The sequence below is a fragment of the Microcebus murinus genome, chromosome 5 (assembly GCF_040939455.1).
Source record: "Microcebus murinus isolate Inina chromosome 5, M.murinus_Inina_mat1.0, whole genome shotgun sequence".
NCBI lineage: Eukaryota > Metazoa > Chordata > Mammalia > Primates > Cheirogaleidae > Microcebus > Microcebus murinus.
Genome location: NC_134108.1, coordinates 97,893,614 through 98,037,792, shown reverse-complemented (window position 1 = coordinate 98,037,792; position 144,179 = coordinate 97,893,614). Strand labels below are relative to the sequence as shown.

General features: G+C 43.0%; 1 protein-coding gene across 2 annotated transcripts; it reads right to left on the bottom strand.

Annotated features, from left to right (window-relative positions):
- Nucleotides 1-61,950: 61,950 nt before the first annotated feature.
- On the bottom strand, nt 61,951-139,265 carry TNFRSF21 (TNF receptor superfamily member 21). Of its 2 annotated transcripts, XM_020286990.2 has the most exons (6): nt 138,697-139,265; nt 115,383-116,031; nt 112,127-112,621; nt 84,269-84,534; nt 65,006-65,237; nt 61,951-63,378 (listed from the first exon to the last, which is right to left on the bottom strand). In XM_020286990.2, exons 1-6 carry the CDS (start codon nt 138,790-138,792, stop codon nt 63,149-63,151), a joined length of 1,968 nt encoding a protein of 655 aa, XP_020142579.1. In that variant the 5' UTR covers nt 138,793-139,265; the 3' UTR covers nt 61,951-63,148. The 2 variants fall into 2 exon arrangements, with proteins under 2 accessions (XP_020142579.1, XP_012600279.2); XM_012744825.3 differs by lacking the exons at nt 61,951-63,378; nt 65,006-65,237 and adding an exon at nt 79,995-80,170.
- Nucleotides 139,266-144,179: the final 4,914 nt, after the last annotated feature.

Below are 144,179 nucleotides of genomic sequence, written 5' to 3'. Positions count from 1 at the left end.
GACAAACATTTTTCTCACCTGCCCATTGTGTAACAGAAGCCACACTTCCTGCAGACACTCGGGGTTAATTACACCTGCTAGGATTATGACTTGAACTTACATATAAAGCCAAGCTGCCTTTGAATCAAGCTCAAGCTTTGGCCTCATCTGTCAGCTGATTGTTAAGTGTCCCACCCATGGTCACAAGTGTGACACGGGGTCGGGCTGGCTGTTCGTACATCTTGCTTGTCCATCACCCTCTGTGGGTCAGGCCCCCTGGCTGCTCCTTGCTTCTTGCCCCTATATATGATAAATTCTACCCACCTGGCTTCCTACGCTTACATGGCACTACCTGCAGCTGTTGTTTTGGGGTCCTCTCATCCCCACTGTTGTCAGGGAGCCCAGCTCTGTAACTGCATCGGTTACCATCAGCCCCAACCTACGGGTGATAGCTACCACTGAACGAGTTAATGGTGCTGGTGCCCCTCTCACTGGTACATTCCTTATTGCCCTGGCCAATGGGCATCCCATGAACCCTCTATGGGGCACAGTCGTCTGGCGGGTCTGCTGGCCTTCCAGAATATATTCACTGCAGAGTGCCCACTCTGGAGTCTCTGAAGCCCTTCTTCCATAGCTATGACAATATTGCCTTTCTACTTTGTTTACGATGGGCTTCTTCCATACTTGTGGGTGCCATTTAGTAGCACATTCATGCCTTCTGCAGGTGTCTTTGCCAAGGTGTTAAATCCTGTGTTCCAGAATTCTCCCAAGTTGATAAACCCTCCTGATGGTGAACCTGCAAAATCCAGTCCTGTTTATAAATCCTGGCTCTTGTAGGCAGGTGCTGGCTGGGTCCTGCAGCTCCCTAGGGTCTAGAACCTTTCCTCCCTTGCCAGGCCCAGCTCTGTCCTCAGCCAAGTTAGACTGTTATTTAACCCTAGTGATTGGCTGGTGACCAGGGTGGATGGGGACTGATTCTGAAAGGAACACACATTTTCCTACAGTGGGGAGAACTCTGCATGATCTTCAAATATGGGAAGAGTAATGGTGCTTAATAGGAAGAAATCAACTCCTTCTATGAGCTCAAGGTATATAGAGAAATCTGGAATTCAAGATTTTTTTATGGCAACAATCCAGCCCCATCTCATGTGTCAGGGTCTCATTCTTCCTCAACCAAGGTGAAGATATAGGCACTGTAGATTTGCCTAAATTGAGATCTTAGCTTTCTTTGGAGTTCTGCTAACCTTACAATTAAATCATGGGCTTCTGCTTCTCAGCCCTCAGGCTGCAGAAGGGGAGAGCCTCTTTATAAGCTCCCAGAAAAGCCCTCTGGCTTTCCTGTTTAGCCTTTAATTGCCAGTTAATCCCTCACGGCTTTTCATTAGCTAGTTCCTAAACTGTCCATTGTGTTTAGCAACAGCCTCCCAATTTCACTGTCCTTAGAGTTACTTTTGCCCATACAAACATCTGATACAGGGCACCTGCTAGAGCATTCGCTTCTTTCTGAAATACCTTTCCAGTTCACCTCTGGTACAAGTTGTTACGTGCACTGCTACCTGTGCCAGATGCTATCTGATGGTTGGTGGAGGTCATCTTTGCCACCGAGCAGCGAGTCATCGGGCTCCAAAATCACATCTTAGCATCTGGTTCCTCAAACAACTTTTGACACTGACTGCCACAGGCTGGGTCCCTGGGAAGCAGATTCAGAGATAGAGGGTAGTATACAAGAAATGTATTGCAGGCTGCTCTTGCAATTAATACCCGTAGAAGATAAGGGGCAGAAGTGGGATCAGGTAGAGGAAGAAGCCTGTCAGCAGTCTCAACACAGCCTCAGGGGACTCCCTGGGAAGTCTGGATCTGGGGTGGCTATAAGGAGTTGCACAAAACTGGGCAGGCCCTCCTACCTTCACATTCACCCATCATTGGATACCGGCTGACCCAGGAAGGGGGTCTTGACTTTGGTTGAAGTGACCCTCTTTAAATAATTCTGAAGAGGACTGACAGTTGAAGGCTTTGTGACAACGCTCCCTGCAGCTGGGGGAATAGAGTCCTTTGCTGCTAGTAGGGGGACCTAGGTGACAAACCGCAGTACCTGCTACAGCCTCTCTCTGTATTGTATAAAGACATGGAATGACTAACATAGGCAAGAAGCTTAATTAAAGGATCGATTTTTCTTAATTTCATTTTATTTTTTTTCTTTATTTTTCTATTTTCTAATTTTTTTCCAATTAATTTCTTTCTATTTTTAGTAGAGGCGGGGGGGGGGGCGGGGGGGGGATGGTCTCGATCTTGCTCAGGCTGGCCTCGAACTCCTGACCTTGAGTGGTCCTCCCGCCTACAGCCTCCCAGGGTGCTAGGATTACAGGCATGAGCCACCGTGCCCAGCCTTAATTTTATTTTTAATTGACATATAAGCGTACATATTTTGGGGGTACATAGTGATGTTTCGATACACATAATGTATAGTGATCAGATCAGGGGAATTAACATATCCATCATCTCAAACATTTATCATTTTTTTTGTGTGTTGGGAGCATTCAATGAGAGAATCAACTTTAGACAGCTTGCCCAGGAAGGTGATATGCCCAAAAAAGGAGTATTTGCTCAGCGACATTGTGTGGGCTAAATGGAGGGCAGGTCACTGAGTCAGAGAGACATCGGGGTGAGCTGAGGGGAAAGTGCCACATGAAAGTTCAGGAAATGAAGATCTTGGCCTTTCCTTTCTCAGCTGCTAAATGGGAAAGTCAGTTTACCTTTCTAACCCTCAGTTTCCTCTTCTGAAAACAAAGGAGGTGGACCAGAGGTCACTAGTGTCTAGAGTATCTAAAGACTCTCAAAACACAACAGTTCAATAATAAAAAAAAAAATTAGAAAATTAGAAAAAGACAAAAGACATATTTCACTGCAGAGGATATATAATTGGCAAATAAATACACAATAAAATATTAAACTTCATTAACCATTCCAAAAAGAAAACTATGATGAGATATCACTATGAAACTATCAGAGTGGCTAAAATTGTTTTTAAAAATTAGTGACAACACCAGATGCTGGTAAGAGTGTGGAGAAACTGGATCACTTGCGTTTTGCTAGTGAAAATATAAAATGGCACGGCCACTCTAAAAGCAGTTTGGCAAGTTCTTTAAAAACTAAACATGTGCTTACCCTATGACCCAGCAAATACATTCTTAGGCATTTATCCCAGAGAAATGAAAACTTGTCTTTTGTTTTTGAGACAGAGTCTCACGCTGTTGCCCAGGCTAGAGTGCCGTGGCGTCAGCCTAGCTCTCAGCAACCTCGAAGTCCTGGGCTCAAGCAATCCTCCTGCCTCAACCTCCTGAGTAGCTGGGACTACAGGCATGCACCATCATGCCTGGCTAGTTTTTTTCTATTTTAAGTAAAGATGGGATCTCACTCTTGCTTAGGCTGCACTCGAACTCCTGACTTCAAGGGATCCTCCCACCTCAGCCTCCCAGAGTGCTACAGTCATGAGACACTGTGCCCGGCCAGAAATGAAAACTTAGATCCACACAAAAAGCTGTATGTGAATTTTCATAGCAGATTTATTTGTAATGATCAAAAACTGGAAACGACCCAAGTGTCCTACAATAAGTGAGTGGCTAAACACACTGTTATACATCATACCATGGAATACTACTATGCAGTAAAAGGAGAAAACTATTGATATATACAGCAACTTAACATGTATCAAAAGGGAATTATGGGCCGGGTGTGGTGGCTTACACCTGTAATCCTAGCACTCTGGGAGGCCGAGGCGGGTGGATTGCTCGAGGTCAGGAGTTCCAAACCAGCCTGAGCAAGAGCGAGACCCCATCTCTACTAAAAAATAGAAAGAAAGTAATTGGCCAACTAATATATATAGAAAAATTTAGCCGGGCATGGTGGCGCATGCCTGTAGTCACACCTACTCGGGAGGCTGAGGTAGCAGGATCACTTGAGCCCAGGAGTTTGAGGTTGCTGTGAGCTAGGCTGATGCCACGGCACTCACTCTAGCCTGGGCAACAAAGAGAGACTCTGTCTCAAAAAAGAAAAAAAAAGAAAGAGAATTATGCTGAATGAAAAAAGCCAACCTCAAAATTTTATATACTACGTGACTCAATTTATGTAACATTTTGAAAATGATAAAATCATAGATTCGGAGATCAGATTATTGGTGGCCAGAGGTTGGGGGAGGGGAGGAAGAGATATAGCTATGGCTCTAAAAGGGTGACATGATGGAGCTTCTGTTTGATTGTGGCGGTGGTCGCATGAATCTACACATGTGACAAAGTTACATGGAACTAAATATACACACACAATGAGTTCTCTTGTAAAACTGGTGAAATCTGAACAGTATTGGTGGATTCTATCAATGTCAATTTCCTGGTTCTGATATTGCGCTACCGTTACGCAAGCTGTTGCCAATTGGGAGAGACTGGGCAAAAGGTAGATGCCTTATTTCTTAAAATTGCATGTGAATCTATGATTATCTCAAAAGGAAAAGCTAAAAAAGAAAAAGAGACTATGGCATCAGAGGTGCCTTTAGAGTTGCAGATCATAAACCAGGAAAGTTTTCATCACTTCCAACTCCAATCACGAGCGTGTTCATTGGGAAGAGATTCATACATGCTGTGTATTCATTCCTTCATTCAACAAATACACAGGAATTTACCTATGATGCGCCAGGCGCCATGCAAGAGGCTGGGGATACAGCAATCAACAAAATAGGCGTGACCCTTGTCCTCGTGGAACTCACAGCGTAGAGTGGAAGCCAGACATGAAAGAAATAATTACGTAAATAATAAACTCACAATTGCTACTGTGGTCTGTGTACAATGGGAGGTCCGACCATGTACGTCTAAGGGGTTAGGGAAGACTTCCCTGAGGAAGTGGGGTTTAAGATGAGACCAAAGGAAGAACAAGAATTACTCAGGGCTGGAGGAGGAGGTGGCTCCAGGAAGAGGAAATAGACTGAACCTTAGAGCGAAGGGCTAGGTAGTGCAGGGGCCCCAAGTGCTGCTGGCAAGGCAGGCAGAAGCTGGATCACTTGGGGCCTCACGGGCCAAGAGCAATGGGAAGATAGGGAAGGGTTTTATGAAGAGGGAGAGGTGATTGCAGCTGTAGGAGAAATGCATGCTATTTTAGGGACTTTGTGATTACAATAGTAACTCAGCACTAGACTAGATTATCAACAGAGCCTGGGAGAGCATTCCCTTCAAATAATTTGAGTTGACTGTTAAGGAAGATAAATAACCTCACATGGGAAAGTGTGCAAAAGAGAGCTGCAGGGGTTTGCAAATTAGGTCAGAGAGCGGAGGGCGGGGGTGCTGTTGGGCAAAGCAAGTATATCGGGCCTGATACGAGGCCTTTGAACTAGGAAAGGAAAAACAGACGTTTTGCTCCTTTCGTCCCAAGCTGAAAAAGTCTGTTTTGCGAGGCTCGAGGAGCGTTTTCCTGTTCTTATGAGTTGCACGGACATGCAGGGTGATAGGGCCATATTTCAAAGGGGAAGGAATGGTTATGACAGCCAGAAGAATATTATTTCCGTCGGTCTTCTGCAAAGACTTTTCCAGAGACTTCTCCACCCGCATCCATGAATGATTATTTTCCTGGAACAGGGCCTGTATCCAATAGGTGGGCAACTTGTGAGAAAAAGAAATGAGGAAGAATGTTCAACAAATTCTCAAGGGACTTTTTCCTTACCCTATACAGTTTCCCTAACCTCTATGTGACTCTCTGTGTTTTATTTCACAATTGTTATTATTTAAGAACAAATAGTTACAATGCTGGAGGGGGAAAGTAAAATCCATTGGAACAGTGGTCAGTGGTGAAAATTTCCAAGTACAGTCTCAACTGTACTTGATTAATAATTATGTTAATAGTTGTTGAGTACATACTAAGTACCATGCTATTGTATAGTTGGTGTTTTATACATGTAATTTCTAGAAAAGTGTGAGTGCAAATGTTTACTGAGTAAGTGATTTAACAGTAATTGCTAATCATCAGTAGGTAACCAGAAACTAATAATGGAACTTATGAGCATGGATCAATTAAGAAATGGGTGAAAGGAAGTCCTACTAAATTAAAGAACCCTAACTGTGCACGTTTACCAGAGAATAAATCTGGCTGAAGGAAAATGGGCAATAATCCTCTAATTACCTGCTTCCAGAGATCTCTAAATTGGCTTGAAACTCTGTAAAGCTCAAGTACATCCTGGTTTTGGCCAGTTACTAATTTATTTGAAGGGATTATCAAGGAAAAGTTAAACAAATTAGCAGAGACATCTGAGTAAGCTCAGCTATTGTGTAAAGAACAAGGAATCATTTTGATTGAGTTTGATGGGAACCACCAATGAAAAAAAACCTTTTATTTTGTATGACCGGAGCTAGATACTAAATGGACTACAGAAATTGTGAGCTAAATGCCTGGGAGAGGATGTGTGTATACATGAAAAAAAAAAAATGTTGAAAATTGAAAATTCCATATCCAGCAGTATTTCAACCCAAGTCTTCAGCCCTAATGTTTTATTTGGTCTCGTATTTGGTATTCCTCATAAGTAACACCTTCTCAACTTTGTTCTTTTGATTCACTGAGCCTGGGCTTAAAAGTTAAAGAATAGAAGTCTGAGAATCTGATCAGGTGTGGTGGCTCACGCCTGTAATCCTAGCACCCTTGGAAGCGAGGTGGGAGGATCGCTCGAGGTCTGGAGTTCGAGACCAGCCTGAGCTAAAGTGAGACTCATCTCTACTAAACATAGAAAGAATTAGGTGGACAACTAAAAAATATATATATAGAAAAAAATTAGCCAGGCATGGTGGCACATGCCTATAGTCCCAGCTACTTGGGAGGCTGAGGCAGAAGGATTGCTTAAACCCAGGAGTTTATTTGAGGTTGCTGTGAGCTAGGGTGATGCCATGGCACTCTAACCCAGGTAACAGAGCGAGACTCTGTCTCCAAAAATAAAGTCTGAGAATCTTTTGAATGGCAAAGAGATCAATATATGGTAACCAGCAACATCCCAAATGTTGGTTATTCTATCAATCTGGCTCCCTAAGCCAAGACCCTTTGTTGACCCATAGTTGGCACACAATTTAAGGAAGAAAAAAATGTTTGTAGCTGCAACTCACTGAGAGTTTAGGGTTGCTTGTTATTGCAGAATACATCTAGAGCATAGGGCCTGGCTCCTGCTAGGAATTTACTAAATGTTTTATTTTGTTTTCTTGAATCAGGCACACAGAATTAAAACATTCATAATCCCTGGTTCATGAAACAGTATCAATAGTAATCCATGCATGACTGTCTTTCATTTTATTTATTCTCTTGAATTTAATGATTTTTATAATGAGCATCTATAAGCCTACCACCCAGCCCAAGAATGAGAACATTGTCAATAACCACATCTCTGTGTGCTCTTTCTTCACCCCCACTGAGAGTTTAAATTTTCTTTTTTTTAAAACAAGTTTATACGCACAAGCAATTTATTGTTTTGACTTTCTAACTTTATAAAAAGTATATTATGCTGTCCATATTTTTCCTGGAACTTGCTTTTTTTTTACTCAATCTTATTCATCCAGTTTTTTATCCATAGCAATAATTCTTTAATTTTCTCTACTTTCTTTGCTGTATAATATTACATTGTATGAATATCCCAGTATTTTAGCCATTCTCCTGTCCAGGCAAAATTAGATATCATTTGTTATTAAATGATTTGAAATACAAAAAATTAGAAAGTCTATCAAGATCAAGTGTTGGAAAGATAAGTATCGATGAGATCTTTTATACATTGCTAGTAGGAGTGTAAGTATAAGCATCATTTAAAACAATTTGGCTTTCTTTTCTTTTCTTTTCTTTTTTTTTTTTTTTTTGAGACAGAGTCTCATGCTGTTGCCCCGGCTAGAGTGCCGTGGCGTCAGCCTAGCTCACAGCAACCTCAAACTCCTGGGCTCAAGCAATCCTTCTGCCTCAGCCTCCTGAGTAGCTGGGACTACAGGCATGTGCCACTGTGCCCGGCTAACTTTTTCTATATATTTTTAGTTGACCAATTAATGTCTTTCTATTTTTAGTAGAGTAGTAGGTCTCGCTCTTGCTCAGGCTGGTTTTGAACTCCTGACTTTGAGAGATCCTCCCACCTCAGCCTCCCAGAGAGCTAGGATTACAGGTGTGAGCCACCTCGCCCGGCCGAATTTGGCATTATTTTCGAAGTTGAACATTGGCATACCTATAACAAATCTCACTGAGTAATCGATCACCCAGCAATTCAAGATATTTTCTGTCTTTCTTTGGTTTTGTCCCCGAAAGTCTCCCAGTGACATTTCCATATTCACGGATTGTGATCCTTGGCCCACCATTTTCTTCTCTGTCTCACACCTTACCATCATTTAAGTTGACTTCAATCCCCACGTGAATGGCCCACCCAACATATTGGCCTTCTCTCAACATGACATCGGTTCTGATGACTAAATAAGCTAATAAATTTAAAGTGCTTATGGCATTGCCCGGCACAGAGTAGGTGCAGAGTAAATGTTTATTGTCTTTTCTGCAGAGATCTTATAGGAAAATGTGAATATGGTCTGGTACAAAACTCAGGTGTTCCTGGTTTCTTGGCCAAATATTATATGTATATATCCTTTCTATTTCTTTCATTTTGATTTTGGAGCAAAATATTTGTTTACCACTGTTTTGCAGATTTTCCCTTAGGAGGTTCCCCCATGGTGGAAGTTCAGACTGCAATGAGCTCTGGGTCTAGCCAAATCACCTATTATGCAAATAAATCACAACTCCCTTTCCCTTCCTTTGGGAGGATAATTTCACTCAAGTGTTGCCTGCCCACAGTGGTTACAACACCTAACAAATGTCTGAACTTTACCCACTGGCACCTTGCCTGTGTCTCCTTCAGTGAACCTCATCTCCCCTTAGAGTTGACTTCATTAATTGTTTTGGCCTCTTGCCTTAGTCATTTCTATTCCCCCCTCTTGAATCACACAATCACCTTGACACTTACCAACCAATGCCTGAGACAGCCCATGCTGTTCGTTGTCCTGTTCTTCCCTTCCCCAATCTATCCAAAACTTCTCTCCCACCTTGTATATCTGTCTCAGTCATCAAAGGCAGGTCCTGCCATTGGTTTTATTATTGATCCCCTGTCTATAGCTTTCAGAGAACTGTTAGAAACTTTCCTTCTGGTTTAGAATAAAACATGCACTAGGCACAACTATTTTGGGATTTAAAGCACATACCTTTGGCTCTGGAGTTCACCTTCTAGTTAATAGTATCCGCCGCGAGTCAGGAAGGACTTGGAGAGAGCTGGGATTTGATGAAGTGGTTACCATACTAGGCATGTGGCCACTGAGCACAGTATTTCATTTTTACCTTCACCAGACAAAGGTCATCGAAACAAGTCTACTCCCATGTCTGGCAGAGAATTGTGTCCTGGGTACCCCCAATACATTGTTTACAGGCTTCTGGGAAAGATCTTGGAATGGAACCTGGCGAACTCACAAAAACACCTGGGGATTTGGTTTTCTCCAAACCAAAACTATGGCATGAACTGGTCTGGGTGAAGCAGAAGACAGAAAAGACAGGTGGTTGAGTATGAAGAGTGGAAAGTCAGAATCAGATAATAGGGTTGTGGAGGGGTCACACACTAGACCATGCATGCCTTGGAATCATTGAATTTCAGAACTGAAAGTGACCTTAGAACCTGTCTAATTTAACCAGCTTGTTTCACAGGTAGGAAAACTCAGATCATATAGGTGAATGGACGTGTCCAAGGTCAGAGAGCTGTCAGTTGGATGGAAAAATCCTTTCCATGAAAAGGTGTTTTCTTTATACTTCATTTATTACAAGGCGAGAGGATAGGAAAGAATCTAAATGGCTAAAAATAGGAGAGAAGTAAGAAAAATTTTTGATTTATATCAAGCAGTTAATCGAAACATGGAAAAATACTATGTTGAGGGTTAAAAATAAAGTGGAAAATGTAATATAATAAGATCATAATAAAATAAAATTAACCGAAGATTAATGTTGTTCCCTTGGCCAAAATATCGTCATTATTTCACCTTGGTTTTTAACCATTAATGGAGGTTTTCTCTGGTGCAAGGAATTATAGATATTTTTTTCCTTCTACTCATTTGCATTTCCATTATAAGCCCATATTTCTTTCAGGATGATTAAAAAATATATAAAAATATATGCCTTTTTCATCTCCTTTAAGCTTTACCAAACCCCACCCTGTACTCCAGAACAACAAATGACCACTTAAGTTTTAGGGAATATTTGATTATTTTTTAAAAAATTTTGTTATCTACTGTTTTATTTCTGATAACATAGCTAGAAAATTTGGAATATACAGAAAGGCAGAAAGAAGAAGCTAAAAGCTATTCAAAATTTCACCACTCCAAAATGACCTCTTTGAGCATTTTTTGCATATTTCCTGCAATGTTTTTATTACCTAATTTATTTTGCACACACATAGCAGATTTTTATACAAAACTGAGATATTTTACATACTATTCATACACATTGTAAACAATTTTTCAGATCATTAAATATTTTTCCATAGCACATTTAACTCCTGAATAATCATTTAGACTTACAATAAATTATCAAGCCAATATTTTAGGGTTACCAATTAGGCTATATTACATTTTCAGCATGCTATATCACACTATTGTCAATATCCTTGAACAGACATCTTCACTCATATCAGTAAGTTTTCTCTCATTTGCTATTAAGGTTAATATTTAATTATGTTCTATTACCCCCTCTCCCAGGATTGGCAACATGTCTCTATTTTGTCTACAGGAATTCTACTTCTGATTAGAAAGTTTCTAACTACTGTAACTAGTCCCCCATTGGACAAATTTCAACAACCCCTATATAATCCTCTCCTTTAACTAACTACTTGAGCTTTTGAGTTGTTTCCCAGAAATGGTGGATTTTCTGCAAGACAAAGGAGCTGAGATTCTGAAGGCCCCAGGACTGACCTCCTGACAAGACTTGCCCTCCAAGATGCACCATCTGCTACAACCTGCCACCAATGCACGTAGTCTCTTGTTAATTATACCACAGCCTGCCCCAACATATGTGGCCCGTCCTTTAAGACCCAGAGTATCCCTTAGTCTGAGAGATGGATTTAAGGCAGCCTCTCCCATTCTCCCCACAAGATGTCTACTGTTTCAAAAATTCCTTTCTTCCTTGGCAATCTTCATCGTTTCAATAATTGGATCTTTGTGTAAAGAGCAAGTGGACCTAGACTGAAATCCCCTTACAGTTTTTACAATTATGGGGGCTCATCTCAGATGACATTGCTCATGGTTTGGTGGCCGCAGAGCAGGGAGATACTAAAAGCTACCCTTAGCAGCTGCTGACCATATTTGCTAGAGGGCAGCTTTGGACTCTCCTGACAGCTCCACTGTTACGGGCCTCCATTGCAGCCTCACTAGCCTGCATCACATTGGTGATTGCCTCCTGAGAGCCTGAGAAGAAAGGAACTCTGGATTTGGATTTTGACATTTGCATCCAGGCAGGTAAGTGCTATTCGAAGGTACCACACAGTGGGGGATGCCCTACTTAATCTGGGGAATTCTGAAGGAAGCCCCATTTGTTTGGGGTTGGACAAGCCCCCAGCCATTTGGTTTTTGAGAGTGGGGACTAACCTAACTGTTTTGATTTGGCACTCTCAGGGTTTATGAGGTGAAACCGCGGTTAGTTTGTCTGAAACCCCTTGAATTTGTCTTTATACTCAGTGTTGATCTGTACTGGTGTGGGGCATCTAAATGTGGAATCTGTTCTTTGTCTCTATTTTCTGTTTGCCTACTTTAAATTTGCTGTTGACAGTATTACGAGCTCAGTCCAACGTCTGGGTGGTTGAAAGATATATCTGATGATAGTTTCTCTTGAGGCAGGTTGTAAGGTCTAAAAAGTTAAAAGACACCTCCAGGCTAAGGTCTGGGAGATTAGATGACATCTCTGTCGTAAAGTCTAGGAGATTAAAAGTCACCTACATCCACGTAAGTCCAACTCATAAAAAGAAAAAAGAAAAAAAAAAAAAAAAGAAAAAAAAAGAAAAAAAAAAAAAAAATAAAAGTCACCTACATCCATGGAGGAGACTTGGTCAAGATGCCGGGATGCCCACTGTTGAACAGGGAAAGAGGAATGGAAACATAATGTATGGAGATTTATGTGAAGCCTCAGAGGATCTCATGGCTAGAGTTCTAAAATAAAAGCTATTAAAACTTTGTGTGTGTGTACGTGTTTACATGTGTTTTATGTATGCACATGTATTAGATGCCTACATGGCACCAAAATTGGCTTATAAAGAAAAGGAGCTCTCATAAATTAAATAAATAAGCCCAGATGCTTTTCAAGTTCATGTGAATTTAGTAATGTTTGGTAAACAAGCTAGTTTTTCAGTGTAAGTAAATTAGGATAAATAAAACTCTAAGTAAATGATAGCACAAAACCAGAAACTTATGATCAAAGGCTTATGAAGATATTTTGGTTTTAGTCACTGTTTCCAAGTTCTGGTTGCAAGCTAGCCTGTTACATGTACGTTGTGTGTCATAGCAAAGGTCTTTCTCTAGAAAAATTGTAAAAATAATCCTTGTACTGCTAATGTTTACACAATAATTTATTTCAACATGAATAACATGGTTACTCTTAGAATTCAAAGAGAATCTCAAAACAATCTCATTCTTTGGAAGTATTACATGTAATTGAATTTGCACTTAAGTAGAAAAATGCTTTGAGACCAATTAGATTATTTTTTAAAATAGCTTGATCTTGATCCTTATGTAAAAAAAATATATATTATGGCTTTATGTCATTATATGAGATGTTAAGGATTGATATTAGAGGTTTATTCAGTCTATAGTCAGGTAATCCTATGTCAGTAAATTTTATTTTGAGACATTAGTATTTTAGAAAGAACAAATTAGTTAGCATCTTTAAATGGGATGTGTTCTAAAACTTCTACTGTATTTATAGAACTTAAATATGTTACATTGTTCAGAATAGTAAGTCTTACTAGAATATTTATGTTTATTCTTTTGGTAGGTTTTTTGAAGTTTAAAAGTGAAAGCTAAAACTGTATTCTGCGATTGTTTCTTGGTCTCTGTTTTAAAATTCATTTCCCAATGTTCTTCATAAAAATATGTTTAGATATTAAATTTGTTTAGACATTAAATGATTTTGTTAAGGGCACAATTAATCACATTGGTTGTGTACCTGATATTCACAGGCTATCAAAATGGTTAAGTAAATTGCTAAAATAAATTGGGCAAATGTAAATGAGATAAATGTAATACAATTGCAAGAGGTTTCCTATAATCTGCTTCTTTTGAAACTTTTCAGATCTGTATCTCAGAAGTTCAACTTTTGCTATGTCTTATGGCTTTCAGTTTTTCCTCCGCTTGAGAAGGCCTGAGATGACAACCCTGTCTTTCAACCTTTTTGTCGGCTCCTGTAACTTTTTTCCATCTCTGGTTCTAAGTCTGCTGTTAAGGTCCCATGCTGAAATGTTTACCTTAAAAGTCTGAAAAGCAATGTTTTTTCTTAGCTTCTTATATCTGAATTGTTCAACATGGTAAAAAAATCTTCCTATCCTGTTCAAAGTTTTAGTTTTCTAGTTTCTTCTTTCCTTTATAGTATAATGTTACATAATCTTCTTATGACTAATAAATTCTAGTACCCCTTTGATGAGGTTTGACTTCCAAGTTGCCTAAATGGGTTTCCCATAAGAAAAACTAACTGCACTAGAGAATGTTTTTCTTTACCTTTTGGTAACTGGCCTCAGAAACAAAGATTTTATGTTTATTGAGATAATTCCTGTGTTGTCCTTATTAGGGTTTTGATTAGTTGGGAAAACTGAGCTTCAAAAAGTTAAGTTTTTTTCTCAATTAAGTGAATTGCTATTATTTTACAAAAACCTGTGATTTTGTTTTGATCAAACGTTTTGAGCCTTTTAACATCTTTGACAAATATCTGCAAAATCTAGATAATTGGAATGTTTAGCTACCTGTGAGCTTTTGCTTTCTAGTCATTGTCAGAATCAGGCAGGACTTATAACCTGTTTGTTTATTCTGATTCAAAAGCCTCTAAATCCCTTAGCTCAAATGGTTTTAATAAATGCTTATGTTTTGTATAGCGAATTCCTACAAGTCTGACAGTAGCTCTATGCCTGCATAATCAACTTACAGATAAGTTAATTTTATAAACTTGCTTTTGGCACCTGGCTTTTTGGCTCTTATGTTGCTTACAAGGTTTTATTATTTATTTATTTATTGAGACATTGTCTCACTTTGTTGCCCAGGCTACAGTGAGTGCCTTGGTGTCAGCCTAGCTCACAGCAACCTCAAACTCCCGGGCTCCAGCAATCCTCCTGCCTCAGCCTCCCTAGTAGCTGGGACTACAGGCATGCGCCACCATGCCCGGCTAATTTTTTCTCTATATATTAGTTGGCTAATTAATTGCTTTCTATTTATAGTAGAGACGGGGGTCTCGCTTTTGCTCAGGCTGGTTTCAAACTCATGACCTTGAGCAATCCGCCCACCTCGGCCTCCCAAAGTGCTAGGATTACAGGCGTGAGCCACCAGGCCTGGCCTGCTTACAAGGTTTTAAAGTTTGATAAATTCCTGCCCACTTCCATTCCCATCTGGCCTAGAACATTTAATTGGTTATAAGCCTCTTTGATTTAATTCCTTTGGCCACAGGGTCTCACTGAGGGATAGAAAGGAACCCAGGCAGGTAGCCACAACACCCCAGCAACGATGAGACAAAAAGAAAGTTTGACCACTGGCAAATCTTGGTCAAAAGGGGAAAATATAAACTAAAATAAAATCCTAGGCACCTCCCCCAACAAGTAAAGGGACACCCTCTTGGCCAAGAAGACACTAAGGAGAAATCTTGAAACTAAGTTCCTGTCCATGAAGGGAAGGGAAGTTGGACAAGCCTCATTATATCCCCATTCTGTCAGTCAAAAAAAAAAAAAAAAAAAAAACCCCAGAACCCAGGAATACTGGTTTGTTCAAGATCTAAGAGCATCAACCCAAAACTAGAAGATACACTTCCTAGGGTACCTAATCTTTATAGCCTCCTTACCACTTTATCTGAAAACTTTGCCAGATTTTCAGTAACAGACTTAAAAGATATTTTCATTTGCATTCCTCTTACTCCTGAATCCCAAATACTATTTGCTTTTGAATGGTAAGACTTAAAGTCTAAAGCCAAATGCCATTACTGCTGGACTGTACTTTCTTAGGGTTTAAAATAAATAAATAAATAAACTCCCTGACAATGTTCAGTAAATTCTGGTCAGAGATTTGAGAGAAATAGTTTTAGGCAAGGAAATGGTTTTACAGTAAGTATACAGTACCCTGATAGCTAATGAGATGGAAGCTTAATCAAGGCATCACGCCATAATTGTGTTAAATTTACTGGCTGACAAAGGACATACAGCATTTCGGAAAAAGCTCAGATCTCACTTCCAACTGTCGAATGCTTGGGGTTGGAATTGTCTCTTGAAACTCAGAACCTCCTTCCAGATTGGAGAGAGGCAGTCCATGGAGAGAGGGCAGTCCATAATACCCACAAGCAATAGAGAGGATTCTTGAGTATGACTGGGTTTTGCCAGATTTAGATTCCTAACTTCAGGCTAATGGCAAAACCTCTCTATAAAATCTTAAAAGACGAAGAAAAAGAACTACTTACTTGGACCAGGGAATACCACAAGTCTTTCTTGACTATTAAAAATTAATGACTGTGCCCCCACATTAGACCCCTTGGACTTATATAAGCCTTCTGATTTGTTCATTCCAGAAAGGCAAGGACTTGGACTCGGGGTATTGACACCAACTTTGGGGATCATAAGCAACCTGCACTCTTATTTCTCTGAGCAACTGGATATGGTAACAAAAGGATGGCCCACTTGTCTGAGAACGGCAGCTGCTACCTATGATATTTTACAGGGAGCTGGAAAATTTACCCTTGGGGCAACTGGTGACTGTGCACACCATGCATTGTGTATCACCCCTAATGGAACAAAAGGGAGGCTTTTGGTTACCAGTGAGTGGCTGGATAGGAAAACATCAGGCTACTTTGTTAGATAAGCCACCTTAAATTCAGCCACCTTGCTGCTTCCAGACTGTCATTCCCCATTCTGTGATGACGTTCAGGTTATAGACCAAGAGTACCCTAATCTCCGGGATTGGACTGATGAGCCCCTGTAGGACCCAGATGAGGATATCTTTATGGGTGGAAACAGTGTTAGGAAAGAGGGAAAATCCCAAGCTGGGTATGCTGTGGTTACTGGCCAAAAGGTCACTGAGGCACAAGTCCTACTGCATGGGACATCTGAAAACATATACCCTGTATGTCTAGCTTGTCCTTTGGGGATTTTCACTTGCCTGGCAAGACAGCTCTTTAGTTAAGATCTCTCAATCTATTTCTTCTTTAGCTAACCTGTCTCACTGCTGGATCAGCTACCTAAAACTGTTTTCATAAGTGACGAGGGGAATTTTAGGATGGCGATTCCATCTAGGGAATGTTGGACCAATATTTCCTGGAGGGAACCCAGAGAGGGATGGGTACCTTTATATATATATATACACACACACACACTTAACTATCTTCTCCAGAGAGGGTGGTAACTCAGAAATATGCACTAAAAAGTTTCAGTTACAAGCCCAACATGTTCGTTCTTCCTCATATCCCAACTGTGTCCTTGTTTCATCATGAAGTATCCAGACAGCTCAACATCCTGATTCCCCAAGATTGAGGAATGAACTAAAAAGAAGGGGGGAGTTGTAACCGGCCCTGCAATGAAAAAATTTCAGTGACTGCTGTATAATCCTCTCCCTTAAGTAACTACTTGACCTTTTGGGCTGTTTCCCAGAAATGGTGGATTTTCTGCAAGACAAAGGAGTTGAGATTCTGAAAGTCCCTGGGCAGATGTACTGACAAAATTCACCATCTCCCACAACCTGCCCCAGTGCACCATACCCCCTTGTTAGTTACAGCACAACCTTCCCTGAAGCACATGGCCCCTCCTCTAAAAGCCCATGATCTCCATTAATCAGGGAGACTGATTTTAGGTATCTTTGAACTTCCACTCTTTCTATCCTTGCACACCCAGCAATCCTCCCTCTTAGCTATCTGTGTACTTGGCTAGCACTAATATTAGTGATTCTTGATGCCCACCCTGCTGCAGCTGGCAGTGACCAGAGGATTTGGATATTGTCTTTTTGCTTCCCAAACCCCCAAAGGGTGCTCATGCTAGAAACTGTTCTCTTGGTTGGCTTAACTTTACAAACCATGTGAGAAAACACATGGCAAGGTTAGAAGTTTTGATGCTTATACAACCTGAATTCCTAAAGAGAATAAGGCTATTACTAACTGCAGTAAGCTTTTAATATCCCATACAATATATTACCCTTCCTAAGGGAAGATTAGACTTTTGAGCAGAGTGATTACCATGTTATCACTTTTAAGAAAATTGGGATAGAGAAGGCCCTCCAAAATGGTATTCCCATATTAATAGGTTTCTTGGATCTCAAATAATAGAAATTGACTCTGATAAACTTAAGCAAAAAAGAAGTTTAGTAATAAGTCCTGGACAGCTCACAGAATGAAAAAAATACTATTGAAACTCAGAAAGATAGGAAGGAAAGTAGTTCTGCAAATCTTGGTAACCAGGACTAATGGACAGGTCTGACCAACAACACAAAGCCACAAGGATCATTTATCTTAAGCAGATCACATGGAATAGGGAAAAAGAGTTTCCTGGAGAAAAATGGGGCTCTTTTAAAAAGATAGAGGGAGTGATACTCAGTGCACTAATAAGCACGTGTGTGCACATGTGTGTGTTGCAGGCGGGGGAGAAGAAAACTCCATTGACTAACACTGTTTATGTTGCAAGCCATAAGGAGTTACAGGAGCAGTATTTGCACCTAAATAAAGGCAGCAAGGAGACCATAGAAAGGTGTCATTTCCCAGGCTGTACCAGCTACTGACTTTCACCAACTCTCCAAACAACTGATCTGAAAGTTGGGAAGTTTTGTCATTTGGAGAGTGCTAGACTTCCTAGAGAAACGGGGTGGGGGTTACATAAAGTTGAAATACACTTAGACTACACTACAGTAAGTTTAAAATCATCCTCTCCAAGGAAGCCCAGGAGCTGTAAGCTTCTCTGGATCTGGTACTGACATGCACAACATGGCCCAGCCCTGTCCTGCAGCCACTGGGGCAGCCTCAGAAGCTGGTCCCCAGCTGCACTCTGATCACCCCTCCAGCAAAACGCACTTGACTCACCATCTTTTGCTTTGGGGAGATCCTATTTTCTCTGTGGGGGGGCTGAAGGCCTTGCCAGACTATTCACATTACTTAACTTCTTAGTCAGTCTGGAGAGAAGGGTTTGTGTTACAAAGGGTATTGAATAATTCTGAGAGCCCAGGGTACTGTTTTTTTCATTAGGAAGCTTCTTTAGCTTTGTGTAACTTTAGCTTTCATGTAACTGTTTAAACCAAAAATCGGGGTCTCTGGCTCCTACGTTAATAGGGAAAAGGGGGTTGGGGAGTTTGGGGGTCACAATCTGGGCCTTTACATGACAATAGTCATTTAGCCATTGTTGTCACATCCCACCCCAGTCACCAACATTTCTCCAAGGGACACAACCATATCTGTCCATTTAAAACTGGCTATATCATTTGTGGGAACCAGTACAACATGAAAATGTGGCAGGTCTTGTTCAAAACTTATTAAGATGTTCAAGACTGCAAACAGCAGAGCATTAAACCAAGCATGGATGCTCCTGAGTGCAGGGCCCCATGTAAATGCATAGCTTGCATGCCCAGGAAACTGGTCCTGGGTCCATTATTTCCACCCCACCCATCCTTAAATGGCCAACACTTAAACTGCTGGTGGAGCCAAATAGTTGCTCCATTCTCTCTTCCAGGTCTCTTCCAGAGCTGTCTCTACCCGTCACTTTCATATGGAGTTCCCAAAGTGAAGAGAATATAGTAGTGGGAAGATGCTGGTATTAGTCAGGGTTCTCCAGAGAAACTGACCTAATAGGATGTATATATAGAAAGAGATTTATTATACGCAATGGGCTCACATGGCTATGGAGGCTGAGAAGTCTCATGCTCTGCAGTCACCAAGCTATAAACCCAGGAGATCCTCAAGTCTAAAGTCTTGAGAGCTGGAAGAGCCTATTCTGTGAGTCGCAGGCCAAATCCTAGACTGGAGGCAGAAGACCAGTGCCCCATCTCAAAGACAGTCAAGCAGGGAGAGCAAACTTCTCTTACTCCATTTTTTTGTTCCATTCAAGCCAACAATGGATTGAATGAGGTCCACCTAGATTGGGGAGGACAATCCGTTTTACTTAGTCTGCCAACTCAAATGGTCCCCTCATTCAGAAACACCCTCTCGGACACACTCAGGATACTATTTAATCTGGGCACCCCATGGCCCAGTCAAGTTGACACAAAATCAACCATCACAATCCTCTTCTTCTCTCCTGCCCCTACCCATCACTACAACTCCCACAGTAGTTTTATTCCCCACCAAAACTTGGGCCTGGCTTTCAAGATAACAGTGAAGACAGCAATAAAATTTGTCTCTGCACACTGGCCTCCAGCCCATCCTCCTCACTCTGGAGTTGTCACATTGATCCACTCTCTATGCTCCAACAGAATCTTCTTCCTATTCCGTGCTGGGCATCAACCCCTCATGGTTCAAGGTTTAGCTCTCTAGGTTCTCCCTGAGCCTAACGACTTGGTACATCTGTCTAGCAAAAAACCTCAGACCATTCTACACTTCTCCACTCACAAAATGTCACTGTTTCCAGAGCAACTTCCTGATCACAGAACTTTTTTTTTGTTTCTTTTTTAAATCATTTCATCCACTTCTGATACTGAGGATAGAGCTACCATGTCAGACAAGAAGAGCCATGTCTCACTGGAACTGTTTGGGGTCAGGACAATAGCGCTTTTCTATTTTTTTTTTTTTTTTTTTTGAGACAGAGTCTCACTCTGTTGCCCTGAGTAGAGTGCTGTGGTGTCCACCTAGCTCACAGCAACCTCAAACTCCTGGGCTCAAGTGATCCTCCTGCCTCAGCCTCCTGAGAAGTAGCACTACAGGCGCACACCACTGACACCCAGCTAATTTTCTATTTTTAGTAGAGACGGGGTCTCGCTCTTGGTCAGGCTGGTCTTGAACTCCTGACCTTGAGCGATCCTCCCTCCTCAGCCTCCCAGAGTGCTAGGATTACAGGTATGAGCCACCACCCTGGGCCACAACAGGGCTTTTCTATTTTCCTTTCTGTACTTGCCAGAGGAGTAGGATTGTTTCCTCCATGTGGCCCTTGGCTGCGCTTGCTTGGTGGGGAGGAAAGAGTGGTTTTTTTAGAGTGGTACCTGCCTGACTGCATTGCTAGCTTGCTTAGTGGCCTGGGATATATATTTTTTATTTTTATGTAATAACTTATTTATTTTTGAGACAGGGTCTCCCTCTGTTACCCAGGCTGGAGTGTAGTGGTGTAATCTTAGCTCACTGCAGCCTCACACACTTGGCCTCAAGTGATCCTCCTGCCTTGGCCTCCTAAGTGGCTGGGAACTACAGGCATGTGATACCATGCCTGGCATATATATATATTTTTTTTTTTGTAGGGACAAGGTCTTGCTATGTTGCCCAGGTTGGTCTTACACTACTGGCCCCAAGCAATCCTTCCGCTTTGGCCTCTCAAATTGCTAGGATTACAGGTGTGAGCCACTGTGTCCACCCTTGGACACATTTTTTGAAGTTTCTCTCTGGGCCTCAGTTTTATCATCTGCAAAATGGGGAGGCTAATGGTTAGATTGATGTGAAGATCCTAGATAAATGTGTAAAACACTTAGCAGATAATAGAGGCTCAGAAAACAGCTGTCTGCCACTTGCTGTTCCTCATTGACTCATTCCTCTGCTGTTCCTCATTGACTCATTGTGAAGAACGGGGCAGGTAAGAGCACACACCCTCAGGGAGGCCTTGAACAGACCGGGTGTGTCTTCCACCTTCAAAGAAGAACCCTGGGGCTTAATTTAACCTCCTCCGGCTTTCCTTTCCCCAAATCGCTTCCCCTGCTGGCTTCCTGCAGCTCATACCACCCTGAGGTGACTGCCCAAACTTGCTGCCAGCGTCCCCACCCCTTCCTCACTCCTCCCAGGGCAAACATGTTAGCGCTTGGTGCTCAGTAACAGAGTTTGGGGCCTGGCTGGCATAGCCAACGGTCACAAGGAAGCACTTGGCTTTGGTTCACATTGGGTAGTCAGAGAATACCTGGGGACATGCAGCTGAGACTGAGATTCAGGCCCCAAAATCCCCGTTCTCCTTTTCCCCTCTTAATCTGTTCTGTTTGCAGAATGCCACCCACACTTGCTTCATAATAACATACATGTGCCCATATCTTTCTGCCCCAGACGGCCCCACAGTCACTCATTAAAGTCTCAAGGCTCGGCCGGGCTCAGTGGCTCACACCTGTAATCCTAGCACTCTGGGAGGCCGAGGCGGGAGGATCGCTCAAGGTCAGGAGTTCGAAACCAGCCTGAGCAAAAGTGAGACCCCCCCTCCCGCCCCCGTCTCTACTATATATAAATAGAAAGAAATTAATTGACCAACTAAAAACACATATATAAAATAATAGCCAGGCATGGTGGCACATGCCTGTTGTCCCAGCTACTTAGGAGGCTGAGGCAGAAGGATCGCTTGAGCCCAGGAGTTTGAGGTTGCTGTGACCCAGGCTGATGCCACGGCACTCTAGCCTGGGCAAGAGAGTGAGACTGTCTCAAAATAAAAACAAACAAAAACCCCGTCAAGGCTGCAGAGCAACTGAGATTGATTTCCTCCGCTCCGTACACAAAAGTTAAGAAGTCTAGGGCTCTGGGTTTCAAGGTTCGCCTGGGGTCAGTCAAGGTGTCCATCTGGCTATATTTAATGGACACAAAAAGACAGACCTAAGACTGAGTCCAACCAGCCTCCTGGCTTCCTGACCTCCCTCCTGGCCTCCCTCAGTCGGTTCCTCAGGCCTCCTGCCCTGCAGCGGTGGTCTGCATGGCTCCTCCCTGTGTTTCAACCTCAGGCTGGCCACGGGCCTCCTGTGCAGAAGCCTCTACAGCGGTGTCTGCAAAGGTTTCCTGTAAAGGGCCACAAAATAAATATTTCAGACCTTATGAGCCAAGAGGAAAAGTCAAAGATATCATGTGTGTATTAATAGAACACTTTAAAATGTATTTTTTCACTTTTAATAATTTTAATTTTTTTTTTGAGACAGAGTCTCACTCTGTTTCCCCGGGCTAGAGTGAGTGCTGTGGCGTCAGCCTAGCTCACAGCAACCTCAAACTCCTGGGCTTAAGCGATCCTCCTGCCTCAGCCTCCCGAGTAGCTGGGACTACAGGCATGCGCCACCATGCCCGGCTAATTTTATCTATATATTTTTAGTTGGCCAATAGATTTGTTTCTTAGTAGAGACGGGGTCTCGCTCTTGCTCAGGCTGGTTTCGAACTCCTGACCTCGAGCGATCCTCCCACCTCGGCCTCCCAGAGTGCTAGGATTACAGGCGTGAGCCACCACGCCCGGCCAATAATTTTATTTTAATTTTAGAGGTTCTGTCTGGTTGCCCAACAGGCCTAGTCCTTGTCAATAGTCTCTTATTTTTCACTCATCCATTTGATAACATGTTTTCGGTGCTAAGCATAGTCAACACGCTTAAATGTATTCCACCATCAAAAATTGAATATCTGAAGTGTTTGTCAGCCTGTACCTGCTGTCTATTGCTGTTTCTGGGTCTTTCTCAGAGTGCCTCGTTTCCTTGAGTATATTGTGATTCTTTTTTTCAGTCGTGAGCTCTATGGAATTCTGTGTCCGGGAATCTTCTGAGGCCCGTGATGACAGTGGTTCCTTCAGTGAGGACGTGCGCTTGTCTCTAGACTGAGAGTTTTCCCAACTCTGCGCCACAGCAAAACAAATGATCAGCCAGGGGTTTTCGATTTTACGCCGAGAGTGTAAATTTGGCTGCAAGCCTGCATAAAGAAAGCCAGCCCGCGGTTATAAATTCTGGGGCTCTTCCTCCTGCCATCCAGAGCCAGGGTTGAGACAAGCAGGTTTCCTTTCCACCCTTGAGTAGGAAAAGGGAGTTGCAGAAATTCCTGGGGTAAACTGTCACCAAGGAGATGGCCTTTGGACTGGAAGGCGATTTATCAGAGCGCCTCTGATCTGACTTCCCATGTTCCCCTGGACTCTGTCTCGCATTTGCTGCGCGGATATCAAAACCAGCTCTCTGGGTCGCTTGAGGACAGACAGACATATGAATGACCCACCCAAGGGAGCCTTCAGCTTAAGCACTCACTTAACTACCTGGATGCAGCTTCCTCATTTGTCTGTTTGTTTTACCTCTTACTTTCCTGGCAGTGTAGTGATGCATTTTAAAAGATTTTTTAAAAAATTGTTTATTTAGCATTTTTACGTGTTTTAAAGAAGAACTGTCTTTAGGCTACCCAATTTACTATATTGCCTCTAGTTTATATTTTATTTATTTATTTATTTATTTATTTTTTTTTTTTTTTTTTTTTTTTTTTTTGAGACAGAGTCTCACTTTGTTGCCCAGGCTAGAGTGAGTGCCATGGCGTCACCCTGGCTCACAGCAACCTCAAACTCCGGGGCTCAGCGATCCTACTGCCTCAGCCTCCCGAGTAGCTGGGACTACAGGCATGCACCACCAGGCCCGGCTAATTTTTTTTTTTTTTTTGTATATATATTTTTAGTTGGTCAATTAATTTATTTCTATTTTTGGTAGAGACGGGGTCTCGCTCAGGCTGGTTTCGAACTCCTGACCTTGAGCAATCCGCCCGCCTCGGCCTCCCAAAGTGCTAGGATTACAGGCGTGAGCCACCACGCCCGGCCTTATTTATTTATTTATTTTTGAGGCTGAGTCTCACTCTGTTGCCCGGGCTAGAGTGCCGTGGTGTCAGCCTAGCTCACAGCAACCTCAAACTCCCGGGCTTAAGCAATCCTCCTGCCTCAGCCTCCTGAATAGCTGGGACTACAGGCATGCTCCACATGCCCAGCTAATTTTTTCTATATATTTTTTTAGTTGGCCAATTAATTTCTTCCTATTTTTAGTAGAGACGGGGTCTTGCTCTTGCTCAGACTGGTTTCAAACTCCTGACCTTGAGCGATCCTCCCTCCTTGGCCTCCCAGAGTGCTAGGATTACAGGTGTGAGCCACCACGCCCAGCCTAGTTTATATTTTAAAAGCTCTTGTGTCAGGGTGGGAGTTGGGTAGATGCTGAGAAATTACTTATTGGATACAATCTACGTCACTCAGGTGATGGGTACCCTAAAAGTCCTCTCTGAGATAATAAATGTTTGGTGTTTAAAGCTGCTAAGTTTGGGGGGAACTTGTTGGACAGCAGTGGATACCAAATATAAATTCTTTTTACCCTACCTGTAATTCCAAAACTTTTAGAAACATTTTATGGCAATATGTCCAGAAGTTCCTCATTAAACTGTGTGCCTGTTTTGTAGATGGGTTAATACTGCATTAATACTTCACCCCACATTCTCTTACATAACTGCATAACTGACTACCCCCTTTTATTTTTTTTATTTTTTTTTTTTTTTGAGACAGAGTCTCACTTTGTTGCCCAGACTAGAGTGCTGTGGCGTCAGCCTAGCTCACAGCAACCTCAAACTCCTGGGCTCAAGTGATCCTCCTGCCTCAGCCTCCCAAGTAGCTGGGACTACAGGCATGCGCCACCATGCCCAGCTAATTTTTTCTATATGTATTAGTTGGCCAATTAATTTCTTTCTATTATTAGTAGAGACGGGGTCTCGCTCTTGCTCAGGCTGGTTTCGAACTCCCGACCTCGAGCAATCCGCCCTCCTTGGCCTCCCAGAGTGCTAGGATGACAGGCATGAGCCACCGCGCCCGGCCTGACTACCCCCTTTTAGAAAGCAGACCGGGTCCTCCCTGGTTTTCTGAGCTCTACCCGTTCTTCGCTCAACTCAGACCTCACCTTCTCAGCACAACCTTCTCTGACCGCACCAGGGATGCGTGGTCGTTCTTTTCTGTTGTGAGCTCCTAGAGCACCCACCGTCTACAGCACGCAGGCAGCACAAAGCACGCCCTTCCTACCTCCGAAATTAGTCTGGCAATGCCTAGCCATCTATGCAGCTGCTCTCTACAAGGATGAGGGGGAAGGCCAACCTTGGGAATGGTTTGCCTCCCGAGAAAAACCTACAGCAATAGATTTAACTACTTAGATTGGAGCCTTGAGCAAGACGGTTCAGATGCTTCACCCTTCTGAGCTGTAAGGTCCCCTCGGGTGTACCGGGGACCCACCTATACAGTAGGGTAGTTCAGCAGCTCTCCAGAGCCGCCATGCACAGTTGCAGAGTGTGTGCGCTCGACAAGGGGACCCAGCTGAGGGTGAGCATGATGAGGGCTGAAATCCAGCCACCGTCCCTCTCCCCAAATCTTGTGCCAGCTCAAAGGAAGAGGCACAGTTTTGCAATTCATCCACCCAGAGGGCAACGTTTGCAACTTATGCGGAGGAGCTCTCCGAGCTAGCAGGGCCCTGCACGCTTCACTGCGTAGAGAGGCACCGTCATGCCACCCACAACCCGCCTTCACGTCCAAGCTCATGGACTCTGCTGTTAACGAGTCCTGGGATCATGCAGGAAGCTGCTTCCTGTCCCGATCCTACGGTAAGGAAGTGAGTGCTGCTTGCTTCCCTACCGTGTTTCCCCAAAAATAAGACAGGGTCTTATATTTATTTTTCCTCAAGAAGACACCCTAGGGCTTGTTTTCAGGGCATGTGTTATTTTCCCCTCGAAGCCTCAGCTTGCAGCACGCACAGGATGGCCGGGACCTGACAGAGGGAGCCGACCTTGTTGGTAGGGCTGCCCGCACCTTTCCAGTCACCTCTGGGATAGGAGCTGTCACGATGGGGCAGATGAGAAGGGCTGCTGGTCTTCTTTCTCTCCTCGACGAAATGCATGGGTTGTGCAGATACGCTACATAGCCACACCCATCACTAGGTCTTATCTAGTAGGACTTCTATTGTGCAAATGCTTAGAAATCCTGCTAGGGCTTATTTTATCGGTAGGTCTTATTTTCGGGGAAACACGGTATGTGACTCACTGAACCTGGCCGTGACCTTGATGAGATCATTCTTCCCCGGCCAGATTCCTGCAGGTTGCCATGTTACTGCCTCCCAGACTCCTGTTCATTCTGTCCTTTTTTGTGTGTTTAATGCTTATTGTTTCCTGGTTAAACCAGTTTTCAGTGTTGATATTTAATACTATTTAAAAAAAGAAAACCCTGCAGCTTGTTTCCATTTGTACAAACAGAAGAAAACAACAAATCGATGGGCCTCATAACTGCCACTCAAGTGATAACCTGGCCCTTTTGTTCACAGGTACAATACCATAGGTGTTCCTGTCTGTCTTCTTTCTAAAATCTTCCTGCACTCATCAGCAACCCTTTTTATGACCAAGAGACACCACTCATAATTCTTTAGATTACCAGGGGATGTTCTCATTTATTTACGTGTATGTAAACCTAAAGCATACGTTTAGCCTGTAACCAAATTTCCAAACCATTCTAACTTGTAAGAAGATGATAATGTTCTTGGAATGATCAAATCCTTCCTTACTATGTCTTCCCACAACAAGAAAAAAATGCTACCATTACAAAAATCCAAGTGAACATCATAAATACCTTTCCCAAAATGTGGTCTACATTCACCTTTGACCAAATGGTCAACTGTTCATAGTGGTTTTATCCCACAGTAAATAGTAGCTTTAATACAGAATCAAAAAACCCAAAATCAGAGTCTCACATTCTCTCTGCAGCCCTGAGCACCCGGGACTCTAATAACTGAGTTATTCCCCAAGACCCCAGATATAGCCTGCTTCTACCATCCATTCTTCACATGTTCTTTTCATTGATATTTTCCCACCTAAATTCTTGTATTTCATCATCTGAGTCAGAACTACGTAGAGACAATGTTGGAGGTTTCTTATGAACTATGATTAAAAGAAAATCAGGGAAGTCTTCCTAAAATATTGACACCAACAAGTACCACCAGCCCCAAATCCAGCATGAATGAGCCCCCCTTGGGTTTAGGTGTTGCCTTTCCTTAGGATCCCCCTACTTTCTTTTTTCTCTCAACATTTTATTATAAAATTTTTCAAAGATACAGAAAGGTTGAAAGAAGTGTACCATGTGTACAAAGTGTACAACCACAAGATTCTACAATGAGTATTTTGCTTTATTACGTATATTACATATGTAGGCATCTATCCATTCATTTGTGGATCATATTTTTTTTATGCTTTTCAGAGTAAACTGCAGACATCAGTACATTTCACTCCCAAACTCTGCAGCATGTGTATCATTAACTAGAGTTTAATATTTGTTCATGGTTTTCTTTTTTTAAGGTATTATTTACATACAGTGAAATGCACAGATCTTGAGTATACCAATAAATCTTAAATTTGGATCCTCTTTTAAAACACAAATGTTACCCAGTGGAATAATTCCTGAAGTCATGAATTGGATTTACCCTATAATAGGATGAAAATATATAGGAAAAGACAAGTGGACAAATATCTACTTCATTACTTTGTCTCAGTGGAGCTGAATTGCTGTCATTTTCGGAAGTGAGTAGCTCTTAATTGTGGAATATATTTATAGTTCACTATAATATTATTGTGAAAATCAATCTTTCTAGAAAACATTATCATTTTCACTAACATTTATAAGGATCTTCTATGTGCTGCGCACTGAACTGATTTCTTTATATGCACTTATTCAATCTTCACAACAATCATACAAAGTACATATTATTTTTTTTTAATGTAGAGATGAAGTTTCATAAAGTTAAGCAACTTGCTCAAGGTCACACAGCTCACAAGTGGTACAGCAAAAACTCAGAACTGGGCAAGTCTGATTCCCAACCCCACCCAATAGTCAACATTTCCCAATATTTACTGAAACACTCATTAAATCCTTACCACAATTCTAGGCACCAGGCACACAGTAGTTATCAAAATTTGATGCCTAGAAGAGCTTACAGTTTAGTAGAGAAGACAAATTAAACAAATAAGCACACAACTTTTGTTTAGTAAATAAATTTCTATGGAAATAGTGAGTAATAGATTTTATTATCCCTGAGAATTTATAGCAAAATAAAAAGAAGCTAGATTCCCCAAAATGAAGTTGATCAAAGACTACAGTTCTAAAAAGTATGCCAATGACATTGAAACAAAGATCAGTTTCAGATGTAGGTCATCAACGGCACATGATGGTGATTTTGTCAGCAAGATTTTCTAAGGCAAAAGAAACGAGAAAAGCAAATCAGCGAAACCCTTCGACCAAAATGGACACATAAAAGAAGACGAATTCAATTGAGCACAGAAAACAAAGTGTACAGCCTTCACCTGTGCCCACCCTGACCTAGAGAAAGATGAAACAGCCCACGAGGTGAAGATCAACACAGAGGAAACAAACCTCTGAAAATTGGATGACTTGCAGCAAAAGGTTCCCAAAGAAAACAATGTAAAGTAAACTTAGGGAGGAAAAATCCCCAAGATGGTTTTTTAAAAGAATTCTTTTCACACAGCTGAAAAGCAGGGTGTGCTACTGCTGCTATTTTGGCGCTTCTGAGCAGTTGTGTCCAGGCAGAGCAAGTCTATTTACCTGGGATCAGTCTACAGCAACTGAGACAAATAACCCCTAAATGGAAATCATGGCAAAGTTTAAGAGCCCAAGTTCCATAAGTGATAACAATGGGAATCAAATTAGCTTGTATTTGATCCTTTTGTTTAGTGTCTGAGAAAAAGAGATGAGGGGAGAGTAATATCAATGATTCTTATACTATAATTAAACCAGAATCTCTGGGGATGGGGTCCAGACATCAGTGCGTTGGACAAGCTCCCCGGGGTTGCTGCGAACATGCAGCCAGTGCGAAAACCACTGACATTGAAGAAAGAGCCCAGGGGTGGGGGGTGGGGGTGAGTGGAGTGTTGGAGTCAGGGGGCTGGATTTCACGTGCAGCTACAAGTTACCAGCCTTGTGGCCTTAAAGGACGTTACTAATCTCTCTTATGCTGTTTTCCTTTTTTTTTTTACAAAATTGGAGAGAACATCAATCTTACAGAGCTCTCATGAATAGCAAATAGGACAATGAGAGCACGGTGCCTGACCGTAGCCTAGATGTGCCGTTAAAGTCAGTGAAGCTGTTCTTCACACACATCCTAGCAGCAAGAAAGACACGTCAGATTTGAGTGATCTTGCTAATGGCCATGCCCCCCAGCTGTGCCCGGATCATTAGAAGATGACGAAGGACTTATTTCTTCTCCCATCACACACACACACACTCACACACACATACACACACACACATACACACATACACACACACACATACACACACACACATACACACACACACAGAGCAATGCTTGTCCAAAGAAAGCTACAAATAAATAATTTGTAGTTGAAGAACTAGGCACCCAGGACCAGAGGAAAGAAAGAACAGGAAAGTGAAATATGGGCAGTAAGGGCTGAATCAGGGGCTAACATTCAGGATGCCAGGGAAGGCAGGCTTAGAACAAGAATCAAAGAACCGACACCTTAGAAAGCCGGATAGGAACGGTAGCCTCAGAAAAGGATGTACCCTTGGCTTAGGAAACTGGAAGAAAAATCAAAGAAGTTAAAGACTCTTTCCAAAGAAGGTCTGACATCCAATCTGCATTTTTATGTTTTCAAACTGTACATACTTAGTTCTTATATATATAGTCCTTGCTGCCTCTTGCAAAGTAGTTGCTGCTAAACTCAAGCTGTCTGGTCTGAATGTGTTCCATCATTTCCAAGAGTAATAACAACCATGGAGCACTTTGTGCTAGACACTGTGCTAAGCCCTTTACATGCATAGAGAGAACAACTCTGTGAAATAGGCTCACTCCTCTTCTTCCCATTGAGAATGCGTTGAGAGTTAGGTAATTTGCTAAGGCTATGTTATAGTGTTAGAACCATAACACATCCGGGGCCATCTGATTCCAAAGCGAAGGCTCTTAGTAACTGAGCTCTGTGCTCATACCTGCTGGTATGAAAATTCCTTTACTAATCAACATGGATTTTATCCAGCAACTGCTTTGAGGAAGAAATACCCAGGGTGCCAGATGAATGAGACAAGGTTCCTCATATGTCACATAATGTACAAGCCAGCAAAGGATTAAAAAGAGTCATGCATGAAGGGTTGCAATATTTAACACGCATACACACACAAATACAAGATGCTCACTTAAATTTGAATTCCACATAAATGACAAATAAGTTTTATTTATTTATTTATTTATTTTTAATTTTACTTTCCTTAATTTTTTACTTTTATTCGTTTCTATTTTTTGTTTACATTGTGGTTTTAACAAATAAGTTTTAGTATAAGTATTTCCCATGCAACATTTGGGCCATACTTAGACAAATTTACTTGTTGCATACCTGAACTTCAGATTTAACTGGATGCCTTATATTTTACCTGGCAACGCTACTGTGTAATAGGTCTTATGACAGAGATTCAAAGTAGAAATGCAGAAGAGGCAGAGCTCTGGAAAAAATTTAAATCAAGATACGAGAAATGGCAAATAGATGGGATGCCAAGGCAACTGCGAAGAAATGAAGACTGTATCCAATTGTGTGGTTCGGACACCCTAACAGGTAGTATTTAATGCTTGATCTTAAAAGGTGAATGGGGTTTGCCGGTGTGGAAGAGCAGACACGGGATTCCGGGTTAAGGGAAGGAGGTGAGCAAGGGTGTGGAGGTGGGAAAAGGCAGAGGTACCATTCAATAGTGAATCGAGTTGGTTTAGAGCCTGGGTTTTTCTGGGTCCAGAGTCCACAACTATTCTATCCTACCAGTTAGGAAAGAACAAGGTAGAACCGGCAATAGAGGTTGGTTGGAAACACGTTATGTAGGGACTAACGTGCCAGGCTTAGGCCTGGGGGCTTACAACCTTTTGAGATCATGATGTGCCCAAACCATAGCTAACAGAAGGGTTCCAGAAGCCTCTGGGAGTGAGGATGAAGAGAGCAGCTGAAGCCACAAAGCAGGCCAGTTGGCCAGATGGCGTCCCCACCACGCCCAGGCCCACACCTGTGTGGACGTCCCCACTGTGCCACTTGGTGTCACTGGGAACCAAGCAGGCTCGTGGCTTTCTATTGGCCCCAAAGTGCATTTGGCTTCAGCTAGGTAGCAGTGTCCAAGGCACCATATCCATCTTATGCTTGTTTTTACACCCCAGAAAAAGGCGGGGGAGGGGGGAGTTGTGCAATAGTGGACAATCTCCCTTGTAAATCAGAGAAAAAGAGGAAAGCCCTTTCACAAACTCACCCACGATTGTGCTGACTCTGAAAATGCTTTCTTGATGAGTAGTTGAGTCATGGGAACAGTCATTCTAACCTTATTATCCTTGTTGCAAAAATGTGCCTGTTTTCTTGCCCACTTGTTCTACCTGTGGGAGGTAGAGTGGGAGGAGACTGTGGGGTGGGGGCAGGAGGGGTCCAGGGCAGGAACAGTGGACAAACATGCATTGTCTGCTTGTTAGCAATGACTCACTCAAGAGCTCCTGGTCTCTGGGAGCTACACACTCGTGTAGTCTTTCATCCTGAAGAGCAAACTTGCCACATAGACATTCGCCCCGTTATCATCCATCTGAAACTCTGGAGAGAGGCAGGGCATTAACCAATTAGCAGTCATACCTGGCCGGGCGCGGTGGCCCACGCCAGTAATCCTAGCACTCTGGGAGGCCAACGTGGGCAGATCGCTCAAGATCAGGAGTTCGTTTGAAACCAGCCTGAGAAAGAGACATGAGAAACTCTGTCTCTACTATAAATAGAAAGAAATTAATTGGCTAACTAAAAAATATATTATATATAATTAGCCAGGCATGCTGGCTCATGCCTGTAGTCCCAGCTACTCGGGAGGCTGAGGCAGGAGGATCGCTTGAGCCCAGGAGTTTGAGGTTGCTGTGAGCTAGGCTGATGCCACAGCACTCTAGCCTGGGCAACAAAGTGAGGCTTGGTCTCAAAAAAAAAAAAAAAAATCATATCAAAGATCTCAATATTGAAGAGTTTTGTGAATCATGTTCATTGTGGGTGGGACAGCCCTTTAGGAACCCAGATATTTGAAGGCATTGTGGTGAGTCAAACTTGTCCTGGCCAGGGAAAGGACAACAAAGCCCACCATACAACTAAAACAGCTGCCATTTGCCCTTGTTTGCTAGAGGCCAGGTACTGCACACCTTTGAAAAGTAGGCAATTTTTTTCTTTCATTCTGATGTTAAACTCACGGTTTTGTTGTTGTTGTTGTTGTTGTTGTTTTTTACCCTGACCATGCCAAATGCAGACAAAAGATACTTGTTTAGCAGAACGAATTTATGGAGATAGAAATCAGACTAACGATTACCCCAGAGTGGGGGGGGGGGGTTGACTGGAAAGGGACACAAGGTAATTTTCTAGAGCGATGGCAATTGTCTATATCTTGATGAAGGTGCTCGTTTCAGACAGTGTGCCTTGGTTAAAACTTATCAGACTGTACACTTACTGTGCATTTAATTGGAAATAATTGGAGGCCATCTCCTGTCTGGAGCCTGAGCTAGCTCTGTGACCAAAGAAGGGAAATCAGCCAATTCTGCATCCCCATAAAGCAATCCAGAAAGCCACTGGTGGTGACAGTCTAGCATTTCCAAAGTCTGATATTTAATTCTTTATAACTATGCATTTTACATTTCAGTTTTTGTTTTATATTTTAACATGTATTAGAAAGCATAGGAACTGGCCCAGTAATGACATGGTTTTACAGCTATTTCTCAAGTGAAACTGAGTAGAGGGAGATTGTGACAGCTATGACTAGTTGCCTAGACTAACTCAGCCTCTTCATTCACAGAATCACAGTTTTGTTCAAGAAGCAATGTTCCCAGTTAAAAAATATTCATCTCCCCAGACTACTTTGCAGCTAGGGTGACTGTTATGACCCAGTTCTGGCCGATGAGATATAAGCAAAAGTCTACTGGTAATGGTGATTTGGGGAAAACCATTGTTTTCCTGGTAAAAATAAAAAGGGGGGGGGGTCAGATAGCTGGCAGATGCCTTTTTCTCTTCAGTTCTCCTTCATCTCCTGTCTTCTGCCTGAAAATCAGGTGAAAGGGCTGGACCAGCTGCAGCCATCTTGGGCCATGAAGATGCTAAGGTTGTTGGAGCAGGAAGGAAGAAAGAGGCTGTTTCCTTGAGCAGCTGCTCTTGTCCTGAAGCTCCTAACTGTAGGCTCTTTGTTACATGAAAAACAATCCCCTTGTTTGGCTAAGCCACTGCAGTTAGGCATTTTTTTATATCCAGACAAATCCAATTCTGGCACTTTAAATTTAAATATTTTAACTTAAAAATATGAATTAGCTATAAGTATAGGTAGTACATGATTTTGCAGACAACATGAATATGAGACATAATGAACTGAGATCTAAAAAACATGGGGCTAGCTCATGATGAGCTCCTTGAGGGACAGTAGCCAAGCATATCTAATTGTTGTTACACCTTTTTTTTTTTAAACAGAGTCTCACTCTGTTGCCCTGGTTAGAGTGCTGTGGCATCAGCCTGGCTCACAGCAACCTCAATCTCCTGGGCCTAAGCGATCCTACTGCCTAAGCCTCCCAAGTAGCTGGGACTACAGGCATGCACCACTATGCCTGGCTAATTTTTTGCATATATATTTTTAGTTGCTCAATTAATTTCTTTCTATTTTTAGTAGAGATGGGGTCTGGCTCTTGCTCAGGCTGGTTTCAAACTCCTGACCTTGAGCAATCTGCCAGCCTTGGCCTCCCAAAGTGCTAGGATTACAGGCGTGAGCCACCACACCCAGCCTGTTACACCTTTTAATATGTCCAGCACTGAAGCACATTAGATGCCCAATTTATATTAGCTGGATGGAACTCCCTGCCAACTTAAGCAAGGAACCACATTTCAGGAGAGCCTACCTCCCAGGTCAAAAAAAAAAAAAAAATTATTTTTTTCTATAGGAACTTCATAGAGACAATCCCTGTTATTTATGAGACTTCTCTTTCAACCAAACCTGAATTCTTCCTGATACTCCCTAATGATTTTATTCCCCTCTTGATCTGTCCTTAATCAGGCAGAAATAGCCACCTACACCCATTCAAAAAAATTACAAACTCTAACTCGGTGCAGAATGTGAAAGAGGATTGTTCCCTGACAGCAATGTTCCAGCTCTCCTGTGTGAGGACTATGTTGAGAGCCCATCGGAGAGAGTGTTTACCATGCTCGTGTGTTTTGTGTGGGGCTGAGTTTGTGCTCACGTACTGAGTCTGTTTGGGAGCTGCCTTGCAGTGGGGAGAGCTGCAACTCCTGGCTCAGTGACTTCACTGTGAAGCTTGAAGTGGGCCGTGGCCAGAGCATCTATACCATGGAAGTAGCAAATGCTGTAAATCAGAGTCCCCCTACCCCCCCCCCACACACACACATCCTGGTCCCAGGATCTGATTACTAAGCATTTACCAGCAAACCACTGTGCTCATCTATCTATATACCCTCGCTCAAGTGGCCACTGTAATGCTGATCACGACGGGACCTTACACTTAGATAGTGGGTTACAGGTTTTAAAGTGTCACCGCACAAATGATCTCATTTGACTCTCCTAGCAGCCCTAAGAGGTAGACAAGGATATTGTTATTTGCCCCCTATGTTAGTTTCCAATTGCTACTGTAACAAATGATCACAAATTTACTTGCTTAAAACAACATGGACACACACACGATTTTACAGTTCTGGAAGTGGTTAAGTCTGAAATGGGTCTGCAGGGGCTAAACCAAGATGTTGGCAAGGCTGTGCTCCTTCTACAGGCTCTAGGGAAGGATTAGTTCTTCGCCTTTTCCGGGCACTAGAGGCCACCCGCATTCCTAGATTCGTGGTCCCCTTCCATCCTCAAAGCCAGCAACTGAATCATTCCAACCTCTGTTTCCATGGTTACTTCTCCTTCTCTTTTGATGCTGACTCTCCTGTGACCCTCTTTCCCTCAAAAGGACCCGTGAGATTCCCCTGGACCCAGCTGGATAATCCAGGACAATCTCCCCATCTCAAGATCCTTAATCATATCTATAAATTCCTTTTTGCTATTTAAGGTGACACACTTGCAGGTTCCAGGGATTATTATGTGAACATTTTATGGAGGGGAGCAGCCACTATTCTGCTTGCCATACTCCCCTTTTCAGACGAGGAAGCCAGCTCTGAAAGATAATAGTTCTGGTTCATGGCTGTCAGCAGTGAGGAGAGACTCAGCCTAAGTCCTGTGCTTTTTCCACTGCAGTGCGCTGCCTCTCTTTGTGAACATTTGTCCAACAGCTGGCCCAGGGTAGGGGTGCATTCTGCACCAATGGATACAGCGCATCTAAGGATAGATAGGTATCTGTGGGACCAAAACTATGACTTTGTGGGCCCTCCCAGGTCCATGGTTCTGCTAACCACACATCCTCAACTTTCCTTCCCAGGCTCTCTGGGAGACGTGGGAGGTAGAGGGACAATGTCCCATAGAGCTAGGGTTTCTATTGGTTGGATGAGTCATAACTGAGGACTTGCCAAGACACACAGAGACATTTCCTTCCACCTACTCTTTAGCCACTCAGCAGTCTGATCACCCCCTTTCCTTTCTGGGGCTGAGCCTCCAGCCTCATGATTTATGCCCCTACTCTGTCCTGCAGGTAACCAACCACCACCTCCCTTAGTCAGATGAAATAGTGGGAACTGTTAGGAGGTCAACACATTGTAAAGACACCTGTACCTCCCAAACTGATTAGATCCAACTGGAAGAAGCATTCATAGTAGAGCCCTTGCCCACTCCTAGCGCTCTATGCCAAGGGGAATAGCCTAAAAGTGATGAATTAGAAAGCTTGCGTCTTCATTCACACACTCTTCTTCCAATTCATTGCGTGATCCTGGGCAATTGCTTTTTCTTACGAGCCTTCATTTCCTTATCAGAATTGATGCAAAAGGCAGTTCACTCCATGAAATGCTACAGCATAATGTATAAGTGCTAGATCTAGCATCAGACTGCCAGAGTTTATACTCTTGGTTCTGCCAATTTATTAGATGGGCGAAGTTAGATAAGATGCTCCTCTCTGTCTCATTTTTCTTGTAAATGAAACGGGGGTGCTACTAATGTCACCATCTTACAGACTTATTGTAAGCATTAAATGACTTACTGTAGGTAATGCACTCTAGCATCGTGCCTGGCATATGTTAATGAAAAGCCTTTAATAAGTGTTGGTTATTGTTGTTGCAGATTAGTGGTTCTCCAAGTGTAGTCCCTGAACCAGCAGTATCAGCCTCACCTGAGAATTTACTAGAAATGCAAATTCTCGGGCCCATTCCAGACTTTCTGAACCAGAAACCCTGGGGCTGGGCCACAGCAATCTGCATTTTAAAAAATCCCTCAGAGGATTCTCATGCTACATGCTAAAGTTTGGGAATCACTGGTGTGGAGGGTTCTAAGGTCTCTTCTATTATTTTACATGGGTGAATCATTATTATTCACCCACGTCATTCCACAAACACTTATTAACTCTCTCTTCAGAGGAACACTCCTACACTGCTGGTGGGACTGCAAACTAGTTCAACCTCTGTGGAAAGCAGTATGGAGATACTTCAAAGCGATACAAGTAGATCTACCATTTGATCCAGCGATTCCACTACTGGGCATCTACCCAAAAGATCAAAAGTCACTTTATGAAAAAGACACCTGCACTCGAATGTTTATAGCAGCACAATTCACAATTGCAAAGCTGTGGAAACAACCCAAGTGCCCATCAATTCATGAGTGGGTTAATAAAATGTGGTATATGTATACCATGGAGTACTACTCAGCTTTAAGAAACAGTGGTGATATAGCACCTCTTGTATATTCCTGGATAGAGCTGGAACCCATTCTACTAAGTGAAGTATCTCAAGAATGGAAAAACAAGCACCACGTGTACTCACCAGCAAATTGGTATTAACGGATCAATACCTAAGTGGACATATAGGAGTAACATTTATCGGGTGGGAGAGGGGAGGAGGGGGATGGGTATATACAACCACAACGAGTAAGATGTGCAACGTTCAGGGGATGGATATGCTTGAAGCTCTTACTCAAGGGGGCAGGGGGGCATGGGGAATATATGTAATCTTAACACTTGTTCCCCCATAATATGCTAAAATAAAAAAAAGAACATGATACTTTTAAAAATAAAAAAATACATGAGTTGATTAATAAAATATGGTGTATGTAAAAAAAAAAAAACTCTCTTCACGTTGACATCTGGCAATCAAAAGCAAAACAAGACATAGCCTATGGCCTCATGTCGTTTACAGTCTGTCTCACTACCCTTAATTTATAAGTTTTTAAATATATTATTTGTAAATTTTTCTCCATTGGTTCATGGATATCTGAGTTCTACTGTATAAAAAACAGTGGTTTCTAGTGGTTACAGTTAGAGTAAGATCATAACTAAGTGACCTTGAATCTCTGTTTCTTCATTTCTAGAATGAGATTAGTATTACTAATATCTCCCTCGCTAATTTGTTGTGAAAATTAATATAATTAAATGTGATGACATGTATGAAGTGACAGCTATGGATGTCTAATAATGGTCAGCTGGGTCTCAATTTGAACCTAGTTCATAATTAAGTATTGTTGATTAGTACTGATTTTACTTTACAGAGTGCATTATCGATATGCAAAATAAAAGGAAAATGGATTGATTCATTGTATGTTGAAATCCAGCTCCTCAATGCTATAGAGAGTGTATACCACGTTCACTTTCTCTTGTTTTTAGAATTCAGGTGATAAAGACCCTGTTTGTACTTCAGAGATAAGTCAGAGAAGTAGCTGATGTTTATCCAAAAGGCAATATTCAAGCCAGGAGTCAAAGGAAAGTTAGACCAGCTACAGTCTCCTCAGTTATTTATAGTAAAACCTTGAAACCCCTTTGAAACTTCCCTTTTGATTCCATCTCAGAAGATTTTATCTGGTTAACCAGGCAGTCCCCAGATTCCAAAAGAGTTTTGACCCTCTTTGTTTAAAATCAAGGACCTACCCCTGACCGTGAGCTGGAAATGGGGCCTCGTGTGGTTTCCCAGATTCAATTCAAGGAACGAGTTGCTGAAAGACCACAATGGGACTGGCTGCTTTCAAAGTCAGCGGCTTCTTCAACCAAAGGGGCTCACTCAGAGCTTGGAAAACTTTCTATACATGGGGAGGCGGACAGCAGCAATCCAATTCATTGAGTTGGGGCATTGTGTCTGCTTTTCCTTTATCCACTAGAGCTCAGGAGTTTTTCTTGAAACTTTTTGGGGTGAGATTTTCTTAAATGTGAACCAAGATCTTGCTGCTCTGGATAAGTCCCAGCCTGGGAGGAAACAACTGATGAAAAGATTCATCTATCACCTTGAGTCCCATCTACAGATAAAGACATGCCTTCTGTTTACAGAATCATCACTCTTCAGGGTCCTAGCCCTTTTCTACAGCTCCCGAACATTCTCTAGTCCCCACTTGTCCAAATCTAAGTGGCTTCTCCCTTGTCAAAGAATCCATGTATGTCCCGGAGTTCCAACAGAGCAAGAGTCCCAGGTTCTAAGAAGCAAATCAGGAGAAGAATGTCTGCAGGGCGTCTATGTTGAAACTATAACTCTTGACAAATGCCATAAGGGACAAAGCCTAAGATGGTTTTTGTTTATTGAGGGAGGTATTTTGTCCACAGAGATGTTCTACAGGGACCTGGCACTCAGGATGTTCAGACCTCACATCATCATCACCGTTCCCCTTCACTGAGTGTCTACCATATATGTGTGTGTCAGGCACTGTACAAGGTGCGTTTACTGCTTGACCTCATTTCAACCCCCTCCACTCTGCAAGGTTGATTTCATCAACCCCATTTTGCAGGGGGAAGATGTCAAACCTCAGCCTAGTTGAATAACATAGCTGATGTTCTATGGCTAATTCAGTAAAATTGATACTGGCTCCCCCAGGCCCATCGGACTTCAAAACCCTACTGTTCCCATTTCAGTTAGTGACACAGAAATAAAGGCAAGTGTTCACAGCAGAACACAGGGTATTAATTCCTTTTCCCCCTTTACCCCCAAGCCTCTCTTCCACCCGATGAGCCACCAAGTCTGTAGCAGCTCTTGTTTTCCTTCATCTCATACCTGTCTCCTGCTCCATCTGCATCTCCAGAACTTTCTTTACTGTCGAGTGAGTACAATTTCCTCCCATCGTCTTCCCAACCCCAGTTTTCATGGCCCTTCAGCTCATCCTTTGTACTCCTCTCAGAGGTATCCTTCTGAGACTCAAACCTGACTATGTTCTGCCTTATTTGAATCCTTCTACAGCCCTCCACAACGAGTAATAATCATGTTATAGCAGTTACCATGTGCTAGGTATTATTTTAAGCATTTTACATACAGCAGCTCATACGAGGTAAATATTGGTATTATCACTGCTTTACAGATGGGGAAACTGAAATTTAGAGAATTATGATCCTAACCCAAGAATCATAGCTGGTAAGTAGCGGAAGGAGGATTTGAACCCCATAAATAAGCACAGACCCCTCTCGGGTCTGTGCTTTTAACTCCATACTGTTTGTAAAACCTGGGTTTTAATATGGTATGTAGGCCGGGCGCGGTGGCTCATGCCTGTAATCCTAGCACTCTGGGAGGCCGAGGTGGGAGGATCGTTTGAGCTCAGGAGTTACAGACCAGCCTGAGCAAGAGCCAGACCTCGTCTCTACTAAAAAAAATGGGAAAAAATTAGCTGGACAACTAAAAATAAATAAATAAATATATACACACATACATATATATATACATATATATATATATATATATTAGCTAGGCATTGTGGCACATGCCTGTAGTCCCAGCCACTCGGGAGGCTGAGGCAGGAGAATGGCTTGAGTCCAGGAGTTTGAGGTTGCTGTGAGCTAGGCTGACGCCACGGCACTCTAGTTCGGGCAGCAGTGAGACTCTGTCTCAAAAAAACCAAAAAAAACAATATGGTATGTAAACTCCTTCACAATCCTATCGTGTCTGCTCTGATCTTCCTCCCTGCCCTCTGTTCCAGCCACTGGAAACTACTTAGAGATTTCTCGGCATGCTGTGCCCTCCAGCTCCGTGCCTTCCAGGCCCAGGTGTGCCTCCTCCTGCCCTCCACGTCTATGCAGTTGACTCCCACGCATCCTCCGAGCCTGAATTCAAGTGTCTGGTAGGACCTTCCTGTGACCACAGCTGCTGCTGGGGGCGGGTGCTGAAGATGCTGTCTATACTATAACAGCCCATGTGCCAGTCTGCCCCTGCCCTGCAGAGCAGGCTGTGGGCTGCCCAAGAGGGGCCTGGGTCTTGATCATTACACACCCCTGCTGACTGGCACATAGTAAGTGCTCAGTAATTTTCCTTGAATAAAAAAGTAAAAACACAATAGTGTTTTTAACAAGTGACAAGTAAGTTATACAGAAAATAAGCTGTAGAGGAAGGAGAGTATAATGGACTGGAGCATCCAATAATGTCCTCACTTTACCTAAAAGAAAACTGAGACACAGAGAGGTCAAGTAAGTTCCCCAAGATCACACAGCTAGTAAAAATGGTAGAGGTAAGATTTCAATTGTCAGTTACTAGATCCCATGCTCTACCTGTACAAACCTTTTTTAACAGTATGTATTAATATTTAAGTTATAGTACGTAAAAGTAAAAACTATGCCCTAGTAAGTTTATAGATATTATTGTTTAGAATGAAAATATAAAAACAATGATTCCATTGGTTTCAAGTGAACAAATGAGTCCATTCTCTTTGGGGAATAAGAGAAGAGTGGTTCCCAAACTAACAAAACTCAGGACTGTGGAACGATAGTGACTCATCAACGACTATCGTTATGAAACACACAACAAACTATGATAAGAGAAATGTTGACAGACCCGTAATTTACATATCTACGTCAGATAGCTGGCGAGATCCTCTATAAGGCTGACTTGACTCAACAAAAATTTATGGACGAGTTAAACTTTTCCACCGTAACCTTGGGAAGTCTCATTCCATCGTCAATAAATTCCTTCACGCTTTGGACCTTTGCCCTAAACACTTTCACCTTTTCCTCCCCCTTCCACTACTGAAAACCTAACTTGTTCTTTAGCCTGGATTTTAACTCTCTGAAGTAGGGTTCCCGTCCTTCTTCATTTCTCCTACATCTCAAAGTTAAGAAGAGGGAAACATTCTCATCACCTTCCACTCCACTGTGCTTTCCAGATCATTTTTTTATTACCTCCCACCCCCTAAACTTACCAATCTCTCCTCCCTTGAAATCCATGTAAGATGATCACCTTTTTTCCACCTTTGCCACTGCTATCTACCAACTTCCATGTTACGTTTCCATATTTTGAAGACTCTGACCACAATGCTATTTGATTGTGGCTACCTTTTCCTTCTTGAAAAATCTCTTCATTTGTTCTTTGGCCTTTGTGTTCCTTCACTTAAAAGATGGGATTTCTGTAAGGCCCTACTCAAAGCCCTTAACTATTTTCCCTTTCTCTATTCTACCTGGTGACCTTCACATCTTCAACCATTGCCTCTTCTCAAATGTTTCTCAAATCCACATCGCTTGCTCGAACCTTCTCCTGAGCTACAGGCTGGAATTGCCAAATGCCTCTGCAATATTCTCCAAAATATCCTGCCAGCTCAAATTATATCAAGAACTCTCTCTGCACCCCTCTTCCCAGTGAGTGGTAATGATCTAGAGGAGAATGCTCAGAGTCACTCTCAAAACCTTGCTCTCCTTCATCATCTTCCAGCATTCCTCTGGTCACCATAGCTCCCAATCAATCGCCATGGTTCTGTTCTTACAGTTGCTATGCAGCCCGCCCTGGGTGCTCAGCCAGACCATCCCATGTGCCTCATTTCATGGGACACACTACACCAATTAACAAAATATACTACTAAACTAACACAAGAACATGGTGATCTCTAGCATAGATCCCTTGCAAGTGTCAACTTTGTCTGTAGAATGGAGCTCTCAAAATTTTTAGCTTGAAAGCCAAGATTCTCTCCCCAGCCTATTTTTCTCCCATCATCTCTTTCTATATAAATGCTATTCTAACCAATCCTGATTTCCTGATGTCACCTGAATAGTCTATTCATTCATTCATTCAAAAAATATTTATTAAGTACTTGGAGCCCAACACTGTCCTAAGTGCTGGGAATATAATGGTGAACATGACTTCTATGTTTAGACTTAGATGACACAAGTAATGGAAATAACGTGTGATAAATACTAATCTAGAGGCCGGACGAGGTGGCTCACGCCTGTAATCCTAGCACTCTGGGAGGCCGAGGCAGGCAGATCACTCAAGATCAGGAGTTCGAAACCAGCCTGAGCAAGAGGGAGACCCCATCTCTACTATAAATAGAAAGAAATTAATTGGCCAACTAATATATATAGAAAAAATTAGCCGGGGCATGGTGGTGCGTGCCTGTAGTCCCAGCTACTCGGGAGGCTGAGGCAGGAGGATCGCTTGAGCCCAGGAGATTGAGGTTGCTGTGAGCTAGGCTGATGCCACGGCACTCACTCTAGCCTGGGCAACAAAGCGAGACTGTGTCTAAAAATTTAAAAAAATACTAATCTAGAAGGATATCTGGATACTATGGGCATTCATCCATAGGCTTCTCAAGAGCAGGATTTGGGGAGAAAGGTGTAGTATTTGAGGAGAAAGGAGATGGGGAAGATTTCTTGTGGGAAGCAATAATTGAGCTGAGACCTGAAGATTAAATAAGAATTATTCGGGTATAGTATGGGAAGGGGTGTTCTATAAAGGCAGAGGGAAACGTATGCATAAAGACTTGGGGCAAGAAGGGGTTGACAGGGAAAAGAGAACTGAGAATAGATATCAGAGGGAAAAAGGGTGTTGCAGAACCCAAGGGACAAGACTGTATGAAAAGGCAAGAGTGGACCACAGTGTTAATGTCGCCAAGATGTCAAATAAGGTAAGGACTAAAGAGAGCCCAATGGATTTAGCAATGAAGAAATCACTAATAACTGCATGAGAAGCCCTTTTGGACAAAGGCAAATCACAGTGGTAAGAGAACTGAATGAACTAGAGGCACTGAAAAATGGAATTGTAGATACATTTTTATGGACATTTAAAACACCACATCTTTATGTTACTTGCCCATTCTGGATCATTTTCCTCCTCTCTGGCTTCTCTTCTTATCTTGCCTACACCCTTACTCCCAGTTTCTCTTACTATTAAAATCATGGCCATTCTTCAAGACCAAATGAAATGCCATCATATCTTGAGCTTTCCTGCCTTCCTGGTAGTTAGAATGGGTTGTTCCAGAGTTGGCACATAAATCTCTGCTGAATTAGCAAACTCTTCTCTTCTCACTGACCACATGGTATTTCCTTTGTGTGCCTGTTGTAACACTTGCTTCTTTGCTACTTTGTAATCTATTTAGTTGTACACACCTGACTCTCTGACTGCACAGCTTGATGACCAATTAACTAGCTATGTATTAGTCATTTTAAAACCTTTTATAGTTCCCAACTAAGTGCATTGGGCACTGTTGTCAATCAAACTGAACTCAACTGACTGCTGTCTGTCTTGCAATGACTTAAGCTCATGATATGTATGACATGATCTTTGTCCTTGGAGACAATGATTTTTAATAGCATGTATCATGAGAAATGAAAAAATCTTAGGATTTGCTAGAGTCGCTTTTAACCTCTCAAAGTATTTCCGCTATGATTCACATGTTTTACACATTCTAAATTCTAGAAATCATTATCTGATGGGTTCATTAAAATACATAAATGACTACTCTACAAACTAACTTTGTGAGTCATGTGAAACAACTCAGCTTTTAATCTCAGAGTCCTCAAGTAGCAACTTATTAATGAAGTTGAGTTAACTATTCACACATCTCTCTCTTTCCAAAGAACAACCTAGGGAATTGTTAAACCAAGCCAAACTAGAAAAGTGACATTGAACTTTTGGGTTTCTAAGGACTGAAACTAAAGGCATAAGCAATATTCTTTAATTGCGTCTGATGATCATTTGGAAATGACTGATCTGAAGAGGGCAAGGACAATAGCTATAATGATGGATGAATTATGCTGAGGATGGAAAGACTTTCAAAAACTTTCAAAAAGTTTTGTTGTTGAAAAAATTAAGATGCACTTAAAGTCTGATGAATGCAATCAGTAAGCTCCAATTTTAAAATATTTTGGAATTTCTATTAAGCACATGTCACAATTTTTCTGCAACAGGATCTGGAACTTTTGTCATCTTCCTGCCAACAAAACTCTAGCCTTCACCACATTTTGAAGATCAAGAACAAAGAGATAGCCAACTCATCCCTAACTCACATAATAAAATCAGGATTAAGGAATAAAGCTCCATTTCTTTAAAAACAAAATTCTGAAACAGCTACGGCTAACTGTTAATATCTGACAGCAATGAATAGTGGGGATCCAGGCGATTGCTATATTACTCTCTATTCTTTTCTCTAGGAGTAAACTATACCTTTCAAATAAGAGGAAAAATATTCATGTAGCTCAAAATTATTGACAAACTTAATAAACAAAGAGTTTGTTGTCCTGATATTTTGTTTGTTCATTTATTTTTGTTTTTTTGAGACAGGGTCTCACTCACTCACCCAGGCTAGAGAATACAGAGGCATGATCACAGCTAACTGCAGCCTCAAACCCCTGAGCTCAAGCGATCCTCCAGCTTCAGCCTCCCTAGTAGCTGTGACTACAGACATATGCCACTACACCCAGCTAATTTTTTTCTTATTTTTGTAAAGACAGAATCTCGATATGTTGCACAGGCTGGTCTTGAACTCCTGGCCTCAGGCGATCCTCCTACCTTGGCTTCCCAAAGTGCTGGGATTACAGGCGTGAGCTACTGCACCAGGCCTGGTACTGATTTTTATAATAATTATCCAAGTTCTCTACTTGCCCCTTGAGCATTTAGAGGTCAGAGATATCTCTTCAGTTTTCATAGGAAGAAACAAAACTAGTTCTAAAAAAAAAAAACAAATGATTCTGGAGCAAGAGCAAGTCCAAGTTCAAGTCAGAGTTAGAATTCCCGGGGTGGCAAAGTAAGGGAGGCTGCCTCCAAATACTGAATGGCATAACGGACATTCAATTAGTACTTGTTTATTTAATTGATTGCTGGTTTAACAGGAGTGAAGGCTCAGCTGTTTGGGACACAGGGCATATGTCACCTTCTGCTCATCACTGACCATGGTAGTGCTGGCCCAAACTCAGGAGACCTTTGTGTGACTTTTTTAGTAGTGATGACATTTTAACATGGAACTACTCATGCTCTTAAGGGTCCTTGCGTGTGTGACCCACTGTGATGGGTATTGTAATCACCTCCGTGTGGAGCAAAGACTAGAAGGAACTACAGAGCCTAAGAGCAAAACTGCCCCCAAAGAAATTGACTGCCTCCTGCTGTCCCTCATATTACCAGCTCTTTAGTTCTTCTCTCTCCTTTGGCTCAATATAGCAGCAGTTATCAAACACAAACTTCATCGAGTACCAATGGTAAGACACGACACTATCCTTTCTTTCTTTCCTCCTCAATATGTTTCTCTCCCTCTCTCTCTTCTCTCTTTTTCTCTTTGACAGACAGACAGACAGACACGCACACACACGCAGCCCTGAATTTGCTGGCAGCTTATTCTGCCCCCCAGGAAACCCATGTTCCAAGTTCACAAGTTGTCACTTTCAGCAACTGTCAGGGTGTGGAAGGGAGATAAAGGAAGGCAAAACCCCAACTGGAAGGAAAGATGTTGCCTGAAAAAAAAACAAAAAAAACTGGCCTCTTATCAATTTCTGCAATGCTGTTTGAGGATCCTTTGGTGGCGTTAACTCATAAGCTAATTATGGTAGTTGTCTGAGTGTCCTGTGAGAGCCACCACAGCGACACACACACCTGGGCCCACCTTTCCCGGCGCTGGGTGCTCGGCTACTCCAGTGTCCTTCCCTGATGCCGTCTCCCTCTCTCTCTCTCTCTCCAACGTCACCTCCCACTGCCACCACACTGCCTCAAATGGGCAGGTTCAGGCTTGTCCTGTGCGCATTGGCTCAGGCTCCCCTGGGAAGACTCCCCGTGTCCACTCCACTTACCTGGATCCTTCGCGACTGCACTGCAGGCAGGACCTCCAGAAATCTTCCCCAAACCTGCCAGCTCCTCAGCTTGCTGCAGACTCCTGTGGCACAGACAGTCTGTCCCCTCACTGGGTGGCCACCACTTGAACTCTCCGGGGCCTGGCTACCTGTCTCCCCTAACCAGATCGGACTCTCCCTTCAAGCTGAAACCCTGGCCTGCGCCGCTCGGGGACCGCGCCGTGGGCCAGTGCCTGGCTGTTGCCACCCTGGGGAGAGGAAAACAGAGAGGAGGATCTGGCAAGTCAGGGAAATGACACACGGCACAGGGACCAGGATATGCTGTGGCTCTGGGGTCACACGAGCACATAGCACGTGTGCATTTTCTCTTAGTTTTGTCTCAATTAAGGGCCTTTAAGTGCAGGAGGATTTTATTTCATTTTATTTTATTTTTATTTATTTATTTTGAGGCAGAGTCAGACTTTGCCACCCTGGGTACAGTGTGTGGCATCAGCCCAGCTCACAGCAACTTCAAACTCCTGAGGCTCAAGCGATCCTCCTGCCTCAGCCTCCCGAGTAGCCGGGACTGCAGGCATGCGCCACCATGCCCGGCTAATTGTGTCTATTTTTAGTTGCCCAGCTAATTTTTTTTTTCTGTATTTTTTCAGTAGAGACAGTGTCTCACTCTTGCTCCAGCTGGTCTCGAACTCCTGAGCTCAAGCGATCCTCCCGCCTCAGCCTCCCAGAGTGCTAGGATTACAGACGTGAGCCACTCACTGTGCCAGGCCTGTGGGAGGATATTAGTGACAAGGGCACAGGGAATATGTTCATTGAAGCATATTGGGGAAAATGTCCATCAAATCCCTCCCCTCTGAAGGGAGACAGGTCAGAGTCACAGAAGGCACGGGGGGGAGGGGGTGTGACCGTTGTTGGCAGGAGTAGCTGCTCCACGGCCATTGCTTTCATGTTCCCCCTCGGAGTGGCCACCACGCTGGTTGGAGCCAGGATCCCACCAAGGTCAACACACTGAGACTGTGAAGGTCCTCAGAGAATTCTGGAAGGCTGGGGCTGAGAGAGCCAGAGCCAGGAGCCAGGACCGAGAGAGCCAGAAGGCCAAGCCACCCACTGCGCCAATGGAGAGGTGGGGCCCGGAGCCGGTGCAGGGCTCAGAGCAGCTATGACTAAGCAGGGACCGCAGCTCAGGCTGGCTCCCGGCCTGCCTCGGGGTGGGGCGCAGGTGCCCACTGGGAGCCTTCTTTGTTACCTACAAAACCCCGCCAGGGGCAGTCGGAGGAATGAGACTCTCCCTCCCATTAACTTGCCATCCTGGGCTGGGCAGCACACGTCGTCTTTCCAAGCCTTCCTGCTGGGCCTGGCAATGAAATGTCTCCTCAGAGACTCCGCAGGAAGGAGCCAGAGGTGGGTAGAGATGGTTCAAGTAAGCGCAGCGTATGAACAGGTGGGAAAGCGGGCTGCACACGCAGAGAGGGGCATATGAGGAGAGCCAAAGAGAAGCCGAAGGCAGCCGTGGGCATGAGACTGCAGAAGTCCCCGGCCAAATGGAGCAATGCATTTTCTCCTCTGTGCAGGGGAGGAAAGCCAGGCCAGGTTGGGAATAACTTCCCAACTTCCCTTCCCAAATTCTAGAAATGTGAGGCGAGAAGATAGCACAGAAGCAGAGTAGATGGTGGGATGAGACCCACAAGTGAGGTCTACCAGAAAACTCTAGACTTCTTAAGGAGGCTGCTTAAGAATACTGCAACTTGGAGCCCAAAGCTGGGCCAAATCTCAGAAAACAACAGTTCTGTAGGGACGTTTTTGTTAACCTTTGGTTTGTACCTGCCCCAGACCAAGACGTCTTGTGCCTCACGCCTGCCTAATCCTCCTGAAATATGCTTTCATCTCACCCCTCCCTGAATCACGTCACTCCCCTGGCTCCAGGTTGCCTCCTGCTTCAAGTCTAAACTTTGCTGCCCCGACAGGCCCCACTGTGCAGCCCTGCCTCACTGCCATCCTGCATGCCTCCCCTCCCCCACACCTTGCCTCCATCACGACTGTCCCCTCGCCGTCCCCTGCACTCTCTGTGCTCATTCCCAGCTCGGTCGCCTTTCCCCTTCCTCTTCTACCCAGGAAACCCTATTCTCTCTCTCTGTCTGAAAACAAGCTGCCTCTCCATCAAGGTATGGCCACTCCTTCCAAGACTCCTTCTTCCTTACCAATCCACATTGATCCCTCCCTTCTCAAAATGCCATTGTAACAATCCAGTGGGGTCTATACCAACCCCAGTGCTAATACTAACACTAGTGCCAACACTAACACTGATAGTAAAACTATCAGATAGTAAAATGGGTGCTAGCTTATGCTCGACTACATTCTAAGTAATCGTGTGTGTTAGCTCATTTAATCTTCCAACAGTCCTATGAGTTATGTACTCTGATCATTCCTGTATTTCATCTCTGAAAACAAGAAGGAGAATATAGCTTGGCAGTGGTAAGTGTCCTCATATTTGGTGGATATTTAATACATAAGAGGTCCTCAGGCCGGGCGTGGTGGCTCACGCCTGTAATCCTAGCACTCTGGGAGGCCGAGGCGGGCGGATTGCTCGAGGTCAAGAGTTCGAAACCAGCCTGAGCAAGAGCGAGACCTCGTCTCTACTATAAATAGAAAGAAATTAATTGGCCAACTAATATATATATATATAAATTAGCCAGGCATGGTGGCACATGCCTGTAGTCCCAGCTACTCGGGAGGCTGAGGCAGAAGGATTACTTGAGCCCAGGAGTTTGAGGTTGCTGTGAGCTAGGCTGACGCCACGGCACTATAGCCTGGGCAACAAGTGAGACTCTGTCTCAAAAAAAAAAAAAAAAAAAAAAAAGAGGTCCTCAATGGCATCTGATGAAAGGAGAAAATTGTAACCCATTTCTCAGCTACAGGGTCATTAATGACCCTCACCATCTCCCCCAAAATAAATCATCCCTGAACTGAGTCAGGGTCCAGGACCAGCCAGGATTCAGATTGAAAGCGGGAAAGCATAGGGAGAGTTGCATTTGTCATGATAAATGTCTTATGCCTTGTCAAGTATCTGACACATCACCTGTGCACATTACTTTGTGTTGAAGGCAAGTATCAACATTCAGTTAGTATTTCATGACCTCCGCTGGAGCAGAACTCACGGTCTTGATGAGGATTTATTTTGTATTTTTCATTATGAATAATCTCGAGCTCTATATAGAAGTAGAAGAGTTTAATAAACCCCAGTGTACCCATTGCTCAGATTCAACAATAACCAACTCAAAGCCAGGCTTGTTTCATCCATATTCCATTCACTCCCCGCCCAAACCCAAAATCCCAGATACTGTATTATTCTATGATGAGGGTATTTCAGAGAGAAGGAAAAGGGAGGAGGGAAACATACATTTTATATAAATTTTACTTTTCCTAAAACAAGGGACGACGGGGCCCTGGGAAAGAAGAAAAGCAAGATGCCTGGTTCCCAAGACGGACAGAGAGTGACTAATTCTAGTCCATTTTAATTGCTTCTCCACTTTACATTCACACACTTTATTCTTTGTCACTGTTGTTGTATATGTTTCCCTGTAATTTTTAGCTTTAATGGTCTCACTTGGGTTTGTCTCCTCAACTCTAATTGAATTGGAAACACCTGGTTAGCAAGATCCATGTTTTCTTCTTACCAAGTTTATTGTTGATCCATACGACATCTGCCTTCCTCTCCTCCTCCCTTCCTTCTTAATGTCCCGCCTTCCTTCCTTACCCATCTCCTAACTTTCTAATAACTTCCCAACTTCCCTTGTTTAATTCTATATTTACTGGGCACAGCACCTGACACACAGTAGATACAACAAAAATGAGATGAGAACACCTAGCAGACCGCTGGGGACCAAGAGGTGGCAGGAAGGTGCCCCAGAGGTGATGGAGCAGCTGAGCTTTGAAGAGTAAGAATGAATTAGCCAGGCCAGGCGCTGTGGCTCACGCCTGTAATCCCAGCACTCTGAGAGGCCGAGGCGGGACAATCGCTTGAACCTAGACGTTTGAGGTTGCAGTGAGGTATTAATACGATGACACCACTGCACTCTAGCCTGGATGACAGAACGAGGTTCTGCGTCTAAATGAATGCATGAATGAGTGAGCCAATAAAGAAGGAGGCGGGAAGCAGATGAGGATAGAAGAATGGCATTTGAAGCAGAGGAAGCAGCCCTGGCAAAGATCTGGGGAGGAAATTTGGGGCCTATTTGGGGAACTGCAGACCAATACATTTGAGTGGGTAGAGGGAGGAGAATAATGAGGGTTGAAAATGTAGAAGTAAAGACAATTGAAAGCTGGGGTAACAATACTAATTGGTGTGGGGGGAAGGTGATTGGAGTAGGGCTGGTGGGATAGAGGGGGAATCCTGATGTATGTTAAAAGACATAGCTAAGATGCACTCCCCAAGCACCCGGAATCACCGAAGCACGTTTCAACTTTGCCATCATCTTCTATGAGAACATATTCTCCCAAGACTAGCATATCTTTTTGATAGTTAACTAAAGATTGGAGCCTCCCTGAAAAACACTTTTCTTTAATCTAGAACCTACCTATCAGCTAGAAATATTATCTATGGCATGCACATTTATTTAGTTTGCAAACATTTATTTTCCTAGAAAATGTTTTCAAAACAGAAACTAGACCAGACCTGATTATTTTTATGTATTTGTTTCCCTTGTTACAATAAAGCAAATGCAAAAACAATTATGAGATGGGAGCATGGTAATGCAGATAATCATTTTTATTGTAGTGACTGTTTTTATTAGGTTGTCTGTATCTGGAAATATATCCAGAAATGTTCACTTCATGGCCCAAGAGACTTTGAGCTAGCCCTGTAGCACTCAAAACAAAACCGAGAGTCGCCAATTGCCTGCTGAATTGGGGCTGTGTAGATAATCATTGCCACTGAATTATCTATCCTGGCTGTTGCCACCGCCTGCATTAGCTTGGCAGTTGAAAATTCTAAACTTTGCGCTTGAGTTGTTGCACTTGACCGGTTTCAGAGCTCAAGGGCTGGATGGGTGCTGTTTCTAAGTTCCAAGGGTCATGAATTTGAATTGCGGTGAAGCATGCACTAGAGAACTCTGGAGTGAGAAGTGTGATTAAATGACCTCTAATGGACCTTCCATTTACATAATGCTCTAACCCTGGGGTCACAGGTGTTTGGAGCCACTAAATTTATCATCATATTTTTCCAAACTAAAAATTAGTCAAACTTCACAGAGATGAGGAAAGGACCAGTTCAGATGGTGGAGGCAGCTATTTCCCATGTTGGGATCTAGTTTCACACTGTGTGAGATTTAGATTCTGGGTCCACCTAGAGTCTCATTCCAGGACAATGCCAGTCCCCCTGCATCCAGACGTGATTTCATATCCACCCATTCATTCTCCCATTTGTGTTAGGGGCTCATTCGCTTGTTTTCCTCATTCTGGCCCACGTTTTTCTAGGCTCTGACTATATTGTCTTGCTTGACTGCTGTTCACCCAACTCTCTCCCTTGTCTATTATATTAATACAAGCTCTATTTTGCCCCCAACTCTGAAGACAGATCTGGAGAAGAAGAGCTGGTTTTTGTGTAAGAGCCCCGGATCCCTGTCTTTAATCCCCAGACTGTCACCGATGGGGTTTCTACCTCCTATTCCAGTCTTTCAGGGGCAGGTTGCCCCACATGAGCTCCCTGCCTTTTTGATACTAACACCCTGCTCTCTGGGCCTTGGCCGGTCTCCCACCCTGCTCCTGCTTGGAGCCACCTCTGGATTGTAAACTGTTAAGACCTTGGAAATGGCCCTTGCAACCTACAAGTCCTAGATCCCAGGGACATACACCCTCTGGAACCTGCCCCCACGTGTCCTCCAGCTGGGCTCCCATGTGGACCTTCAGACTCTTCTACTGGACAGCTCGGCTGGGTACACAGTCCTACAATCCCCAGCCTGTTCCAGCCCCTCCCAGGCCTGAAGCCTCACTTACGACCCTGGACTTGGTTTCTGCCCAAGGAGAAAGTGGAGGTGAAATCTCTGGCTCGGCCAAAGCCTGGGCTCAGCTGTCAGCACCACATTATCCCTTTCTAATTGCTTTTCCCTGGTATCAATTTTCTTTCTTATATGTCCAGACACTGGCCACTGACCCACAGCTTGACCTGACCGTGGTAATAGTGTCTGTCTCACACCCCATGCATCCTTGGAACGCTCAGAGCCTCCTTGGCCGCTGGGATATTATCTTACTCTGATATTTGGCTTGGATGAGCTCAGATCTTCTCAGCCTTAACTGGGAAGGGACTTCTGTGGGCCCAGGACTTCTGACCTCAAATCCAGTGTTCTCTCCAGCATGCCACGATGTTGTCCTCTATCTCTGTGTCCTGGCCTCTGTTCTGAAGCAAATAACTATTCTGAGACAATAGGCCTTTGTAAAAAACAAATTAATCAAAAAATATTTATTAATTAAAATGTACATTTGTCGTGATCATGTGAATTTGGGAAATGCTGTGTTACACAATGTTAAACAGTTACTTCCTTGTGGACTTTTTGAGTCCTTTAATATGCTACCAATGAGCATTACAATATTCAAGGGGTGGAGGAGGAGGGTAGAGAATGTAGCTTTTATCACATTTATTGCCCTGCAGAAGTTTTTACTGAGGAGCATTCTTAACCTCTCACCAGAAGTTCCCCAGAATGTCACTTGGGAAATGCTCTATGGATTGAAACTCCACCCTGGAGTTTAACACTAACCTGGAGTCACCTGAGCAAATTTCCCTCTAACAGAACCTACATGGAGCAGGGTAGTCGAGACTTCCCTAAATATCAAAATAAAATGATAAGAATGAAATTGGATTCTTATCTTACACCATACACAAAAATCAGTTCAAAATATGAATAGATTTAAAGACTTAAAGACCTAAAATTATAAAGCTCCTGGAAGAAAAGCACCTTTGACATTTTTCTTGGCAATGATGTCATGGATATGACACCAGAAGCATAAGGAACAAAAGCAAAATTAGACAAGTAGGACTACATCAAACTGAAAAGCTTTTGCCAAAAATCAATAATCAACAGAGATAAAAGGCAACTTATAGAATGGAAATATAGAAAATATTTGCTATTTACTCAACAGGGGTTAATTTTCTTTTCCCTTTTCTTTTCCTTCTTTCTTTTTATTTATTTATTTACTTAATTTTTTATTTTTTCATATTATGGGGGTACAAATATTGTTAGGGTTACATATATTGCCCCTGCCATTCCTCCCCTCCCACCCCCACCCTCCACCCCCCCACCCCCAAGTTACCAAAACATCAAGCATGTCCTACTCTTAGGTGGTGCGCATCGCACCTATTTTGTAAGTGTAAATATTTTGAGACAAGATCTCACTCTCTCACCCAGGCTAGAATACAGTGGCTCACTGCAACTGCAAACTCCTGGGCTCAAGTGATTCTCCTGCCTCAGCCTCCTGAGTTGCTGGGACTACAGGTGCTGGGACTGCCACCATGCCTGGCTAATCTTTCTATTTTTTGTAGAGACAGTGTCTTGCTCTTGCTCAGGCTGGTCTCGAAGTCCTAACCTCAAGTGATCCTCCCACCTCAGCCTCTCAGAGTGCTAGGATTACAGACATGAGCCACTGTGCCCAGCCTAATTTTCCAAATATATGAGGAACTCCTACAACTCAATGACAAAACAACTAACATCCCAATTTTAAAAAGGGCTGAAGACTTGAAGAAACATTTCTGCAAAGAAGACAAACACATGATCCACAAGTCTATGAAAAGATGCTCAATGCCACTAATCACCAGAAAAATGCAAATCAAAACCACAATGAAATATCACTTCACATCTACTGGTATTAGTATGATAAAAAATTAAAGACGTGTTGGTAAGGGCATGAAGAAATTGGAAACCTTTTATACTATTGATAGAAATGCAAAATGATGCAATTGCTGAATAGTACAGAGGTTTCTCAAAAGTCAAAAATAGAACTAATATATGATCCAGCAATCCCACGTCTGGGTCTTTATGCAGAAGAATTGAAATCAGGATCTCGAAGAGACATTATACTCCCATATTTATTGCAGCACTATTCACAATAGCCCAGATATGGAAACAACCTAGATGTGCATCAAAAGATGAACAAAGAAAATGCAGTATATTCACACAATGGAATATTATTCAGTTTTTCAAAAGAAGAAATTCTGCAACATGTGACAACATGGATAAACCTTGAGGACATTATGCTAAGTGACATAAGCCAGTCACAGGAAGACAAATGCTGTATGATTCCATCTATATTAGGTCTCTAAAATGGTCTGATTTATAGAAGCAGAGTGGAAGAGTGATTGCAATGGCTTAGGGGAGGGGAAATGGGCAATTAATAATCAACAGGCGTAAGGTTGCAGTTAAGCAAGATGAATAAGTTCTGCAGATCTCCTATACAACATTGTACCTGTGGTCAACAATATTGTACACTTAAAAATTTAAGAGGGTATATCTCATGTTAAATGTTCTTATCACAATAAAATATAATTTGTTAAAAAACAAAAAAAAATGAAATTATAGCAATTAAATAGAAGTGGGCATCAGGTAGCACTTTTCAGTTTTAAACTCTTACTTAGTTGCATGTATCCTTAACTTTATAAATTCAAATTTGCACCACTATACATTCTTTAGAATGACTGTAACAAAAATGCTGACAATTGCAAGGACTAGCAAGGATGCAGAGCAACTGGTCTCTTATGCATCAATATGGGAATATACAATAGTACCACTCCTGTGAAAACAACTTGACAGTCTATTATAAAGTTAAACGTGCACTTACCATGATACCCAGCAATCCTACTCCTGGGTATTTACCCTAAAGAAGTGAAAACTTATGTCTGCACAAAAACCTGTACACAAATGGTCATAGAAACTTTGTTTATAATAGCCCAAACCTGTAAAGAGTCAAAAAATCATTCAAAGTCTGCATGGTTAAGTGAACTGTGGTTTATCCATACCATGGAATACTATTCAGCCATGAAAAAGGATGAACTATTGATACATGAAACATTGTAGTTATTAGATCTTGAGGGAATTAATGCTAAGTGGGAACAAAACAATCCCAGAAGGTTACATACTGTCTGATTCCATTTATATAACAGTTTCTAATTTTTTTTTTTTTGAGACAGAGACTCATTTTCTTGCCTGGGCTAGAGTGCCATGAGTCAGCTCACAGCAACTGTAAACTCCTGGGCTCAACCCATCCTCCTGCCTCAGCCTCATGAGTAGCTAGGACTACAGACATGCACCACCATGCCCAGCTAATTTTTTCTATATATTTTTTTTAATTGGCCAATTAATTTCTTTCTATGTTTAGTAGAGACGGGGTCTGGCTCTTGCTCAGGCTGGTTTTGAACTCTTGACCTTGAGTGATCCACCCACCTCGGCCACCCAGAGTGCTAGGATTACAGGCGTGAGCCACCACGCCTGGCCTGTAACAGTTTCTAAATGATAAGACTGCAGTGATAGAGGACAGTTGTCAGGGTTTAGGGTGGAAGGGAAGGTATGACTATAAATGGGTAGCAGGAGAGGGTTTCTTTGTGGTGAAAAAATAGTTCTGTACTCTGCCTATGATGGTGGTTACATAAATCGATACATGTGATAAAATTTCATATACACTCCAAAAAAATGCATGTAAAAACTGGTAGCACTGATTAAGCTCTATGGTTTTAGTTAGTAATACTGTCCCAATGTCAGTTTCCTGGTTTTGGTAATGTCTGTGGCTATGCAAGATACCATCCTTGGGAAAAGCTAGGTGAAAAATAAATAGAAATTCTCTGTAATAATTTTGATTCTTCTGTGTCTTATTATTTCAAAGTCCAAAATATTTTAGTAAGAAGAAAGCCCACCAAATTTCATTTTGACTGAGTCCAGGTGAGAGGCTCCAAGAAAGCAGGCATCAGACCCACTTCATTCGACATTCTGTCTCCAGCATTTACCATGTCTCAGCTCTACAATTAGCCTTCCTGGCTCCACACTTTACTAGCTGTGTGACTTCGGGGGAGTCATTGTCTGTCTGCGCCTCAGGTTCCTCATGAATAGAATGGAAATAATAACAGTTACTAGGCCGGGTGCGGTGGCTCAGGCCTGTAATCCTAGCACTCTGGGAGGCCGAGGCCAGAGGATCGCTCAAGGTCAGGAGTTCAAAACCAGCCTGAGCAAGAGTGAGACCCTGTCTCTACTAAAAATAGAAAGAAATGAATTGGCTAACTAAAAATATCTAGAAAAAATTAGCCGGGCATGGTGGCGCATGCCTGTAGTCCAAGCTACTTGGGAAGCTGGGGCAGTAGGATCACTTGAGCCCAGGAGTCTGAGGTTGCTGTGAGCTAGGCTGACACAATGGCACTCTAGCCAGGCAACAGAGTGAGACTCTGTCTCAAAAAAAAAGAAAAAATAAAAAAAAAATAACAGTTAGTACATCATAAGATGCAAGTTAAGATTGAAGAGTGAATAATGTCAAGTGCTTTGAATACCATATAGGAGGAGGAGTTCAATGCGGGGGCATATACATTCTATCCTATGTATGTGATATGTGCAAAACAGTAGCATGATTGGACCTCCTGTCACATGATGATGGGTAACAATAATCCCAGGAAATGGTGGAACCACCAATTTATAAACAATACAAAATCCTTGCTTATTTATATAGTACCATCTACTATACACCCATATTTTCCTTTTAATCTTCTTCCCCTTTTCATTTTCATTCCCCAACGCTTTGAAATGCATGGAATGGTGACTGTCAGCCCTTTGCTTCTGACACAGTTCTCTTTGAAATTGATAAAAGGAAAGCTTACGCTAGGGGATCTTGCAATATTTTTCCTTGATTCATATTTGGTTTCTGACTCTCCTGATAGTCTCTTTGTTAGTATCACCTTACTTGGATACATTTGATTATGTCTGTATGTCTGTCTCTCTTACTAAGTTGTGAACTTCTTGAAGTCAGGAGCTTGCATTCATTCATTCATTCATTGTCTGTTTCTCTTACTAAGTTGTGAACTTCTTGAAGTCAAGAGCTTGCATTCATTCATTCATTCATTCATTCATTCAGCATGTAGTCACTGAGCACCTACCTGTTCCAGGCTTGGTTCTAGAGGTTGAGGATACAGCACTGAATAAATTCCTGTTGGTAATTACAATCTTACATCAAGTTTTTCTTTGTATATCTCGCTCCTGACATGGTACCTGGTATTTGCCCAAATGTTTCATGGATGGATGAATAGAATGAGGAAATGAATGTTTCTGCAGGTGGGTGCATTATATTTAAACAACAACAAAAACCAAAACATGATATGAAATTGGCTGTTTTAAGCTTCTGCAAACAATGAGGAACAATTGTCATAGGACTTTTGAAAATGAGCTGTCTTCGTGCCTCTCCTTCCTTCCCCATGAGATTTCCTGTTTGGCATTTTGCTGTAGACAGAGCAGTAGGTGAGTGATAATGAGATGATGCCGGTGCAGAACAGAAGCATCTCCTTTGGAGAGATGAAGAACTTGGGGACGACCCTTAAGAAATCTTTGATGTTTTTTCCTCACTAAGACATTAATTATGAGAGATTTCTGTACTAAGAATAAAAAGATCTCTTGGCCAGAAAATAGCTGCGATGCTCCACCTCTCTACATCTCTAAGTTTGAATTGTCTCCATTTGAACTTTGCGTTGCTTTTGTGTTTGTTTGGAGCCAAGCCCAAAGAAAGGATCTAGAATTCTCACGAAGAGGTTGGGAAGTGGTAGTAGGGGAAGATTGCCACGTCTCCTGGAGAGCAGGCAAGAGGCAGATTCCCTTTGCAGATCTTACTCAAATGCTCCTCACAAAGTTATTGCTAGCATTTTTTTTTTTTTTTTTTTTGAGACAGAGTCTCACTCTGTTGGCTTGCTGCACAGAATACCGTGGTGTCAACCTAGCTCACAGCAACCTCAAACTCCTGGGCTCAAGCGATCCTCCTGCCTCAGCCTCCCGAGTAGCTGGGACTACAAGCTCGCACCACTATGCCTGGCTAATTTTTCTATTTTTAGTGGAGATGGGGTGTCGCTCTTGCTCAGGCTAGTGTCGAACTCCTGAGCTCAAGCGATCCTCCCACCCCAGCCTCCCAGAGTGTTAGAATTACAGGCATGAACCGCCCCCAGCCTGCTAGCATTTTAACTCCAGTTTGTATAACTCTTACCTTGGGCTTCATGAGTGCATGTTTCCTAGATGCCATAAAAATATTCTAAAAATCTTTTATTTATAATTTTTTGAATTCAATAGTAACCACAAATGGTACAGAACTCACAAAGCTCAAAATAGAAAATTGCGACAAAACCATGATCTTCTTCTCGTTCTTTTATATCCTGGCCAGCCCATTCCCCTCCCTGGAGGCCCCCATTGACGTGTTGATTAATATCCTTTCAAGTTATTCTATCAATATCTGTATTAGAAATCCAAGACTCCAGCATTCAAATGTGGTTCACATATACAGCTGCTTAAAGTCAAATAGGATAAAAATATTTTTAAAGCTCAATACTTGCTCAAATGAATAGATTTCATTTTCTACTTTCAAGAAAAAAGGCAAAAAGAGACAGACCATAATCATGAAAGAGTATTGACAGGGAATAAGGCAACCAGGCTCTGCTACTAACTAGCAGATGTGGGCCTAGCTCTCCACCAAAAAACCGCAGAGTTTCCCAGATGATGTCCATGTTTCCTTCCAAAGGTAAGCGCCACAATTCACTAAACAAGAGATCGCATTTCTTTTCTCAAGTTGAAGTCCAACAATAGGTACCTGTTGCATCTGCAGTACTGTACAATGAGGTTGATCCACCCAAATGGCCCAGGTGCTGCAAACAGTCTGAGACTCTATACTATAGTTGTTGCAGTTTTATGACTCATTATGTCTTACTACATCTCTTTGAAATTAGCAAACCTTCTATCACATATATAGATAGTAACATACATCAGAATAACATCATTTCCCAAGTATTCTTAACTAAACATAACCTATACATTATGTTCAAAACCATGAAGAATTGATTACTGTATTTGCAGGTGGGTTCCTCAATGCAATTAAGCTCTAAGGTATCACCCCATCAGTGCTTTGTGTGTTTCAATTTTTAGCATAGTCACATAAAATCTTACGGTAGGGCTATGGGCCCTAAAGCCAGTCTGCAGAGTTGAGTAGGACTGGCTACAGCAAAATCCCTTTTAAACTACAGATTCCCCGGGGTTAACTCCTTGGAAAAGCAGATCTTGGGTGAAACTTGAGAAGCATTCTCTTCCCAAGCTCTACACATTGGGATCTCCTGGAGAGCTTGAAAAATACTGCTGCCTGAGTCCCATCCCCTGAGAATCCTGACATCCTTGGTCTGGTATATGGCCTGGGCATTAGATTTCTCAAAGTTCCCCTGTTGCTTTAAATATGCAGCCAGAATTGAGAACAACTGCTATCGATTTTGACGAGCAACTTCTTGTCCTGAAAGTCTCTTTGAATCATCAGAATTTGTTTATTTCTCTCCCGTGGAATTGGTGTAATTTCCTCCCACATTAGTGTTAGCCTTTGATGAGATCAAGGCATAATCTCAGGCTACCCAGTGTGATCTGAAGACCAGAAGCATCAGGGCATCACTCTCGGGAGCTTGTTAGCAATGCAGCCTCTCAGCCTGGTCCCCCAGAACAAGTGAACCAGAATCTGCCCTTTAACAAGATCTCCAGGTGTCTCATTTGCACATTAAAGCTTGGGGAGCACAGTAGATTATTCGTTTCTAACACCATGCCTCCAGGTGTTATGGACGTTTCTGGTCCACAGTGGCAAGGATCTAAAGCAGTTTTCCTAAGTGTGGCCCCAGGAATCATGTGGGAAGCTCATTTTAGACTTCATAGCAAACCTCCCGAATCGGACTCTCTGGGAATCTGCCTTTTTAAACAGGCGCCTCGTTCCCAGGTGATTCTTATTTACATGAGAGTTTGAGAACCACTGCTGCTTGTCTACTTTTTTCCCAGACTAGGAATCACTCTTTCCTTGGAAAAGCAGCCCGATCTAATTGCAGTTAGCCTAAATCAGTCTAGAGAAAACAGTTATTGCTCTCTAAAGAAAAAGAAATTGTCTCTTCCTTAGCCCTTCCAATAACTAAACCTAGTCTTTCTCCTGCCTCTACGATTTTCATTGCCAGGTTTAAATATCCCAGCAGTGGCTCCTGGTCGATTTCTTACCCTTCTGGTTTTCCCCATACCTCCCCACCCGCACCCTGGAAGCCACCCATTTCAGCCAACCAAGAAAAGCTCAAAGTGAGCAACACACTATTATGGGCGCTGAGCAGAACTTTGTATTTTTTCATAATGCAGCTGCACTTTCCATTCTTTTTTGAAAAAGCTATGGGTTTGAAAAACCCATTCCTATACTTTCACAATTTGAACCTGCCTGTGGGGTTTTACTTATGACCCAAACAATTCCACTACTGTGACCTCTGCCCACAATTGCAGCAGACAAAGAATTTCTGGTTGCTGGTCTAGAATAGGACAAAACAGTCAGTCTTGGATTCAGATAGTCAGAAGATCTGGGATCAAGTTTCATTTCTTTGCTATCAGGCCTGAAGTTCCTTAGTTCCTTTATAAACCTATTTTTAATCTGTAAAATGGGCACAATAATAGTACCTATCTTAAGAGCAGAGTTGTGAAGATTCAGTAATACAAAAAGCACTTTGTGAAGCATAAAGCTGTGTAAATGTAGGTTATTAATGAAAGCATCCCAAAACTACAAATAATCTACAAACTTAACCATAATGCTGATTCATTCATTCCTTATGTTTTTCATCCCCACATAAAATTAGTGGCAGTCCTGAAATCCTCTGAAAAGCAAAATCTGTCTCCTCCACTACCATCTCTGACCCATTCTAGTTTTCCTTTATTTTGTGGTGGAGTTCCTGTTTTGTTTTGTTGTTGTTTTTTAATAGACAAAAGGAGGGGAAACCTAGTGTGAGAATTAGTAAAATCGAATGCCAGGATAGTTCTCTAGAAACCAAACACATAGAAGTGGATGAAACCAGAAAAACCCTTTAATGTCGCTGACGTGGGCGTCCAAATGTTCAGACAGACCATCTACTTCCAGTTTCTCACGGAAAGAAGAACTTAAAATTGCTGAGGTTCTGATCACTGGAATTCTGTAGAACCAGACTAAAGGGGACATGCAATGAATGATATGTGAAATGACATCATACATCACATGAACATAAAACCTCACCCTGCCACTCTGCCAACAAAGTCCTCCGAAGTTACTCAGGGGCAGTGAGGTTTCACATCAAAATCTGTGAACTTGTGAAGACCCTCCCAGGAGTGGTAAATTTCCTAGATGGAAATGAGTAAGAACATAAGAACATACTCCAAGGTGCAGTCACTACCTGCACCTCTCCACTACCTCTCTTCCTTCAAACTCCTCATTTCTTAAAATAGGGACAATGTCAAAAATAAGAACCTCATGTTTAACCCAAAAGACTAGAAAATGTTTGGTAATTTCTCACCAGAGCCTTTCCCTATGTACCTCCAGGTATCTTTCTAGACTCAAACCTTTGCTAATTTGAATGACTTACAACTGGAGAGGCTGAGGTTTTCAGAATACACATACTTTTCTAAGAGACTAATCAAAGAGTTATAACTCAAGCACATGTACAAGGCAGGAAATTCATGGATTAAATACACTCAAACTACTCAAGTAACAAACACCTAATATTTATTAATAAATTAGTACACTTGAAGGCATTTTTCTGATAATTGGTTCCTCACCACGACCCACAAACCCTGCTCACACAAAGGGAGTCCGAACTACCTTTGCATTAGAATCTGGCAACAGAGCGTTGGAGGGTACATTTATAAATGGGAGCATAGTTGCAAATATATCAGACAAGAGTTCTTACAGCTGCAGCCATTTTTAATTAAAGTAAATGAACGGTGAAAGAAACCCACCAAGATCAAGACCTTGAGGGCAGACTGGACCTATTGACTAAGTGTGTATAAAAAACAAGACATCTTTTAAAGCAAAGCTGGGCAAATTCTCTATGGAAAAGGTGCCACTGGCATTTGATTTTGACTTTCCGAAGTGCAGCAATGTGTTCCAGAACAGCTCGATCCCTAGAAGATAAAGTTCAAGTTCTTTGGGTGGCCCAGTTGTCAAGCCACTTAAATAGCAAGTCCTGATGGCTTGAAGATTTCATCTCTGCAGCCCAGAACATATTAGCGTAAGAAGAGCACAAGTAATCAAGCATTCTGCACGGTGTCCAGGTGAAAACCGTAAGACAGCAACAGTGTGGTCAAGTTTCAGCCATGAACATGAACTACACAAGACATATTAAAAAGAGAACTCAAAGTCTAATTGCATTACAATAACTCAACAGGTCTTAAATTTCCTTAATCCTTAAGAAAATTTATAAAGGAAAAACAATTAAAAAAATAGTAATAATTTTTTTTTTTAAAAAAAAAAGTAGATGTGAAGGTTAAGAGACATAAAGACTGTTTATAGGATTCACAAGATGTCATTACACTTTTAAGTTAAGAGCCTCACAATCCGGTGTGTAAGAAAAGTTACACTGCATTTACAGTAAGTTAAGTGAATTTAAAGTGCACAGAACGATTTCGAAAGTACATAAGAAGGCAAGACAGAGAAAACAATGGAACTTAAGAAACATTAGTGGTGGGTATTTTGCAACGGTTATACCTTGAAAAGGCTTACAAACTAACTTTTCAGAGAGAAACAAAAAAAGAAAAGGGAGAAGAAAGACCTCAAACACTGGCCATATACTCTGTTAAACACACACACAAACACACACACTCCAAAAAAAATAAAACTCAGAAACAAAACAAAACAAAAAATACCACCCTGCCACTAAATTGAGTGGAATGCAGTTTCCCTATGCTCTACAACAGGTCAGGAAGATGGCTATAAACAGAGTCCAGGAGGGTCTGGCTGGCTTCCTGGCTCTTGACTCCAATAATCTCGAATAGCCGGTCCAGTTTGTCCTCAGCCTGGGGAATCTCTTCAATCACCCGCAGCTCCTCAGGATTCAGAATGTGGAGCATGTCGTCAAAGATGGGCTGCAAGTCACAGGGGTCCAGGCGCACCTGCCGCAACACCGTGTCCTTCTTTTCTGCGGGGACGAGAGGGAAGGGAAGGGGACAGCTGTCAGGCCACTGCACTGGCACGTGGCAAAGGGCTGGGGGAGGGGAGTGTCCTGGAGAGAGACATCTACCGCCCTACCCTATTATTCCCCACCCCCACTAACAGTGGGCCAGTGAGCCTCTGACACATCGTAAACCCACAAGAGTTTTTTACTTGCATTGCACGTAAGATAGCAAACAAGATCTGCCTCCTAGAGATCAGACAAGGACCTGCTTGAATGGGTTGTTGATGTGCCATTAAGGTGACATTTGCCTAGACTTAAACGACTTCTAAATTCATCTAGAATTCAGAAGGAGAACAGTGAAATACTTAAACAGCAACCCCCATCAAAAAAAGTTAGTATTTTCCCCCATCTGTAATACGTTACTAAACAAAGATAAACACAGGCCCACTCCCTCCAAATGATCGAATATTCCAAGCCAATGTAGTCTCCTTATCTGACTTTCTGATTACTTTGCAGTTTTTGAAAACTAAACCGCCGAGAGAGTTAAAGCACTTAAATAAGCAAATATTGCTTCTTGGGTCATTTCTTACATCGGGGTAAGGAACCATAACTTTTCTTACTATTATAAAACTTTTCTCTAAGATATATGTAAAATAAAACCCAAATTAAAATATAAGTATAAAATAGAATAAATATGTAAACTATACAAGCTATAAATATATAGACTATAACATTTTATAAATATATAAAATATAATATTAACATAAAATATAAAACTTTCACTGTATGTAACCGGAATTACCCAAGCTTGGAAATTTCTAACAACAACAACAAAAAAACCTGTCATCAATATAGTGTGTACACTAATTCCCTACCCTGACATCAAAAATTAAAAGTGGCAAATTATCTACCAAAAATATCCATGCATCATGTTTAAAATTTTATTTGCAATCCAGTTTAACAAAGTGAATTTTAGGATCAATTAAAGTCACTAAAACCTGTCCTTTCTGACTCTCAAGATAGGCTATACTTTAAATCCCTGGATTCAGCAAGCCTGGTAAATAATTTAAAAAAAAAAAAAAAACAAAAAAACCTGCCAGACTACATTTCATCAGACCTTCCACGAAACAGACATTCAACGGCCACCCCCACGATAAAAGGATGCTCCTGTGGATTTCTGAGGTGTGTCCCCCCTGGCCAAAGGCGAGGCTTCTCTCGGCCCATTGTGGTCACGATGGAGTTCTGACCACCCATCTTCCAGGGCAGCTCATGCTAATGGCTCGACTCCAGCAGGACTGCAGCGCCAGCGAAGGGGGAAAGCCCAGGGCCCTTTTCCCCGGGGGGCTCTAGGTGTGCGCGCTGCGAGCCCACCTGCCCGCGCCCACCTGCCCGAGCCCACCTGCCCGCGCCCAACTGCCAGCGCCCACCTGCCCCAGCCCACCTGCCTGCGCCCACCTGCCCGCGCCCACCTGCCCCAGCCCACCTGCTCGCGCCCACCTGCCCCAGCCCACCTGCCCGCGCCCACCTGCCCGCGCCCACCTGCCCCAGCCCACCTGCCCCAGCCCACCTGCCCGCGCCCACCTGCCCGCGCCCACCTGCCCCAGCCCACCTGCCCGCGCCCACCTGCCCGCGCCCACCTGCCCGCGCCCACCTTTGGTAATGAAGGAGCCGTTCCTGCTCAGCGCGGACGAGCCGCTGGACGTGGAGTCGCAGCGGAGAAGGGGCTCCGACTCGTCCACGAAGAAGCCCTTGTTCTTCTCCAGGGGGGACGGCTCGACCGTCAGGAGAGTGGAGTTCTCCGGCTTCGCGTTGGGGCTGGGGCTCATGGGGATGGGGCTCAGCGGGCTGGGGCTCATGGGGAGGGCCAGCTTGTCAGTGTCCAGCTGTGGGGGGGGAGAAAAACGTTTACTGTAGACTTCAAAAATTATATAGGATTTGTACCCCCATAATGTGCTGAAATAAAAATAAAGTAATTAATTAAAGTATTTAAATTTAAAATAGAAAAACAATTATATAGAGAAAAAATTCTAAGCCCCTTCCTCAGATGTCATTTTTTTGGTGCCTTTTAGTAAATTCTTCCATTTCAGTTGTCTGTAACTTATTGATATTGTTGCTGGATACACACACACACACACACACACATACTTTTAAACACAAAAATAAAGTGAGGATGCCGGGCGTGGTAGCTCACACCTGTAATCCTAGCACTCTGGGAGGCCGAGGCGGGCGGATTGCTCAAGGTCAGGAGTTCGAAACCAGCCTGAGCAAGAGTGAGACCCCCGTCTCTACTAAAAATAGAAAGAAATTGCCCAACTAAAAATATACATAGAAAAAAATCGGCCGGGCATGGTGGCGCATGCCTGTAATCCCAGCTACTCGGGAGGCTGAGGCAGGAGGATCACTTGAGCCCAGGAGTTTGAGGTTGCTGTGAGCTAGGCTGATGCCACGGCACTCTAGACAGAGTGAGACTCTGTCTCAAAAAAAAAAAAAAAAAAAAAAAAGAGGTGAAAAGGTAAAATGAGGTCATTAGAATGGGCCCTACTCCAGGATAACTGATACTGATGTCCTTAATAAAAAGAGATTAGGACACGACGCGCAGAGGGAAGACCATGTGAAGACCCGGCGGGAACACGGCCATCTGGAGGCCGAGGAGAGAGGCCTCAGAAGATACCGACCCTGCCAGCACCTTGATCTCAGGCTTCTAGGCCCCAGAATCATGGGAAAATAAATTTTCGGTGTTCAAGCCTTTGGTACTGCAGTCCTAACAGAGTCATACGCCCTCCGTCACGGGTAAGGAAACTGAGGCCTGGAGAAGTCGAGTGACTTTCTCTTTTTTTTTTATTTCAGCATTTTATGGGGGTACAAATGTTAAGGTTACGTATATTGCCCATGCCCCCCCCCTTGAGTCAGAGCTTCAAGGTGCACATTTCATCGAGTGACTTTCTTGTTTTTCTTTCTTTTTCTCTTTTTTTGGCTTACAAACAACAGAAGTTTATTTTTCACAGATCTAGAGGCAGAAATCCAATATCAATGGTGCCAGCATGGTCAGGTTCTGGTGAGAGCCCCCTTCTCCATGGCAAACCACTGACTTCTTGTTGTATCCTCTCATGGCAGAAAGAGCAGAGAGAGCTCCCAAAGGTCTGTTTTATTTTATTAATATTCTTTTTTTCTTTTAGCATATTATGGGGGTACAAGTGTTAAGGTTACATATATTGCCCATTGCCCCCCCCCCAGTGACTTTCTTAATGAAGGGCCCACAGAAAAGTGTCAGAACTAAAACTCGCCTCCAGGTTTCCTGCCTCCCATTTCAAAGAGGCTCAGCAAAAACTCCTATAACAAAGGAGAACAAGAGAACACCAGGGGCAAAAGTGGCTAGGAGGAAGGAGCATCTGCCAGAAGCCAGTGTACAGCTTTAAGGGTATGACAGAGACAGTGACGCTTGTATTCTGGGGGGGGGGGGGAACGCGTTGGGGGGGATCAGGGAGACAAGAACAAATAAGCAAACAAACGAGATGGTTTCAGATGGAGACAGGGAACCTCATCACTCTACTCTGGCTAGTGCGTGAAGAATGGGTTTTAAAGGGGTGAGAATCAAAGCAAGGAGACTGGTTAGGATGCCCCGACCAGTGGCCACGTAAGGTATGACTGTGGCTTGTACCAGGGTGTGCAGTGGAGGCGGGGCGGAGTGACAGGTGATAATGGCCCCATTTGACAAGTGAAATGACCGAGGCCCGAAGAGGGCACACAGCTACGGGCGGAAAGCCAGTGCTCAACTCAGGTCTGCATGGCATCTTTATTTGGCCCTTTCATTTAACAAAATGCTTTAGAACCCTGGCAGGCACTGGAGGCCTCTCCTAGTAACTGACTTTATCTTTCTATTGGCTCTTTCGGCATGGATGAAAATCTGGAAGCCAGCTGGCCAGATCACACAGAGCAGAGTTTGGGGAATGATGAGCGCCCCCCCCCCACCCCCGGAGCTATTAATCGCCACTCCTTAGAACTCTCGTCCCTTTACTCACACACACTTCAAGAGAACCATTTTCAAGCTCTTCAACCAAGACGTTGACATTTTGAAGTATTACACTGAATAGTTATATAAGGCACAAAGCAAACACGACTGCTTCTTTTACAAATGTTAAAGCCTGAGAAGTTCTTGCAACTGATTGCAGATTGTGAAGACAACTGATGGCTGCACATGTCTAACGTTTCAACACCATTCTTCCTCTGAACCACCGCCCACACCCTGCTTCTGCTTCTAGTGCAAGTTTTGGACTTGGATAACTTGCATATCCTGCGGTCCTCTTCCGATCTACAAACAAATTTTATGGGTATGCTTTTATAATTTTAATTCAACAGGCCCTGGCATGTGTCCCTCGTCCCTGAAAAGGCACATGGCCCATTCATGCCAACACACTTTTTTTATTCACTCAATTAGACAAAGAGCACTTGTCTGCATTCTGGTTCTCAGAGACATTACATTGGAAGACATGGTCAGTCAATATAGTTCACTGTTCTTGCTTAAAAAAGAAATTCCCACCCACAAATCACATGCCAACAGACTAAAACGTCCACCCACCTATTTCCTGAATTCATTTGAAAACTTTAAATACTTAATTTTTCCCCCCAGTTTTGCTAGAAGTTTCTATTAGCAGAAATTAAACATATGATTTCCAGCATAATTTGTGAAAGAAAGAATGCTGAACTGATGCTCCCTTATAATCAACAATAAGTCAATTGAATGTGAAAATGCCCCTAAGAATGGTGTTAGCGTTACCACCACGCTAATAAGGCATGGTTAAGGGCAGAGACCATTTGACAATCATCTTTTTGGAATATCTACTCCACTAAGTATCTGTATCTCTCATTTTGTGCAGCAGTAGCTTGCTGGATTCCAAATTCATCTAAAGTTATCTGCATTTTCCCCATAAAGGAAAAAGAAATGCTCATAGAAACTTCTTTCCTCCCTTTATCTCACCATCTACAATATCCATCAGAGCTGGTTGGCAACAGTGCAACGTTATTAGGCGTTATGTTATCTGTGATAGCTCTAATCAGAACATTGGGTCAGAAGGGTATGTGGAATATAAATTAATTCCTTGTTTTATGAATTCTGAAAGTTCATGGTTCAGTAGTCTCAGTTTATAGCAAATGAAGAACACCTCTAATAAGATTCAGATGCTAAGAGAGAAGACAAACGCTCTAAACAAGAAACCAGATTTCCATAGAAGTGGGTCTTCATCAAAAAGCTTTGAGCATAAACTTAACAAAGTAGTCACAAATTAAAATAATGTATTTCCTAAACTTTTTTGAGCTTTCCAAATTCTCCATAAAGACATGCTAACTTTAATAATGAGAAAAACAATAAACGTTATTCTTAAAAGTGGTCACCATCGATGAGTATATTTTCCTTCTGCTGACTTGAAAACACTGTGGCTGCAGCAGCTATTATTGACATTAGTAGCCAAGAAACAGGATAGTTAGAAGGCTAGATATGTCGCTGAGCTCCTCTCTGTACTTTGTTGTATGTTCATGGACACAAGTGTTCATTCCCCAGCCCCTCCACCCTCAACTTACTGCAGTGAGGCAGATATTAAGACTTGAAAGAAATACCTCTGTAAAAAACGTGCCCTGCAAAGAAAATGTATCCACCAGATACTTGAAGCCCTCTTTGGAGAAACTTGAAAACTACAGTTCTTTTTGCTTTATAGCCATGAGGTAATCCTGCTAACTTGGAAGACTCACTTGAGAAATGAGGCAGAGGCGGTAAGACAGACCAAAACGGTATGGGGCAGGGACGATGAGGAGAGAGTTCCCCAAACAGCCAAAACCACATCGGTTTCACTGGGTGAACTTCAAGAGCATGCAATTTCTTTTGGCCAAATGAGTCCCAAATGTCCTTCTGATTAGTTTCCCTGAAAGGACACTTAGTCCTTCCAGATATTTATTAGTCCAAACTGATAAGGGAAAAAAGATAAATGGTTCACCTTACTCAGGGGCTTAGTCACACCTGTATCTCTGCTGCTCACCTGTTTTTCCTTTCTGAGTGCCACTACCACTGAGTACGAGGAACCATCCAAATGGATCAGCGAACCAGAGTATTGCTTGAAATGTGGGGAACTGAAAATCTCCAGGCTGCTGAGGTTCGTAGCAGTGTTTTGAGAACAGTGGTTCAATGTGTATGTGGGTTGTACTAGAATGAGCCAGGGCCATCCTCTTCTTTCCCCATGGCCAGCAGTGTCCTTGCCAACCCCATACGCCCAAACAGAGTTCTGAAACTCAAGTACCCACTCCGAGTGCTCAACCAAATCACAACCGGAAACTGAGGCTCAGAAATAATTCTCCACTTCTAACACCTAACTGAAAACTCATTTCCCTATTAACTGGCTTTCCTGAGATAACACCCTGGGGAAGGCGGCAATGTTTCCCCAGCCCCTGGGATGGAGGAGCCATGAATGGTAAAGGAAAACCCTTCCAAGCCTTATCTATGGCCAGGATGGTGTATACACGAGACAAGATTTTGAGGCATCAGCATTTTTGAGTAGTCTCTGCAAGGAGGAAGGGGTGAGAACTCCAGTCTCAGCAGCCGTCTTTGCAGCATGCATTTCATGCTCCCCACAATCAACTCCTAAAAAAATCAAAGTCTTGAAAATCGTGAAAAATCATTGCAAGGGAAGAGAGCAGACAGACCACTAACTAGTTGTGTGGTCTTAGGAAAACCACTTCCCTCATCAGACCTGTGTCCTCACTGGCAAACCAAAAAGGTCAGACTAGGTCACTGCTAAGTTCCTTCCATTCAAATTATGTCTTCTTTATCGCTTGTCTTTCTATTGTTATTTCATTGTCCTCACCTCCCCAGCCCCCATCCCAATTCCCTTTCTTCTCCCAAGTTACCCCCAACTGGTTCACTCAGCTAAAGTTTACCACTGAGTTATTTTCAATTACTACCCAATTACAATCTCCCTGTGGTTACACAATCTGTTTTCATAAAACTAATTAACAACTTTGATGCATCAGTAAGCCCCTGAAATGAAGCATTAATTACCCAGCCTGGATGCTCCTTGCCAGCCTGGCCAAAATGGTCCAACTTAACCCCTTGGTTCCTGGCACTACCCCATTGGCTACCCCCAAGCCCTTTTCCCTCTGATGTGGCCAAATATGCCTGACATTCTCCAGAGGAAAGCCCCTTGCAGTCAAAAGTCACCCTTCTGGTCCAACTTTCCCTCCAGACTTCATCCTTCACTTAGAAGGAAGAGTTCTATGTTACATTTGTGAAAATATCTACCACTTTAATAATGGTTTTTAAAAGCGCATTTGCTAAATCCAGTTGAAACTAATCGTTATTCCATATGACTTGACCAGTTTTTCACTCAGATCCAGTAAACAAAAAGGGACTTTACAAAATAAGCCATCACCAGCACTGCGATAGATGATTCGGTATAAAATGTCTGTAATCCGTTTGCTGCTAAGGTAGCTGTATTAGCCCCATTTCACAGATGAAGCAATTGTGGCTCTAGGATTCAAGCCTAGGTCTGTCTAGTTTCCAAGTTACCCTCTTTGCTTTAGCCCTGTCACCTCCCTGTCTGCACCACACAGCATTTAGGAAGTTGACAAACTCTGTCAACTGATCACAAGCCATCACATGACCACAAGGAGTCACCCTGGCCTCTTGGCCAGAGTGAAGGAGCCAGAAGCAGGGTCTGCAAGGACCTGTGACTCAATGGTAGACTTAGACTCTAGAGATAAACAGGACAGAGATAAACAGGACAGATTCTGTGCATACCAGACACTTCAATTGTAGCCAACAACTTTGTTTTCTATTGAAAATATTTCAGATCCCAACAGACCAGCGACCAGTTAAAGAAACACACAATTCAGTTTCTACTAAAGGTTTATCTCAAAAGAATTATAGTCACAAATAAATACAACATTACATGTATTAAGGGTTATAGTATTAACTCTAGCTTGCTTCCCATGCTCTTCCAGCTGCTCATATAATCAAGATCAAATTAGATTTCATGGCCTTTTATAGGTCTACCTAGGCATGTAAGATTGGGCTCTAAGAAAACAAAACTAAAAAGCACTATCATCCTTGCCATACAGGTAGTTCTTGATATCTGAATCTATTTGGTCTCAGTGTTTAGAGAGAAGGTATTCAGATAATAAGGCAGGCTTTGTTATCCAAACTAAGATTGCAGATATAAAGAGGGTTCAGATAATGAGGGTTAACAGGCTGATCACAACAAATTTATCAGAAATTATTCAATTCCTAAGTTCAGATATTGAAGAATACCTGTATATAATGATTTCTCTCTTAAAAAAAAATACATTGCCCCCCCCCACACACACACACACAAAGGAAAAACAAGTGAGTTTCCTTAAAGTCCCAGATGGTAGAATAATTTTTAAATTATTCTTCTGAAGTGAATTCTTGTCATATCCCACCCAGAGTAAGGGGTCTTGGCAAGAATAAAACAGATTTACTTAGCAAAATTATTTTGCAAACAAAAAGAAAAAAACTTAAGAGGGAAATGGGAAAAGGCTGATTCAGGACTATCAGTTATAAGTAATTTGGGGGAAATCTTAGAAATAGGAATATGGACTGGAAATATACACACAATGATAAAGCAAATATATCAAAGTGTGAATAACTTAAACCTAGATGGTAGATTTATGCATTTTGTTGTACAGTGCTTTCAACTTTTCTTTGTTTCACAAGTCTTATTTTAAAAAGCTCTGAGACTAAAAAGAAGAATGAGGGAACTAAAAAGAAGAATGAGGAGCCAAATAACCTTAAGACAAAAATTCCCCAAACTTTTCCTAGGCTTCTGAAAGCCTCTTCTTTGCTTTCCTTCTTTCTTCTTCTCCTGCTCACCCCTGCCCACGAAGAGGATGCAGGGAGGTGCTTCATTGCATCAGTAAGGAATAGAGCTGACACTTAAATCTAAATAGTCGATTGGCAAGTGGACAGTGAGGGTCTTCTGCTGTTTAGGGCTCCCTGGGGTCATGGGCCATCATGGGATGGATGCACAACACCAAGGTGCTCCACTCAGCTTCCCTGGGAACCCCTGGCTGGATTCTAGAGGCAGCACAGCTAAGTGCTGGAAGCTGAGCAGAGCCTGTAGAACAAACTCACTCAGCATCGGGTGAATTTCAAGATTAACTTGGCCACACACACAAAAAAATTGCAAAACCCCTGGGGAATTATTTTTAAAAACACCCCACCTCCACTCACTCTAGATCTATCAAAGGCAGAATAATTGAAAGGGTTTTGTCTCTACTGCAATCTTGCCAAAAACTACATTTAAAGTTAGCCTAGGTTAGCTAGCCTTGGCGTGCTCCTCCCTGAAAGACCCTAAACCCCCAAAATCAGGGTAGTTGGTTATAATTTTCTGGATATACGTCACTCGAGAATTCTGATCATTGCTAAGAGTTAATTTCAAAATAGAGCCCTAAAGGTGACAGAAATGCCTCCACATCTAAGTCAAAGTGTGGATGGCCGATCCTTGCCCTCATCAAGAGAACCGTTCCTTTTCTGGAGGGACAGGAGAAAAAGCCACAAGAAGCCACAACAAACAGGGCTGCACAAAGCTGCTAAAGCTGGTAAGAACCAGCTGGCTCCGGAAGGCGGGAGAGGGGACGGTGTGCCCCGCCCAGCTGCTGGCACGTGTATCTGCAAGCTGCCCAGGCTGCTGACAGCCACCGTATTGCTACTGCAGCCCTGCGCTGACTCACCCACTAGCTTTCTCAAAAGAGGAAGTGAGGACAGCGAGTAAGTGGGTGCTCTTGGTTCGGAGCTGGAGCCTGTTCGCATTCTCGTGTATCGCCAAGTCTTGCAAGAGCTCAGCACCGTCGGAACGTCATGCTCCGGTGGAAATTACTTGGATTTCCCTAAACTTCCATTAGGAAGTCTTTCCCACACACACACACAAAAAAAGGCCTTTGGACAATTCTAACCATGAGAAGAATAAAAAGTCACACAAACCTTTTTAAAGCTTGCCTTAAAGACACTGTAGCATAGAAAGTAATTTCATAGGAAATGCAACACCTTGAATTTCATAAGAAGGCTCAAGTTTGTCTTTGGGACTCGGGTTTTACGAACTGGACAAATGTGACTGAATTAGTGTTGTTTAATTAATCCATTAATTGGATTCATGCCATTAGAATTGCAATACCCATGGTACACGATTCCAGAGGTACCTCTGACTTCCAAGTCTCAGCTCCCCTCCCATTCCCTGGTGGTCAACATTGTTACCAAATCCCTGTGTACTGTTTCAGAGATCGCCACACTTACACCAGTAAATAGATACATACATTCTCTACCTGACCCCTTCTTTTTTTCTATTTTTAATTATGCATATGTGTGTTTGTGTGTGTGTATATGTATATATATATTAATAACATGGTAGGATGATGTGTACACTATTCTCCGCCTTGCCTTTTTATACTTAAAAACAGTTCGTGTGGTTAGCACAGGAACGCTGACTCACTCTTTCTGACAAGTGCATACAGTTCCACGGTATGGATGCCCCATCGCTTAAGTAACAGCTCTCTGGTGAAGGGCATTTGTGTGGCTTCCACCCTTTTGCTGTTACAAATGCCACAGCAATGAATACACTCGCACCTGCATCATTCTGAATGTATGTGACTAGGTGCCAGGTATCTTCCTAGAAGTGGATTCATGGGTCTACCGGCATAGATTTTGGTAGATACTGCCAGGTTGCCCTCCATGGGAGCGGGATTAATTTACACGCCCATGAGCAATGGATGCTGTTCTTTCCCCACTCCATCCCAACACAAGAATGTTACACGCTTTTCCCCCTTTGCCAGTCTGAGATGTTAAAAAACCTGTTTAAAAGTCTTCAGTATCTCATTCTCTGTGAACTGTCTTCTTTGCAAAGCAGCCCACCATTTTTCTCTTAATTTATTTCTAAAATCTCCTTAGTGTTTAAGGAAATTAACCCTACGTTTCAAACAATTTCACCCAGTTATTGTTTTGTCTATTCATTTGGTGTTTTCCGGCTTGTACATTTACTATTAAGTACTTGAATTGTAGGCCAGGTGTGGTGGCTTATGCCTGTAATCCTAGCACTCTAGGAGCCCGAGGCAGGCGGATTGCTCAAGGTCAGGAGTTTGAAACCAGCCTGAGCAAGAGTGAGACCCCGTCTCTACTATAAATAGAAAGAAATTAATTGGCCAACTAATATATAGAGAAAAAATGAGCCGGGCATGGTGACGCATGCCTGTAGTCCCAGCTACTTGGAAAGCTGAGGCAGGAGGATTGACTGAGCCCAGGAGTTTGATGTTGCTGTGAACTAAGCTGACGCCATGGCACTCACTCTAGCCTGGGCAACAAAGAGAGACTCTGTCTCAAAAAAAAAAAAAGTACTTGAATTGTTCTTATATGGCTTCTGTGATTTATATCCTTCTCAGAAGAACCTCACCTACAGTTGCAACTACAAAAACAAAAAACTTCCCCCATATGTTTTGCTAGTATTTTTGGGGTGATAGTCATTTTAATCGTTGGTCATTAACTGCCCCCTGACCCAGTCCAAATGCAGAAAAATCAAAGTTTCTTCTGTGACAATTCTTTTTTGGAAAAATCAGGAGTGACATTTATCTCTCCCAAGGAAATGGTGAGGATTAAGCAATGAAAATGTTGAAATTAACTTGTGTATAATAAAACCTACTGCAGACCATGACATAATTCCTTATCAGCAAATGTACTCACTAATGACACTTGGGTTATAACAGATCAAGGGACAGTCTCACAAACACAGAGTGGAGAAGGTAGGCCAAAACTGGAAGCTATTAAGTTTTATTCAGCCAGACTGTTGTTTGAGCTTAAAAAGAAAAAATTGAAAATGTGCTCTCCGGCACTGGTAATTGATGGAGAAAATAAGCTTCTTTTCACAGTACTGATTCTGATGTGCTCCCAATGTACTTTTTGAGAACACCGGTAAGGGTATGGATTAAAGGGGTGGGAAATGTCATCAATTAATAGGCTCAGTCTTTTCTGAAGGTTGAGACACTGTGTCTCAGGAAAAAAATAAAAGCATACTTCAATCGCTCTATACAGCAGTTTCACAGAATATATTCTAAAGTTTGGGTCACATATTAATCCCTCCTATAAAACTGTCAGCATCTTGAGGGATGAGTCTCTGTTTTAGTGCTTTGTTTTGTTTCATTGAGTATCTCAATGCCTGGTACGGAGTTCAATACATAATACGTGCTCTGTTAATGTTTACTAAATAAACTGCCTATGTTAAACCATCTCACCCTTAAAGGCAATACTAATAAATAAAAGAGAGAGAGAGAGTATGTGTTGGGGAAAGAGAGAGTCTCATCAATATCAAGACTTTAAAAGTCTGTTTTCCAGACTTTTCCGTATACACCAAGTTCCACTACCCTATTTCATTAACTCTATGATGTGTATTTTTTCACATTTCTGAAATAGGAATATAATCGGACAACTTTAACTGGCAGTATTTTTATTTTTTCTCAGTAATGCATAAACTAATGGTACATCTTACAATTGGCATGGGATGCAATGAAATATCGTAATATATCTTAATTACAATACCTACCTGCACCTCTCAGGCCAAGAAGCTTGCTAAATAAGCACAGAGGCAATGCACCAGAGAGTATTTGGGACACAACAAGAGACTCAGCAAATGCTGCTTCGCTTTCTCTTTGATATGCGTGTAATGAAGGCAGAGTACATTTGCTCTCCGAGTCAAAATAGGACAACAATGTAAAATTCAAAGTCCAACACAGAAAACAGTTGTTAAGGTTTACTGAGCCCCCTACTCTAGGTCAAGGGCAGGACTAGGAATTGACATTCATTATCTCTAGTTCTCATCAGATCTTTACAAGGCAGATAGCTAAAGGAAACTGAGGCTTGGAGACATTGCAGGACTTCCCCAAGTTTACCCAGTGAGTAAGTGGCAAGAGCAAGATTCAAACCCCATTCAGAGGGACACAGTCCAATTCTTGAATATATCAGTCCTTTTTATTAGTTTTTGGAGATTCACAGTTCCATCTCCAGCACTTGACATGAAGTGGGACATTGGAACCTTATTCCTGTACCTTTAATATTGCAGAATAGTGAAAGGTTTCTAAAAACAAACAAACAAAAAAACCTTTGCTACTTTGCTACGGAACAAAACAAAGCAAGGACCTAAGTAAAACAGACATTCTTTGCAGAGTCAAAGGTTTGAGAAGCTCTTAATGTGAAAAAGCAGGTGGAGGCTCCCTAGGCAGAAACCAAATGGAAGAGTCTCTCAGGGCAAAAGACCAAAATACAGTCTCAAAAAAACATATACAGTCTGATTTTTTTTTTAATGATGTTCAAATGGACAAATACATATCCGCTTTAGCTTTCTACGTATTTTTTGGTGGGTTGAGTGCTCCTTCCGATGCCATCTTACAGTTCCTCATACACACTTCTATTGTAAAATTTCTTATCCCACTGAATTGTAATTATTTGTACATCTGTTTCCATCCCAGTGAGTGAGCTGTTGAAAGGCACTGACACTTTTCTTCTTTACCTAGTCCAGGCACACAGCTGGTACTCAACAAAAGGTTGTTGACTAACTGAATGAAACCCTGGAACATAATAGTAAGTAGAAGAGCCAGAAATGTCATTTGAAAAGTCTATTTATAGATATTGCCTCTTTGTGCACAATGACAACCTTAAACACAAGCATCAGTAAGTGTGCCTGGGCTTATGTGTGTCAGCAATCCCTTTATAATGTCCTGTTCTCCTCACCACCCCAGAAGTTCCCCAGAGCCCGTGGTCACACCCTGCGAATCAAGTAACTTGACCTCAAATGAGCCTCTACGCTGCAGTAACCAAGCAGAGGGCAGGGGCTACATACATGCAAGTTTAGCTAATTTCATAGGTCTTTGGACAAAAATCCCTGTCTTCTACAAGAGGACCAACCAGAAAATTATAGATAAAGGAATAATTTGAATAGTCCAAAAGCCAACAACAGTTACATGCATGGCGGGTATTTGCTTCTACATGCCCTCACTCCATGACATTTCTGAAAATAGCTGGTCTCAGTCAGACCCCCAGATAAGGACAGCTGTGTCCCGCAGCTGGTAAGCAAAAAATCAGTAACCGTGGTCCTCTCTGCGGCAGAAGCCAGGGCGCTGTTCTCGCCAAGACAGAAGGCCCAGTGCTCCTCTAGCTGTTGGGATTCTCCGAGTTGATTGTACAGAGCAAGGCCACCCAGTATCCAACACAGAGTCTACTATAGGAGAGACAGAGAGAGAGAGAGAGAGAGAGAGAGAGAGAGAGAGAGAGAGAGAACGGGCACAAGCACCCCCATCCTAAGACTCAGGTCCCCTATGTGGTTTTGGGAAGGATTAAGACGCCCTGACAAAGAGTCATTCTACTACATAGAAGTCAACAACAACAAAAACAACGACCCTGGGTCCATGTGTTATTTAATTACGGCGTAGTTCTAATCTACCCAACCTTATGGAAAGAGGATAAGAAGTAGCATATGGACTCAACCTGCCTGATCAACATCAGCCCTTTAAATGTGTGATCCTCTGATCAAAGCAGACAGCTAAAGTCATACTTCATATTATTTTAAATGGTTGTAGATGTTTTTAATATTATCATTTTTTTAAGTATCTATAAAATTTCTTTTTCATCCCTTTTTCCTCATGAACCAATGAAGGGATGCCAGAACTCAAACCACAATTACTTCTGAACCTAGCCACTAAGCAGTACTTTAATATCTCACTTCTGTACATCCTACAGTTTAAGAAATCATCACCTCAGTTAATTCTGATAACTACTCAGAGTGTGAAGGGCAGGTCCTTGAATTCCCATTTTAAGTGGAAAATTCTCAGAGTTAGAGAAAAGTGTCGGCTCAGGGTTTCCCATGGAAAAGAAATTGAGTCCCCTCCCTACCTTATCCATGGGGAAGGTAGAGATTATATTGACTAACCCTACCTGCATGTACAAAGGCCCTCAAATAAGAAAGGAGAGGAAATAAACCACAGCAAACCAAACCAAAAGGAAACCAGTTGCTCAATTTTCTTTCCCTTTTCCCGATAGCCGTTGAGGAAGCAAACCATTATCTTCCTGCATAACCATCACCTTTGTTTTCTCACTTAAAAAAAAAAAAAAATCCCAGCTGGCCTAGGAACATTTTGCTCAAGCGGTGAGGAATAAATATTTCCAGTTCTAGGGCTCTGAACCCAGATGGCAACCTTCTTGCTCCACCACCTACTTTAAGCAGTCTTGGAATTGGGAGAAGCCCCCTACCCAACATTGAGTGACCCTCAGTGTTCAGGATTTAACGGGTCCATTCTGCACATGAGTGGGAGCTAGTTGGGAACATTCTTAAGTCTCTCTGTCACTAGACCCTGGAAATAATGGCAACTATTAATAGTAATCATTTATGAGTGCTTTTACTGGAGGGCAAACTCACCTTACTCCCAGAGCCCACAGGGCAGGCACTCAACTCATGTTGTTCCCATTTTCTCATGGAAGAAACTGAGGCAGAGAGCCCCAATAATTTCCTCAGGGTCCCCAAAGTGATTATACTGCCACGGCAGAATTTTTAACCTGGCACAGAGCTCCATACTGACATACTGATGGGAGGCTTACCGGCTGGCTGGCTGGGCTAGCACACTCCTCCTCACTGCTTGGATTTACTCCCTTAGATTATATAAGTATGTGTTAGTTTCTTCCATTCATCTGTCAGCTTCCTTGATGGCACTGACTTTGTCTTATTCATCTTTGCATTGCCCAAAGTGCCTGGTATAATATTGCACCCTGAATTTGTTATGTAATATAGATTTAAAAATAAAATCACATCATCTCCTTTGCTGTTTAGCAGGGGAAACTTAAAACCAGGCATTAAACGACCGAAAGAAAATAACTGGCGAGGAAAAATTTTCTTTCCAGCTATTCTTCAAAAACTAAGGTGAAATAAGGCTATTTATTTAGCGAGTATGTTCCAGACAAAGGAAAACAGAGTTTATTGCTGAAAACCTACACTGAGAAGTGTAATTTAGGCAAAAGAAAAAAATGATCATAGGTAGAAGTTGAAGCTGCAGGCAGGTATGAAGAACGGAAAAGATCAGTGTGCAGGTAAATCTATTTGGATCCTGCGTAAAACCATAACAACTATATGCCTTTGGGGAGGGGGATTAGATGTATAACATTGAAATTCATAACAAAATCAAAACTTAAGAGGATATATAGGATTAAAGTCTTCTAAGGTTGTTGTATTATGTGAAAAATTGTAAAAAAAAATGACACATTTATAACATGTCTCTCATAATTCAAGTATACATGTTATATAATCTCTAAGGTATCCATTGAAAGTAAAGTAAAAAAAATGTGTAACTAACAAGCTAATAAAGGAGAGAAAATGGAATAATAAAAAATACCTGATTACTCCAAAAGAAGGCAAGAAAGGAGAAAGAGAGAGAGAGAAAAAAGAGAGAGAGAACAGATAGGACAAATAAAAAACAAGAACATGACAGATTTAAATTCAAAGATATGAGTAGTTACATTAAAAACATAAACACACTGAAATTCTCTAATTAAATGACAAACACTGTCAGACTAGGTTTAAGAAAAAAATCTTAAATATATGCTCCTTAAAAGAGACAACTTTAAATAACGACATAGGAAAAAGAATCAAAGTGAAAGGATGGAAAAAGAGGTAACATACAATTTGGCATGCTGTATTAGGATTTGGTTTTGTTTTTTAATAGCTTTGGCAAAATCCCGGTAACTTCCAACTATCCTCCCACTGCTTTGCTGCTTCTTCCAAATGCTCATGCCCTGGAAGGGAAGAACAGATAGGATTCTGAAAGGCTGGTCTCAGCTTAGATGTTGAACTTGAAAGAAAAGAGTGCTGGAAAATACACCTCATACCGCAGATAAAGAGTCAGACCCTGGATGTCTTTAATTTAAATATGGCTAATGAGCCACCATGGTTAATAATGGACCAGCTGTCCTTGACAGAGGTAACAAAAAGCCACATCGGGGCTAATCCTTTGAGTGGAACATAACATAGGTGCTCTCAGGCTATGAATAGGGAAAAACATTAGCCATTTTAAAAAAAAAAAAAAAACAGTCATTTTTACACATTAAGAATCCATTAACTCTCCAGGCAAAATTCCAAATCCCAGCAGTACCATAATACACAGAATGTTGGTCAAGTCTATCATAAACTGGGAAAAATAAGTCTCATTTATTCCCCCTGCCCTCTGATCCTCTTGTTTGACTCGACAGATCTCAGAGATAAACTATGGAAAGGCAGTGACATGAAGTGTGATTACAGGATAAGCATTCCTCATCCAAAGATCCAAAATGCAAAACTTTTTGGGCACCAACATGATGCCACAAGTGGAAAACCCTACATTTAAGTACTTATCACAAACTCTGTTTCATGTAAAACATTATTTAAAATATTGCATAAAGTTACCTTCAAGCTATGTGTACAAGGTATTTCTGAAACATAAATGAATTTCATGTTTAGACTTGGGTCCCATCCTTAATGAGGTCCTATTATGTATATGCAAATATTCCAAAATCCAAAAAGAAATCCAAAATCTGATACACTTCTGGTCCCAAGCATTTCACATATGTGATACTCAATCTGTAGTAAGAACAAGCAGTCAGAAATGCATGCTCACTGGGTATTAGTTAGAGTCAGAACTGGATTCAGAAAGTGACTAGACAAAGATGTGCATTATTAAAACATGGAACAAGGAGCTTAATGCCATCCCAGCTTCCATCACGATGCTCTGACACCATTGTTTCTCAAAAAATAAATAACAAAAACGCAGATATTATTAGAATCTTTTTGTATTATAGACGAGATAAGAGGAAGGGAAGAATGAAAGTGTACAAGAGTTTGGCACTTGGGAAGAAGATACTCAGTTTTCTTATTCATCGTCCTAATGGTTTTTTTTTTTTTTTTTTGAGACAGAGTCTCACTTTGTTGCCCGGGCTAGAGTGAGTGCCGTGGCGTCAGCCTAGCTCACAGCAACCTCAAACTCCTGGGCTCGAGTGATCCTTCTGCCTCAGTCTCCCGAGTAGCTGGGACTACAGGCATGCGCCACTATGCCCGGCTAATTTTTTTTTTTATATATATATCAGTTGGCCAATTAATTTCTTTCTGTTTATAGTAGAGACGAGGTCTCGCTCTTGCTCAGGCTGGTTTTGAACTCCTGACCTTGAGCAATCCGCCCGCCTCGGCCTCCCAAGAGCTAGGATTACAGGCGTGAGCCACCGCGCCCGGCCTGTCCTAATGGTTTTGATATGACTCACTCTCCTTTATAGTCACTCTCCTGTTATTTTCCCATGGGCCCACCATGGATTTGAGTTAATCAAATCCTAGCATTGCATCAATCATATGTTACCTTTGTTATAGGCATCATCAAGATCAGGTGACTTATTCTCAAATATCTAAACCCTTCTCCAAGTCTGTGGTTCATCTTACCAGTTCTTAAAAGCCAACACTCCAAGAAAGCACAGAAATGCTTTGCTTCTGAATCTCCCTTTATCCAAACTGCAGCCATTTTATTTAATTAAAGGGTAAACATCTCCCTTGCCATTCACAAAATCCAGCTACTTAAAGCCCAGTTTTAGTCGTGAATAATCTTTTTTGAAATTATTTCTCAGAAAGTCACAAGAGACTGGTGTGTGCCTTTGAATGTTTACCGCTTGGTCTATTTTCTGCAATTCTACGTTTCAAAGAAGTTAGAAAATATGCCAAGAGCTTAAAGACCACCTTCAAAGTCAATTAGCACCCATAAATTTTTATCCAAACCGTTACATGGATCAGAGAGCCACCTGAAGAATGCTTGCTTCAATAGTGAATAAGTATTGCACTGTCAGTATAAAACATAAAAGCATTCGGACTTTTTAAGTATATAAAGTATACTTAAGTATAAGTATCAAGTATATAAAATTGAGTTCCTTGATATATAAAATTGGGTACAGAATGATATAGTAAATTGAGTTCATATGATAAAAAAACAAAAACAAAACTCTCCCGAGCTTTTTCAGGTAATGAGTTTGGACCACTAGAATAATAACACAGACAAAATGGCCCTTTAAATCTTGAGTGGGTTTTATCAAGTCTTAGCGGCACTTTCTTTACTTTGGGAATACTTTCTAAAACCTTAATTGAGGTCTGTGGGAAATACCCAAATCTATATACTTAATTCACGGTCTTTTAGGGAAATCCATTATGATTAAAGACAGGCTAAGTACAATGAGCTACCTCATGATCTGAACTTCCATTTGTAGAGCACCTCCAATGAGTCGGGCATTTTATATGCTTTATTTCCAGTCTTAATTCATCTGATAAAACTAGGCTTACAAATGCAAATAACAGAGGCAGAGAAGGTTGAAGTAACTTAGCCTTGGTCACCCAGCCAGTAAGTGTCAGAGCCGGGATTCAAATCTAGTGCTGCTTGGCTCCAAAGCCAGGGCTCATTCACTACACACAAACCACACTCCTCAGTCTCCCTGTTCCCACCTGATGTACAGGATTGAACGACCCAAAGAAGAGGATCAGTCCTGCCACCAACTGCTGCCACCACCACCTGCATGCATGCTCAGGAGGTAAGATGGAGCCTTTCTTTTTTTTTTTTTTTTTTTTTGAGACAGAGTCTCGCTTTGTTGCCCAGGCTAGAGTGAGTGCCATGGTGTCAGCCTAGCTCACAGCAACCTCAAACTCCCGGGCTCAAACAATCCTGCTGCCTCAGCCTCCCAAGTAGCTGGGACTACAGGCATGCGCCACCATGCCTGGCTCATTTTTTCTATATGTATTTGTTGGCTAATTAATTTCTTTCTATTTATAGTAGAGACGGGGGTCTCGCTCTTGCTCAGGCTGGTTTCGAACTCCTGACCTCGAGCAATCCGCCCGCCTCGGCCTCCCAGACAGCTAGGATTACAGGCGTGAGCCACCGCGCCCGGCCAACATGGAGCCTTCCTAAGCCACCTCACAAAAAACATCCTCTGGAGGAGGGAAGGGTATAGAAAAAAAAAATCTTTTTTCTTGGTTCAAAATGTTGTTCAAAATCTTGTTTAAAACAAAATCTTGTTCCAAATGTATTACACATGCCAAGGAAGATACAATGAAAAAGAAAAAAAAATGGAGTACACAAAATGAGATTGTAAATTAGGTAACAAACAAATAGATATGGCTGCACAGCCTGATAACAATTAATAGAATTTACCCCAAAGACAATCATTCTCAACTTTGCACATTGAAATCACTTGGGAGAGCTTTTACAAGTACTGATTCATAGTCCTTCCCCTGGAGATTCTGATTTGGCTGGTCTGCAGTAGGGGGTGGAGGAGGAGGGCCCCAAGAATCAGAATTTTTAAAATGTTCCCTAGAATCAAAGGTCCCCAACCTTTTTGGCACCAGGGGCTGGTTTCATGGAAGACAATTTTTCCAGGGGTGGGGGTAGGCAAGCTCAGTCGGTGATGCGAGCGATGGGGAGCAGCTTGGGGGGGCGACAGATGAAGCCTCAAAGCTTTGCCCTCGCCCACTGCTCACCTCCTGCTGTGCCACCTGCCACCGCTTCCTAAGTTTCATGGAAGAGAATTTTTCCATGGACCAGGGTGGGGGATAGAGGGGCAGAGCTCAGGCAGGCGGCGTGGCAGCCCAGCTCCTAACAGTCCACAGACCAGTACCAGTCCACAGCCTGGGGTTTGGGGACCACAGCTCTGGATCCGTAGATGATCCTAATGGACAACCACTGAGAACCACTGTCCGAGAAGGCAGGGTGTGTTTGTGCGTGTGCCTAGATGCTTAATATCAGCTTTTTTTCCTTGTTTCCATATACCTGGTGAAATCTGAAGCACAGGGACAACAGGTAGGTGGTAAAGACACGAGAGCAGGGCTGCATTAATTACCTGGGTGGTATCTTCCATCAGCCCTCGAATCTTCTCCACGACATCATTTCTGCGGTGCTGCCGCAGGGCGCTCACCAGCTGAGCCAGGCTGGCCTCGGGGCCCCGGATGGTCCAGTGCTGCAGGGCCGCGTAGGCCCTCTCATGGTCCGCCGAGTACCCGCTGGAGAAAGCGGCCACCTCCCTCTCGCTGGCATTGCACAGAAACTGATAGATGTCCTTCCACTGGCTTCCCACTTGCGCTGCTACAAGCTTCAAGATGTCAATACCTACACCAGAGACAAAGGAAAAACAAAGGCAGGCTTGTAAAAGAGAAGGTCTCTATAGAAGGCCATTCTGCTTCACTTCTGTTTTGGTTTTGAAACAAGGTCTCGCTACGTTGCCCAGGCACATGGGGCAACTCAGCTCGGGGGCTCAGAGTTCCTCCCACGCCAGCCTCCTGAGTAGCGGGGCCGCTCTGCTTTAATGAACGAACTGGAAGAAATTTTCTCATGGCTATATGTCAAAGGAATGCCTTTCATAAGCACTTGGCACACTCAGCCCATCCTAGGGACTAGTTGGGTGCCCTCATGCAAATTTCACTTCCTGAATGCGGAACAAGAACAAGCAATCATGGGATTATTAATAGAATGCACCACCCCCAAAAGGTGTTCTGAAAGGCAAACCCAAACAAGGTATTCACAGTGATTCCTTTGTTCCTACAGTGACCTCCCCTTAGCCATGGGTGATAAGTTCCAAGACCCCATTGGATGCCTGAAACGGCAGACTGGTCCCGAACCCTATGTATACTGTGCATGAATTTCTTTTTCCTTCTTCACAATTTCATGGATAAAAGATTCATTCTTATCATAGATCTCAGCAACCTCAACATTTGATTTTTTTTTTAATTCTTTTTTTTTTTTTTTTGAGACAGAGTCTTGCTTTGTTGCCCAGGCTAGAGTGAGTGCCGTGGTGTCAGCCCTAGCTCACAGCAACCTCAAACTCCTGGGCTCAAGCGATCCTTCTGCCTCAGCCTCCCAAGTAGCTGGGACTACAGGCATGCGCCACCATGCCCGGCTAATTTTTTCTATATATATTAGTTGGCCAATCAATTTCTTTGTATTTATAGTAGAGACGGGGTCTCGCTCTTGCTCAGGCTGGTTTTGAACTCCTGACCTTGAGCAATCCGCCCACCTCGGCCTCCTAGAAGTGCTAGGATTATAGGCGTGAGCCACCACGCCTGCCCGACTGATTTTTTTTAAGTCCAGACCTTTCACCCTTTCACCTAAAGGAAGCACTTTACGGCTTCTCTTTGGCAATATTCAAATTGCCAGCATCACTGCTCTTGTGCTTTGGGGCCATTATTAAGGAAAATAAAGGTTACTCGAATGCAAGCACTGTGATACCTAGGCCGTCCATCTGACAGTCCAGACGGCTACTGAGTGACCAGTGGGCGTGAGCGTCTACAGCGTGGATCCATTGCACAAAGGGAGGATTCACATCCCAGACGGGACAGAGTGGGACGGCTCAAGATTTTATTACAACACTCAAAAAGGTGTGCAATTTAAGACTTACGAACTACTTGTTTCTGGAATTTTTCATCTAATATTTTTGGACCACAGTTCACCGAGGGTAACTAAAATGGTGAAGAGTGAAACTGAAGGTGGGGAAACTACTGTTCTAAACACAACCAAATAAGTTGGAGGCCCCCAGACTAAAAAAAAAAAAAAAAAAAAGTGGTGACTTTATATAATTTAGAAAAAGGGAAGCTACAAATTAAAATGTAACCAGCACTGTCTAGGTACAGGGTGTCCTGATTCTGGGAATGATGTCCTTTATGTCAACTGACACACCCTGCTTTTGGGCCCAATAGAGGTATTCCTTAAGAACACATATCTTCTTGTGCCCTACTTTATGCTCAGCAAGTAATTTTATGATCCATTATTCAGTCTTCTAAACTGACTTGCATGGTTACAATGAAGACAACAGTCAAAATGACAGTGTAATAACAGTAGCTATTGTCTTCCTGGTATTATATTAAGGTGCTAGTTCTTTGAACATCTTTATAAGGCATTAACATTCCAATTACACAGGTAAGAGAGGGGAGGAAAAAAAAAAAAAACACTTAGAAAACTTAGGCTGCTGGCCTGATGTCAAAAAGGAAGGTGGGTTGGGTATTGAACCCAACTCACCAGTTGGCTATTCCAAATTCTGTGTGTGTAACCACTATTACATGTTACTGGATGCTACCTTCCAAGAGGAAGGAAAAACCTTGAGCAAACAACCATGGCTGCTTATTCTCTCAGATATCTGCCCCCAATAATATAACAGATTGTCATTGTGCCTCATCAGTCACTTGTAATCTCAGTGAGTGTGTATCTGTGATCCCCAAATCTGATGATTTGGGTGAAATCCCAAAATCAAATGTTAGGATCCAAAACCTCCAGATAAGCACCTGGCACCAAATCCTCAGTCAGGTGAGACTCTTCCTGAGTAGCATGCTTTGGTGTCTCCCTCTTTCCTGCATCTTCTCTTCGAAGTTACACAGTGGCTTTACCGCCATTTATACGTGGGGTGCATATATAACTCTCCTGGCAAGGGCTCTAGTATTTTACAACAGGTGAGTTGGCCCTCTGAATCAATATCATGTCTCTGGCTGAGGCCATACTCACGCGCCCCGATGCCAGAGTGGTTATAGTGGACAATGTCTTTCTTAAAAAATATTTACTATTAAAAAAATGGGGTCAAGTTCCCAAGTGAGATTTAGGGAAGAAAGAAAAATGGGAGAATAAAGAGAAACTTACTATTATGATTTTTTAATTAACTAGAGATTAATCAGGAAGGAAAAAAAAAAAACCTTTTTTGCTCCAATCAGTTGTTGGGAAAAGTATTTATAAAATGAGCTATCAATTTTTGCCTAATAAAAGAACAATAATAATTACAGACATTTCTCTGAAAATGGAGGACTTTGTGGTTCCTCGCTCTGCCATACAAACTGATCGAGGCCGGTGATTCGGATGACTGTATAGACACCCTGAATTCATGCCCTGAAAATTGTTTTAAAAAAATAAGTTCCTAGTAGAAGGCTGCTTTCTTGTCAGCTATAAAGTAGAATGCCACAAAAAATAAAAACTTTAAAAAAAAAGTAGAATGCCACAAATTATGCCATTACTACACATCTCACACTATTCTCCCTGGCAGTATGAAATATACTTGAACCAGTTGCTTTTCCGTTTTCATGGCATGTTTAGTCAGATACAGAGCTTTTGATTTCAAGCAAATAGACTCCTCAAAGAACCTATGTCCTATTTAAAACTCCACATGTAACTTTAAGGAACACGTCAGCTCTTTGTGGTTGATGAGATAGACTCTTCCAAATACTAAAAGGCTTGTTAGTCCCTGAATCTTTATTTAGATCAATTTGACTAAGACTTATAGTGTCTTACATGAAATATGAAGCATTTTTTTTTTGTAAGCAGAACCATTGCTTAAATCTTCAAAATGCCAATGGCAGTGTGGCTTTGGGCAAACAATAGAGATACTCACTAGTCTTTGGGGCTGATTAACATTTTCTATAGAGTTAATTTAATTTTGGAAGCACCCTCATCATTATAAAAGCTCCATATACTAAGCACAAAAATTTAAAGTTCATGTAGTCCCAGCTACTCGGGAGGCTGAGGCTGGAGGATCGCTTGAGCCCAGAAGTTGGAGGTTGCTGTGAGCTAGGCTGACGCCACGGCACTCACTCTAGCCTGGGCAACAGAGCGAGACTCTTTCTCAAAAAAAAAAATTAAGGTTCAATGCATTTCGGATGTAAACACATAGCCTTTATAGAATAATTACAGAGTTTAAAGGTTTAAGTTTAAGAACAACTCCTTCTTCCAAAACCCTGTTCAGTATTTATACTTTTCTTTTAAGCCACAAAATAAAGGGAAAAAAAGAAAAACACAAAGAATGGATACAATGAGATTTCTTTTTAACTAAAATTGACTGTAAGCTAAATTTAAGGCCCACAAATCAGGTTCCATGTTATTCTCCCACTCAACTAGATTTCCCTGTGATGAACACATGGAGTCAACTCCACAGACTGACGGGAGTTAGCAACATTCTTCACCCCCACACAAACGCTGGAGTGGATATATCAAAGATGGAGTCGACAGCATCTTGCTCAAGAGATATCAGCCTTTCAGTCCAGCACATTATCACAAAACCCCACTGAGGAGGCCAGTTTTAACTGGCCCATGAGTTTGTTGTACTTTGTTGCACTCACCCCATCACCAAGAAAGGGAAAAGAAAAAAACCTGTGGAAAATTTCAAGAGTATTTATTAACCAGTCACTGTGTGTTAGGCTATGTTTACTAGACTGATAACCTTTATGAAATTTTAGGACAAAAAGAGCTTACCACCAAGGAAATGAAGCAACACCAATGAAACACAAAATCTTATAGGCCTTGAGAGCCTTCTGTGTTTAGAAAAAAATGTTAGGCAAAATAAAACAATACAACTGCAGGGAAAAACAGTAGGTGATTAACCAAATTGAGACGGTTACCTCTGGGGGCAAGGAGGGGAGGTCACACAGAAGGGACTCTGCAGGCATTCACAAAGTTCTACAACCTCAGCTGGGTGGTGAAGAAATTGGTCTTCTTCTTATTTTATTACTTTATTTGATATTTATTTTACCACTCCATTTTAAACTATCTGTTAGGTAGATAGCGAGGGATTCTGGGTCTCCTAGGGACAGAAGTGCTGTTGCTTTGGGACAATGGCCCCACCTGGGGAAAAGGCCTCCATCTTGGTCCTGCCCCACGCTAATCTCCCAAGGGACTGCCATACCTGGGGAGGAGGGAATGCCCCACCAATCTGCCAATCAACTTAGCACATCAACTGCAAAAGAATGCAGAGGACTCTCTAGCCCACTGGCCAAGCAGCATAGGTACCAGAGAGTCAGAAATTGACCTAGAACAACCTGCATGCCTAGTAATGCAACTCCCAACTGTCCAATCAAAGTGGTTCCACGGTGATGTCTGAGCCACTAAGGAGGACCCAATTGGGAACCATAACCAAACTCTCTTTTCCTGCTGAGACAATGGGTCCGACCGTTGTCTGTGGCATAGGTTATCATGCTCAGTAAACTTATATGTTGCTCTTGCTCCATAATCCCATCTTTCTCTCCTCAATAAACCTCATTTTCATGCTTGCCTAACTTTGGAGTGTCTGGTCATTCTTTGGCCATGGGTGTGCCAAGAACCGACGTTTCAGACTGAAACCTGATACATGTCTACACAACATGTACTTATAAAACACACACATACATAAGACGTGTTTATATATACTTTATAAACACATACTGTTAAGTGTTTAATTTTCTTGGTAAGGAATCTCATGTAGAGGTTGGTGACTAGCGCCAGGTCATGTAATGGTGCCCAACTGTGGTTAACAAGGAGTGTTATGTAGTGCAGGAGCATTGTTATTCACTCGTATTATGCTCCCTGGGCACAACTACCTCGCCACAGTGTGTGTGCTTTTTCCTGCTCTGTCATTACTGACCAAGCAGCTGCTGGGACAGCTTTCTCTGGGACTACCAAGTTGGTTTCTTTTCTTTAAAACTATAGGTATCCTACAAAACAAGACACAAAAGAGGTGTCAGCAAACTTGTTCTGTAAGGACAAACGTAAATATTTTAGGCTTTGAGACCCGCATTCTCTCTGCGTTGCGACTTCCCAACTCTGTTGTAGCATAAAAGCAGCGATAGACATCACAAATGAGGCTGGTTATGTCCTAATAGAACTTGACTTACAAAAACAGGGTAGTGGGCTCGGCTGTAGTTCACCAACTCCTGTAATCACAGCAATTTGAAGAGACCATAGCTAGACTGTTAAATAGCGTAAAGATTTAGAAAAGTATTTCGTTAAAAGAAACCACACCCAGGAAACAATGAAAGCTCCCACTCCAACTGTTAACTTCACAACAGTCAGTGAAGCAGAGACCACATCTCTGCTTGGCAAGGTGCCCTGGCCATTTGTGCCATCAGAGGCCCCAGAGTTGTCATCAAGACTAGAGACGGTCAGTGTGTGTTGAATTGATGTGAATTAACTAAAGGTGGTGCCAAGTCTCTCTTTTCTTACACTGAAAAGCAACACAACTCTCAGCCCACTGAAGGGCTAACAGATGGGGGCGTGGAACCTAACAGCGCTTTTTTCCTGTGGTGCCAGGTCCCGGAGCTCTGGGGAATACAGCTAAAGTTTCTACGGAAACCACGGAAGGAGTCAAAGCCCTACAGACCAGAGTCTGTACCAGTCAGGAGCTGTCTGAGAAGGCGGCCCTGGCCCCTGGAGAGAAGCACGAGAATGGTGAGGAAGATCATGAACTTGGCAGTCACAACATATGGTTTCAAATCCAGCTCCGTGACTTTACGATCCCGGGCAAATGACAACCTTTAAGATTTCGGTGTTCACATAAATAAAATGGAAATACCACCTCTTATCTCATAGGGTGGTTAAGATTTATGGGATGGAGTATTCAAAACGACTAGCACAGAACCTCAATACACAATGGCTCCCCTTCCCAAACCCCCTCCTCTTCTGCATGGACAAGAATCACTAGGACAGTGAACTGGAAGGGTGGGAAGAGTTATTTACAGACAGGTTTTAGCACCAAGACTACAGGTGCTGAACAATGAAGCCAAGCACCAGATTCCTGACTTTCCAGGCTTCTTGGAACCTCACAAGCAATTGTCAAGAGGGGAACCACTGCTGAACTCACCCACAGAAAGGCAAACGTGGAAGGGAAAATGCTGCTGCTACTACCTCTGCCACATTCGGGACATTACAACAGTACTCACTGGGCTCTCCCCAGTGAGCTGATACTGACCCGCTCCCTGGCAAGACAGCCCAAGAATAGGCCCTAGGTGATAAACTGGGTTACTATGGAAGTGCATTATAAAACCCTGAATTAGACATTATCTCGATAATAACTCTAATTTGAGGCTCATATTTTTAATGCTCAATGTCAGCTTTGGGATGCAAAAAAAAAAAAAAGGTTGCTTCTCTTTTTATAAAAACCTGAACTAATCTTTATAATTAGAGAAGGTATTAAAGCTCTTTTCCTTTTGGAGATAAATATCTGCAACGAGCGCCATCACCCAGAATCCATATCAAAGCCTTCCTTGGAAGGAGTGGTGACAGAGCTGGAGAAAACAAACACTGCCTGCAACCACAAAACACAGCACGTAGGATTTCACACCATATGACCAGGCTTGGTGGCACAGAATGGGTGCATCCAAGAGATGAATATGTTTATACACTTTTTTTGACAGTACCAAACTTATCATGTAAAAGGATGCACGCACTCCCACTGCATCTTGTTAAATGTAGTATCAGTTCTCATTATTATTCTAGAAAGAGAGGTAAAAGGACAACTAATGAGAAAATTTCCGTGGAGGCAATTAATACACAACCTCCTCCCAGGACAGATGACTCTACAGTTTTCCCTGCACCGGCGTCTCAACACACACCCACAGCAGTCTCCTGAGATGTGCACGGGGCAGACAGGAGACGGGTGCTCAAGACAACCTCCCTTCTAACACCACCCTCATTCTCCCCCAAAAGACACAGGCAGGTGCTGGGCCCCAGTCTTGCAAACTTCAGACACAGGGACAAAGATAGACACAACACATACAAATATGTAGAGAACAACATATGTCAAGTTCAGAAACTGGAATAAAAGCCTGCCTTCAGCATTCCTAGAATCAGTATTGTACCAATACATGGTCATGTCCTCAAAGATGCCTTGCCTTTTCTGACTACCTTCTGTCCCAGCTTTGACTACAGTCTGCTTTGACTACCCAGCACCTACCAGAGCCGAGCACGAAATAGGAATAACACAAATATCTTTGAATGAATGAATGAATGAGAGCCTTGCTGCCACCCCTGCCCTCTTGCCTGCGCCTCCCCGCCACCTGTCATCTCATTAGCTGCTGTCACTTAAGCCACCGAGAACCTGAGTGGGTACACGCCCATCACATGTCCATGTGGCCCTGCCAGATCTCCAGTCTCTACAGGAATAAGAAAGGGCCAGGTCCCATGATATGTTCACCAAGGGATAGAACCTGGGCTTCCAGGAGCCTGTTCTTGTGCAAGAGCCTCTGCCGCTGCCACTGACGGTCTCCGCCTTGTCTACTCCTGGGGCCCAAGTTCACAAGGAGGAAAGGCCTCGTGGATTCTCTCACTGTAGCAGAGTCCTGCCGAGATCAGCTGTCCAAGCTGTGGTCTGTCTGGCCTGGGTTAAGTGCTCCTAAAAGCAACATGCTCACGTATACGTGTTTTGCAGTAATCAGTATATCATAGGGTGGTTAAAAATTGGTCTATCTACAGGAACAAGTCCCAGCGCATTCATTACTCAGGAAACTTCTTCATCGGTGCTGGGAACTTGGTATTCTCCGGGTTAAAAATACCCCTTCCCTAGTTGACGTACAAAAGTTGGAAGAACTGTCCAGATTTTATTTTAAACCCCAAAAATGATTTCTGAAGCACAATTAATCACTATCTTGTTGAAGGTTCAACAGACAATAACTGTAAGGTCAGATGAACCTGGGGGGGCTACTAAAAAAATCCACTCTGCAAAGATCCCTTGAAGGTAACGGACAGAAGGTTTTCCAGTGATAAATTACCAAAACAGTACACAATTTTCCAAATGAAAGGAATATATATCACTGATCCTGTGAGGAAAATGAATAATCTTTTATTTCATGCCACTGGAGACAACAAAAAGCAAAAACAAAACAAAACAAAAAGCCGCCTTCCTTCTTACCTTAGTCTGTGTTTGAAGCTGTCTCAAATACCTGAAGCTGTTAATTAATTCCTTCAACAAAATTTTACTGAGCATCTACTTTATGCTGGACACTTCCAGGCACTGGGGAAACGGCAGCCAGCAAATGCAGAGCAAAACAAAATCCCTTCCTTTCCCCGAGAAGCTTACATTCTATCAGGAGGACGTGGGAAGAATAAACATGGTAAGTGATAAGACATGAAGTGTGTTAGACAGGGGGGTGCTGGAAGAGAAATGAAGCAGGGAAAGTGGATGCAGGTAGTGGGGCTGCCCCATCTAAGAGAGGGCCTCCCAGAGGTGCATTTGAGTCGGGCAGTAAATGCAGCAAGCTGTGCAGATACCTGGTGCACGGAAGGAAGGGTGTTGGCGTGCACAAGCAGGAGCAGGAAAGCGAGGGAGCAAGAGGCAGGAGTGGCAGGAGTCACGGGTGGGAGAAAGTTGGAGGGGAGATAGATGGGTGCAGATCACACCCGGCCTTCAGGCTGCAACTCTGCATTTGATGAAACGTCACCGGAGATTTTGGAGAAGAGATGACTCGATCTGACTTGACATTTGAACACTACCATTCTGGCTGCTGTGTCATGAATAAAATGAAGGTCGCACAGACAGAAACCAGGTAGAGGCCACAGCCATAATCCAACAGGGAGGGGGCAGTGGTTTGGGCCAAAGTGACGGCCGTGCAGGTAACAGGAAGTAGCCAACTTCTGCGTATATTACAAAGGTAGAGCTGAGGGGTTTGCTGATGAATCATATGTGGGGTAAGAAGGACAGAAAGGAGTCAAAGGTGATGCTAAGGTTTTGGGCTGAGCAACTGGAAGTCTGGAAGTCTGAAGGACCACTTTCTCTGGTGGGTGACTGACGTGGAGGTGTGCATTGGGTTTGGCATTGGACATTGTAGGCATGAGGTGCCTGCTTGACATCCAGGAGTGTCAGGAGGGCAGGAGGTCATTTGCACCTGGAGTTCAAGTACAAGGTCCAGGCTGGATATATACGCACCTGGGAATTACCAGCAGAGAGATGGTATTTAAAGAGTATGTTGGTTGGAAAGCAGTATAGGCACTGAGCCCCGGACTCTCCACTGTTGAGAGGTCAGGGAGAGGGAGAGAAACCAGTCAAGGAGAGAGAAAAAACAGCCGGAGACGTCAGAAGGAGAACCGAGAGAGGGAGGTGTCCCCCAGAGATGCCTTCAAAGAGAAGGAAGCAAGAAGGCCAACTGTTGCCAGCAAGCAGAGGAAAACTGAGAACTGAACAACATGGGGTTAGAATCATGCCATCAAATGATACGAGAAAGAGGCAAGGTTATGGCTAAAGCACTGCCACATGTCACTAATTCTAAGACACCTGAATGCATATTTTAATCAATGCCTTTTCATAGCTCGGCTGTAGTGGCATATAAAATAATGGTGTATGTCTCACAATCAATTTGTGTCTCAGTTTTAATGAAATATACTAGGAGGCTTTTTTTTTTTTCAGTTTATAAACTTCAACCCACCTATTAGTTAAAATGTGACATATCATCAACAAACCTAATGTGTCGAATTGTGCACATACATTGTAATGTTAACTACCAATTACTCGTGAAGAACGATAAACAGAATTCTAGAAATTCTTCCTCCTCTGCAACTTCTGCTTACATAACACTTGACCGGGTTGATTCAAGGACACAAATTTTTGGAGACTTTTTTATTATTATTATTTGTATTTGAGCCCTATGCAGGGGGGAAACACTGATTTATTTTTTAACATCTCAAATAGCTTAAATTTAAAAGCTGTTGGTTAAACTATAGAATGAAATTTATATTTTAAAAACTAAATGCCTTCCCCCTGAAGCCTGGAGGAGGAAGTCACTGGTGGGTGGGCCTGGGGAGAAGGGCAGCCTCTGACTCCCAAGGGCAAAGGCCACGTCTCTGGCCACTTCGTGCAAGAGATAAAGATTTTTTAAGCTGTAGCCATAAGAGGCTTTTCTCCCGCAACCATTTTGTGTGCTTTATAATCCTCAAACACCTTAAGAGGTTACACAGAAAAATGCTGTCTGCTGCAAATGGCATTACTGGAAGCCACGGTGGAAAAGGCAGTGGGGGTGGGGTGGGGGGGTGACCGTCCCCACTCTCCCATCCATCGCTGTTAAATGACTGCGGCTGCCCGGGCTGGAACACCAGGACACAGCGGCCTCTTAAAGCGAATAATCTGCTCCCTTCAGCCAGGCTTCCTGGTGTTTACACTTCAAGTCTACTTCCCATAGGAAATTCGGGCTGACAGACAGGATGACTGTCTGGAATTTTCGGCCGAGGAGTCTATCTGGCAAAGGAGGGAGGACTGCTTTAGTTGCAGCAACTGCTGCTGCTTTCCCTGCTGCTGTCCTCGGGTGCTGAGAAAACCACCAAGTTAAACAGATGTGAGTTCAGATTAGAAGGACTCTATCAACTTTGACTGACTTGAAACAGCCTTTATTTTTTAAAGCAACCCCCCGCAGAGCATTCAGCCCCAGGATTTTTCCATTTTAAGCAATTCATGAAAAAAGTAGGAAGCTGGAGTGACTTCTGCAGAGGAAAACTCACTCTTGATGACAATTTTTGTAGGTGTTTTATTTCCGACCAATCTGGGTTTTGCTAAGGTAAATAAATCTTTCTTGATGGAACAAGGCTTAAAAAAAAAAAAAATCAACCACAAAAACTTAGAAATTCCCAGCATGGAGTAATTGATGGGAAAATTCAGATTCTGATAACCACAGGGCAGTGTCTAGAATCAGATTGGTGCCTGACTTTAAAACCCAGCACAGCCACTTCCTTGGCTATATGTGACCTTGGGCAAGTTACTCTTTTTACCTCAATTTCCCCATTTGTAAAAGGGGGGGTGATAGTGGCCTTCCTCACAGGGTTATGAAAATTAAGTTAATATTTATAAAATAATTAGTATAGGACACGGCCCTTAGGAAGCATGATGTGAGTCTTTGTTATAGAAAATCAGGCAATAGCCGGGCACGGTGGCTCACGCCTGTCATCCTAGCACTCTGGGAGGCTGAGGCGGGTGGATTGCTCAAGGTCAGGAGTTTGAAACCAGCCTGAGCAAGAGCGAGACCCCGTCTCTACTATAAATAGAAAGAAATTAATTGGCCAACTAATATATATAGAAAAAATTAGCCGGGCATGGTGGTGCATGCCTGTAGTCCCAGCTACTCGGGAGGCTGAGGCAGGAGGATTGCTTGAGCCCAGGAGTTTGAGGTTACTGTGAGCGAGGCTGACGCCATGGCATTCACTCTAGCCTGGGCAACAAAGTGAAACTGTCTAAAAATAAAAAAATAGAAAATCAGGCAACAAAAACTTAACGGTAGCAGAAACCTTTCCTATAAGGTTAAAAACGTATATATTTTGGTACTCACATTTTAGGTCATCTTTGCATCCCAAATCCCCTCCTGATCTTGCCTATGTCAGTAGCAGCAAACACTCCATAACCTCACTTTAAACAAAACTGAAGTGGAGAAGTACTGACATAGTATCAGATTCCTGATACATTTGATTCATTGTTCTTCGTTTGCAAACACTGCATCTAGTGGTTTTGATAATTCAGATAAAATGTTTCCTTAAGTCCTTCCTGAAACCTGATTGAAGAGTTTATTGATATTGTTCTAACATATCCAGGACACAGCTTCCAGTTGGTCCACATCTGTCAACTAACCACTGAAACCTCTGGGAAATATTTGTACAAGAAAGAAACATGAATACGATTCCATTCTCACAACTGACTGCATTGCAAATCTACTCCCTCCCGCTGATGGAATGGATCTTACTGTTTATGTTGCAAAGAAGAAGTCTGCAGAGCTGTGAGACTAAGAGACTGTTTCCCTTCACAACCACGAATAAAAACCAGTTATCTCACACCTGACCCATCCTAAAGGAGGAACTCCCACTTGGGGAAGGAGGGAAACATTTTTCCTACACCTGTTGTTGGGATTCATAAGGACCTAGAATTGAGAATGAGGCTGTTATCGGGTTTTGCTTGCTTGCTAAGTAAAATGGGATGATGTTATATTTTGCATGAGCAGTGTGTTGTAGATTAGGGACAGAATGGAAGAAAGAAAACATTTTATCACCAGAAACTCAAAGCCTAAACTACAGCTTGGTTCAATGACAGCATCTGAACTCTATAAATAAGTTCACTGAGCAAATCATGTTCTGGATCTTGAGCACGTTGTTTCCCCTAAGAACAATCTTTACGTACAGATGGGGCTATCAAAGTTATGCAAATAAGAGGTTCAACCACCAAGCCAGCAGGTCTGTAACATTAACTTGATCTTTGCATTTCACTTTCGATCCTACCATGCGGAAGGGGGTTGGCTGCATGCTGTTTTCAACTGCAAGTTTTGGTTTTTGCATCACTGAAGGAAAGGATTTTAAGGTGGAAGGAAATATTACAGACAATTGAAGCCAAGACGTTTATCACACAGGTGAGCAAAAGCAGCCCAACAAGGCCCTTCCCTCCCGAGACAATGGTGCCCCATTGCAAATATCCTTTACTGAAGGGTTTGCTATTTCACCTGTGCATGGACTGTTACCTTTTCTCACCTCCCCTGCCTGCATCTCAGCAGATGCTCCTCACACTACCAAAACATGCAGTGTGAGCAAATGTCCTCCCTTCCACGCTCTGGAATGATTAGAATCAGACTAACATGTGCTGCCCTCTGATTTTCTTTTCCAGCCCTTCTTGTGCTGGTCAATCAGACTTTAAGGCATTTGCGAGTCAAAGTTCCTAGGGTAGGTGTTTTCTCTGCAACCATTTCTCCTGGCCCATGTGACTCATTAAATTTGACCCTCCATGGATTTCTACTTGGGTTGAAAGTCAGATATCATGTCCCTCTGCCTGACCCCAGCTCTCCATGAATGTTTCAGCATGGCTCGTCCCCTGACCTTCCTATGCGGAATAAAAAGGGAAGCCAAGCTAGCAGCCTCGTCAATATTACATATGATCTCTTTCCACCTGCATGGACATCTCAGGAGACAGGGGCTCTGTCCACATTACAGATGAGACACTGAGGAGAGGTTCAGTCGCTGGGCACGAAGGCAGGCAAGCCCGATAATCCAAACCCAGGGATATCTGACTCATCGGCCCTCCTCACCTTCCACTGCACCCTGCTGCCTCTCGGACCAAGAGTCATCAGCTGCATCTTTCTGAGTCTTGCTTGCTTCTTTGAATAAAAAAATCTTTTGAGTATGTCTCCCCACCAACCCCCAGTCCCCATCACAGGGTCCTAGAAAGGGAAACAAGGAGATATCAGGGAGAAATATATTGCAACAGTATATTTGTGACAGTCTAGGTTCAACTGTCCTTCTATATACCCCACCCCTCCTTCTCCAAAGGACGCAGGACAAGAGTGACAAGCAGTGTATGCACTAGTTACCAGCTCAGAGCCCAAGGCCTGAGTGCCTGCCCAGACCTACCACTGACTGGTACTGTGGCCCTAGTCAGTTACTTAATCTTTCTGTGTCTCTGATCTTGTTTTTTTGAGACAGAGTCTCGCCCTTTTGCCCAGGCTAGAGTGAGTGCCGTGGCATCAACCTAGCTCACAGCAACCTCAAACTCCTGGGCTTGAGAGATCCTGCTGCCTCAGCCTCCCGAGTAGCTGGGACTACAGGCATGCGCCACCATGCCTGGCTAATTTTATATATATATATATATATTAGTTGGCCAATTAATTTCTTTCTATTTATAGTAGAGATGGGGTCTCACTCTTGCTCAGGCTGGTTTCGAACTCCTGACCTCAAGCAATCCTCCTGCCTTGGCCTCCCAGAGTGCTAGGATTACAGGCGTGAGCCACCATGCCCGGCCTGTGTCTCTGATCTTAATAGGTAAAATATGCATGATCCTGACATCGTAAGGTCATATACAAGACAATACACATTAACCACATAGAATAGTGCCTGGCACATGGTGAGCATTCAATAAACATGAAGTTTTATTGCTCTCCCTTCCCCCGAAGCAATGAATCAACCTTAAGGCACCCCTAGAGAGATTTTCTTATAGATTTATCCTGGACAAGGACATTTTCAAATAAAGTTGAGTTAAAGTCAGAGAATGTCAAGAGCGGTCAGAAAGGAGCTCAAGTCTCTGAGGGACAGGCTAAGAGGGTGCAAGGAGAGGGGAAATGAAGGAGTGTACCTTTGCCACTTCAAGAGAAACGTGGGAGGGTTCTGTGCAGATTGTAAGAGTTTTAAGAATTTCTTTAAGTTCCTTTCACCTGGAGCCAAGATCTCCTAATTAATCGCACAGGCACCAGCTCTTTCACCACCCACAGCCAGAAATCACCCAGGTAAGATGCTCAGCAAAGTCAGACACGTACCACTGCCCCCCGACCTGATTATCACCTAGGGGCCATCACCGGTCTCATCAAGGCAATCCTGGGAGAGATACCAGGTCAGAGGCTGCTCCTCCTGAGACACACCTGTCACCCCGTCCCCATCCACCCCATGTCCTGGAGAAAGGCCAAAGGGCTAAGTTCCTTCACTCCCTCAAACTCAGCCTCCAATACCCTCCCAGGCAAGCAGCCTCTGTGTTTTCTTATTTCAAGCACATTTGAGTAATTGTTTTCAAACCACAACATCCTCTGTACTGAGCAAAACACTGCAGTCCTTTGATCAGAAAGGCAACATGTAAGATATCAAGAGCACTGTCCCCGGAATGAGCAGACCAGGACTTGGACCCTGTCTAACCCTACCAGCTACATGACCTTGGGCAAGTCTCCCTTCTTCCTTGCACCTCAGTTTCCCCCTTTGTAAAATGAAAGGATTGCACTAAACAAATCTCTTCTAACCCTGACTTATACACACATACAATCCCCCATTATTTCCATTGCTCTCCAACATGTAAATTTTGCAAAAAATAAAACAAAAACAAACACTGTTGATGTCACTAAAGCCTAGTAAGCCCTAGTCCTAGTTCAGTGCCTTAAAGTTGGTGTTCAGATACATATAATTAATTGAAAACATCACAAGTTAAGCAGGTGAATAATTAATAAGTCTTTTTTTTTTATTTTCTAGTTTTTCCTTTACGTTGAGATTCCTTAAAGGTGAACCTGCTCACAAACTTATCCCAAGCTTCCCTCCATCATTTCAGAGTAGCACAGCACCATGTCTACAGGAAATGTTTATTTCATATATTATATTTCCCCTGCTTTAGCCAAAGTACAACCAATTCAGAATCAGGCAGACTGACCATTTAGTTTCTCCTTAGAAACACAATTCAAAATATAAATAACAGCCACTCTCAACCAAGAGATAATACAGCAAAAAGCAGAACAAAGAGAGAGAAATATGCAGCTAAGACAGAGAATAATTCATCTCTAACTTAATATCTCTCATAGGCTTTTTTCCCCAAAGAAATTTGTGGTTGTCATGACTACAGATATGCTCTGTGGACAAGAGCTTTGCCTGAGACTCTGGAGTCCTCTTCTTCCCAGGTGGGCACTTAGCCTGTAACCTGCAGGTGAAACCGGAGTTGAACACTGCCTTTGTAGAAAGGAAACAATTATTTCTATAACCCCACCCTTATATGAGTGACAGTTTTCACCATCCCCAAAGATCATTTTTAACTTATCTTGTAAATATTTGAGCACATAGTACCAACAAATTACAAAGATTCACTGATCTATGTAATTGAAGGACCCCTTTACTGGAGAGAGTAATGTTCATGCTAACAAGCAGTGATAAGAATATACGAAAATTAAAAAGGATTTCAGTATAGCCAAAGCTACAACATGTTTATGAATACCAAGCTAGACTGGGAGGTGTTTAATGCCAGGACACGGGTATCCTGGAAGCTGGCAACTCTTTACAAGGGGGTATGAGCTGCTAACCCCTCCTCAGCCAGTACAAGAGTTGAGCAACTTTTCCAAAGCAGCTAAAGCATTTGCTCAGTTTGCTCCCCCTGTGACCAATGCAAAGCTGTTCTCAGGAGTCTCAGACAAATAGCCTGACTTTGGGGCTAGGGCTCCCTGGCCCATAAGAGAATAAGATCTCCCTCAGCATAAAAATTCAGAGATGAATCAAGAGCTCAATACCATTTACAATAGCTGCAAAGGAAAGAAAATACCTAGGAATATACTTAACCAAGGAGGCGAAAGGTCTCTACCAGGGTAACTATGAAACACTGATGAAAGAAATTGCAGATGACACAAACAAATGGAAAAACATCTCATGCTCATGGACTGGTAGAATAAACAGTGTTAAAATGTTCATTGTGTCCAAAGTGATTTACAGATTCAATGCAATCCCCACCAAAATACCATTGGCATATTTTGCAGAGTTAGAAAAAAAAAAATCCTAAGCTTCCATGGAACCAAAAAAAGAGTCCAAATAGTCAAACGAATCCTAAGCCAAAAGAACAAATCAGGAGGCATCACGTTACCTGACTTAAAATTATACTACAAGGCTACAGTAACCAAAACAACATGGTACTAGTATAAAAGTAGAGACATAAGACCAATAGAACAGAACAGAGAACCCAGATATAAAACCATCTACCTACAACCAACTGATCTTCCACAAAAGCAGACAACAACATACACTGGGGAAAGGAAGCCCTATTCAATAAACAGTGCTGGGAAAATTGGATAGCCACATGCAGAAAAATGAAACAGGACCCCTATCTCTCAGCATATATAAAAATTAATTCAAGATGGATTAAAGACTTAAATCTAAGGCATAAAACCATAAAAATTCTAGAAGAAACCATAGGAAAAACTCTTGTAGACATTGACATAGGCAAAGAATTTATGACTGGGATGCCAAAGCCAAATACAGCAACAATAAAAATAAATGGACTTAATTAAATTAAAAGGCTTCTTTACAGCAAAGGAAATAGCGGAGTAATAACCTACAGAAGGGAAGAAAATATTCACAAACTACACATCTGGCAAAGGACTGATATCCAGAATCTATAAAGAACGCAAACAAACCAGCAAGAAAAACAAAAAAAAATCCAAAAATGGGCAAAAGATATGAACAGAGTTTTTTCAAAAGAAGATGGACAAATGGTCAGCAAACATATAAAACAATGCTCAACATCACTAATCATCAGGGAAATGCAAATTAAAACCACAATGAGATACCACCTTACCCCTGTCAGAACGGCCATTATTAAAAAGTCAAAAAAATAAAAAATGTTGGCATAGATCCGGTAAAAAAGGGACACTTATACATTGCTGGTGGGAGTGCAAATTAGTACAACCTCTATGAAAAACAGTACAGAGGCTGGGCGCGGTGGCGCACGCCTGTAATCCTAGCTCTCTGGGAGGCCGAGACAGGCGGATAGCTCAAGGTCAGGAGTTCGAAACCAGCCTGAGCAAGAGCGAGACCCCATCTCTACTATAAATAGAAAGAAATTAATTGCCCAACTAATATATATAGGAAAAATTGGCCGGGCATGATGGTGCATGCCTGTAGTCCCAGCTACTTGGGAGGCTGAGGCAGGAGGATCGCTTGAGCCCAGGAGTTTGAGGTTGCTGTGAGCTAGGCTGACGCCATGGCACTCACTCTAGCCTGGGCAACATAGCGAGACTCTGTCTCAGAAAAAAAAAAAAAAAAAACAGTACAGAAATTCCTCAAAGACATAAAAGTAGACCTACCATTCAATCCAGCAATCCCACTATTAACCAATAGAAAAGAAGTCATTTTATAAAAAAAAAAAAAAAAAAAAAAAAAAAGATGCCTGCACTCAGGTGTTTATCACAGCACAATTCACAACTACAAAGATACAGAATCAACCTAAGTGCCGGTCAATGGATGAACGGATAAAGAAAATGTGGTATATATACCATGGAGTACTACTCAGCCATAAAAAGGAATGAAATAATGTCGTTTGCAGTAACTTGGGTGGAACTGAAGACCTAAGTGAAATATTTCAGGAGTGGAAAAACAGACACCACATGTACTCTCTAATAATTGGGAGCTAAACGAAGAGTACACACAGGCACAGAGGACATTGGAAACCAGAAAGGGGGAGGATGGGAGCGATGTGAGGGATAAAAACTTACCTTTCGGGTATAATGAACACTATTCTGGTGACAAGCACATTAAAAGCCCTGACCTTCAGCACTATATAATTCACCCGTTTAAACACCTGTACCCCCTTAATATTTTTACATTTTTTAAAATGTAAAAAAAATAAAATAAATTATATTATAAACCAATCCCAAAACCTTTGACAGGAGGGAGGAAGCAATATCAATATTTCTACTGAACATCATAGATTTGAGAAATAGTCTACTATTATCAGACCCAGAAACAGAAAGCCATAGATTTTCTCCTAAATGAATTCATCAAATAAGCAATTAAATTTCATAATTATTTTCATCATAAAAAATTCAGAGAGGGACAAGACTTTTGAACAGAGCTTTTCAATTCCTTTGCAATCAAGGTGCGTGTTATAATAATTTTTGGTGACTACACTGAAGGGAATGGAAGACTCAAAACATTCGTTTTATAACCTGTGTTCAATCTCTACCACTACAAAAATGTCTCCCTAAAAGCACACAGAGTTGCTGCATATTCTTTGGTCCTCCCCAATCCTGTGTCCCAGTTGAAATATAAATTTTTAATATTTTTTAATATTAGTCTGCCCCGACTGTCCCCTAAGCTCAAGGGAACGCTCTTTCGTGTTGCCCTCAGCACACAGTCCTCCTTTGGCACCAAGCTGGCATCCAGCCCGGCCTCTTCCCTCTGACTTACAGCACACTGTTCTCCGCTCCACAACATATAGCAGGAGCCATCGGGCCAGTGTTTTCTCTAACAGACATCGGTGTGACAGCAGGCCTGCTCAATGAAAGCACAAATACATTGTCTCATGGATTGAAATCTGGTAGCCCTCCTGTGACGGGTTCGAGTCTCCTCGTTTTACAAAGAAAACTGAGATCCAAAGAGAGAAAGTGCTTTTGCCCTGGACCATCCAGAACAGACCTGGACCTCAATCCTCCCAGACCCCTCTTTCTCCTCCTCTATGACTTCAGGTTAGCAAAGAGACCAGCAGTAGCAGGTTTATGGCAGGCTTGTCCGTGCGGTGAACCCACTTATAAGGTTGAGCTCTCTTGGTGAAAGCTGGTATCTGTTAGGAGAAGACGGAAGAAGTGTGGAGCAATTTTTAAGGGAAAAATACAGGGATAGTTGCCATCTTTTCCTTGCTCCCATACAGAACAGATGGTTGTTACTTACCCCTTCAGCAGACTGAGAAATAGTTACTGCTAAAGGTAAAGTTGAGCACTAACTATTGGAATTTGAGAAATGCTCCAAGAATTAGACTGCTTATCTAAGTTGTGCAAGCCACCAGGAAGGACAGAGAAGAAGCTGCTAAAAGATGGTAACTCTACGATATAGATCAGATGCTCGCAAACTATAGCCCGCAGAGCAAGCCACCTGTTCTTGCAAATAAAGTTTTGTTGGAAAACAGCCACGTCCATCATTTACATGCTGTCTCGGGTTATTTTCATATAACAAAAGCAGAGCTGAGTAGTTGCAACATATAATCCTAAAATATCTCCTAGATATCTCCTAAAATATCTCCCAGCTTGCTGACTCCTGATATAGATAGTTCAGAGAAAATATTGCTGTGGAGAGGATACATTCATATCCAAGTATAAAGCCAGTAAGGAGGCTGGCCTGGCGGCTCACACCTAGAGTCCTAGCACTTTGGGAGGCTGAGGCAGGAAGATCCCTTGAGGCCAGGAGTTTGAGACCAGCCTGAGCAACATAGCAAGACCCTATAAAACATAGCAAGACCCTCTATAAAACATAGAAAAATTAGCTGGGCGTGCAGGAAGGTCACTTGAGTCCAGAACTTTGAGGTTGCAGTGAGCTATGATGTGACCACTTCATTCCAGCCCAGGCAACAGAACAAGATCTTATCTCAAAAAAAAAAAAAAAAAAAGAAAGAAAGAAAAAGAAGAAGAAGAAGAAGAAACCAGTAAGGAGTCACATTTGATTGTCTAAGAGGCTCTCTGCCCAGCTGAGAGGACACTGCCTGCAACAGTGAATTAAGCTTATAATCATTGCTGGTATAGAGGGAAAACCATGTTTTTATGATTTTCCTTAAAACCATATTTTTAATAAGGTCTTTTAAGGTGGCAGTATTGACATTCCCCAGGTGCAGTTGCAGGGAACTTAAAGGAGACTGTTTCTGACTTATTCATGGTCATTACTTCTGTGAGTGAATCAGGAAACAAATGGAGAGATGACCAGAGAGGACGGAGGTGATGACGACAGCAGTGAGGATGATGATGATGCATCAACTGCATAATCACCATCATCCTCATCCTCACCCTCACTGCTAGCACTTACGGACCACAGGCCACGTGGTCAGCTACATCCTAAGCACTAGGCACATCCTCCTTCTTTAGCCCTCCCGACAGCCTACGTGCTATTATCATCCTCACGTTATACGTAAGGAACTGAAGCGCACAGGAGCGAGATAACTTGCCCTGGATCACACAGCTAGGAAGTGAAGTGGAACCAGATTGCAGAGTGTTTGCTCCTAGCTGCATATTAGAATGGTTTTTTTTTTTTTTTCTAATTTTCTAACCTCATAAACAGAGGCCTAGAGAAGTAAAAGGTCTTAATTGGAAATACATGACTAGGGAACAGCAAATCTAGAATTTTAGAACCCCAGGCTTACTTACTGATGGAATTTCTAGACTACAATGCTGCTTTCTTCCCCAAAACCCTCACCTCCACTGCCTCTTCTGTTTTGTTTTGTTTTGTTTTGTTTTTCCAAGACAAAGTCTTGCTCTCTTGCCTGGGCAATTTCTACTCATCCCTGGGCAATTTCTACTCCTCACTCCACTTGCTCCTCTGACTCAAACACATGTCTCCCATGAACTTCTCTGCTAGCGATACCCACTAGGCTAACCCACCTCTACACTAGTTAAACACACACACACCTAGGCATTTAGGAAGCTGTGTTGGCCTTTGAATTAGCAGGGTTCTCTCTCTGCACATCACCCTGCTCGCCTGTGTCCATGGGCCAAAGTGTTCCACTTCGAAGTAGGCGAAAAGGATGAAGAATGTCAGCAATCTTTTCCTAGTCAGTTTTTCACACATTTTAAAGCACTGCTGTCAATGAAGCCTCCTTTAGCTCTGAAAAATAATTCTTCTTGGCATCTACAGCGATTTAGAATAAAGAATCCCCCCTCAAGGTCTTTATGTTTAAATCATTAGCTAACACCAACATCATTGGTAATTCAACAGGAAAAAAAAAAACTCAACAGCTCAATGTCTTGAAAACAATCCAACCTTAAAAAAGGACAAGTAGATTAATGAATCTTGGGTGCTCTATCCAACAGAACTTTCTATGATGATAGAAATGTTCTATGCCTGCCCTGTCCGATATAGTAACGCCAGCCACAGGCGGTTATTGAGCACCTAAGGTGTGGCTGCTGCAGCTATGCAACCGAATTTTTTTTTTTTTATTTTTTATGCAACCGAATTTTTAACTTCAGTTAATTTTAGTTTTACAGTCAATAGTTCATGCGGCTTAGTGGCTACCATGTGGGCCAGCTTAGCTCTAGACCACCCTCCTTGATCTCTGTGCCAGGCACAGGGCACATACAGGAAGACCCAGTGTCTGCTCCCTAAGAACTTACAAGCTATGTGGGGAGACAAACCACATAGCCACAAACAGTTAAACAGTGACAGATGGTAAAAGCTACAGGAATTAAGAAGTTGCATCTTAGAATCTAGTTCTACCCAACGAGGTCTCTGTCCTTTTGCTGCTGTGGGTACGAAACTGTCTGCTTGGGAAACAGAGCCTACCTCTGCCCCTCGTTTGCTTTCGCAATCCCGTTGCAGTCGGTTGAAAGGAGATGCTGTCTTCATATGGCATGTGCCTTAAGTAACATGGGGAGGGATCACCGTCCCTGTCAAATGCTTAAGGCAGAGCACTGAGCAACGTGCTAATCAGAAACTAAGTGCACTCTTAACTAGGCAAATCCAATTCCTTTGTCTCTCACCATTTTTCCTTTTATTTATTTATTTTTTTTACAGTCTGAAAGAGAAAGGAAACCCTGTCCAAGACAGTACCAGCCTATGTTTCGCTCCCTTTGTCACTTTGCAGAGCTTCCTACTCTGCAAGCACTTTCCAGAGGACTGCCACTCCTCACCTGCTTTTCAAATCTCCCCTCAAAATTTCTAGGGCAACAAGTTGCTGGGAACCCAGCTTCTTACTTTTTGCAAATAGTTAAAGAGGGAGAAAGAAGGAGGGAAGGAGAGGGGAGAGAGAAGCAGGGAAGGGAGAGAGAAAGAAAGGAAGAAAAGAAGGAAAGGTAAATAAATAGTAATGCACAAGTTAGAAGCAGCAATGAGAGAAGAGTAGCTGGTTCCTGTTCTCAGCCACCCTGCTCTCAATGGGGGACTGGACTACAGTTTTATGTCTTCCATAGTTACAAGGAAGTAAGCAAAGTGACTGTTTTTAGATCATTTGAGATTTTTCTCAGTGCAATGTATGACCATTGGTGTAGGGACTAAGTTTTACTATCTTTACTTTTGTACTTTCTTTGTAACAAAACAGATGAAATAAAATTATTATTCTCCATGTGACCTTCCAATTAATGTGAACCCACATTCATCTTAAACTCTAATTAAAATTGAACACTTTGGACATCCCCATTATGTTGTGGTTATATCACAAAAGAAATAAAGTTCCAAAACGATGACAAAAATATGACAAAATAGACTTACACCTTGATGACACTTCAACCTGCTAATAAACTCTTAAATACATTTTCGTGTATAAAAATTCTGAAGGGACTTCCAACTCCTGCTACTGAAGTAGATATATTGCAACAAACTCCACAGTTCAGTCCCAATCTACCAAACATAAAATTGCTCCGCCATCAGAAAGGAAGGAAGCATATAAAATGCCACTGCACCCTCATTCTTCCATCCCTTAGCCATATAAGGACTCATCTGTGTTTACAACACTAGGACTCCATGAGGTAGGATTGCAGTTTTGTCGGGTTCAATTTTAAAAGCCATAAGTCCACTGTAGATAGAGAGGGATGAGCGGAGCGGAATAATGACAGAGGTCCTTGTTGGAGAGCAAGATGGGGACCAGTGGCCCACCTTCGGGATACTGAGGCCCCATATGGCATTCGGGAGGACAGCACATTTTGCTTACTTATGGTGGGCACAGGTAAGTGACCTCTAACAGAAAACAGCCCAGGGCTAAGTGATTTCATCCCCACCCTCATCCTCATGTACAATTCAGTGTGAAAAGGACAAGGACCAGGAAAAGATCTTATTAAAAGGATTACCTGCTGGCCAGAACTCACTGCAATCAGATCAACAAGCTATTGTTTCTAGAGGCCTCTCTGAGCACCTGGAATGACTTTATTAAACAAAACTTCCCTTTGTAACAGGATTTTACCTGATTGGACCTCTGAGACTAGCAATTTGGAAAGAAAAGACCGTCCTGTGAAAAACACCTTATACATAAACATCCCAAAGCAAAAATCTGAGGAAAAAAGCTGAACTACTGGAAGAGAGAGTTGCATCTGAATAAGACTACAGTGCTATCATTTAAAAAACATATTGCATAAGAAGGGTATGATCGGGCTTTATTCGATTTGACACTTCCATTCTTTTTCAAAATGGGGTATTGTGTTAAGGACACAGGCATAGTGGTTTTTACAAAGTTACTGTGGCCCCAAGACTGTCTAAGGTCATTGTATTAAATTGCTTTTCACTGCCCGACCAGTTTTTGCTTCTACAACTTGCTGAGTTCTCAAGGGTTTTGGAAACCACACCACAAAAGAGAGTTTAGAAATGTAGTTGATTATAATCTAATCTATAAATTCAACTACCAAAGGAATGGAGTTGCTTCTTTAATGAAGTGAATAATGAGAGGACAGTTCCACATACTTGGGATGCTCACATTGTTTTCTACTAATTAGGTAAACCTAGAGCAGAGCAAGTATTCTGACTAGACACTTACAGGGCAGTTTCATGCAGTGTCTGATCCTATACTAAAGAAAGAAAGAAAAATGTGTTACCTACCAAGGGCCTTACTGGCTTAACATATATTATTGGAATATGAATGGCAAAGTATTATAACCATTTTAAATTTATTAAGCTTGATAACTGCACTGTTTTTTTTTAAGAGAATATTCTTATTGTTAGGAAACACTGAAATATTGAGGGGTTAAGGGTCATGAGATGATTCAGAAACATTATTTCTGAAAATTATTACACACGGATACATGTGTACATATGCACATGCTTATATATATGTTGTATATTTTATGTAACATTATATAATATATAATAAACTATTCTGTTATACATATTTTATAATATAAAATCTCTCTATATTTTTATAGAAAGAGCAAATGATAAAGCAAAAGGGCAAAATGTTAATAACAAGTCAATCTGGGCAAATATGCAAATACTCTTTGTACTATTCTTCCAACTTTTCCATACGCTTAGACTTATGTGCAAAGAAAAGTTGTTCTAAAAAAAGAAGGGGGGGCCGGGAGCAGTGGTATGAAAATTAAATTCAATCAAAAAGGATTTGAGACCGGGCATGGTGGCTCACACCTGTAATCCTAGCACTCTGGGAGGCCGGAGAGGGAGGATTGCTTGAGTTCAGGAGTTCAAGACCAGCCTGAGCAAGAGTGAGACCCCCGTCTCTACTATAACTAGAAAGAAATTAGCCAAACAACTAAAAATAGAAAAAAATTAGCCAGGCACAGTGGCACATGCCCATAGTCCCAGCTACCTGGGAGGCTGAGACAGCAGGATTGCTTGAGCCCAGGAGTCTGAGGTTGCTGTGAGCTAGGCTGACGCCACCACGGCACTCTAGCCCAGGCAAGAGAGTGAGACTCTGTCTCAAAAAAATAAATAAATAGAAGGGGGAATTAAGGCTTTCCCCACACAGGTTTCCAGCAAAGAGTTGTCTCAGTCAAGTCTATGCAGCCTTTTTACCAAATAGAAAGTTGGTGGGCCTCAGTCTCATTTTCACTTGGCTTTTGACCATTCGCTTGAATCACCAAGGGGAAGCAAAATGATTTTCTTTTTAACTTTCTCTAAATTTTCTATGGTAAAAGTAGCATTTGCTTAGTACAGAAAACTTGAGGAAAGTACAGAAACTAATAAACTTTAAACTAATAAAGAAAAAAAACATACATAATCCCCACCACACTGGAAAAAAATTGTCATTTTGGCATATTTCTTTTCAGTCTTTATTCTAAAGTTTTAAGAAAACTGGTAATATGTTATATAAAGTATGTAGCAGCTTGGGTGTTTTCCTCTTTAACCAAGTATAAACATTTTCCTATGTCACACCTAAAAGCAAAAACTTCATAAAATCTTCAATGTCAACATAATACTCCATTATATGGATAGGCCATAATTTACACAGTTATTTCCCTAAAACTATCCCTTTGATTGTTTCCAATTTTTATTATATATAATGCTGATTTAAAAGTTTAAGATCTATTGCTGATAATGGGTTAGCTAAGAAAGAAAAAGAAAAAAAAAATAAAAGTTTAAGATCTTTGTGCTGAAATCTTTTTTTCAGTATTTCTGCCTTACATCTTCATGATAAATTCACAAAAATGGAATGGCTGGGTCAAACAGTATAAAGATTTTTACGTCTTCATACAAAATGCCAACCAATGCCAACCTGGGTTTTTTAGAAAAGTAGGCATCTTTGAGGGGAAAGGAGACATGTGAATGGAATTATCAAAACTGGTTGAGGCCGAGAGTGGTGGCGCTCGCTTGTAATCCTAGCACCATGGGAGGCTGAGGCAGACAGGTTGCTTGAGCTCAGGAGTTTGAGACCAGCCTGAGCAAGAGCAAGATCCCATCTCTACTAAAAAACAGAAAAAATTAGCCAGGCATGGTGGCGCATGCCTGTAGTCCCAGCTACTTGGGAGGCTGAGGCAGGAGGATCACCTGAGCCCAGGAGTTTGAGGTTGCTGTGAGCTAGGCTGATGCCATGGCACTCCAGCCTGGGCAACAGAGTTGATACTTGGACTCAAAAAAAAAAAAAAAACTGGTTGAGATTTTACTTAGCATTTGCAGAAAGGGAAGTTACTGCCACAGTCTGAAAACTGCAGTTCTTCAGATCAAACTTAGCTCTGGGACAAGTTCTGTAAACTATGTTTTGCCCTCAAAAGAGGAAAGACCAAAATATTCCAGCCTGAATCAACACACACTGACCACTAGGTAAGAGATGTGAGGGCCAGCATCCGATGACGACCCACATAGTATGCTTTCGGTGTCTATGTTCAAAAGGAACATCCTATTCTCCTGATTAGAAACAGGATCCTAAAAATTTAAGTGCAAAAAAAAAAAAATGTATATGTGAGGAAAGTGATAGGAATCTAAAAAAAAGCAGGGTTCAAATTCAAAAATGCAAACTTACAAAAACCATACAACAAGTTGGGTTTTGCCCCCTTTAGTTTTGTAGTATAGAAAAAGCAGGGGCTCTGAGCAAGGCCTTCACCTGAAAGGTAAAAACTATACTGAACCGCTAAACTCACTTTCTTGCACCAAAACCAACGGCACCCTCAGGGATCCAACATCTGAGCTTTCCAGAATCTTCTCCTGTACTTCACATACTGCACGGACACATGTATGCTCAGAGCTCTAAGCAACTCTTAATTGTTTCAATTATTCAGAGTCAAGAGTCAAGAGTCTACAGCCATCTGTCCTGAACAAACAACTAGCCTCTTGTTTAGGTCAATGTAGCCAAACCTCTCTGAACTCAGTTTTCTCCTTTGTTAAACGACAAGGCTAAACGAAGTCCCTAAGGGTCACTCTTAGGTCTCAGGTTTTGCAATGTTCTCCTATTTTAAAGGTGCCAGGGGGGAAAAGGAGAAGGAGAAGTTATGCTCTGAATGCATGACTTCGAACAAGATGATCCGTCTCATTTTCTAAGACACGATTACATTGGGTAGCATTTGGTTTACAAAAAGAGATTCCATAAACTATGCATTTCCCATCCCATCAGAAAACAAGTAGTAGGGGCAAAGAGGCAGGGAGATCTGTCAGCAAGGAGGAAAGAGAGAAGGCTCACCATGGCCGTTGCAGTAGTAGATCCACTTCTCCCGGTGCTGAGTTGGAGTCACGGATTTCTTCAGCCCTGCCTTTTCCACAATGGCGCTGGGATCCTGCCGGGGCCCCTTTTTCAGAGTCCTTGAGCTTTTCCGGATACTGCACACTACGATGACCACAAGCACCAGCAGCAGGAAGAGCACAATCATCCAGGGCAGATGCTCATTGATGTCAAAATGCTTGTGCAGGTTCTGCCTGGGGTGGGCCCTCTTGGGGCCCTTCATGGGCGTGCTGGACTTCTCGCCCCCGGTGGCCTCCATGGACGGCAGCAGCTTCAGGATGTGTCTGTGGTGGGGGCCTTGCTGGTGGGTGACTACCTGGAGTTTCGGGAGGGTCTTGTTCATGCCTTCCTCCCCGCTTGCTGAGCTTGTGTTGTCAGGGACTGTCCCTTCCTGGATGCCACTCGGTACCTTTGGTCTAACAGAGGCAGAAGAGTTGGATTCTGTTGAGTTCATGCCTAGAAAAAAGAGTAAGGAGGGGGAAGAGCTTTTCCATATTTGGGGATCTATATATTCCCTCCTCTCCCTCGTCATCTCCAAACTAGGCCAGATAATCAAAGAAGAGATGACCTGTGGGGCTTATGAATACATTATATTGCACATTTTCATAGAGGCCCTAACAGCGCCTTCACCTGAAAGGTAAAAACTAAACTGAACCGCTAAACTCACTTTCTTGCACCCAAACCAATGGCACCCTCAGGGATCCAACATCTGAGCTTTCCAGAATCTTCTCCTGTACTTCACATACTGCACGGACACATGTATGCTCAGAGCTCTAAGCAACTCTTAATTGTTGCAATTATTCAGAGAACTAGTTCAAATTTAACTCCTTTGTTCGTGCTCCTCTTTCTCTAGCTTTGGACTATTTCATGATGCAATGGTAAAACTGTGAATACGACTAAGAGAAAGAAAAGATCTCATATGCAAATCCAAGTTTGACTAGGGAAAGGTTTGTGGACAGGTCTGTGAATGAAAGCAGCAGGACTTCCTTATCATCTGTATCAGTCCCTGAGAAAATCTGGAGTGCCTATCTGAGCTTTCCAAGCCTGTTTCTTCAGTTCAAAACGACAGTGGTAAGAAGGCTGTGCTTACAGGGTTATCACAAAGCTCAAACCTAATCACACACAAGAGTATGCCAGGGAGCAAACTCGAGTTGGTTATCAGCTCATGAAAATTACATTCAATCAAAAAGGATCTGAGGCTGAGCACGGTGGCTCACGCCTGTAATCCTAGCTCTCTGGGAGGCCGAGGTGGGCGGATTGCTCGAGGTCAGGAGTTCGAGACCAGCCTGAGCAAGAGCGAGACCCCGTCTCTACTATAAATAGAAAGAAACTAATTGGCCAACTAATATATATAGAAAAAATTAGCCGGGCATGGTGGCTCATGCCTGTAGTCCCAACTACTCGGGAGGCTGAGACAGAAGGATCGCTTGAGCCCAGGAGTTTGAGGTTGCTGTGAGCTAGGCTGACGCCACGGCACTCACTCTAGCCTGGGCAACAAAGCGAGACTCTGTCTCAAAAAAAAAAAAAAAAAATAGAAAGAAATTAGCTGGACAACTAAAAATATGTAGAAAAAATTAGCTGGACATGGTGGCTCATGCCTGTGGTCCCAACTACTCGGGAGGCTGAAGCAGGAGGATTGCTTGAGCCCAGGAGTTTGAGGTTGCTGTGAGCTAGACTGACACCACGGCACTCTAGCCTGGGCAACAGAGCTAGACTCTGTCTCAAACAAAAAAAAAAAAAAAAAAAAGGTTATGCTTTGTTTTTGTTATTGTTGATGTTGTTAACATTGGAGTTGGCCTTTTCAGTCCTTGATTTTGACCTTTTTGATGACCTGTCTCTAGCCCGGGTAACAGAGTGAGATTCTGTTTAAAAAAAAAAAAGGATTTGAAAATAAAGGCTAAATTTTATATTCTGCTTGAGATTCAGACAGTTTTGCATACTTGACGAAAAGCATAAAGTTAAAATCACTGGAAAAATATAAAGTTATTATTTTCCAGATGTGAATGTTAACTATTGCCTTCAATCTGATACAAATTTGCTTATTTCCTGAAACTTCTAATTTTCCTGTCTCCCTTCTTGATATAATGACATTTTCTCCCTTTTTCCCTCTTTCTCTCCTCTGGCTGTGTCTCCCCAAAACTGACTCCATGTTGGAAAACTTTTAATCTGGAAGGAACCTTAAACATTTAAATCACTCATTTATTTGACAAGTTGGAAGCCGAGGCCTAAAGAGGTTAAATGACTTACATAAGGTCACACAAGCTGCCCTTGTTTCTCTCAGTTCTTATTATGTGACCTAGTTCTTAGATATTTGATCTCCCCTAATAGAAAACTTCTGAGTCTAAATGTTTCTAATAAGTCCAAAGAAGTCAGATTTAATTACCCACAAAACGAAGGTCTCTTTCTCCAAGCAGTGACTTTGACTTTGAAATACACAAAATGGAGACAATATCCTTGGTACAAGCCCACTCTTGGTACCTCCACTATGGGCTCAAAGCCTTTCTCAAATAAATATCTCATGAGGGCCAGGTGTGGTGGCTCACGCTTGTAATCCAATTACCCTGGGAGGCCGAGGCGGGAGGCTCATTTGAGTTCAGGAGTTCGAGACCAGCCTGAGCAAGAGCAAGACCTCCGTCTCTACTAAAAAAAATAGAAAGAAATTATCTGGACAACTAAAAAATATATATATATATTAAAAATTAGATGGCCATGGTGGTGCATGCCTGTAGTCCCAGTTACTCGGGAGGCTGAGGCAGGAGGATCGCTTGAGCCCAGGAGTTGGAGGTTGCTGTGAACTAGGCTGATGCCACAGCACTCTAGCCTGGGAGACAGAGTGAGGCTCTGTCTCAAAAAAAAAAAAAAATCTCAGGCCAGGCGAGGTGGCTCACACCTGTAATCCTAGCACTCTGGGAGGCCAAGGCGGGCGGATTGCTCAAGGTCAGGAGTTCGAAACCAGCCTGAACAAGAGCGAGACCCTGTCTCTACTACAAATAGAAACAAATTAATAGGCCAACTAATATATGTAGAAAAAAATTAGCCGGGCATGGTGGCACATGCCTGTAGTCCCAGCTACTCGGGAGGCTGAGGCAGGAGGATTGCTTGAGCCCAGGAGATTGAGGTTGCTGTGAGCTGGGCTGACGCCACGGCACTCACTCTAGCCTGGGCAACAAAGCGAGACTCTGTCTCAAAAAAAAAAAAACTTATGAGGCTAAGTTACCTTTGGGAACATAAGTGGAGGAAGGGACTTCATGGGAGTCCGTGTGCTCGGGACGTGAAAAGATGGCTGTGCTGGGGGAAGGCGAGGCGGTGCTAGAGGACGGGAGTGTGCCACAGACGTTGTCTGCCTCCTTGGTCCCCGGCTTGACCACCACCAGGTTCTGACTCAGACAGTCTGTGTATGCTTTGCATTTCATCACACTAGAAGGCACATCGGAGAAGGTACCCCGAGCACACTGCTTACACCGCACGTCCTCGGTCTCAGTCCCTTTCTTCCGCACACCCCAACCCACAGGACACACGGTGTGGGGGGCGCAGGTGGCGTTAAACTGGAACATGCCAGGTGGGCAAGTGCATTCTCGGTCAGTCAAGGCAGCACAAGGTAATTTCTCAACCATTGGCCATGGGCACGGCTGACTACAGTCATGGCATCTCTCTATGCCATTCTCATGCCTGGTGAAGGTCCCCGCGGGGCAACTGCTGCAGACGCGCAGGCTTGTGTTGGTACAATGCTCGGAGACGTAGGTTCCTGCTGGGCACTTGTCACAGGTAAGCACCTGGCCTGTGGCACGGTCAACGTGGCGGTATGTGCCAACGAGATTCGGGGCCTTCTGTTCTGGCTGAGCCGTGGTGCTGCTAAGAAATCCAAGCTGAAAGAAATCAAAGGGGAGGGGGAAGGGACAAAAACCAAGAAGGTGTTAGAGAGGAGCAGAGGAGAAGAAAGGACCCATTAAACCAGCGCTGCCCATCGTCTTTCCTGTTGGAGACAGGGCCGGTCCTGCACCCTCTTGGCACTACTGCTGCTATATGGCAAAAAAGAGAGAAACAAAGACTTGGATTCCACCCTAGCACTTGACCTACTGGCTGTGAAGTTTTGGTCTCATTGTCTGACCTTTGCTTCGGCTCCCTTTCTTTCCATCTGTAAAATAAAGCTGACAAAACCTCTCAAATTGATTATAAGAATTGATTGAGACTATGTACGTGAAAGCACTCTGTTGCTAGTATCAAAAAATGCCATATATACTAGTCAAAACCCCAAAGCAAGAAAAAAAACAACTTTGTGAAAGCTGTCATTTCCTAATACCAGGACAAAGCAAGCGAGAACCAGGAAGGCATATATTCAAGCTGCCATCTCCGCAGCACCCAATTGCCTGCCTGGGGTTAATCCAATTTCGTGGCACGGATTTTTTTTTTTTTTTTTTGGAGGTTTTCTCTATGGGAAGCTGAATTTTTTTTTTTTTTTTGCAAGACAGAGGCAAGCCCTTGGCATTCTTGGTAATGTGCTATGTGCTTGAAACAAGAGAGTTGATGCTTTTAGAGTCACATGCTATTTGTTCAACCTCTGAAGGCCACAGCCACCAAAGCAAGGACATGCAACCACCTAGGCGCCCAAGCACAAAGCTGGGTCGAGCAAGAGGGACCCAACAGACATTTAAATTTCATTCACAGAACAGAGACTTCGCCCAGCTAGAAAGGATTTTCCATTAGTTTCCAGAATGAAATCTTGGGGCCCAGGAAATTATATCTGTGGTACTGAATCCTGAGGTCCTTCTGAGAAGAGGGTGGTAAACGTATTAAAAGAAAGCTTTCCTGCACTAGAGAAGATCGAGGGGTTCCGGCAGCGTTCACTGCCCTCTATAAAATGGACAAAGTTCATGTAGCAAGAAAATAATGGCTGCCTCAAACTGCCAGCTCCCTGACACGGCAAATGCCTTCTAACTTCGCCCCTGTACAAGTAACTGAGAGAATAAAGCAAGAATTTTTTCAAAGCGATCAGAGTTTCTGTCCTCTTAGCACCTTGACCACCCAAGATTCAATTCCTTCCCCTCCAAAATTTAACTATTTGACCCCAAAGTATCTGCTTTGAATTCCTTTACCCTATCCCAGAGTTGGCCCCGCTAAATGACAATATTGAAAACTAATTTTCAGCTTATGAGAATGCATTTATTTTCTTCTATAATCTAAGACTAAAAAAAAAAAAAAAGGATAGTGGTTGATTTTCTTATTAAGAAACTTAGGCCAGGCATGGTGGCTCATGCTTGTTAATCCTAGCACTCTGGGAGGCTGAGAAGGTAGGATTGGTCAAGGTCAGGAGTTCAAAACCAGCCTGAGCAAGAGCAAGACCCCCATCTCTACTAAAATTAGAAACAAATTAATTGGCCAACTAAAAATACATAGCAAAAAAAAAAAAATTACCCTAGCATGGTGCCACATGCCTGTAATCCCCACTACCTGGGAGGCTGAGGCAGGAGGGTCGCTTGAGCCCAGGAGTTTGAGGTTGCTGTGAGCTAAGCTGATACCATGGCACTCTAGCCTGGGCAACAGAGTGAGATTTTGTCTCAAAAAAAAAAGAAGAAGAAGAAGAAGCTAACCTCATCTTAGAGCCCCAAGAAAAAGAATCCTTTGCCTAACAATAAATTCTGTAATGTCTTCCCTTTTCATTCTGGCTTTAACTTTTTTATTTTTTCTTGTTCATTCTATTTGGAAAATAAGCCACAGTCACCCTCTTCTGAGCACGGCAGATGCACTGGGTAGAAGGAACTGTTCTGTGGAGCCCAAGTTCCTTTTGGCAAGTGTACGAAGGACAAGATTAGACCTAATCTCCCCAGCACTAACGATCTGACCCAAGAGGTTGCAAAAGTGGCTCTGTTCTATACTTCCCGGAGTTCTTTATTATCTAGCGTCTACGTGCAAAAGCAGCTCTAGATGGCTGCGGTGTTCTGAAAGTTTGCAAGATGGGTAAGTAACCCAAATGGCAGGTTGTCACACTTTATTTATTTATTTATTTATTCATTTATTTATTTTTATTTATTTATTTTTGAGACAGAGTCTCACTTCTGTTGCCCGGGCTAGAGTGAGTGCTGTGGCGTCAGCCTCGCTCACAGCAACCTCAAACTCCAGGGCTCCAGCAATCCTCCTGCCTCAGCCTCCCGAGTAGCTGGGACTACAGGCATGTGCCACCATGCCCGGCTAATTTTTTCTATATATATATTTTTAGTTGTTTGGCTAATTTCTTTCTATTTTCAGTAGAGAGAGGGTCTTGTTCTTGCTCAGGCTGGTCTCGAACTCCTGAGCTCAAAGTATCCTCCCGCCTCGGCCTCCCACGGTGCTGGGATCACAGGCCTGAGCCACTGTGCCTGGCCAGGCTGTCACACTGTAAATGAAAGCATAGAACCAAACTCGAGATCTAGCCAGGGGATGTTGACCATGGACTAACACCACGCTGATGTGCTGTGTGATCTATTAATACACCTGCCTAATCCTACCTGTGTGGGAGACTGGGCAGTCAGCCACACACACACCCAGGGTATAGACTTCTAAATCTATGGTAGGGGACAGTAGGTCCTGCATGAGTCCCCTGATCATTAACGTACCAGAGATCTCCCTCGCTGTACACAAAACCTACTTTACAACCCCACTGCCCTCACACTTTTTCACGCTTTAAGTGGATTTTATAGCTCTTTGCTCATTTGGAATAACAGATCAGATCAAGTTTCTAATTAAAGCAACGTTCAGGGCTGCTTAAACTATATCATACTGGGTAACCCACTTTAGACATTGTGTCTCTAAAAATGGACCTCTAAATTACTTCATACTGTAGCAGGCAACTCCAGCTCCTACAAACAGAGCTAACAAAGAGTGATACCTCTGCAGACTTGCCTGGGCTGAACACTAGAAATTAAATTCGTGCAAAAACCAGACACTATGAATTCACTGGACGAATATTTATTGAACACCTTCCAGGTGTGTGCAAGGCAGACACGGCTGGGGACAGAACCTTAAGAATGCTGTTCCAGGCTGGGTGCAGTGGCTCACGTCTGTAATCCTAGCACTCTGGGAGGCCAAAGCGGGAGGATCGCTCAAGGTCAGGAGTTCAAAACCAGCCTGGGCAAGATCGAGACCCCCGTCTCTATTAAAAATAGCAGGAAATTAATTGGCCAACTAAAATATATAGAGAAAATATTAGCCAGGTATGGTGAGACATGCCTGTAGTCCCAGCTACCCGAGAGGCTGAGGCAGAAGGATTGCTTGAGCCCAGGAGTTTGAGGTTGCTGTGAGCTAGGCAGATGCCATGATACTCTAGCCGGGACAACAGAGTGAGACTCTGTCTAAAAAAAAAATAATGCTGTTCCAGCCCTTATGAAATTTGCATTCTAAGGTGTGACGGACAAAACACTACTATATCAGTAATTACTTGACTAGAATTGAGATTACTGCTGAGAAGGAGACATAGAGTCTGATGGGAGGGGCTGTACCAGGTGCTTCCTGGCTCAGGGAAGTTAGAGAAATGTTTCGATGTAGTTTTTAAAAATGAAGAAGTAGAAATGAACTCCAGGCAGGGACAAGTAGAGGGGGATTGGGCAGAGGGAACTCCAGAGCAAAAGTATGAAGCACAAGGAAGCTCAGCTCAGGAACTTTTAAAAAGCTTGTGGTTCTATCTTAAGATGCAACAGGTGGCCACAGTTAAATTTAAAGGGGCTCTACGTTGTGATCTTAACCCAAAATGCAATGAGAAGTCATTATATGCTTATATGGGGGGAGGGGAGCGCATAATCACATTTATGAATATAAAAGTTATCTGGGCCGGGCATGGTGGCTCACACCTATAATCCTAGCATTCTGGGAGGCCGAGGAGGGAGGATCATTTGAGCTCAGGGGTTCAAGACCAGGCTGAGCAAGAGTGAGACCCCATCTCTACTAAAAAAAAATAGAAAGAAATTAACTGGACCAATAAAAAGTATATATAGAAAAAATTAGCCGGCCATGGTGGCGCATGCCTGTAGTCCCAGCTACTTGGGAAGCTGAGGCAGGAGGATTGCTTGAGCCCAGGAGTTTGAGGTTGCTGTGAGCTAGGCTGATGCCACAGCACTCTAGCTGGGACAACAGTCAGACTCTGTCTCAAAAAAAAATAAATAAAAATAAAAAGTTATCTGGCTGCAGGGTGGAAGGTGAAAGGGAGGTGGGGGGAAGGAGAGTAGATGAGAAAATTGACTTAGAAGGTAAGAGCCAAGGTGGAAGTTGGCGTGGATCTGGACTACAGTGGTAGCCGTGGAAACGGAGAAAAGGAGACTGTTTTGAGGGTTTGCATCAGCTGGATTTGGTGCATTTTTACTTAAAGCAGGGGAAACGGGAAGAAATCAGTGGTTTTCAAATAGGACTCAAAAGGGTACTGGACAGAACACAGCCCTCTGAGCTGCCCCTCAGGCCAGGGAGGGATGGAAGGTCGGCTCCAAGCCCCCACCTCTGCCTGAAATAGAGCGACTCAGCTTTACCAACTTGCTAATGGGGCTTCCAAGAAGGAATCCTCTTGAGGGAGGGAGTATTCCTGAAACAAGTCTGAAAATCACTGAGCTAGAGGGACCCCTAAGGCCTCTTCCAATTCTAAAGTAAAGGGCTAAATCCATCCATGCTACAAAGTGGGAGGAACTGCCCCACGGGCTCTCCCTTTCCTTGCTGAAACCCTGCTGAGAGGAAGAGGTGACCATGTCCCTTTCTCTGCGTGGAGACACCTGGGAAAAGTTATTCTCCTAAGGCCTTCAGTGGACTCATGATCTAAAACTAGACCTTTTCTCACCAGCCTGGTGGCAACACCCTGATTTCTAAGAAAATTAAAACATTGTAAAAATCATTCCCAAAGATTTTTGGGGTGCAGCAATGGGTAGTGGGGGTGAGATGAATCAAGTTCAAAATCAATTTTTAAGAATGGTCCCTCTGTGATAAAAAAACAAATTTAAGGCCGGGCACGGTGGCTCACACCTGTAATCCTAGCACTCTGGGAGGTGGAGGCGGGAGCATCATTTGAGCTCAGGAGTTCGAGACCAGCCTGAGCAAGAGCCAGACCCCGTCTCTACTAAAAAAAAAATAGAAAGAAATTAACTGGACCAATAAATATATATAAATTACCCGGGCATGGTGGCGCATGCCTGTAACCCCAGCTACTCGGGAAGCTGAGGCAGGAGGATTGCTTGAGCCCAGGAGTTTGAGGTTGCTGTGAGCTAGGCTGATGCCATGGCACTCTAGCCCGGGGAACAGAGTGAGACTCTTGTCTCTAAGTAAATAAGTAAATAAATACAAAAAGTTTAGGTGATACCTAAAGCTAATGTTAGAGAAAACACCTGAATTAGGAAGCATAGTCATTGAAAAGTGCAAAAGAGTAAGGGCCGAAAGACCTGAGGTTGAGTCCTACTTGGTCAAGACCCTTCATGCCCTCATGTGTACCAGGCTGGATAAACTAGATCGGAGGTTCACCAAAGCCTCAGGGCTCAAATGCAGCATCAAAATTACCTGGGAGGCTTCTTAAAAAAGATTCATATCCCCAGTCCCATCATCTGAGTTCATTGTGGGTCTGTAGTGGGGCCAGGAATTTATTTTGTTTTAGCTTTGATTTGTTTTATTTTTAATCTTTTCAAGTGATCCTGATGCCCAACCACATCTTAAGACACCCTGAACTAAGCCAGGACCTCGCTGGCTCTGATCTTCTCTGATTCTGAGATACATCCTAGAGACAGCCCAACCCCACTGTCAGGACCACTCTCTCCACTGCTTGTCCAACCTGGCATTTTTAATTGGTTTAATATACTAATTAAATTATTAAATAATTCGTATTTTATAATGAAAATAAACATTCTTGTAATAATTCTAATAGTTAGAAAGTATAGAGTAAAACATTTAAGTCTCTGCCCAAATCCGGTCATCCCTGGAGAGACTTGATGTTGATTTTGGTGCAGATCTTTCCAGACCCCTTTCAGAGCATGTACACATCATATATACGTCCATATGTACTTTTTTTTTTTTTTAAGAGAGTCTCGCTTTGTTGTCCAGGCTGAGTGAGTGCCATAGCGTCAGCCTAGCTCACAGCAACCTCAAACTCCTGGGCTGAACCAATCCTGCTGCCTCAGCCTCCCGAGTAGCTGGGACTACAGGCATGCGCCACCATGCCTGGCTAATTTTCTCTCTATATATTAGTTGGCCAATTAATTTCTTTCTATTTATAGTAGAGACGGGGTCTCGCACTTGCTCAGGCTGGTTTTGAACTCCTGACCTCGAGCAATCCGCCCGCCTCAGCCTCCCAGAGTGCTAGGATTACAGGCGTGAGCTACCGCGCCCGGCCTATGAGTGCATACGTACTTTAAGTTGGCTGTTTCCATTGCTTTTGGTTTTGTATTGTTTTACTTATCCAAAGGGGACAGGACATACATACTGTTGTGGGATTTGCTTTTGTTCATCTTCTAACACCGCATCATAGAAATTGTTTCCACATCAGGACAGGTAGACTACTGCATTCTCTCTAACAGCCAACACGTTCTCTTCAACAGTATGGTTTTGCCTTAATTTAGAGATTCTTTCAACTGAGGACAGGTAGATTACCTCCTTGTCCATATGTCAGTGAATGCATTTTTCTGTCTTCCATAATCCCCTCCCCTTCCCTTCTCATCCCCTACCTCAGTCTCTCTTTTCTTTCCTTCCTATTCTATAGGACAGATACAACCATGCTGCTCATAGTCTTTTTGAGAACCTCTTTCTCAAAAGAAATCACAATATGACCCATAACTTGGAACTTCTCATGCCATCTTATCCTGCCTGTTAATAGGAATCCACTATACATGTATTTGCAGCTCATAGGTGGACCAGACCTGAAGTAGAATATTGAAGCAAAGACTTGGAGAACAGAAGAAGGCTTGTATGCTTGTCCAGGCTCTATCTTAAGATCAGCAGGACCTTGTTTCACTCACTTACAAAATTAACTGGTTGGACTAGGTTGTATTCACCACTAACCTTCTAAGGTTAGTTTTCGATTATTTCTGTCAAGTTCCAGCTTCCCTGTGAAGCTTTTAATACTATTCCTAGGCCGTGCTCGGTGGCTCACGCCTGTAATCCTAACACTCTGGGAGGCCGAGGCGGGCAGATTGCTCAAGGTCAGGAGTTCGAAACCAGCCTGAGCAAGAGCGAGACCCCGTCTCTACTAAAAATAGAAAGAAATTAATTGGCCAATTAATATATATAGAAAAAAAAATTAGCCGGGCATGGTGGCGCATGCCTGTAGTCCCAGCTACTCGGGAGGCTGAGGCAGGAGGATTGCTTGAGCCCAGGAGATTGAGGTTGCTGTGAGCTAGGCTGACGCCACGGCACTTATTCTAGCGTGGGCAACAAAGGGAGACTCTGTCTCAAAAAAAAAAAAATACTATTCCTAGACACCCAGATTCCAAGCAGATGAGCAAACTCTTTGTCACATTTCCTGTTTCTGTTCCTCGTATTGGTGCCTAATTACATGCTGTCTTGTCATGTTTGCTGATGGCCTCATTGGTGTATATACTTATCTTCCTATAGTGATTATAAGCAGCCCAAGGCCAGGGACAATCACATAGATTACATTTCCTTGTGCAACCACCTCAATAACATGGAAATAATAAGCAAAGCATCCTCCCGGCCAGGGGTCAGCAAACTCAATCCCACATGCCAATTGTTCCTATAAATAAGTTGACTGGAATCCAGCCATTCATGTAGGTATTAACTAAGGCTGCTTTCATGCTACAATGGCTGAGTTGGATAGTTGCAACAGAGACCACACAGGGTGCAAACTTAAAGTATTTACTATCTGGCCCTTTACCAAAAAAGTCTGCCCGCACCTGCACTTAGAAGTCAAAATTCACACCTAACGGGTGCGTTGCGGGCTGTCTGGGGCACGGGCACACTTGTAGCTTGACTCTGGCGGTGCAAAGACAACTTATGTAACCAAAACATTTGCACCCCTGCAATATTCTGAAATTTTAAAGATAAATAAATAAATAATAATAAAAACCCCAAAACGTCAAAAAATACAGAGACCAGAAGCTCACTCACAAGAACCCTCAGGCCTCCTCTGAGAGTCTAGCAATGAATACTGAGTTCTTGGCTTCCTTTCATGACCCCCACTCCAATGAACACACCAGATATGCTCCTTTCATCCCCTGCTTGGGACTCTCAATGACCTCCTGCATGACTTAGGGTGAAATGCAAACCCTTTAACAGAGACAGGACTTCCTGTGGAATGCCATCCTGGCCCGCCTCTCCCCAACTGAAAACAAGTTTCACAATCTCCCCTCATTCTCTTTTTTCCCCCATAATTTTGTACTTACACGTTTAACTGTTTAGTGTATTTTCCCCTCTGCACCACCACAAGCCCCATGAGGACAAGGACCGGGGTCTCTTTCATGTACAGATGTTACCCAAGTCTCCAACGACCCCATTCATGGTATATCTGACAAGTATTTGTTGGCCAAATGAATGAATGGTTTTGCAAGCCATGAATAATTAGAAGCGGTTAATTAAGGGCGGTAGAGGAGGAGGTTGTTGAAGACGAGAACATGTATAAAGAAAGGATGAGAAAACCCAAAAGCCTCGACAATGTAGCCACAAAAACTCAAGTGACATGTCAGTCTGGCCTTACAGCCTTCAGTGTACAAGGAAATAGCTCCTTTCATCACCCGAGACCCCAAGAATGTCACTCTGTTTTAACAGAACTACAACTGCCTTACAAGAATCAAGCATGGTGCTTAAGATGACAAGCAAATGTACCAAAGGGTTAAAACATTTCCCCTTCATTTCTTTAAAAAAGATTACACTAACTTAGCGGTTAGAATGATAAGCGGCGTAATGAGATTACTCTCCAGAGGTTATCTATGCTCCATCCTGGTTTAAACTTTCATTATTTGGACAATTTCATTTATCCAGGACACTTATTAATACTTCACCAATAGTAATGGATGAATGAGGCAAATACCAGTGAGCCAACGCAAACTGTACAGGACTTAGGAGCCCTGTAAATACTTATTGAATGAGAAAAAGGTAAACCCAGAGCAAAGCAAATTTCAAAAGAGGGAAGAGGTAGTTCTAAATGACCGGCTGTGAAGGCTTCTAAGGACTTGGTGCTCACCTTAATGAGCCGCATCACACCTGTCCTGTTGTCACTTCTACTGCAGGGCACAGAGATGGGCCTGAATAAGGGCAAGACGCACACAGATATGCAAATACACATCAGAATGTTGATGCCTACTTATTCTTTTTTTATATATACCCTCAAACATTCTCTTACCTACCTATTTAGTCTTTAACAATTTTTGCTCCATGACCTCATCCTTCAAATAAACAAACAGATTCCTTGCGCCTTACAATTACAACTTATTTATGTCATTCTTGCTCCATATCAAATTCTAACAATTTTTTAATGGGAAATGAGCAAATTCAAGGTAGTGATAAACTTTCGTCTATTCATAATGTGTAAGCAAAGAGATTGCCTGTGAGTTTACTACACTATTTTTTTAATGCTGCATAAAGCTAGCCGTTTTAAGAGGAAACTCAGTTACCGAGTTACTCAGTAACTCAGTTACTGAGAGGATAAGGCAACCAAGTTATTGCTAAAGTGGTGACTATAAAACTCACCAACAGATGATCAAAAGGCAAAGGCCAGCAGGGCTGGACCCACCACTCCCAGAATTTGGGGCCATTTTATTTTGAACATCACATTAAATTCGTAATATCAAGACACTGGCTGCTTGGAATTCTCTAGATTTGAAAGGGGAAAATAAAAGAATGCATGAAGGGAAAAAGCTTTAAGGATAAAGTTTCCACAAATCACAGATAGAACTATTCCCAATGATGTCATATAAATTTAGTCAGCTCTTGCATTTTCTACTATCCTCTCCAATTTAAAAAAAAAAAAAAAAAAGTCTTCCGTTGCTAGGGCAAAAGCAGGGACTGCTTTTAAAGCTGGTGAATACAGAGAATGCCAGGCTAGAATGTGCTGACTACAGGACTGGAAGGAGGCAAGCTCAGGGGACACTGGAAAAAGGAAAAACCCAGATCCTATTTTCCCTAGGATCTGCAATGCGGAAGAAATACGTGCACTCAGCAATCAGTCCTTGGGCCACAGAACCTAGTCTCCTTTCATCTCTTTAGAAATAACTATTTGTAAGATCTCCATCTACATGAAGAAGGCAAGAACAGGGCTGCCCATGTATCTAATCACTAAGTAGTAAATGAATTGGCATTATATACAAGACAGAAGGATAGGCAGAGAGGGAATTTATATACGAGACAGAAGGATAGGTAGAGAGGGAATTCTACCCTGTATGTACTAAGGATTTACAGAAGAGCATATAAACCAAGGCAAAACCAACGACTCCAGCAGGTACTCAACTCCTGCATGAAAGTACATGTAAACACAAAACCTATTTCAGCATGGAGTGTGCCAGGCAGGCCCAGCTCTACCAGGTAATAGCTGGGTGTGACACTGTGATATAATAAGAAATATATATTTTGCTCCGTCCCAGGTTCCTAACATAAAGCTCCTAAAACCTTGAAATCGCCAGGCACAGTGGTTCACGCCTGTAATCCTAGCACTCCGAAATGCCGAGGTGGGTTGATTGCTCGAGGTCAGGAGTTCGAAACCAGCCTGGGAAAGAGTGAGACCCCGTCTCTACTATAAATAGAAAGAAATTAATTGGCCAAATAATATATATATAGAGAAAAAAAATTAGCTGGGCATGGTGGCACATGCCTGAAGTCCCAGCCACTTGGGAGGCTGAGACAGCAGGATTGCTTGAGCCCAGGAGTTTGAGGTTACTGTGAGCTAGGCTGACGCCATGGCACTCACTCTAGCCTGGGCAACAAAGCAAGACTCTGTCTTAAAAAAAAAAAAAAAACCCTGAAATCTCCACAGTGATGAGTGTTTTTTGTATGCAAATGAGATGACTGATGGATGAGAGCCCCTAGATATCTTCAGGATGGGGGTAGTCACCTGAGGGACCAGAGTTGGGACTTTCAGCCCCACCTCCAGCCTCCAGAGAGGGAAAGGGGCTGAAGGTTGAGTTGATTACCAATAGCCAATGATGCACTCAATCATGCCTAAGTAATGGAGTCTCCATAAAAACCCAAAAGGATGGGGTTTGTAGAACTTCGGAATAGTTGAACACCTGGAGGGTGTTGCATCCAGAAATGGCAAGGAAGCTCCACGCCCCTTCCCACATGCCTTGCCCTGTGTATCTCCTCCATCTGGCTTTTCACCTTTATTATATCCTTTATTAAGAAACTGGTAAAAGTAAGTAAAGTGTTTCCTGAGTTCCATGAGCCACTCTAGCAAATTAATCAAACCCAAGGAGGGGTTGTGGGAACACCAATTCATAACCAATCAATCAGAAGCACAGGTAAAACAACCTGGGGTTTCCAGAACTGAACTGAATTGGAGGACGCCCAGCCTGCGTCCACTGGAGAATCTGGTTTCAAAAGCGTTGTGTTGAGTGGTGTGAGAGTAGGAAAAACACTAGGATTTTTTTTTTCTGTCCTTAATTCTGAGCAGCCTTAGCAAGTGGCTCATTCTTGTGTCTCTGTTTCCTCGTCAGTATAAGAGATAATAATAGCAATACCTACTCTTCCGGGATGGTTTTGAAAATTAATTGTTAATATGGACAAAGCAGGCAGAACATGCCTAACACATAGCAAATGTTCCATAAATGTTATTTTAATTTCATTCCCACCAATTTATCATTTTACTATATTTTAGCTTTATGCCCTTTGGGATTAGACAATCTTGGAAAACACCCTAATTAAAATGCAAATATCTGATTCCTGAGAAGTATATCAAAGATGCCAGACTTTAAAAAGCTGTAATCCTGAAACACACCCTCCTGGACTTAGAACATACCAAAAAGCAAAAATACAAAGAGTTTAAAAGAGAAACAAGGGCCAACTGGCATTTTCAGAGCAGATTTAAAATAAAAACTTGGTATACAACAAATAAGACAGCACAAGAGAGGAGAAAGGATTTACTGTCAGTAAGTACAATTTAGATAACCAGAGCAGAATTTAAGTAAGCATTCTCCACAGTAAGTTTCCCTGATCTAGTCCCATAAGATGTTATGATTCTATGTTCTGAAAAACATGGAGTGAGCAAACTCCAGCACCTTCCTGTTTTTCTATAGTCCACAAAGTAAGAACAGTTTTTAGAAATCAAAAGTATAATATTTTGTGACATATGAAAAGTGTATAAAATTCAAATTTCAATGTCCACAAATAAAGTTTTATTGGAACACGCCATGCCCATTCTTTTAGGTATTGCCAAGGGGCTGCTCTCGCCGTACAAAGGAAGAACTGCACAGTTACTGCCAAGACCACATGATCCACAAAGCTAAAATACTTAACTATCTGGCTCTTCTCAGACAAAGTTTACCAACCCTTGGTCTAAAAGTTTAGAAAATGTTCCCGATTAGAATCTTCTCTTGCAAAGGCACAATTAGTACTAACCTACTGAGGGCTCCAGCAGGTCTGACAGAAGAGCTGCCAACAATGGTGACTTAGTGGAACCCAGTGCTCCCCAAATCTATTTCACCATGCAATCCTTTGCCCACACAGTGTGTACCAAGACCCTGCAAAATACACTGACATACTCTTACCATAAATACCACACTACAGTCCAGAAAAGTCAACAAACCCAACATTTAAAAGATGAAATACAAAATTCAAAGTTATCAGAACAGTGTATTTATCCTTGCAAATTTCTGACTGTTATGTTAAAACAAAATGAACATAAAAAAAAGAAAATATTCTCACACACAAAAAAGAAAATGGGTTTATAAATATAAACTTAAATTTGTATGTTATTAAATATAATAATATTAAAGATAGAATGTAAAAAAATATGCCATACACAGACAATAAAAGCTTATAACCAAAAATGTATAAAGAATTAATGCAAATGAGGTTAACATCACTTCTACTCAACAGTTAAGACAGGAGGGTACATGAATACATAAATACAAAGGTAATCATCATATGGATAAATTTATGACACCGCTAGCAACCAGTGAAATGCAAATTTGCACAACCAAGGACCCTTGCATATTTAAAGCAGCATAAAGAAATTAAAGTTATAAATTCCAATGCTGGCAGGCTTGTAGAGCAGAAAGCACATTCACAGGTGGCTGATGGCACTCTAAATTAATTCAGTATTCCTGAAAACAGTCTGGCAATATGCAGCCAAAGCCATAAAACTGTTCATTCATTTCCTTTGACCCAGTAATCCCACGTTGGAGAATACACCTTGGGGAAACAACCCAAAAGGAAAAAAAAAGAGGGATTGGTTTGTACAGAGACAACTTCATTAGAGCTGCTTGCAGTGGAAGTAGCAAAGCCAAGTATCCAACCACAGCGGAATGGCTCAACACTCTAATAACCAGAGGGATTACAGCTATTAAACAATGGCAGGCATGAAGGCTGGAACTGACATAAGTCACAAACACCTCAAAGTGATTCAATACACATCCAGACTTGGGGTTTCCCAATCCCACCCGCTCCTCCCTCCGCCTTCCCTTCCGAAGTCATCAGACCACCATAGACTGCTCAACTTAGAAACCCAGGAGTCAGCCTTGATCACTGCTCTCTTTCAACACCACCTGCCCCCTCCTATGTCACCTTGGTAAACTCTCTCCAAAATCTCTATCTAGTAATCCCCATCATCACTGCCACCACCCCAGCGCCATCACCTCTGCCCCGAACTACTGTAAAAGATTCTAACTGGCCTCCCACTTCTACACTCCCCACCCCCCAATCCATTCTCCACAGAGCTGCCAGAGTGGGGGAAAAAAAACCAAATTCAAGCCATAACATGACCCTGCTTCCCACTGCACTGAGTTGTGGTCTGATGCCCTCATGGTTTAAAAGGTCTTGTCTGATCTAGCCCCTGCCTGCCTCTTCAACCTCAGTCCAACCTCCCATTGCCCCCATTCCGAGCACCAAGCACAACGATCTTTCCTTCCTCTGAGCCCTTCCATGTGCTCTTTCCCCCTACTAGCATACTCTTCCTTCTGCTCTTTGAAAGGTTGGTTCTTATTAAACATCACACCTTCTATGAACTCCAAGAGGGAGAAACTATGAACAACCTGTCACTGTCATATACCCAGAGTCTAGCAGAGCCTGACATTTAATAGATGCTCCACAAATTTTCTTAAATCGATGAAAAATATATCTCTGTAAGACAATAGACAATAGCTACACAAACAAAAGCAGGACACAAGCAAGTACATAGACATTAGTTTTAACTATCCATAAATACTGTCAGTGAAGAGAATGGAATTCAGAAGACACATAAAGAAAATTCCATATCCACTCCGTTCCTCTAGTCTGCCAACTTGCTTAAGTTTAAAACGTACTTTCTTTTTTTTTTTTGAGACATTGTCTCGCTTTGTTGCCCAGGCTAGAGTGAGTGCCATGGCGTCAGCCTAGCTCACAGCAACCTCAAACTCCTGGGCTCAAGCAATCCTTCTGCCTCAGCCTCCCTAGTAGCTGGGACTACAGCTAATTTTTTCTATATATATTAGTTGGCCAATTAATTTCTTTCTATTTATAGTAGAATGGGGGTCTCGCTCTTGCTCAGGCTGGTTTCAAACTCCTGACCTCGAGCTATCCACCCGACTCGGTCTCCCAGAGTGCTAGGATTACAGGTGTGAGCCACCACACCCGGCCTAAAACATTCTTTCTTAATAACTCAACTACCCTTGAGTTGTAAGTTCAAAGTATTGAGATGTGGCTCAAGCTCCAGCTACCCTTGTCTAGAATGAATGAACAGTTAGTTTAAAGCAAGATCCTTCTGGAATTCATTCAACGATCACTTACTGCTTAACTACTATGTATCAGGGCATTGACCCAGAAACACAAAGATGAATAGCACATTGTCTTTGAGAAGCTGAGATGGGGTGACAACTTTGGCCCTGAGCATTCCAAATGAGGAGAGAAACACATACAACCTAATCCATTTTCCTGGACAAGGTATGTAAGGTTTAAACTCAAGAGGAGGCAGCCATGGACTTGTAGACATAAAGAAGAGCAAAGATTGCATAATATCCAGCTAAATTATTCTGGGAACCTGTCACCATTTGACTTTGATTCTCCTTCTCCCTTCCCAACCCTAACACATCTCCTAATCCTGGTGGAGCAGACCTGGCCATACGTAGGATGAAATCAGCAATGGTCTTGTCCCAAAGATTCTTTGGGAGGCCAGAATTCTAATCTCTTCTCCAGGACAAATGACTAAACAATTTCCTCTCACCCTTTCCCTTTCTCTAGTCTACTCAGTGTTTACACTCTTCAAAAAGATGTTTAAAAGCTTGCTTAAGAAGGTGCTATCAGTGAATTGGATAAACCACACACAAGCACACCACCTATGGGACCACTCAAATCATGGCATTACACCAGTTTCTAAGAGACCTGAAATGAAAAGTGAGCAAAGGAAATACTAATAGCAGATGGTACAAGCCCATGCACTTATCCTATACAAATAATTAGGCAGGCAGTAGAGAAAACCCTAAAAGGTCTTCAAGTTCTCAGAATAAGCGAGTTGGAACTACATTGCTAAGCAGAACCCATGTCACACTGTTACTCACTAAGCAAATATTTTTCAAAATGACCCAAGTAGCAGGAAAGCAAAGCACCCACCCCTTATTTATAACATTGCAATTTGCAGGAGTATCTTTCCATTTTAGCCATGGTGCCATTGCCCGTCAGAATCACACCATAGGAAAATGCTTGCCAATAACTCCCTGCCCTCCCCTTTCAGTCCACACACACAGGTTGCTCTCACTTTATAACCACTAGTTTTGGCAGAACTTCCAAGCACCACCATGGAGCAGAACTGCTCAGTGATTTCCAGAAGAAGAATGTTCAACTCTTGGGTAAAATCATTCGCTTTATAGGAAACAAAATTCTGGTAAATTAAAGTGACCTACCCCCTACCCACACTTGGCAGAAAGAGCAGTGGGCACAAAGCCACAATGACCTAGATTTGAATCCTCTCTCTAGCAGTTGCCAATTGCATGACCATAAACTTTCTCAAATTTCATTCCCTTATCTGTAAAATGGGGCTAATGCTATACCCTGTGGACTTGTAAGATTTACTGAGATCGTTTGTAGACAATATTCAATGCAATGTCAATGGTAAGCACTCAGTAAATAAGGGCTGGTGACATCAATGTCAGTGACTAATATGAACAGCCACTTTCTTACTCCTCCCCTCTGGGTTCTCAGAGCTGAAGCCCTGTTGAATCTGCACCTGTTCTCATTTGATTCCAGGACTCATGAACTCACTCTTTTCCTCTCTCTCCTCAATCCATTAAGCTCATGTTCCTTTTCCCGAGACAGGTTTGCAAATGGCACCAAGCAACAGAGCCACCCAGCAGTTCTGGTAGCAGAGGAGCAAATGGAAAACTATATAAAGATTAGATAATGAGCCTTGCTATGATTGAGCTTACTAAGTCCCCCTCTTTTTTTTTCTTTTGTTTTTGTTTAGAACAAATTCTTAGGCATAACTTTCATATATCTAAAGAGAAGCTAAAGCCATAGGACAGTGCCCTGACCACCCCCCCCATCACACCCTGCCCAATTCCACAACGGCCTGAGATCCCTCTGAGCACAACTTTTCCACCACTGTGAACATCTGTCATCTCCAAAGCCAGGGCACTGATGTGAAAATCCTCCTGGTGGCCTTCACCATCCCTCAAGAACAGTGAGCTCACAACTGCTTTGAGTCAGCGGCCAAAATATCAGTGAGCCCCACCTCTCTAAAGCCCTAAGTCCCACTCATACTTACATCTGCCACGTTGCTCCCAGGTTATAATCTCTGCCCGATCTCCTCTCCTCTTGGATTCAGGCTGGAAGTGGGAGGTGGTAGGAAAGCCAGGTGGCAGTATGCAAGCCAATTTAGGATTCCTGTTTATTTTCTGGTATTTGACAAACACAAACACTGAGGCAAGGCCAGTATTTATTCATGATCTCGCCCCTCTTCCTAAAGAATTAAAGCTCAGCAGCTGCTACTGCAGCAGCCACGAAGCCCAGGCTAATGCTAAATGGGAACTCAACTTTGGAGACCAAACTGCTGCGATGACTTCAGGTGTCATATCTACGTATAAAGGGCCAGACTGAGTCAGCTCCAAGTGATCACTGGACACGTGCCCAAAGCTCTGAGATAACTTGGGCTCCTCTTGTCACAGAAGAGAAGCATCTGAGTTTGCCAGGAAGTTGCTGGCGACCTGGCGTCACCGGAATTTGCCAGGCCTGCTGGTAGGGGGTGGGGGAAAGAGAGCCAGCAGGGTATTAGTGCTTACTGGAAAATAAGCACGGCGGTTTACACTCAAAAGGAAAAGTCATTCAATTCATACTGGCCCTGAGTCATCTGATAATGCATCTGACCATTACCCGTCACCTCTTCCCCCTAAAAAGAATGAAGTTGGCTTAAGCTAATTATAGTTTACATGCTTTATAAACAGCCAGTTGAGCACATAAGCAATTTGCAACTTGCCTATGGAGCCTCCAAAGAGGATTTTCCTCTACGTGGAAGTAGTCAAGTGCAAAGTTGAAGTGTGATGTCTCCACGTCCTGATCTACAAAGCAGAAAGTACACAAACTACCTGCCAGAGCCAGCCCAGAAGCTTGCACCTACTGTGCCTACCCAACAAGGACACGCTTGGAAAAAGGGACTATCTGCAAACTGTCCTGGAAAATATGCCGTTAACTGTGCTTACCATGTCCAGCTAGATAGACTTTGTCCAAATTTAGCTACACTAAGATATGCAATATGGGCAGCTGGTGCTTATAGGCATGCTCTATGCCTATTTAGTCTCAGTTTTTTTCTCCTAACTTAAAGCAATCCTTAAATCCCATTTACAAGGGATTTTTTTTCTTGCTGACTTGGTAAGCTTGTGTAGTTTTTTTTATACTGGAGGTCGGTTTGCTTGGGGCTGAACCTGAGGCGGATTCAAACATATGCCTTTGGAAACAGTTCGGTGAGAAAGCTCCATCCCATTCTACACATTTTGACTGTAAGGATGACTCACGGCTCAAATCTGGAATCCCGCATGCCAGGGCGGGCTGTGGCTTCCCCACGCCTCTGACTGTAAGTCACCTTCCTACCGAGTCTAATGTACGTTATTCTGAGGCTTTGGGAGGGTTTTCTTTCTCTGCCTTTCTGACTAACAGCCGAAGTTACTTCAGGTATTTTAAAGATTTTGACATCAGTCACATTTGGTGTTGTACCCTGGGTATATACATTCAACGGCTAATTCCATATGAGCAGGTGAAACCCAGCCGGAACTGCCGATGGCCATGTTCATTTTATTTACCGTATTAATTGTACCTTCATGGCAAGATCCAAATCCCAATTCATCCCTGGCTCCCCACTGCCACTTCCCCCTGCCAGTGCCTCACTCAGAAGGAGAGCTCAATGTAGGCTTACTGGGAACATGAAAACTAAATCACTTCCCCACTTCTATTTTTTCCTCCATGCAACAAAAAATATAGGGTGTTAGATCAGTAGAGTTTTATCCTCCCGGCTTTCGAATTTCAGGATTATAGAATTAAGGTGCATAAAAAGGAGAAAATCTTTTGGATATAATAGCTCTAATTTACAGTTCTACTTGAACTTGCCACCAAATCTTGATATAATTCAGGACTCCGGCCACCACCAGACCATCCCACACCCGCCTAACGGGACAGCATGAGTGGTGTACCAATTCCCGGGTAATTCACTTTGGTAGGTGAAGATCCAGAGGTAGCACTAAACCAGACCCCCAGTGTCAATGACTGGTACAAACACTAATACTTGGTCCTTTCCAGCCAAACACACAGCCGGACAGGCTATTACAGCAAATGGCCCTCTATCTGGAATCCATAATACATGCAAAACAGTGGTTTCCAAAACTTCGGAACTGAGTTCCTTATCACTCAGGGATCCCCTCTCTTCTGACTGCTCCACCGCCAACAATCTGTGCAGTCAAAGCAAGCTCCCTGAGGGCAAGAGGCATCTCTGACTATGTATTTAATAGTGTCAAATGGGCAAGCCCTTCTAGAACGTTCCTTCACACTGGCGCAAACCTGAAGGTCTCATTTATCTCGCTTCCAGACTTTTGGTCTGGAACACATGGCGTGTCTTTCCGTTTGTGTTTTACTTCCTAATATTACACAGACGCCTCAAGTCATCAGAAACAGACGGGCAAGCAGCAAGAACACTAAGGCACTCATGGAATTCTCATCTATGCTCTGCAACTAACCAAACCACCATCTCAACTTTCCCCCAGTGAGCCTTCTCTGTTGTTACATTTTATTATAGAGCAATTTGGACTTGTGAAACAGGCAGCCTGGGGGGGGGAGGAGAACATGAGCTGAGGAGCCAGGCAGTCCCGGGTTCCAGTCCCAGTGCCATCACACGTGGCCTAGAACAAACCAATGAAGTTCTTGGAGCCTCCATTGTCTCATCTGCAAAATGGACATAATACCACCTGCTTCCCGGACATGCTGCAAATAAATGAGATACTGTATGAAAAGCACTTGGCATACAATAATTGCTCTCTCTATATATAATTGCTATATATATATATCTCATATCAGATTGTATGCATATATATTAGTATTTTTGAAAGCTTTTAGTAAGCTATCCTTCATGTGGTTAGCCTGCCATGACCAAAAAAAAGTACCAAAATATGATGACAATAAATATTGCTACACCAAAAGGGAAATATATGAAAGAAAAGGGATAACTGAAAATCATAATGAACAGAATATTTTACTGAGAGTGTTATTTTTTAGTCCAACTGCAATATGTGGGCATGTCACTAACCTTCCCACTGCAGTGGGAAGTGTTCTAAGTACCCTGCCATGTTTACGGGACTCCAGTACCTGATGTCTGTCACTTAGACATGGCCAAGAATCCCAATGGGATAAATGCTCCTTAGACTAATGTCATGAGATCATCCTTTTACACATTAACAAAGCCTGTCCTGAGCACTTGGGCACGTAGAATGGGGATGGGAAAGACAAAAGACGTTTCCTCCCACCCCTGGTTGGGGGTTATGACGTAGTCCCTGGCACACCCTCTGAGTCACCCTTTAGGATGATGGGGTCAGCCCCACGCTATCCCATGAATTTAAGTGAGCCTTTTTTATTACAGTTAGCTAAAGAATAAGGAATCCAGTATTGGTTATTGCCCTGAGACTGCTTCTAAGCCCCATTATAAATTTCTTCTTTTTTTAAACAGCCATACTTCAATTCTCAGGTCTTCAGTTGCAAATCCAGTGCACAGTTTTTAGGTAAACTGAGTTTGATGATTTAAGAAAAAGGAGCTGGAGCTGGGCGTGGTGGCTCAGGCCTGTAATCGTAGCACTCTGGGAGGCTGAGAAGGGAGGATCATTTGAGCTCAGCAGTTCGAAACCAGCCTGAGCAAGAAAGAGACCCCGTCTCTACTAAAAATAGAAAGAAATGAATTGACCAACTAAAAATATATAGAAAAAATTAGCCGCGCATGGTGGCGCATGCCTGTAGTCCCAGCTATGTGGGAGGCTGAGGCAGAAAGATCGCTTGAGCCCAAGAATCTGAGGTTGCTGTGAGCCAAGCTGACGCCACAGCACTCTAGCCTAGGCAACAGAGTGAGACTCTGTCTGAAAAAAAAAAAAAAAGAAAGAAAGAAAAAGGAGCTGGTCCCAGTTAGTTAAGGCAACCTACCCCATGATCACATTGAGACTTTCCTTTAAGCACCTATCTCACGATAAAAGGTAACATATTAATAAACGAAATATTGCACAATGCCTTGAGATTTAATCTGGGAGTGGACTCCAAGAGGAGTATAATAATCAGATGTGGTGAGGCACCCAACATGTGGTAGGTTAGAGTAGTGGATCAAAACCCGTACAAAAGGAAACTCGATAGATCTAACGCCACTGATACTAGAATCAGTGGGCTTAGATGGATTTCTTTCTACATCAAGACTGTCGATCCAGGTTCACTGCCCCAAGAGACGTCCCTACTGCTTACCATCAACCACATTTGTTTCAAAGATACAAACCTTGACTTTGCCATTACTATAAATGGGTAGAAAAGAGTTTCCAAAGGTCAAGGTAGGGAGATACTGATAATAAATTCAATTAAACATGAGGAAAAAAAGAGTCTCTAAAGGAGACTGGGACTTGCCTCATTATAAATGCCAACAGCAACAAACTTTTCTTTAGTCTCCCTCTTCCTCTTAAAACACACACACACACAAGGAACCAGAGTGTCTGTAGGATGAATTCTCAGACCATAGCAACTGCAAGGCCCCGAGATCTGAGAGGTTCTTGGCTGGCCAGGAGTTAAGCCCTTTTGGAGAAGGAGACAGGGAGCCTGCCTTTTCCCTTACACAGCCCTACCATGAAAACAAGCTCTTGTTTTTTGTTTTTGTTTGGTTTTTAACTAAGAATCTCCATCCTCCCTGCAGGGATAAAAGATAGGCATGAGAAGCTTATAGTGCCTCAAAAGGGTTTGATATCAAATTTTTTTCCACCCAACTTAACCCTTCACTCCAATATCTGCAAATAAGGGGAAGGGATTTGGGGAAGGTTGAGGGTAAGTTTGGGGTCAAGGGTGGTTTCAGGCTTGGACCAGGTAAGTAATGGAGGACTTATGCATAGGGCATGCCCAGAGGTGGATGAGGCTTGAGTGATGAAGGAGCCTGCACCACCCTGCGGGGTCACCTGCCTAGTCACAGGTAAAGGAGGAATAAGAAAGACTGGAGAAAATTCATCTTCCTTTTATAAAGATCTCTTGCCCCCTCCCCCCACTGGAGTGCCAGCGAGCCGGCTGGCTGGGAGCCGGCGCTTTGGAGGCGCCTGAGAGTGGATGTAAGGGTTCTGTCCGTCTGGCGTGCAGAAACTGGGACCCACCCGAGCCAAGAGAGGGTAGAGAGGGTGAAGGGGTGGAGGAGGGGGCGGCTTGCGCCCTGCTGCGGAATGCACGGCGCGGAAGCACCCGGAGGTCCCCAGTGCCCGGCGCGCGCCGGTACCACTCGGTCTCACTGCGGTAGCATCCCGACATGACACTGCAGCTGCAACAAAGCGGCCGCCGCCGCGCGCCCTCGGCGCCCTACCCCGCAGCCCCTGCCCCACACCGCGCGGAGGGGGCAGCAGCCATCGGTGTGGGGCTGTGGGAGTGGGGAGGGGGTACTGGGTAGGCCGAGTAGGGGCGAAAGCCCTGAAATGCGCAGGACGCCGGGCGGCAACCTCTAGCGCCTCCTCCAGCGCAGCCAGACTGCAAGGAAAACAATTCGCCTTCATTCCCGAGCTTCGGCTGAGCCCTGCGATCCCCCCTAGATGACCTAGTCGGGGCTCTCCGGTGTGTCGCCTTCCCTTGCGACGCGCCCCCCACGCCCCTCCAAGCCAGCCGACCAGCCACGCGCCTCCCGGAGCCCCGGCCCGAGGACCCGCCCCGCTCCCCGGCAGCGGCTCCGGCCCCGGCGGGGCCGCCGCCCCCGGTCCCTCCCGAGCGCTCACCAGGAGAAGGGAGCCCGCGATCATCGTGGCTCGGGCTGGGCGGGCGAAGCGGCTGCAGGAGGCGAGGGTGGTGCTGCTGCTCGCGGAGGTCCCCATGGCTGAGCCGGGGGCTCGCAGGGGCGCACGGCCCCGCGGCAGCTGGAATCGGCGGCTGCTTCTGCCCAGCGCCGCATCCACCGCCGCCTCCCGGGCCGGGAGCCCATCTACCTCCAACAGCCCATGTGCACTGCGGCAGCCCGCAGCCGGGCAGGGGCGGGAGGCGGCCGGGGAGGCTCAGAGGGCGCTCAGCACCTGCCCAGCGGCGCGGCCGCCCGGGCGGGGAGAAGCAGCCGCGGCTGCAGCCCGCGCCCCCCGGTGCTCTCCTCCGACGGCCGCTGCGGAGAACCAGGGAGGAGGGCTGCGCGCGAGACAGCGAAGGAGCAACTTCCCATAGCGAAGCTTCCAGCCGCTGCCAGCCGCCCTCCTCCGCTGCCCGGACCGGCCGGCGAGGGACTGAGTCGGGTGGCCACCGGGCGCGGGGACACACGTGGTGGCGCCGAAGGGGCGGGGGACCGGCCCTTTGTGATGTCACCCGAGAGGAGGCTGGGCTCTTTGTGCGTTTGGAAAGGGGAAGTGGTTCCAGGTGGAGCGGCGGGGAGGCAGACAGTGCCCCTTGGCGTTCGCTGAAGAAACTGCATTTGCTTGTTGAGCAGGGAAAGCGCCGCGAAAGCATGCATGCACATCCCCGACCTAACCTTACTTCTCGTTTCCGAGGTAATTCTAAGTAAATTATTTCTACGCCTGACTCCTCTCTCTTGTTCCTGGCACAATTATTAAAAACAACCAGTGACCACAGAGCACTTAGATCAACTGCGTGACCGCAAAGAGACTTGCGTGTTACTCCTTAAACTCTGCTGTGCTTTGCAATCACCCCGGAGAGTTTAAAACATACATGTTAATTCCTGGGTCTCACCTTCAGAAATTCTGATTTAATCGGGACAGAATGTGGCCTGGCCTAAGCAATGGAATTTTTTAAAGTTCCGGAGGTGATTCTAATATAGAAGACTTTAAGACCCTCTGGAGTTTGCGGTCAGCTGGGCTAATGAATGCAATTGAGGAAATCCAGGACAAAAGGCTTCCAACCCCAGAGCCGCTGGTGTTTGGGTCCGTGAATGGTCTTGGAGAGAACTTGGGACTCCTTATAATGTATGGACAAATGCATTTTCCTAATTAAAGAATGCAGAGTTTTGAATCCGATGATCACAAAAATTGTTAAAAATCACCCCTCCTTCCAAATATAGTGTTAAAAGTTTTTGGCTGGGCGTGGTGGCTCATGCCTGTAATCCTAGCACTCCGGGAGGCCGAGGGGGGAGGATCGCTCAAGGTCAGGAGTTTGAAACCAGCCTGAGCAGAAATTAGCTGGACAACTAATATATATATATATCTTTATATATATATATATATATCTTTATATATATATATATATATATATATATACATATATATATATATCTTTTTTAAAAATTAGCCAGGCATTATCGCACATGCCTGTAGTCCCAGCTACTCTGGAGGCTGAGGCAAGAGGATCACTTGAGCCTAGGAGTTTGAGGTTGCTGTGAGCTAGGCTGACGCCACGGCACTCTACTCAGGGCAACAGAATGTGACTCTATCTCAAAAAAAAAGTTTTTGATTTGGGTTCCAAAAGGCTTGGTGGGATGTGGGTGGATAGAGAGAGGTAGAGCTCTGCTTCACAAGAACAACTGGAGTGTTCTCTTGGATGGTTGGCATCTCTCACACTTCTGTATGTGGAGAGAGGCCTGTTATCCCTCTTTTTGCTTCTCCTGGGGGAAGACAGAGTCTCCTGACTGTGGCCACCATTTCTGGTATGGTGTTGCCCATCACCTAGGTACTGACAGCACATGACACAAGGTACTGAAATTACCAGATGAAGCTACCTGGTTCATAACACTCAACTGTGAGGCCTATTGTGCTGGGCTTATTCTAGCTTTCTCCGGACCCTTCTACTTCAAAGGAAACACTTTTTAAATTATTTGCTTCAAGATCCAACAGCCAGTGCTCTTGAAGGTAACCTACTAAAGCGGAAGTGTCAATTGTTTGTTTTCTTATTAATTAGCAAGCCGTTGGTGCTTTGTTCTGTGCACACTTTGGAAGAAGCTAAAATTCATATGAGGATTAATTCCAGTCTATTCTTTCAAACACCTGTCAGTAAAAAAAAAAAAAAAAAAAAAAAGGATTATCCATAAATGTTAGAGTGAAGGAAAAAGCCAAAAGGCATAACCTGAAGTGAAATTCAAAAAAGTTGTAGAAAATATTACCATTAATATAAAGTTTTCAGGAGGAGGGGGATGCTTGGATTTGAAACTCTCAAGCTATTTCTAGAGCTGAAAGAGTTAAGGATATGTGCTGTGTTTCCAAGCACAATAGTTTCGCTTATTTCTTCAAAAATTCAAATAACTGTCAATGCTATTATGTGGTGTCTTTTAAAAAATTACATAGGTGTTAAAATAAGGTAGTTTTAAAGCAGCTTTTAGTTAGTTCATTTTATTCCTTACATCCAAACTGACATGTCTCAAGTTAGTATCTGATTAATTTGCTCCACAGGGTTGGGCAAGTTTATAGTTTGGGTGACTATGCAAGTATGAGGAATCCTTCTCAACTATTCATCTTCCTAAATCCTAAAAAAAAAAATTGACGTGTTCCTGTACCACTTTCAAATTCCATGAGTTCCAGGTGTGGCATTGATCACATCAAGTTGAAACTGAATAGACATTTGAGAGATTTAAAAAATCACTCAATTGTGTTTACTATTAATATTTAAATGTCCCTCTATATGAGTGATAAATAGATTAGGGTTTTCTTTTGGAGGTGTCCTTTCACTGCGATTTTTCATGTATCTGGAGATTTTTCACAGATTTCGTCTCATCTGGAGCAGCTTTTGCTTCTTATTTTTGGATTTTCTTTTAATTAGACAATTAAAAGAAATTTAATCTCTGAGACAGAGTGTGGTGCTTGTGAGTGACAATCAACCACACTCTGTATGATTGAGTCAGTAAATGCTGTAAAGGGCATGCAAATTGACCTCCTGGTCAGTAGGTGGCACTTGCCAGAAGGAACAAGCTGCAGTGTTGTTTTTGGGTCCTTTGACAGGCTCTAGTCCCTCCAGAGAAGCACTTGATTGCCCCAGGTAGTGGTGGGGCCCTGGGATTTCAGGCAAGTCCTTACTCTCTGCCACAGCAGAGACAGGTCGGGGAGTGTGGCAAGGGATCTGCTTCAGCAGGGACCAAAGGTCTGCTCCCACCTTCTAGGCAGAGCTGCCAGGGAGGGGCTGTAGTGGCCTCACCCAATCACAAATCTCCCCTCCTTGCCTCCGAGCAATGTGATTGAGACCTGGGGATACAGGAATGTGGCCTGTGGGCCTGTCCCCAGTCCTGAAGATCAATCCCTGACCATGCCAGGAAGAAGCACGCTGGTGCTGAGTTGCCCATGGGGTGCCCAAGCAGGTTCGATGTCCCTCTGCCTTGGGGTGTGCCCTGCACTGATGGAGTCACTGGGCAAGCAACACCAAGGAGGGCCAGTGGGTAGGGAGCTCACAGTCTAAGCACCTGTCAGTCCCCTGCAGGATCCCTAGCGGAAAGGTCTGAACTCCACTCTCTGTGGAAGGCCCAGTGTGGTGGGTGCACCAACAGAGAAGAGAAATAGTTCCTGCAAGCCCTGGCTCCATCGTCTCTCAGCAGCCACAGGTAGAACAGGGGAAGGGCAGAAAAAGAGTCTGGGTGGAAGAAAGCTAGAACTCTGGTCATCTCTGTCCCTCTCTCCAAAGGCAGCTCACCCAGAATATCCAGGCTCTGGGGTCACGCAAATCCCCTGGGACACACCGGTCCCCTGTGGCTCTTGCAGACTGCGCCAGAGTTGGGAACTGTTTGTGTGGGAACGAGCAAGCTGAAAACTGAGGGGGTGAGGCCCCCTGGAGAGGACAGAAGTGCATGATGGGTGGAGAATCAGGATGGCGCTTGCTCTCCCTGCTCAGGTCTGCGGTGACGGGAAGTGACCTCTAGGGCGCTGGGTGCGTGGTGCTTCGTCCTCATGAAGATCCCAGTTCATGTGGCAGCAGCTTCTGGGCTTGTGAGGGTGGAAGAGCTGTCCAGCAACTCACCGACTGCCAGAGATGTCAGGGAGGGAGAAAGGAGCCACTTCACCTACGCTTCTCGCTGGACACTGAGCCTCTCCGGGGTTGATCTCTGCCATTATCTTTTTTTTTTTTTTTTTTTTTTTTTGAGACAGAGTCTCGCTTTGTTGCTCAGGCTAGAGTGAGTGCCGTGGCGTCAGCCTAGCTCACAGCAACCTCAAACTCCTGGGCTCAAGCGATCCTTCTGCCTCAGCCTCCCGAGTAGCTGGGACTACAGGCATGCGCCACCATGCCCGGCTAATTTTTTTCTATATATATTAGTTGGCCAATTAGTTTCTTTCTATTTATAGTAGAGACGGGGTCTCGCTCTTGCTCAGGCTGGTTTTGAACTCCTGACCTCGAGCAATCCGCCCGCCTCGGCCTCCCAGAGAGCTAGGATTACAGGCGTGAGCCACCGCGCCCGGCCTCTGCCATTATCTTGCTCCTTCATGTTCTGCTCCTAATCCTGAGGGCTAGAAGTCCAAGATCCAGGTGTCAGCGGGGTCGGTTTCTTCTGAACCTCTCTCCTAGGCTTGCAGATGGCTGTCTTCTCTTCTCCCTATGTCCTGTCTCTCTCCTGTTATTTCTGTTTCTATTCTAGATTATAGATCATTTGAATCTAGAGGAAGTGTGAAACTTTATTGCTTTGAATTAAAACATGTAAATGCCTTCCCTTTAGAAGTAAAAAATGCTTCAACCATTGATTAACTCACCATCACTTTTTTTAATATGGTAACTTAGACATGTTTATTTCTGGGAAAGAACAAAAATTCAATGATGCCTATAAGGGAATTTCTTCCCAAGTTCCAAGGAAAGGAAAGATGTGTTGATAAATTATAATTACAGCTAAAATCAAAAGGCTTACAGCAGCAAGGTCTAAACAGGTAAGACCAATCTCATCTTTGCTGTAAAATCACTGATTCCAACCCCCACCCTAACTCTGGACTTTCTCTGTTTCTGGCAATGCTGTACAATTCTCCTATTTTTCCAACCTCAAAATCATTGCTAATTCTTTCCTCTCCCTTAGTACATTTCCAATTAGCCTACTTTTTCTGTACCTCCATTTTTTCCATTTGCTCTTTCTAGTTAAAAACCTGGTATTATATATCTGGACACTGAATATATCACCAGAATTACCATCTTGCCTCGAGTGTTGCCTTATTTCTTTACTTAGCTTGCACACTTTGGGAAGTCCTAGTAAAATTTCAATTTTTAAAAATGTAAGTACCCATTTTTTGATCACGAAAATAATCTTTGTCCACATTCTGAGAAGTGACTGGTGTGTGACCAACATCTTAAGCAGATCTATGGAGGAAGG

Excerpts from the sequence above, each read along its gene's own strand:
- TNFRSF21 (XM_020286990.2), bottom strand. The coding sequence starts at position 138,792 with ATGGGGACCTCCGCGAGCAGCAGCACCACCCTCGCCTCCTGCAGCCGC. Across the intron at positions 84,535-112,126 it reads CTACTACTGCAACGGCCATG|GTATTGACATCTTGAAGCTT; the intron begins GTGAGCCTTCTC and ends TCTCTGGTGTAG. Across the intron at positions 65,238-84,268 it reads TGATGGAAGATACCACCCAG|CTGGACACTGACAAGCTGGC; the intron begins GTAATTAATGCA and ends CCCCCCCCACAG.